The 141,336-nt window shown below is 41.5% G+C and overlaps 9 protein-coding genes and 1 long non-coding RNA gene across 19 annotated transcripts; 5 read left to right on the forward strand and 5 right to left on the reverse strand.

Annotated features, from left to right (window-relative positions):
- Positions 1–1,523: 1,523 nt before the first annotated feature.
- On the forward strand, positions 1,524–6,044 carry cbll1 (Cbl proto-oncogene-like 1, E3 ubiquitin protein ligase). 5 transcript variants are annotated; one of them, XM_037122381.1, is made up of 6 exons: positions 1,524–1,648; positions 2,746–2,910; positions 3,810–3,916; positions 4,149–4,232; positions 4,391–4,464; positions 4,700–6,044. In XM_037122381.1, exons 1-6 carry the CDS (start codon positions 1,636–1,638, stop codon positions 5,715–5,717), a joined length of 1,461 nt encoding a protein of 486 aa, XP_036978276.1. In that variant the 5' UTR covers positions 1,524–1,635; the 3' UTR covers positions 5,718–6,044. The 5 variants fall into 5 exon arrangements, with proteins under 5 accessions (XP_036978276.1, XP_036978275.1, XP_036978271.1 ...); XM_037122380.1 differs by having other exon boundaries at positions 1,537–1,648; positions 2,743–2,910; XM_037122376.1 differs by lacking the exon at positions 1,524–1,648 and adding an exon at positions 1,923–1,980 and having other exon boundaries at positions 2,743–2,910.
- A 689-nt stretch (positions 6,045–6,733) lies between these two features.
- Positions 6,734–17,907, reverse strand: LOC119032264 (chloride anion exchanger-like). 2 transcript variants are annotated; one of them, XM_037121236.1, is made up of 19 exons: positions 17,653–17,907; positions 17,358–17,497; positions 15,598–15,708; positions 15,216–15,376; positions 14,951–15,115; positions 13,567–13,719; positions 13,215–13,297; positions 12,691–12,838; positions 12,276–12,389; positions 12,062–12,139; positions 11,792–11,887; positions 11,577–11,683; positions 10,233–10,302; positions 10,047–10,139; positions 9,863–9,958; positions 9,543–9,764; positions 8,668–8,722; positions 8,443–8,576; positions 6,734–7,876 (listed from the first exon to the last, which is right to left on the reverse strand). In XM_037121236.1, exons 1-19 carry the CDS (start codon positions 17,778–17,780, stop codon positions 7,832–7,834), a joined length of 2,199 nt encoding a protein of 732 aa, XP_036977131.1. In that variant the 5' UTR covers positions 17,781–17,907; the 3' UTR covers positions 6,734–7,831. The 2 variants fall into 2 exon arrangements, with proteins under 2 accessions (XP_036977131.1, XP_036977132.1); XM_037121237.1 differs by having other exon boundaries at positions 6,734–7,035; positions 17,653–17,905.
- Positions 17,908–19,305: 1,398 nt separating this feature from the next.
- On the reverse strand, positions 19,306–32,409 carry LOC119032263 (chloride anion exchanger-like). Its single transcript, XM_037121235.1, has 21 exons — positions 32,199–32,409; positions 31,411–31,587; positions 29,945–30,084; positions 27,848–27,958; positions 27,591–27,751; positions 26,044–26,208; positions 25,805–25,957; positions 25,429–25,511; positions 25,030–25,177; positions 24,825–24,938; positions 23,959–24,036; positions 23,770–23,865; positions 23,533–23,639; positions 22,780–22,849; positions 21,814–21,906; positions 21,560–21,655; positions 21,078–21,305; positions 20,927–20,981; positions 19,868–20,013; positions 19,667–19,726; positions 19,306–19,373 (listed from the first exon to the last, which is right to left on the reverse strand). The coding sequence occupies exons 2-21, from the start codon at positions 31,539–31,541 to the stop codon at positions 19,356–19,358; spliced, it is 2,253 nt and encodes a 750-aa protein (XP_036977130.1). The 5' UTR covers positions 31,542–31,587; positions 32,199–32,409; the 3' UTR covers positions 19,306–19,355.
- Positions 32,410–46,309: 13,900 nt separating this feature from the next.
- LOC119032858 lies at positions 46,310–51,086 on the reverse strand. The gene is made up of 3 exons (XR_005079063.1): positions 50,639–51,086; positions 46,547–46,659; positions 46,310–46,448 (listed from the first exon to the last, which is right to left on the reverse strand). It is a non-coding gene; the product is annotated as an uncharacterized LOC119032858 (long non-coding RNA).
- A 1,281-nt stretch (positions 51,087–52,367) lies between these two features.
- LOC119032853 (homeodomain-interacting protein kinase 2-like) lies at positions 52,368–58,228 on the forward strand. Of its 2 annotated transcripts, none has more exons than XM_037122461.1 (12): positions 52,368–52,507; positions 52,849–53,052; positions 53,346–53,537; positions 53,627–53,808; positions 53,947–54,070; positions 54,473–54,583; positions 54,897–54,971; positions 55,075–55,223; positions 55,421–55,927; positions 56,143–56,231; positions 56,314–56,717; positions 56,841–58,228. In XM_037122461.1, exons 2-11 carry the CDS (start codon positions 52,888–52,890, stop codon positions 56,442–56,444), a joined length of 1,725 nt encoding a protein of 574 aa, XP_036978356.1. In that variant the 5' UTR covers positions 52,368–52,507; positions 52,849–52,887; the 3' UTR covers positions 56,445–56,717; positions 56,841–58,228. The 2 variants fall into 2 exon arrangements, with proteins under 2 accessions (XP_036978356.1, XP_036978357.1); XM_037122462.1 differs by having other exon boundaries at positions 56,317–56,717.
- Positions 58,229–62,880: 4,652 nt separating this feature from the next.
- On the forward strand, positions 62,881–79,410 carry slc26a5 (solute carrier family 26 member 5). Of its 3 annotated transcripts, none has more exons than XM_037122456.1 (18): positions 62,883–63,100; positions 64,524–64,810; positions 66,655–66,794; positions 67,246–67,356; positions 70,844–71,022; positions 71,318–71,482; positions 71,834–72,069; positions 72,239–72,386; positions 73,164–73,277; positions 73,373–73,450; positions 73,668–73,763; positions 74,099–74,205; positions 74,432–74,501; positions 74,612–74,704; positions 76,428–76,532; positions 76,932–77,138; positions 77,327–77,381; positions 78,516–79,410. In XM_037122456.1, exons 2-18 carry the CDS (start codon positions 64,668–64,670, stop codon positions 78,662–78,664), a joined length of 2,196 nt encoding a protein of 731 aa, XP_036978351.1. In that variant the 5' UTR covers positions 62,883–63,100; positions 64,524–64,667; the 3' UTR covers positions 78,665–79,410. The 3 variants fall into 3 exon arrangements, with proteins under 3 accessions (XP_036978353.1, XP_036978351.1, XP_036978352.1); XM_037122457.1 differs by having other exon boundaries at positions 64,527–64,810; XM_037122458.1 differs by lacking the exons at positions 76,932–77,138; positions 77,327–77,381; positions 78,516–79,410 and adding an exon at positions 76,634–76,893 and having other exon boundaries at positions 62,881–63,100.
- Positions 79,372–84,316, reverse strand: psmc2 (proteasome 26S subunit, ATPase 2). Its single transcript, XM_037122464.1, has 12 exons — positions 84,126–84,316; positions 83,777–83,814; positions 83,567–83,648; positions 83,331–83,430; positions 82,589–82,720; positions 82,423–82,495; positions 82,190–82,285; positions 81,865–82,029; positions 81,684–81,771; positions 80,795–80,997; positions 80,571–80,667; positions 79,372–79,670 (listed from the first exon to the last, which is right to left on the reverse strand). The coding sequence occupies exons 1-12, from the start codon at positions 84,193–84,195 to the stop codon at positions 79,513–79,515; spliced, it is 1,302 nt and encodes a 433-aa protein (XP_036978359.1). The 5' UTR covers positions 84,196–84,316; the 3' UTR covers positions 79,372–79,512.
- Positions 84,317–84,466: 150 nt separating this feature from the next.
- On the forward strand, positions 84,467–91,259 carry dnajc2 (DnaJ (Hsp40) homolog, subfamily C, member 2). Of its 2 annotated transcripts, XM_037122460.1 has the most exons (16): positions 84,467–84,735; positions 85,723–85,913; positions 86,864–86,939; positions 87,033–87,131; positions 87,212–87,434; positions 87,542–87,607; positions 87,725–87,816; positions 87,999–88,120; positions 88,547–88,696; positions 88,794–88,882; positions 89,076–89,145; positions 89,249–89,436; positions 89,846–89,946; positions 90,213–90,323; positions 90,648–90,808; positions 91,091–91,159. In XM_037122460.1, the coding sequence occupies exons 1-16, from the start codon at positions 84,681–84,683 to the stop codon at positions 91,157–91,159; spliced, it is 1,863 nt and encodes a 620-aa protein (XP_036978355.1). In that variant the 5' UTR covers positions 84,467–84,680. The 2 variants fall into 2 exon arrangements, with proteins under 2 accessions (XP_036978355.1, XP_036978354.1); XM_037122459.1 differs by lacking the exon at positions 84,467–84,735 and having other exon boundaries at positions 91,091–91,259.
- On the reverse strand, positions 91,176–97,410 carry pmpcb (peptidase, mitochondrial processing subunit beta). Its single transcript, XM_037122463.1, has 13 exons — positions 97,255–97,410; positions 96,790–96,927; positions 96,158–96,244; positions 95,762–95,891; positions 95,251–95,449; positions 95,026–95,105; positions 94,763–94,875; positions 94,174–94,317; positions 93,879–94,039; positions 93,697–93,782; positions 93,497–93,585; positions 92,590–92,665; positions 91,176–91,391 (listed from the first exon to the last, which is right to left on the reverse strand). Exons 1-13 carry the CDS (start codon positions 97,336–97,338, stop codon positions 91,327–91,329), a joined length of 1,452 nt encoding a protein of 483 aa, XP_036978358.1. The 5' UTR covers positions 97,339–97,410; the 3' UTR covers positions 91,176–91,326.
- An 879-nt stretch (positions 97,411–98,289) lies between these two features.
- On the forward strand, positions 98,290–101,473 carry phax (phosphorylated adaptor for RNA export). The gene is made up of 2 exons (XM_037122465.1): positions 98,290–98,451; positions 98,628–101,473. Exon 2 carries the CDS (start codon positions 98,635–98,637, stop codon positions 99,859–99,861), a length of 1,227 nt encoding a protein of 408 aa, XP_036978360.1. The 5' UTR covers positions 98,290–98,451; positions 98,628–98,634; the 3' UTR covers positions 99,862–101,473.
- Positions 101,474–141,336: the final 39,863 nt, after the last annotated feature.

The raw sequence follows: 141,336 nt of genomic DNA on the forward strand, positions 1-141,336 counted from the left end.
ATGAAAAATAGATAAATAGATGAAATAGTAAGAATAGTTAGGTCCCATTTAAATTTGTAGCCAAACTTCATGTCAGCCCTGAAGTGGAAATCTCAATAGCAACTAGAAAAACACAACGGAAAATAGGAAACAAAGCAAATAAGCAAATTACAAAACACAACGGCAATCAAAATAACACAACAAATTGAAATTGCATTGAACAATTAAATTAAAAAGATTGTGTTTGTTGTGTTTCCTATTCACTGTTATGTTCTGCACTTGAGGACCACTATACATTACCACCAATATAAATATGTATATCATACTGTCTATATTTTATACATTAGCACGTCATGTATAGGCTAGAAATCCCCCGGATCACATTCTTAAAATCTCATTTTGTGTAACAAGTAGCCTGGTTTAGCACAGTGGACTTAAATTTGGCAGGTGAGCAGGACAGATACACATTTTTTTTTTTTTTTTTTTTGTAAAGGGAAGTGTATTTCTAGATAAGCTGTGTCAATGGCAGCACTCACCATTTATCATCTGTACTGATTAATATTTTTTTTTTGTTCGATAAAAGGTCTATAATGACAAATATCCATAAAAAGAGTTTTGAAGTCGAGGAGGCCTGTAATTATTTTCATTTTATGAAAAACCAAATACCTAATCATGAAATTTAAAGCCAATGTTAAGATTTATACCACTAAATTAATAGCACTGAAATATTTTACTTTTAAATCTTTTCATTTGAATTAATGAGGTTCTCCTCTGTTTTCAGAGTTAAAAAAAAAAAAAATCCCTGTAGCAAAGTCACTGACATGGTTCATATGACTGACAGAACTTAACGTAATAGGACAATGGTCTGTTCAGTTTCATCCAGGCCTGATTGTTGATCTAAGGCACACCAGATTTTGAAGTTTGTATTTTTCATATTCAAATTTGATATCTACATTCATCAGTCGAATCCTTTTTTTCTTTTTCTTTTTCTTTTCCTTTTTTTTTTTTTTTTAAATTGACTTGAATTTGGGGGGAAAATCAGAAAATGATCAGCAAAAACTGAGCAGCTGATTCAACTCTGTGAACTCTAAAAGAACTAAAAAATAACATGGTGTGTTTTAAAAAATTTTTGGGGAGATTCTGGCCACCTAAACTCAGAAGGATGGTTTTCAAAGTAATATATTTGAAAGTATTTGAAAGTGATTAGATGTCACATTTAAGAATGAAATTGCATATAAAATATAAACTCTCTTTGGTCTTGCTTCACAGGCCTATATCAGAGTTCAAAGTTATTTATTACAATAGCCTATTTTTGAGCCAGACCAAAGAAATTGTCAGTGTTATGAAACCATATATTGATGCATAAAAACTCCTTCCACTTATAACACAGTTATAAAGTCATATTTGAGTTTTTGTTCAGAACCTGTAAATATTACACCGAACTGACTGATATTTATATCAGCAATGATTGATAAATTACCTCTTAATCTAAAATCTTTTGTTTTTTCAATTGCTTTTCTTTTTACTTAACTTCTTTTTTTTCACTCACACACTCATCGCCCTTCTCCCCATTTATTTACTTCCCTCCTCTCTTCTTTCCTTTCCTCTCTCTTCACCTTCTTTTTCCCACAATGCATTGTGTTCACTCGTTGGATCATGGACCAAAGCGGTAAGCAAATTCCCCAGTAGGGCCGAAATCAGCAAACTTGTTTTATGTGATATAATATTCACCACGAAGTTCTGGCTGTTGTTGGATCAGCCTTTTTCGGAGAACGGCACATCATCTTCTCAGTAGACGGGTTGGCTACAGCACCCTGTAATCCCGAACAGCACCGTCAAAGCTAGCATGGTCTGGGCTACTGTTAGTTAGCTAAAAACAGGCGAGCGACTGAGTAACGCTGGAGCACTTGTGTTCACCAAAAGTTAACGTTAAGTTCAAATTAAATATCTAAGTTCGCATGCAGTGTGGCAAAGGAGTTTACTCAGTCGCGATATTAAATTGTAAACATGATATTTTTCACTTGTTAGGAGGCTTGACTGGCCTCAAGCTGCTATTCAGTTGGGGCGCGAATGCTAGCTAGCAACATGATAAACGTTAGCACAATGCTAACTAAGCTAGTTAAGATGTTCTAAATGCTTGAAGAACCGACGGCCTTCATTCTTAACATTTGCTGAACTGCATGAGTTATTCTCAGTATTTTGGCTTGTAATCTTCAAAGCCTGACCGCTAAGATGACAGATGACTTTCGATTTGACAACATTAAGCTTATTGGTCATCCAAAGTTGTCAGACGTGACCAACTTTGCATGTATCGTCCTTGGCTACCACAGCCGTGAGGGCTAGTCAGTGAATATTTTCTGAACGTATCCCCTCTGTAACATTTCCTGCTAAATAAGGAGCTGATGATTTATGATGTTATTTAACCATTGTTGACAGGACAGTGGGCACAGTTAGATGCCCTGTCACAGTGCACACCCTAGCTTCGAGCATCATCAGTTTTACTGCAAGTCTGTTTCCTTATAAGGCTACGTTTCAGTCATTTTTTTCAACAAACATCATAAAACACCACAGATTTAATCGAATTTGACACTTCCTACTGGTAATCTAAGTCATCGTTTGAAAAACTATATTGAATGGGTTCAGCAACATACTGGCATCTCCTTGTATAGTTTTGCAGGATATTAATTTGAAAGCATTTAGGTGTTTCTGACTACTAGTACTATAGAAGCACAGAGGGTTTTTCTACATTGCCTTTGTTCCCAGCAGACAATGATCTTCAAGGAAGCGACGGCTCTGGGAGTTTGGGTGGCCCAGATGTTCGCAGACGAATCCCCATCAAGCTCATATCCAAGCAGCCCCTAAGGAGCAAACCTCAGCCCCGCGCTCAGAGACTGAGCAGCAGGCCATCTAAAAGTGAGGCTGGCGAAGATGGTAGGCACAGTCTGCAGTGCACCATGCCTCTTAGCACTGCGCTTTAAGGACCCTAAAAGAAAGCACTCTAATTGGGAAGCAAACATGATGATATTTTAAGATTATGGCAACTTTACAGATTTTCAACCAACATTGTACCTCTACAATGTTGGTAGTATATGCAAATGAACAATGTCAAACTATTCTCTATTTTGCCTGCACCAAGCAAACCCTATTCAAGATGCATCATCTGGACAATTTTCAAAACATACTCTGAGCCTAAACCAGGCACCCCTCAGCTTTCACCCATCAGCATGAGTGTATATTGGTCCATCTCAGCGCAGTGCATTGTGGTTGTTGTAGATTATCTGCCTTTTAGTATAACTCAACCCCTTTTACTCTATCTTTTCTATTCTCTCTGCTTATACAGCCCAATTTTATGCAATGGCCATCTTTCCTGCAGTGAAATTCTTCTTTAAGTTTTACATTTTTAAAAAAAAGATTTTTACAACTGGATTGCAATGACTGATTGGGATGATATAAAATGTGTAATACAATTTTTTTTTAATTAAAAGCTATGGTGACATCATGCAGATTCTCTTTAAACCACCAGAAGATTCCAATGAAATTTCCCCTGGTGACCATAATTGACTATATACTGTAACCCATGATCTACAGAGTACACAAAACGATGCTTTCTTCAGTTGTGTGTCACTTTCACGTACAGATCATTTTTTGTAGATCGAATCGTTTTGATTCTTTATATTGAGATACTCAAAATTATCAATAAATTGACATTGCCTTGGTCACTACTTCAAGGAAAATGTAATTGCACTGCTTAAGTGCCACTAATCTGGGTTTTAAAGCCATCTCAGTTTTTGTGCACTGCATCATTAATATTTGTCTTTCATGTGTGACAGATAACTTCGGCTTCAAGCAGGACGAGCGGTTCGACTGTGGCGCTAAATCTGGTGATGTGTTTGGCAGTCAGAGGAGATTCCCCCAGCCACTGTTCTGGGATTACAAGGTACATCAGCTCCAGGGTGTGAAACAACTCAACAGGGCATACAGTGTATCAGATGGATATTAATGACAAACACTTGCTTCCTCACTGATATCTGGCACACAGTGCAGGATATCTCTCCTCCAGACGATCAGAAAAGTCTTACTCCTCAATTATCAGAGCACCATATTAAGTAATACAAGTATATTAGTGTGTTCTAATGGTAGTTAACTTTTTTTGTGCTTTTTTTCAACAGTTAAACTTGATTGGAGAACGGGATGAAGTACCAATTCACTTTTGTGATAAATGTGGTCTTCCTATCCAGCTATATGGACGGATGGTATGTATTTGAAGTAATATGTACAGATACCCTGCTTTAGGGATCAATATTTAGGAGTTTTAATATGTTGTCCTATTTTGAACTGACCTTTCTCTGCAGGCAGCCACAGAGAAAATGTTCATATGTGACTTTGATTAATTCTCCTCCTAACTCTTTAGATTCCATGCAAACATGTTTTCTGCTATGACTGTGCTTTTCTTCATGAGAAGAAAGGAGAAAAGATGTGCCCTGGGTGAGCTCTCAACATTTTAACTGATGAAATGTGTTGTTTTGAACATTGAAATCTTTAAAGTTTTAACAGCCTTAATTATTAACACAGGTACAAGTCTTTTTAAAATATTCATCAAACCTAATGTGGGCATTTATTAATTTTTTTAATAATAGAATATGTAGCATTTTGTGAAGTGGCTCCTCAGATGTGTGTGTTACTGCTGTGTGTCTCTAAACCTTTGTTCCTGTGTTTTTAGCCTCACCATATACAACTGCACAGACCCGGTGCAGCGCATCGAGCAGTGCCAGCGTGGATCTCTCTACATGTGCAGTGTTGTGCCGGGATGCAAGCGCACCTACCTGTCCCAGCGTGACCTGCAGGCCCATGTCAACCACCGCCACATGAGGCAAGCCAAGTCTTCCACTGGCCGCCAGGAGCCCGTGCACCTGCCCCCTGCATCCGATGTCCCTGACCGGTTCCGTGTGCCTCCACCTCACTTACCCAAGAACCATGTTCACCTCCCCAACCCACTTCAGCACAGCAGTCATGACCCCTATAGTCAGCCACCCCCACCCTCCGGTCACGAAGCCCCGCCGCCGACTTCCGCTCTTGGCCCTGAGACATTCCGCATTGCCACGGTAACAACCCGTAAACACAGCAATCTCATCACTGTGCCCATCCAAGATGACTCCTCTTCGTCTCGGGAGTCCCACTCTGGTGGGCCAGGCCCCGGTCAGCCCCCCCACCACCACCCTGGCGAGTATCCTGGCCAGCCACCTGTAGTGTCCCACTCTCACCACATGATGGCACCACCGCAGCAGCACTTTGGCCCCCCACCTCCACCGCCGCCTCCTATCAGCCACCCCATGCAGCATCCTCCCCAGGGCTCTGGGACACCACACATGGTGTACAACCAGGCCCCGCCTCCCCCTATGTCCACAGCTCCCCCACCAATCACTCCACCACCAGGGCACATCATGGGCCAGATGCCCCCCTATATGAACCATCCGCCTCCAGGACCTCCACCACAACACAGTGGCCCCCCTGTCAATGCGCCCCCACCTCATCATTACAACCCCAACTCCATGCAGCAGTTTCCTGAAGACCAAGGCACACTCAGTCCCCCGTTCAGCCAGCCAGGAGGGCTCAGTCCTGGGATGTGGCCTGCTCCGAGAGGGCCCCCACCGCCACGAATGCAAGGTCCTCCTCCCCAGGGTCAGATGCCTGGACCGCACCACCCAGATCAGGGCCGCTACCGGCCTTATTACCAGTAAACTGCCAACTGAATGAATGGGCAACAGTCAGTCATTCTGTTCCACACCACTTGTCTGCATAATGTGATAGTAAACCTCAGGGTTACAGGATGTAGGACTTTCATTTTGATAAAACTGCCCCAAAGCAAATGTGTATGTGCTGCACATTTTTAGTTTCGTGTTCTGAACCTCCTGCTGAACATACAATAGACTTGGTAAAGAGCAGGAATGTCCCTTTTTTTTAATAGCGTATGGTAAATATTTCTGTATATATGTCAGCTGATTTCATGCATATGTACTGCACATTGAAAGACGCCAACTATGTCTCAATAAATTTTTAACAGCCGAGTTGCATCTCATCTTTGTTTAACTTGACCGATGAATGATATCTAGCTATTTGTTTGCTTTGTTGGTTCTGAGGAACAACAGTTAGTGTTAAAACTGCCTAAACGTTTTAAGAAGACATTTCAATTTTGGTGATTAAAACAGGTTTTTAGAATGGAAGGCTCTTGGCAATAACCAAGTGTGTGTTACTGTTGAAGTCATTTAGCTGTATCTGGTTCATTCACAGTTCATGCCCTCGGGTTGAGGTAGTAATAACTCATGTCTCTTTGTTACTCAATTTGCAGTGTCAATGTCGGAAACCTAAACACAACAACAACAACAACAACAAAAAAGCCATTTATTTTTCTCCAGTCTGGTGTAGTAAATACTAAAGGCATTTTTTCCTGTTTTATCAGGGATTATGATACTTTTTGTTTGTCTTTGGGTCATTTTATCCTGTACAAAGTTTCAGTGTTAAGTTAATCTTGTTCCAACCTAACACTGGTCCCTCATGACACACTCAATATTTGCTGTCCAGTGACACCAGCTTTGTTTATCTTAGTCTATAAATGTAGCTTGGGTTCAAATAACGACTAAGGCAGATACTATGAGAGAGGGCAAGTTTTGACCATCTAGATGCCACACATTCAAGGAATTTAAGATGCATTTTATTGACATAATCAACACAACACACCATATGTTACTCTTAATGATTTTGTCATTTAATCTTTAAAAATATATTGCATTTGTCAAACAGTAAGAAAAAGGGCAATGCAGCAGAGTGTAACAAGTCATACGGCAACAAAGACTGGATATAAAAATCACGCAATGACATTTACCAAAAACAGCATTTCAAAACAAAACTCAAGATGTCTTTCCGGTTTTAGATCTGAATACACAAAATATTGTGTTGTGGTTTAATTAACAGAAATTGTGTGTGATCTGTGGTTGAATGGTTTTGCTGAAGGAATCCTTCTGGAGACGGTTGCTTTTTCTAGAGTCGGGTGTCCTTTAACTGCAAAAAAAGATGTTATTATAGCCATGTACCAGGTTTTGAACAGGAAGAAGAATGCATGATTTAAACAAGGTGATATCTCTGCTCCTGCTATATGGATTTTGATCATTTGATCACCCTTTAATTTTTTTTAAATGTTGGTGTGAAGACATGAATGACCCCTAAAATACCCATCTTATAAGTGTTGCTCACAAAGTTTCTGTGGAGATTTTATTCTACTCCAATCAAATTCTGACTTAATAGCTTCCTAATGTACAGTGCAGTAGAGTGCAGAGATATGTTTCTATAATCATTCCTTTTTTCAACGAATTGCTGTGAAAAGCGACATGGAAGTAACTTTATTCTGCACAGTGAAGGAGTAGATGCGAATCAGGGTCAAAATTAAGCTTTTCAGAAGAACTGCTGTGCTGTCTGTAACACAAACAATGTAACATTGTAAACGCTATACGACAACACACACACAACCCACAACATTCAAACAGGTGAAGTGAATAATAATGGGGCGGGGTAGGTAGCCGTTGCCATGAAAGGGTGTACTGCAATGCAGCTGTGGTTACATTCACATTACTGGCAGGACCCAGCAAAACATTATTGTAAAGAGATGAACGATGTTATTCACTTCAGCTTCAATATTGTGGCTGATCAGTGTGTATGTTATGGCTGCTTCTGCATTGCTTAAGTATGGCCAGTGTTCAGACCATTGACCCTCAGGTTGAGAGCGGAACATCTCCACGGGGATTGCGATGAAATCTGCTGTGGAAATTCATGGTCCTCAGCGGATCAGTCACAATGTTTTCTATGGCCTCCTGACCCTCCTGAGCTTTGACATATTGAAGGGAATCTGTATGAGAAATCACTGTAAGAACTGAACCTTTTTCAGCCATATTCAGATTTGGCAAGTATTTACTGCCCTCTGCTGGGCAATTTTGAATATATCATACAATATAAATGTGTTCTTAATTGTCTTCTGTATTGTGGTTTCATTTCAATGTGATGTGGAAAATTCACATCACAGTCAAAAACAATTTAACCAGATATTTTCTTTTTTAGACAGAAAGCTAAATAATAGTGCTTTTATCATGATTATCATTTAATTATGCTTGCTTTGAAGGAAATACACATTATGATATGAATTGTATTTCACTTTATTTATTTTTAATTGTTTTTATTTGGGCATTTAAAATCTTCCGTACCTCTAATCTGATTGTGTCAAAGACATGAAATTTTGATCATAATGACCTTTCCTATGATATTTCTTAGTTCCATGATTCATAACACATTTGTATTGTAGGTCATTGTGAGCACTGAAGCTTCTCTTGGCTGATGTTTGAATAACATACTTTTGTCGCATCAAGAACACTATGCACAGAGGCACGGTGCAGAAAGAATGAAGGAAGTTTTCCTTACCACCGTGCTTTTAATTTTGCCCTCGTGTTTTTCCAGAACATGCAGCATGGCATCGTGGAGGGTCGGGAAGAAGATGGAGGTCTGAATGTCATCGTCGAAGAACATGCAGCTGTGTAGTTTCTCCAGGATGTACACTGTGAACCCGTGAGCGGCATGTTACGGGTTTTCACAGGCAACATTTCACTGGAGGTGTTCTGCTTTTAAAGTTATACTAATGACACTCACCGTCACAGGACACAATGTAAACATCCACATCAATACGGATGAAGTCTTTGAGTACCTGCAGAGAATACAGTCAGTTTTATATGAGAATTGTATTATAATGTAAATCTCACTTTTGTAAGAAAGTTTATGCTGGTCTCTTTATTCATTTGGCAACCTTAGTGCAGCAGGGTGGTTTTGTCTGATGGCAAGTCTGTGTTAAGGTATTTGTGGAAATGTAAACCCATCTGATTTCCTGTCCAGTTATTCTGACAGTGTTGTATTCGACATACTCTTATTTTTATTAAATATTTTCGATTTCCTTTTCTTTGGATCGTCTCAAAACTGCCTCAGGGGTGTCTCCTAAGAAAATTCTGCTGCAGTGGAAGGGGATGTACTTTAACGTTCAAATTTAGACTGTAAAGTGATTTTTGAGAAGTCTTAAGCAGAAGATGTTACCAAAGGATATCACGAAAATCAGAAAAAGGAAGCCATTGAAGTTCTTTCTTTGGAAGGCTTTTATTGTGAAACAGCAACAAGCGTGCAGCCTTATTTGACACTGAAATAATTAATCACTAAGAAATCTTTAAAGATTTGAATAGTTGAGTTTTTTGTTTGCTTGTTTTTTTGGGCTACGATATAATAAATATTACTGTTCCAGCTTCCCAAATGGTAACATTGGTTGGTTGTCTTACTCTTTTATGATAACAAATAGAATGCCTTTTGGTTTTTGGGCTGTTGGTCACGCAATTTGAATACAGTGCCTCTGGATTTTGGAAAACATACTTTTAACAAGACTCAAATCTTCAACAGTGATATCCTGCCAGTCACTGTCACATTCTCAGCTTCACTACCACAAGCATGTATTAAACTCCAGTATGTAGGAGTGACTGGCTTACCATTTTGAGCCCCTTCAGTGCGGAGATGTCCAGGAAGGAGACGGCAGAGAAGTCCAGGATCAGGCTGTGGATGTCCACTCTGGGGACACCGATGTTCCCTGCAAGCTCAGCGTTCCAGTCCACCCGGAAAGGAAGGTCCTTGAGGTCGACGGACAGATCCATCTCCTTCATGTTCATGTCAGCGTCATCAGTCGGCTGGCTGAATAAATTCCTCAGGCCTTTCTGTTTGACAGATGTAGGAAAGGCAGCTTAAGGGTTTCGCCAAAAAACTCATGAATCATTCACCAGTGCAGTCATTTATAGTGTATTTGAAGTCTCACCTCAGTAATATCATCACTGTTTGTCTGCAGCAGTTTCTCGATCTTTCTGAGAGCTTTGTTCCTTTTCCTCAAAACCCTCGTAGGGTTAAACCCAACCTGGAATACCAAGTGTTGGCATTATGCTCATGCACATCTATTTTATGGGAAACAGCAAACTGAAGCAGAACAGATGTGATGCACGCACAGCCTCTACAAGCTTGTCCTTGAAGAACTCAATATTGGCGAAGAAGATAGGCGAGGGTATCCTGAAGATCTTTACTCCCGCTGGTTCGACAATCTGAAACAAGTGCGATTCAAAAAGGGGTATGATGACACAATCTAAAACCATTCAGCTGTGTTATGTTTATTTGTTTTTACTGAAGATACTCACGTTCAGGTAATCTTTACGATCTCTGTAGAGGTCGGTCCCTGGGATGTTAGCCAGGACAGAACAGCGGGGGCTAGAAATAAATGAGGAGGGTTCAACAGAATTACTGGTCTGTGGAAATCAGAAGGTTGACTCTTTATAATCTTTCAAATATATATTTTAAAGTGGAAATAATAGCTTAAATAAGTGTCCCCCTCACTTTTATTATTTGAGGTTAGTTAAAGAAAATGTCTTTGCTGTCTAGATACCATACTCCATATGTGGTTAGTCCTGGGCTTTGTCTCTCAGACTGCCCTACGTCATTGGTGACGATTGTTGGACTAGTGTGCACCCTGAGGAGAAATCCTGACGAAACTACTCATGTTTTTCAGACAATATCATTTTAGTTTATGTTTACATCAATCTGTGTAGTTAAAATTATCAGAGGAGGGCGCTAGAATGGAACATAAATCTAAAGTCAGGAACTGAATGACTAAATGTTCTTAGTATATTAAGCGTCAGGTCTCTGTCGAAGAAAAACTGTATTCCATTTATTATTGGAATTAATAATATTGGAATTTATTACTCAAAAACTACAGCAAACGTAGTGCATCATACAGTGAATAGGGGATGACCTTAGACACGTTTGTCTAAGGTCTTGACAAAAAAAAAAAAAAACATACAATGGCTCCAAACATCCCGTCTGGTTCAATCCAATTCTCAGGAAGCCTAAATTGATTTGAAAAGATGTTATTTGCACACTCAACAGCAGAAATGGGGCAAGTGCACTCACCTCTGATGGGCCTAAATGATGCATTTTCAAATCCATCTGGGATCTCCGGGATACAGGAGACTTGGAACAAACTGTATAGAGCCATTTTATGTTTGGAGAGTGTTGCTACTCTTTTGCTGTGAAGCTCCAGGAATGCTTAAGGAATGCACTTTATATCATCACTCATCACTTGTCATTTTGAACAATTGTAATTACCTCCTATTTTATTTTATTTGCGTGAAAATGTATCTTCATCGATCCTATTTCAGTCTTTATGTTTTATTCTTTTTCTTCTTGCTACTTGTCTTTCTGCAGCTGCAACACTTGAATTTCCCCCCTGGGGATCAATAAAGGTTTATCTAATGAAATGTTGGTTTCAGGCTGGTGGTTAAACATGCGGAGATAGGAGGTAACAAAGTTCTTCATTACTGTACTTAAGGAGATTTTTTTTTTTAGGTTTCTGTACCTGACTTGACAACTTCTTACTTTTACTCTCTGAATTATGACAATATTATCTTATCTATGAGTCCATTAATTCCTCAGTCACTCTGATTAAGAATATTACACCAGATGTCATGAAATATAAGTATTATTACAACTGAGTCCTGAAGATGACAGTGAGCAGCTCCACCCCCAAGCCCACCGCCAGACCAATATCCAGTCCCAGGAAGATGGCACCCAGACATGTTCCCACCCACACCACCTGCAGACAAACACCTGAGGTCAAACGTGGAAGGAGAATAAACTGGGCCGAGTAAACACAGTGCATCTTAGTTTTGGCAGTGAAACTCGAGACATTTTGAACACCTACGCATTCTGGTTTGTCCCGCCTCCACAAGTATGGGATTTCTCTGCACTGCATCAGCATTCCCTTCAGGTTGACGATGACCAACGCCCCCAAGACAGACTGGAGCGAAGTCAAGTATTAAAAGTATGAGAAATACAGCTTTCCTCAAGACTACAAGATGTAAATCACAACATACGTGAATCAACACAACAGAAACATTTCAAACACTCTCCCTCCAGATAAGGAACGTAAGCGACCTGGCAGGAGTCGTCACATCACAGAGACGGGCCTCACCGTTGGAAGCGGCTCCAGCAGGAAGCCAATCGCCACAGTCACAATCATCGCCATCATGGCCGAGATCAGCCCTGCAATCTGCATGTGCAAGTAAGTTAATGTTTCACTTTAATGTGCCACAGGTGTAATAGAAACCACACTGTAAAGTGTTATCACAATAAATCCTTTCTGAGAAAAACGGATGCTGTCGATTGTTGAGGTTTGTTTGTCTGACCTGTGTTCTGCCTCCTGAGCTCTCCTGCACGGCCGACCTTGAGAGCGACGTGCTGGCTGCGAACGACCTGAAGCTTGCGCCAAATATGTTGCTTACCCCGAATGCAATGAGCTCCTGGGAACGGAGAATAATGAAAAGTCAAGTTCGCGCTCTGATTTCACAGGTTACCTTTTTTTTTTTCTTCTTCTCTTTTACTTGTATGACTCTGTTTGAACTGCTTTTTTAATACATCCGACCTTGCAAAAAAAAAAAAAAAAAAGCAATATTCAGTGTTTATAGTCAACTTTATATCTTCATAACAAAATCACGAGGAGCCTCAATTACATACTCCCGTTGTATAAGTAACCGATTATTATAATTTTTTTTTCCCATGAGAGTCAGGCAAGGTCAGACAGAGCTGACGATGTTAAATCACCTGGTTTCCATCGATGGTGTAATCATGTTTGATAGAGTAGACTTTGGCCACGGAGAACGCAACCGCAAACCCCACTATGGCTATAGGAAAGGCCTCCACAGCACTGTCCTTGAACACGTCCATATCGGGCGCGATGGGAGCCTCGTACCTGAAAGATGACTGAGTCTTACTGGTGCATTTAAACCACATGATATGATGTAGCTATATACATTTTTACCTTGTTAAGTAACACGTTTGGGTATATTGTGATTTTCTTGAGTATGCTAGTTGTACCTCTATTCAACTTGAAGATCTTACATAAAAAAACATATAATGGGCTCATAAAATATATGACCCTATGAATGATTAAACCAGCCATTTTAGCGTCTGACTCCAGCAGTGTCTAGTTGGGGCCCCTTATTGAAGAGCGGTCAGGGTAAAGGAGTATTTTTCCACCGCTGGATCGAAATTACCTGACAAAACAGCAGCCAGCTTGATTGTGATCCTCCCAATCTACCGACGTAAGTGCAGAACTTGAAACTTACCCGCTGACCATCTTGCCAACAACGTCAATGCCGAATCTTTCCTTGAAGTTGAGGCCATAAGACGTCCCGCAAGCTATGACAGTCTGTGAACAGAAGATACATATAAGTGTTATCTTTGTTATCTTCTCTGTGATCTGATCTAGGTTTGATTCTCAACGAACACTTGGTGACAAACTACTCAAATCACAGGTTTTAGCGCTGTAATCAGTGAAGGTTTTGACCACGTAGCCACAAACTGATGGTGTTAACTTTGGCAAAACAAAGCGAAAAACTTTGGTAGTCGTGTAAAGCATTACGGGATTTGCAAGACAAACTGTGCTGGGGGAGTATCTTCCTGGAGGATTTCTCTTACCATGATAACCTCTATGGGGATAGGAACGGGCAGCTTGGCTTTGTACATGTCATTCATCTCTTTCACGATGAACACTATCACCATGATGATGATGGACATCACCAGGTCGCAGATGTTGGTGGAGGTGATCTGGACGAAGATCTTCTCGAGGGTCTGTGCAAAAGAAGCAAAACGCACCACTCTGAGCATAATTAAGTCACATTAAGTTTTATGTCACACTCCAAGTAAGGCAAAACTCTGTATGAGGAAGGGAAAGGATATAAGAAAAAAAGGCCACATAAATAAATAATACATTGACAATATTTCATGTTCTTCTGAATTGTCTAATAAATACTAAGGCTGCTGCTGCAGAACCAGCTCATTGGTTGAGTTACACCTCTGCGGACAATGCCACCGCAAGAACCGTGGGTTTCTATAATGTTGCTGAAGTCAAGCAGATAAGACAGGAAGAAAAAAACTTGGGAAAAAAAAGAAAAAAAAAACAATGAATATTTTAGAAAAAAAGCTGAAAGAAATTGAAAAATGTAGAAATCATCCACGTGACATAGTCCGGATATGATAGCATTTTGATATATACTGTACAACAGTGACACTTTGCCAACACCCCAGTCCAAAGGAGTGAATTTTGTTTGAAATTGCCACTTGTGATTTGAGTTAATGGACCATAAAAAGATTTAAGCTAACTAAAGCTTAGCTAAAAGCTAACTGGCTACCTTGTTATGACTGACCTATGAAAAATTGTTACCATCGCTTCCTCAAGGAAAACTACTGCTCAACAAATGCTTTTACAGAGGACACAAACAAATGCCATGACAGTTTGCATACTAAGACACAACCTTAGTTTCCTACTTTTAAAGGAACAATTCAATTCAATTCAATTTCTCCTTGTTGGACATGTTTTTACCTGGACTTCTTAGCCACCGTTAGCCACCATTCGTTGCCTCGACCTGCTTCTGTTATGACCGTCAGTAAATTTATTACAACTGACAGTGTCGGCGTTTGGCCTCTCATCTCCTCAGCAAAGAAGATATCCTTTACAGGTAGGTTTGACATTTTGTTACCTTAAGACAGAGTCAGGCAAGCTTTTTTCCTGTTCCCATCCTTGCGCTAAGCTAATCTAACCAACTGGCTGACAGTATTTACCACACATTCTTAAAGTCAGTATTGATCTTCTTATCCAACTCTTGATAAGATAATGTACCTTTCTTCGCTCCATTCACTTAAGTTTGTTATCTACATGCAGATAACTTTTTCTGACGCTTCATTTATAAAAAAAAAAAAAAAAAAATTGCATAGACAATAACTTCTTCCAGATACGTCCTGGTGTAATAGATGACAGACTCACACTCGCTGACCGAAAGCTTTAAAACGGTTGTGTACTCACATATATGAGAGCCAGTGGTCCACTGATGCCTGGGACAACCAGCCCTAATACAAACTTGAGCTGGGACACCAGGATGTGGACAGCAGCCGCAGTGGTGAAGCCGGACACCAGAGTGTCAGACAGGTAAATGACAATAAAGCCCACCTGCAGAAGACCCATGGCAAGCTGCATGGGACAGAAATTTGAGAGAAAGGAAGCTCAGTTGGAATCCTTTCCTAGAACATGCAGGTATGAGGCGATATGGTAAGGAGACGGGGTCATTTACCTGGAAAATACCCGTGAGGAAGGTCACAGAGGAGGCCACTAGGACTCTCTGCTGGGTCATATTCAGGCCCTTAAAGCCGGGGAAGTTGGCGGACGGTCCGTCGTCTGGGACCAGACGGGTCACCACAGCTCCAATCATCAGGCTCAGGACTGGGAAGGAGCCTACATGAAGGTGGGTGTGAAAGGGTTGGAAGACTGTTAAGCCTTATCATATTTGTCGTTTGTCCATAAATTCCAAACAGGCCTCTTTCATCTATATTTTTATGGGGATGGTTTGCACAAGAAAAATATGTAGAAATTGTGATAGTTGAATTTACATAAAACAGAACGTCAAGAAAAAAAAAAGATATATATAGATATATTCTATAGTGAGCATGACATACCGACAGATATGTGTCTTGAAGTACCAAGGAAGAAGTATGTTAGCATGGGGAAGAAAGCCGTGTAGAGGCCGTAGCTCGGAGGCAGCGAGGCCAACAGGGAGAAGGCCAGTCCTGAGAGAGACCACAACAAAACAACAGAAGGACGATTCAGCCTAATGGATACTTTTTATCAGGGTTGCACTTGACCGAAACTAGTATCTCATGCGCTTTCTACAAGTACCAACTGTGTTGACAATGTCAGTATCTGTAGTTGTGACGAAGGAAAACACAATATGTCTTCATTCAAATGTATAAAAAACTTATTTTGTAAAATCATTGTTTCACCCAATTCTGAGGCTGTTCTGTAAATCATTTTTCAAATTATTTAAGATAACAATTTCATGTTAGCCCTGCCCACTTTTGTTTTAAGCACCACCCATTTGTGACAAAGCCCCGCCCACTCAAAGCACAGAACAGATACTTAACAGATGGTGTACTCACTCATCCCCACTTTTTGAATATACCTCTAGAAAAAAGAATGAAACTATCAAAAAAGTGTAAGTGACCAGTTATTGTTCCACCACATAATAAGCAAATATACGCTTTTTTTTTTTTTTTTTTTAAATGGCTAATTTATTAAAAAGCAGCTAATTCTGTGGGTAAATTGGTCAGTAGGCTTGCTAGAATGGTGATGTTAATCGTCACAGTTTTTCAAGTCAGCATGCTAACATTTGCTATTTAGCACAAAACCCAGATCACAGCTGAGGCAGGTGGGAATGTCATTAGTTTGTAGGTATATCTCCCATCCCCATCTTGAGCTGTTGTCACAAGTGAATTTCCCTGTTGTAGGATAAATAAAGCCCATCTAATCCAACTAATCTAATCTGTGTTACTTTGTTCCCAGTGTCTCTCCAGCTGCCCTTCATCCCCTTGTGAGTTCAGTTTGTCTTCAAGCCTGTGCTGTTCCCTTAGTCTTTGTTGGTTCGTCTGTTCAGTTCTCATCCTCAAATCACTCCTGTTGTCATCTTGCCTCCATCCTGTGTGCCTGTGTTTTTTCCCTGTCCTTGTGCACTCCATGTGTTCTGCATTTGTTCCCCTCGTATTTACGCTTCGTTCGGTTTTCGTTATCTGGATCAGCTTTTTGTTACCTGCCTTTTTTGTTTGGTCTCATTTTCGACTGTGTTTCAGCTTTCATTAAAGCTCACTTGTTGTTGTGGGTCTGTCTGCTTCCATGTCTGCGTCTGTTTTTGTGTACCCACTAGAAATGCCGCTACCATTGCTAAAATACTGTATACAGTTTATGGCATGAACTGTCCTTCAAAAAGGTACATGATAAAAAAAATCAATTGTCTTAATATTGTTATTACTTATGGATAGTTTATTTTGTATTTAGCACATTTTTGTCATTTTCAGTAGGAGCTCATAATGAACACACATGCTATACTATGTGTTTGCTCTTATATTTTCTGCATTCAGTGCCAAAATCCAGTGAAAGTCCCTTCAAGATCATATGCAGTGTTTCTAAGTCACCTGTTTACTTTCTTAGACAGTATTATGTCAATGCAAATGTTGAAATGTGACGATCACTACAGTGAACGAGAGAGGAAGGTCTTGCTGATGGATGCATGGATAAGCCTGTGGTCCGTGCCATCATTTTTCTCATGGATCTACAACCACGATATCTTCATAAAGTTAGTCAGTCGCATTGGTTGCTTTGGATGTACGAAAAACAATTAGACCCCTCAGCCTCGCGCTCAGGCCCCCTGTTTCCTGCTCCTCACCTTGCATAATGGCCACCAGTCCGGTGCTGATTCCGGACACCACATCACCCAGCAGCCACTCTTTAACTCTGTAGATCCTCATCCAGCCGATGATGGGCAGGAGGGAGAGCACTGCATTCTTGGCACGTTTTGAATCACAGCTGGATTTCAAGGAAACAAGGAGGCTCATGCACTTTCTCTGCTAAAGTTTTTGCAACAGTCAAGAACTTACCTGGGACACAATTTCATCGAACCCCTTTCAGGCACTCATTTTGTATATTCAAATGTAAGACCACAAAGGGATCTCTTCACTTACGTCACATACTCTCTCAGGTGGTCGAGCATTGTTTTGCGCACCCTGTAGACTTTCTCATGATCTTCAGCAAAGCTGTCCTCAGAGTACACAGGTCTGGCCACTGCGTATTGTCTCCTTAACGTTGCCATCCTTGCGCCGAAGGTGTTGGAGGAGTCCAATCCCAGTACAATATGAGAGGGTACGGAGAAAGAAGTCTAAAAGAACCTTTGTCTATTGCTTCCTCGTTCAGCGCAGTGCATCTGTTTATCTAATCTGTGATCTAAGATCAATGTCATCACTATGTCTGTTCTGTCTTAAATCTGTTCAATCATTAACACATGCATACTTATGATTGATTGTGTTTATATGCCATTATGTCTCTCACCTTTCAGCTGTGTTTATGGACAAGAGAGCGAGATTAAAATATTGAGAATAAGAGTTTTAGTGGGCACTTTCGATCTGACGTGTTTGCATTAAAGGAGCCGAATGTTAGAATTTTAATTTTCAAAGATAAAGTGTTAGTCCTGCAGCAGCGGGTTCAGGCGGGGACAGGAGATGTGCAAAGCGAGAGAGGAGTGCAAGCGGGGGCTGGGCATCAGTCAGCACAATCCCACCTCCGGAGGCCTGAGTAGGGATTATCGTGGGGTCAGCCACAGGGGGGGACAGGAGCAAAACCAAGCAAGAAAACTACATACTCGTACTGTATCGCCTGTTTCAAAGTGGCCTCTGTCGGCCTCAGGGACTATGATCAGTCAATGGCTGGGCACCAAGCCAAGCCAGACTGTGTTGCTCCCTTTACCAGCTCCGTTTCTGGTAATTGGACTAGTAATTTAACTAACCTAACTTTACAGCCGAGTCTTTCCGGAGGAGATAACAGCGAGCATGAAATGTGTCCGGCTCATGCAGCAGCGTGGCGTCACACATGATGGGGATGCTCCTGCTTTTGTGACATGTTGTATCGCCTACCACACATGTTTAGTGCTGTTGGTGTTGAGGTCCCTCTCTAGTCTCTGCTGTTGTCTCCTCTTTGCCTCCTTGATGTCAGCTTTCAGTTTTGCTCTGGGTAGAGCCCTCACCTCTCCAGTCATCCCTGCTCTTCTGGTCAGGGAATGATCTTACTGTCTTTGTGATTTTTTTAATTTTATTTTTTTTAATGAGTATCGAGGGAGCAACACACATTTTCTCTTTTCTCCAGCAGTGTATGTTATCAATGAAGAGATATAAAAACAATGTTGTTTGGACTCATCCAATCATTATCAGTATCAGTTGTAAAAAAAAAAAAAAAAAAAAAAGCAGCAGTGAAGCCTGACTTTCTGACATCAAAGAAGGTAATAAAATATTTATTTCAACACTTCAGCCACAGCACACTCAGTCTTTTTCACATTGCTTTGGTCTCAGACAGGGAACATCACTTTGAGAACAGCGTGCCAATCCGTTCATTCTCAGAACAACAATAACAACTATACAACCTGTAAAATATATTGCACCTAAAGCCTCTACAAATTCACTATACACAGTATAAAAAAACAACAATAGCATGAAATTTAGTTTTCTTACATTACAGCAAACACTGTATATGTAAACTCTGATTGTCAGATGTATAAAGTCTCATCATTCACTCCATCAGTGTATTGTACAACATGATCTGTAAAACATGAACTCTTTTTTTTTTTGTCTCTTTGGTCTTTTTTTTGGTGTTTTTCCTCTGAGAAATCATCATCAAGTTAGAACCTGGTTTCTGCCTGTGGGAACAGAAGGAGGTGTCAGTCTATTAAAAATGTGATCTCACAAAATACAAATATGCGAATGATGATGTGTAGCTTCCATCCCAGTTAAAGGTGTCACATTTAAACAATTAATGTTTTTAGGTAGTGAGGATGGCTGAAGGCTGATCCATTTTGTAGCTTTTGTCTGTTGATCATTTAATTTTCTGTCCCGGAAAATGAATAAATGATATGCATAGCATGAAGTATAAGACATAGATAATAGAAAGGAGATAAAAAACTACAGCACATAAATAAGAATATATACATACATTTCTGTCCCTGCTCCTCAAATTGCCTCCAGGGTGGTGCACTGTGACTGTTGTTATAATCTGCAGAACAACATGAACAGTTAAGTATTCTGCACATATTCACAGCACTAACATGTCGAATGTACTCAGATGGAACGTTAAACGTTAAGTTCAACATGCCGTGTTTCACTCGATAAAAGTTGTAAGCCGGGCCTTCCTTACCTTCCCATTGTCAAATTTCTTCTCCATAGACTCTGGATGTTTCTCGAGGATGTGCAGCATGGCGTCATGCAGCGTCAGGAAGAACATCGACGGCCGAACTTCGTCGTCAAAGAAGGAGCAGTCGTGCAGCTTCTCCAGGATGTAAGCTACAGGTGAGGAGAATAAGTAAGTCAAATGGCTTCATGCAGAGGTATATGAAGGGTTGAAGTCAAAGGATCTGAATTAAGAAGTGATGTGTGCTTCGATACAGAAATGCTGACGTAGTTTGTGAGGAACTATTTCTCCTTCCGCCTGCTATCGTCATGCGAACATGTGTGGAACTTTCTCAGCTCAGAAGGGCGACGACACTTTGTGATGTGAGTATCTTCAATTTAATCGCGATACAGAATGTGATAAGGTCATATGGCAGCACTCTCAAGAGCGTTTCAGGAATTAAACTCACAATATGTCATTTCTGCCACTTGGGCCTCCCTATCTTTTTTGTTAAACATCCGCCATTGCTAATCGATTCTGATCTCATTCATGTTGACCAGTGTGAGCACCCCCTACCTTGCTCGAGCACGGCACACTTCCTTGGCCCTGGCACCGTTGGAAGAAGTGTGCTTCGGCACATTGCTGCGTCTTATGCATGAGCACTAGCACGGGTTTGCAATGCAGACATGAGGTATAATCATACGCATTACGCCGCCTTGCATAATCAAGAAATCCAAGAATGGGACAAGGTTGTCTATGACCAAAACAACACAAAATAAAACCATGTCATGTTCTATGTGTTGTTCTCTATTGTGTTGTGACTGTCCAACAATGTGAGGACGTAAGTGCGAGAGGTAACCTTGCTCAGGCCTGGTTGCAGCTGTGAGGTCAGGGCAGTGGGGGACTGTGGAGGGGGGACAATCATGCTTTGGCATGGTACGGGGAAACTGGGCCAAGTGTGAGTGCGCCCTAAATCTCTCCAGAACTTATAGTGACAGCCGACCAAATGAAACGCACTGTTACTGGTACATTTTAATGCGGTAATGCTACATATTTTGTCTTTAAATACTGCAGATTCATACTTACGATCACAAGCCACAATGTAGACCTCAACTTCAACCCGGATCAGCTCTGTCAGTGCCTGAATAAATAAAGTTAAACATGATTAAAGAGAGAGAAAAAAAGTAGCATTTGGAAAGATAACAGCTTCTGTTGCTGCTGTGAGGGAAACACTCACCATTTTGAGCCCCTTCAGAGCGGAGATGTCCAGGAAGGAGACAGCAGCGAAGTCCAGGACCAGGCTGTGGAGGTCCACTCTGGGGACAACGATGTTGGCAGGGAGCTCGCCGTTCCAGTCAATCCGGACGGGAAGGTCTTTGAAGTCAGTGGGCTGGTCCAGCTCCTCCATGTTGCTCTCATCCTCTGACTCCTTGATGGGTTGAAATGATGTGTTCAGGAAGCCTTTCTGTAAATGTAAAAAAAAAAAAAAAAAAATCTGCTAATATATTTCCTTTGGTTTTAACAAAAGAGAAGCCTGACTGTGTTAGTTTTCACAACTTAGTCATTATCACGAATGGTATCATGTGATAGCAATGTTAACGATTTAGCGCTGACCTTAGTGTGATAGCGTTATCAAAGCCAAACAGGAAGTGTGAAAGTTGCCATAAAAATGAAAGCGTGTTGGTGTTGTTGTAGCAGCTGGTCAAAGCTTTTACTTACTGAAGTCCACTGCAGGTCTCCCTTCTTTAGCAGTTTCCGGATCATCCTCAGTGCTTTATTCCTCTTCCTCAACACTCTCAATGGGTTAAATCCAACCTGAGAAGACATTTCATTAATGCAATGAGGTCAAAGATAAGATGTGAAAAGCAATATTTTCCATTTAGATTATTTTCTTATAGCCTTGATAGTATTTTCCATTGAATGCCACACTGCATTAGCTAAACTACTTGATCTGTAGCCACAGCGGTACTTACAGCCTCCACCAGCTTGCTCCTGAAGAACTCAATGTTGGCAAAGAAGATTGGAGATGGTATCCTGAAAATCTTCACTCCCTCCGGCTCATATATCTGAAGAGAGTCGCAACCATTATACCCAGGTGAGACCCCAAATCATGGTAAACAAGGCAGAAAGCGAAGATGCAAACATAAAACAGAGGAAGACGAAGCAGGTAGAGTTCTTATCACCTCCCTGTTTCCCATAAGAACTATAAAGACAATCTATGCTTCATGGGACTTATTAGCACATTAGGGACAGGTTTCTTCACAGCAGGTGAAATTAAACTTGTAGTACAGAATCCCATCTCCTCAGCTCACTCCAAATGAATGGAATAATAGTAAAATAAAACAGCTCCTGACACTTTTTGTCCATTTAATTTGAATAATATGTATGTTAAATATGTAGCTGGTTAGAATAGCTTACCACAAAGATTGGAAATGGGGAAACTTATATGATCTGACTGTAAAAAAAACAACTCCATCTTACTTAACCCTCAAGGCATGAGTAGCAACATATGTTGTTGTTGTTGTCTTCTCTTGTGTACTGTACGGAACCAAACTTAATCAAGTAGTTTTTGTGCCTAAACCTGCCATTTCAAGTGTATCCTGTGTTAGGCTTTGAAACTAAGGGGAAGGCTTTGCGCCACCCACACAGTGACTGAAGGGACCTTTTGCGACTGTATGAGTCACAGAAGGGTGACAACCTGCGATGAGAGAGTGTTGAAATGACAGTAAGTTCCATTGGGTTATGTGCATAACGGTTTCAGAATAATCAAACAATGAAGTGCTAGTAGTGGATTTTTTTCACCTTTAGTTTCCTGTCTTCATGCTAAGCCAACTGGCATGACTATCTCTTTAACTCAAATGACAAGTATTGGAGTGGTATCTTCAGACATCATCAATATACGTTACAATACACATTTGATAGAGCGCACGTCAACTTACATCACTGTAGTCCTTTCTGTCTTTGTAGATCTCGGTTCCTTTGATATTGGCCAGCACACTGCAGCGAGGGCTGAAAAAATGAATACAAATAAACTGATCTGAAACAACGCAGTACTACTCACACTGCCTCGGAATGGGGTTGTGGTTACCATGTACACGAGGAGTCCACCTAATAGACGCTACATTTTCTGAAGACAAGTTGTGACATGTTTGCCAATGTTTTCAGAAATCAGGCTATGGAAGTTGTAACATTTAATTGGCTGTCATAATAATCTCTTGTAATATTGCTGTATATTGCTTTTTCTCCACATGGCATTGAAATACAAAGCTGATGTTAAGGAACAGGGAGCCTTTTTGCATCCATGTTATCTGCCATGTTATATATATATATATATATATATATTCTGTTACATATATATATATGTATATATTCTACCACTGGTAATTCAATAAAACATGGCACTAACTAAAACTAGGGTGAAAATTAAGTGTATATATATATATATATATATATATATGCGCTAATATTTGCTGATTAGCACTAACCACAAGGTACCAAGGCCTCACTGCTAGGATGGCTATAAATTGGAGCACTAAGGAGCTCAGCGGTTCTGGAAACAGTTCAGACTTTCCATTTACCAAAAGGGAAAACCCCATGCTGACTTAAAAGAGATTTACAAGCCAAGACAAACTGAAAACAGTTACTGAGATTTGTGTGCAGGAAAAGTAAAGAGTTGGTGGGCAGGTACTTACAACTGAACCCTGAGGACAACACTGATCAGCTCCACACCGAGGCCTACAGCCAATCCAAGATCCAGCCCCAGCAAGATGGATGCAATGCAGGTACCCAACCACACCACCTGGACAAAAGTGGTAAGAAACAAATCAGTAATTATTAGACAAAAAAAGATCCTTAAAACGTCTTCAAATGAAGAGATTTCTGGTTTTTAGTCCTTTCTTAATAACTTCTCTTAGCGTGCGAGAACTTACACAGTCAGGTTTGTCCTTCTTCCACAGGTATGGGATTTCTCTGAACTGCATAAGCATGCCCTTCAGGTTGACGATGACCACGGCACCCAGCACAGACTGTTGAAATAATTGGTCAAAGGTCAGATTTCATCCGATCCAGACTCCAGAGAGTTATACGTTGGTAGGGATTGCGGGAGTTCTGCAGTTTACCTTCGGGAGTGGATCTAGTAGGAATCCAATGGCCAATGTGACGATCATCACCATGATAGCTGACAGTAACCCAGCTACCTGAGGAGGACAGAAGACACAGTTGGCTCCCTTTGCTGCCACTTGTTGACCCCACTTTTTAATGCCTCAAAATAAAAGTCTGTTTAATTCCTCTGTATCAACTTAAAAAAAAAAAAACATTTAACAAACCTAAAACATTGAAAACTCAAGCAGGAAAAGCTCTCAGATTGATTGAGCCCTGTTACCTTCAGCAATTTTCAGTCTCATTAACCCAAGTTTTAGTTTATCTGATATCCCAGTGCTTCACTTGGCAGGGGAATATCTTCCCCCTTCCACAGACACTACAGGGCAATGTTGATTAGAGTTTTTGTCTGGTTGGAAAGTTGGAAAATTATTTACGGTTCGTTTCTTCCACAGAGCGTTAGAGTCTTCTGTCCTTTTGTGAACATTAGACCTATATGCGGTCTTTAATCACTTCAAATTAGACTTCTTGGAAGATTCGGACAATGATTAACATGTAGAAAAGGGACGAGTTCAAGCTACTGTGACGGGCGAGCAAATGAAATGTGCCATTACCTTTAATAAACTTTGTTGGAAAAATTTGTGATACTCAACAAATTTTGGAACAAGGGACTGGTCGTTTTAAGACATTTTAATGCAGTTCGTACAACAACAACAACTACGCATATATGTCACCCTGCCTTATTAATTCAATCTTGTACAAAATGAAAGTATTAAAACAACACATTGTGGTTTTCCGGCCAAGCTGTTGCTCTCTGTGTCCAGGGCTAAGCTAAGCTGACCTACAGCTGCTGGTTCTAGCTAATAAAGACATAATATTAGTTTACCTGAGTCTTGCCCCCTGTGCTCTCCTGCACTGCACTCCTAGAGAGAGCTGTACTCGCAGCGAAGGACTTGAAGGAAGCACCAAAGATGTTGCTGACCCCAAAAGCTATCAGCTCCTACAGCCGGGTCAGAGAGAAAACACACCGTCCTGATCAAACCTGCGCAGCAGCTTTTACTTCATGTAAACCTTCGTGCACCGTCCCATACCTGGTTTCCGTCGATGGTGTAATCGTGTTTTACAGAGTAGACTTTTGCCACGGAGAAGGCAACGGCGAAGCCCACGATGGCCATGGGAAACGCCTCCACTGCTGTCTCCTGGAAGATGTGCAGGTTTGGGGCCACCGGGGGCTCGTACCTGAGAACGAATAATAGTGTGTTGCGTTGAAATTATCTGGAGAATATTTAACATAGAGACTTAAATTGAAATTCTCCCCGAGATAGAATTTACATTTTGGTTATGGGCCATCATATGTGTTTTGAGTTATGGACTACAACTCTATAGTTTGTTGATCACATTTGTATGTATTGACAGGTTTTCATTGATCACTGATGTTCAAATAAGCACGTAATCATACTAAGTTCACTGCTTTCCACTATATGTCTTACCCTTTCGGAATATGGCCAACGACGTCAATGCCATATTTCGTCCTGAAGTCAAATGCGTATGAAACGCCACATACAATCACGGTCTGGAGAAGCAATGACACAAATGACAGAAGTGTGACTCAGAGAATAAGTTTCACAACGACAGGTGTTTATTAGCTCCTGCTTTTTATGATTGCGAGCTGTTTCTTTTGATCGACGTGAATGCTCTCTTTTAATGATCCCGTAAATCAGATTAATGATTCATGTGGACGGCACTCCAATCCAGCACAGTCATAAAATGTCACAACCAAAATATGTGTTATCATCATGACTGTTTATGTATTAGTGGCAAGCTCTGGAAACATTGACAAGGACCGTGTTGCACAATGCTCCTCACCATGATAACCTCTATGGGGATTGGCACTGGCAGCTTGGATTTGAATCTGTCGTTCAGCTCCTTCACGATGAACACCACCACCATGATCACCAGGGAGATCACAATGTCACACACATTGCTGGAGGTTATTTTGTTGAAGATGATCTCCAGGGTCTGAAAGAGATGAAAATATCAGGTCTAATGGATGACCGACCCACACTCAAAGCTGACTGAAAGCTTTAAAACGGTTGTGTACTCACATATATGAGAGCCAGTGGACCGCTGATGCCTGGGACTACGAGCCCCAACACAAACTTGAGCTGGGACACCAGGATGTGGACGGCAGCTGCGGTGGTGAAGCCGGACACCAGAGTGTCAGACAGGTACATGACAACGAAGCCAACCTGCAGGACCCCCATCGTCAGCTGGAGGAGAAACGAGAGGTCGCGATGAGGACGCGATCGTGTATGAAACCCACCGTGACCTCCCACCACGGACAGAGAGGTCAGAGGTCAGGATACAGTAACAACACATCTGGATGATTGCGATCCAGATGCGCTGAGGCTACAGGGAGGAGTGTACCCCAAAGCGATGCCTTTAAACTCTGTCATGTTTGTATGTCATGCAAATGTCTTATTCAATATACTACTGACCCTTGACTGTAGATGAAAACATCAATCATTCTTTTGGCTTGCATCAGGACATGCCAACACCCTGTTTCCCAGCATTTAAAAATGCCACAACACTTGACAAAAGAGAAAAGTAAGATCTGGATGAGCAGATCCCAACTAGACTCACTTTTAACATCAAATGGAGCACGGTGTTAGACCACCATCATCCATATTCAACAGGGTGTACTGTCTTTCTGACAGCTCTGACTTTTTCTCTGCTGAAACACTGATACTAACACTGTGGGTGCACAAATCCCAACATACTCCTTAAATACTAAGTTTATTGGTGAACTTACGCTCATTTGTTTTATGCGTTTATTCAGGCTGATTTGCTCTCAAAGTGCGCCCTAACTGAGTTTGACGCACCTCTGCGCAGTGTAGGTGGTCTCTGAGTCACTTTTTGGGGCAAAAGACCAAAGGGCACCACAAATCAGGGCAAGAGCCAGTGTCTTGTCATCGGAAGGTTGCTGGTTAGATTCCACTGATATGCATGTCGTGTGTCCTTGGGCAAAATACTGAACCCCAAACTGCTCCTGATGTGCCGGTCGGCACCTTGCATGGCAGCCACCGACATCAGTGTATACATGTATGTATGAATTACTGTAAATTGCTTTGGACAAAAGCGTCTGTTAAATGTCCTAAATGTAAATGTGAATGTAAAAGAAAACTACATTGTGTGAGCATATTACAAAAAATGTTAAAGCTGCTGTAAATGCTTACATTTGTTGTTAAGCAATTTCCATTGCTGGTGAAAATATGTTTATGTAAAGTGCATAAAATGGACAAGGTCATGTATTAGTAAAGCTTAGGTAGGTTTTATTGACACATTGTTAAAATACATATATATATTGTTAGAATAAGTATTTGAATTTAGAGTATGACTGAAGAAGATCCAGATGCGCTGAAGCTGCAGGGAGGAGTGTACCCCAAAGCGATGCCTTTAAACTCTGTCATGTTTGTATGTCATGCAAATGTCTTATTCAATATACTACTGACCCTTGACTGTAGATGAAAACATCAATCATGCTTTTGGCTTGCATCAGGACATGCCATACAATTCATTTGCCGCAACAGTGTTATTTAGCTGTTGAAGCCGTCTGGGGCAAATCTGAACGGTTGTGGTGAGTGCATTTCACCTGCATGATACCAGCGAGGAAGGTCACGGAAGAAGCCACCAACACTCTCTGTTCGTCTCTAGTGAGGCCTTCAAAGCCTGTGATGTTGGCTGCCGGACCTTCGTCTGGGACCAGCCTGGTGACCACCGAGCCGATCATCAGACACAAGACTGGGAACGGACCTTCAGAGAGAGAGAGAGAGAGAACAGCAGGTTTGTTGAGCCAGGACAGGGACACAAACGCACACATTCACAACACACTGCACACACTGGCCTTACCCACTGAGATGTGCCGAGAGGTGCCCAGGAAAAAGTAAATGATGACGGGGAAGAAGGCGGAGAAGAGTCCGTACCAGGGTGGCAGAGAGGCCAGCAGACAGTAGGCCAGACCTGAAAACACAAGACCGCGCACGTGTCGTGCAGATTTACAGTGTGATGCTCACGTTTCCTTCCCTTCACTTCCCGAATGAAACACAACTACCTTTTACACTTTTCAAAACACACTGTAAAAAATACAAAGGATCCTCTCTTTAAAATATCTTTAAAGCACATGATGTGCGATGATCATTTTGACGTGGGTTGGAGGATGTGAAAAGATGTATATACATAACATAGTTCGCGATTCTTTTGTTTATGAAGACTAGTATAGTAGAATAGTACTATAAAAACGATCAAATAGAAATGACAACTCCAGACAAAAAAAATCAGTTTACCTCAAACTTTAAGTGCTTTAATTACAAGTTTTCCTATCACATTGAGTTTTTGTGTATCAACTTGATGCTGGATTTATTAGATGGAATACATTTGGAATGCATTAAGTTTATGCATCATACTTGGATAATAAACACTTGAAAATCGCATCGTGTTCATGCAAAGTTTAAACGCAAGAGTAACAGATGATGTTTAAGTTACTTAATGCATTCATATTGACTCGACAGGGTCGGAAAATGGGACGCATTGAAGTCATGTCACATCAGAGTCAAAATCAAATACTGAGCTCACTGTTTTAATTAGAAAAAGAAAAAAAAACTGAGCGCGGGTTTGTGTGTAGAATAACTGACCTCCTTAAGATAGTCGCATTATCATTCTTAACAACTCAGATAGCAGAGGTGGGGCTGACTTTAAGGTTATCTTATGCTATCAGTTATTGTGTCGTTAAATGTATATATTTTTACATTCTGGTTTCATTTTATTTGCCAAGTACCTTGCGTGGCCTGCCCTCCTCCAGGTAAACCAGTAGAGCATAGGTCATATTTTAATTTACTCCTATCCATCCTCTATGACTCTTCCTGAGGTTTCTTCTTCTTGTTTTTTCTCCTAAAAGGTTGTTTACTTTTCTCAATATGGCAAGTTTTTCCTCACTTGAATTGAGAGGATGTTCACTGTACAGATTGTGAAGCCCACTGAGGCAACGTGATTGTGATTTTAGGCTATATAAAAAGAAAAAAATGATTTGATTTGGGGATTTAATGAAGGAAACGTCTGCCTCTGACACATTTTTACCAGATTTTTGTCCAGAGGCGCAGGTGAGATTTACAGTGGCTAATTTTGTGGGCTGCTTTGTGCAGAAGCAAAAACGTTGCTGGTCTATAAAACACATCAGAAGCCTTCAGGCAAATCAGTAACACGACCCATCTCCCCCTGTGAGGAATGTTCAACAAAAGATCTTTTTTTTTTTTTTTTTCCTACCGAAACCAACATTGTGATTAAAGACACATTCATCTCCTCCCTTCAGTTAGATCGTGGGAATGAGGCTACTGATGATAGATGTTTCATCCTGTTGGTGTGTTTTTCTGTGTACGTTCTTGTTGAAACCTGTATTTTCTGATCACTGTGATGGAATGTAAGTATTGTACTTACAGTGAGTGGTCGATAAATGTAATCAGGGTTTTTTATGCCACTGCCTTTAAAGTATTCAACAAAGTTGTACACTGACTAAAGTAACTAGAGCAACTAAAGTTATCATGCATATTAACATGAGTAAAAATATAAAATCCGCCTCCAAAATGTAGTGGAGTGGAAGTATAAATTAGCAAGAAATGAAAACCCTCAAAACAAGTCAGTACCTCGAAATTGTACCTAGATGCAGTACTTGAGTAAATGTACTTAGTTAAAAATGAGTTGAGAATGTAGGTGGAGGTACAAATAACACAACCTTTTAGAATTTTCTGACACTGAAATGCATCACTCACGCAGGTTTTTTCAAAATGTGACTTATGGTGTCAAATTATACCAGATCGTGTGAATGTGTGCCTTTTGTTTTCCACATTTGCCAAATGAGACATAAGGCGATGGTAAATGCTTCTACTATGCTTGATGTGAAGACTAAATGACATGTTCACTCTACGTCACACGGTTCACAAGAGGACAATTCACCTTGAAGGACAGCAACCAGTCCAGTGCTGACACCGGACACGATGTCACTGAGCAGCCACTCTTTGATTCTGTAGATTCTCATCCAGCCGATGACCGGCAGAAGGGAGAGCGCTGCGTTCTTGGCTCGCTTGGCATCACATCTGCAATAACACAGTTAAAACTGATGAATTTACGAACAACAGTCCTTGAAGCTCTACTGTAGGAATGTTAAGTTGATGAGCAACTGCAGTAGTAGTACTCAGGATGCTTTAGGATATTTCCTGCAGGGTTAGGGTTAATTTGCCTAATTTGCCTTATCATAGATAAAGTGAGTGCAAGTGATTGATTGTGCTGGATTTCTTGGGCTCTTTTACTTTGTAGGGACCAAAATGAAATGCTATGTGTAATATATAGGACTGGAGGTTATCAAATCAAAGTTAAGATGCATTTTTTTGTGTGTGTGTGAACCCAATTCTTGAGAAAATGCTGTGCAATAACCACAAGATGTTAAGCTGAATCGACAATTGAAAAAACTAAATTCCATTCACATTTCCTTTCGTTTAAAGAGTCAGTTCTTCTTCTCACAAAAATAACAGCTGCAGCCGTAGGAGCTACATTGTTTTAACATTTGGCACCACAGTAACACGTGAGGTGGTTCCTTGGTAATGGACATATAGGTTGGGAAGTGTAGGGGGGTAGACACTGAATTCAACAGAAGGCTTGATTACAATTCACAATGTTTTCATTATTTTGAGGAGAAACAATAATGACTTATCTTAAAATGTATAACAGACACACAGAGAGTTTCTATCACACATTCTTTTCTTTAAACTCTGAGAAAGAAGAGGAGTTTTATCTCTCAAACAATGCACGCTGGACGCCTGCTACTTTTCTGATCACGTCTCTTTAGAAACATATTTTAATGACTTGATTGAACTCAGTCCAGTTTGTTCAGCAAACTTTTCTCAGGTCAAAAGGCTTGAAGTTTGACAAACTTCTGATGTGGTCTGAAACTACGTACTGTGAGTGTAATTATCTTGAAATAACGTGTACATTTACATTAAGTAAATGAGAAAAGAGTAGTTGAATTCACTTAATTCCTGTATTGTTTGTTTTACAGTGATTTACATTAAGGTAAGTGGAGCAAGAGGCAAAGTTTTAACTGTACTTTTCAACACCTGACCTCAATTTAAAGTGTTAAAACTGCGACCAAAGTTAAACTAGACTATGATTCTATATTCAAATTGGGGATTTTGTATCTATTGTATGTTGTAGTGGAGGTTAAACATTCATCTGTAGTAAGTATAGCTGTCGAAGTATGAATTAAAAAAACGCACATTTTAACTTAAAGCTCAACTTTTCTCTCCCTCACCTTTAACTGTAGCATCTTAACATCTGAAAAGACAGACTTCAAGGATCAATTGTGCAATGATCACGTGTTACAAACGAAAAGAAGCAAAAGCCAAAGCACGTTGCGTGCCCCTTACGTGAAGTACTGCTTGACGTGATCCAGCATGGTCTTGCGATGCCTGTAGACCTTCTCGTGCTCCTCGGCGAAGGACTCCTCCGAGTACAGCGGCCTGGCCACCACATATTGCTGAGCTCCCGGTCGCATCATCTCGCCTCTGCTGCCTGGAGGACTGCTGCTTCGTCTCTATGTGGTTCTGAGATCCAATAATCGCGTTAGGTTATGGAGAGGGCCCTGTCTTGCCTTTGAACATCGCATATCAAAGAACATTAACCGCAAACAACAAAGGTCCAGACCCTCAAATACAGGCAGAGCACAAGGGCCAGGTCAGGACCCTGCACTTTCCTGGTGGGGGCAATTTTTTTTTTTTGGGCTGTACTTGAGCTTTAGATGAAGATTAACACCACTTGTTTTGAATTTTAGCATTGAAATGCGCTCCCTGACTTTTCCAAGACTTTGTCAGCACCTCTAACATTCCAGCTGTCTATGAAGATCCTCCAGTGTTTGAATATTTCACCCACAGAGGCTTGAAAAAAGGAATGTTTTTCGCTCACACTTTATATAACACTCATTCATAAATGTAAATGTATGGATCATTAAACATTAGCTAATAGTTAGTTTACAATTAACAAACAATGAATTGCTTTCTAAACCATTTTTCAAGCAATTTGGAATGTGCATGAAGATCACTTGCAACTTTGATTAATTATAAAACACCATCTATAACTGATAGTTAATAATAAAGCACTACCATTTTCTTTCAACTTTCATATCCTCTTGTACTGTACAGCAGCCGGTCCCACATACCTGACAGCGTCCTAATCTGTCTCAAATCCAAACTGTCCACTCTGTCTTCCTCCTCCTCCGGCTCCTGGAGAACAACTGGGCACTCAGACGACTTTGCCATCAATAAATGCCACCTCTGCTGCTTATCACGACTGTAATTATTAACAGCAATCATGTTCAAGAGTGGTGTGTTTCGCGCAACTGCTGGACGCCTGCCTTATCCTTGACCATTGTTCTTACTGATATCTGTAACCCGCAACTTTCAGCCGAGGCGTTCCGCCCCCAGAAGAAACGTTTGGGAAGATATTGTACTGATGAGGCAGGATAGGGAGGATGTGGACGGGACAGACAGGACAGGACAGGACGGGTCATTGTTATGAAGTGGAAATCAAGTAGCTTTTCAGGATGGGAAAACGCTGCTGAAGGTTGGCTGCCGTGCACTTCAAGGGTAAAAATAGTCAGTGTGTTGTAGCAACCAAGACCTTTTGAAAAGAGAACAGCTGAATGCAAGAGTTCAGTCCAAAATGTATTTATCCAGCATGTGATAAGACCCAGTTTTTTTCCAATAATGAGACTCCTGAACTGTAGTATTGAAGAGAAACAGGTTCACATTCATCAGTCATCTACTCAAAGCTTAACTGACCTCTAATGTTTTCCCTCGACAAAGTGGACGGAGCAGAGAGCTGATAGGAAGGAAGTCTTATTTCAAATTTAACCAAACTGATAAGAAGGAGCAGAAACTGGAGGAGTGTGAAGTGTGTGTGTGTGTGTGCATGTGTGTGTGTGTGTGTGTGTGTGTGTGTGTGTGTGTGTGCAGCGTGACGGGGGTCTGTTGCTCACTGGTTTCGTTGAATCTTATCGAGGTGTCCACTCAGAATGAAGTTGGAAGCGATGCCTGCTCCCACTGTTTGCAGAGGATCAAAACACAGTTCAGGCCAGGTTCATGGGAAATGTGTGTGTGTACGTGTGTGTGTGTGTGTGTGTGTGTGAAAATCTTTGTGAAAATTGTGAAAATCCGGGCCCAGGTTCCACGAGGTTTGATGGACACGTTCTATATGTTTTCAACCCGGCAGCCAGAGTGCCTTCTTGTGAATCCACTGGGGGGTAGCGGGGCAGCTTACTCACTGGAACAGTAATGTCCAGCTTGCACAAGTGGCTCTAATAAACATGGTGTGATCTGATTGTATGGCCGTGATCAAGTATCAGCCAGCCTTTGTTCTGTCACACCATGGTTAGTAATAAATGCCCGCACAGTGATTGATAACTGAGGAGTGATGGAACAATGGTCTGCTGTTGATAACACCAAGGCCAGCCACGTTACACTTGGTATGCATTCTAGCTTGTCAGCAGCTAGCTTGCTGTCTACTGTGCTAGCTTAGCAATACATCAAAAAGTCAAGATGTAGCCGACTGCATTAATACGATAATACAATGTTAAGAGTCTAGAGCCAAGCTAGCACCCCTTGAGACTTTCTTCTAGCCTGCCTGGGCACAGAAAAGCTTTGAGCCAAATGTCACGTGTTACATGGACTGTGTTCACCATCGTAGTTAGCATGCAAACATTTGCTACTTAGCACGAGAATCAAAGTACAGCTGGCTGTGGTGGTTCCGCCGTGGACAGAGTAATATAATTTTTTGCTAATAATATTTCAGTAATATATTACTACAGTTAGGTCAGGTAATGTTTTACAATCCATGTTACCGACCAAAGTAAAGCGTATGTTGTTTTATAAGAACCCTGGAGACCAAAACCATTTTTCATACCGGGCTGTAAATATGTAAATTGCATCTGTAAAGTTTGGTATTTTATCATGGGCTCTTGTGGGGCTTGACTCGATTTTGGAACCAACATGAAGTGGCCATCCATGGCCATGAAATGGCCGTAGCCCTGTTTGTTGCACTTAAATCATTCTTGATCAACCCTACATATCCTTTAGAGCTTTAAATATTATACAAAGTTATCAGTGGGCCTACTGAGCCTGTTTTGTTTAATGCCAGAGGAAAACATCGTGTTGATAAATGACCTTTGTTTTGCCACGTTTTTCATCTCCCCTGGGGTTTGCAGACGTGATACAACAAAGAAATGTGTGCGTCAGTGGCTCATCAGGTAGGATTTTCCAAGTACATTTGTGCACAGATGCTTATCAGGCAGGAGAGAATATTACAAACAACAGCCAAAAAACACAGCAAACCCCAAAGAATGGGAACAAGTTGCAACTGATGCACACAGAATGTCCTGGGATGTCCTGCTGGTGTGAACAGGATGTGACGAGACAGACGGAGGCATGTGAAATCCTGTGACGAGCAGGCCGGAGTAACGCGCTGGCTTTGCAACACAGTCACAGTCGTAAGGGTTGGAGACACATGTCACAAGTGCGTAGGGTACGGCCTTCCAAAATCTGTAAAAGCCATTGCACATTTTTTGATAGAAAAGCCACATTGTAGACTGGAGCATGGAGTTTAAAAGATGTGGGCTTTCACCAGTCTGAAGAACTAAACTTCTGAGTTGCATTGTGAAAAATTAGGATCCTAGGTATTCAGAACTTTTTGGACCTTTAGAGACTACAAGACAGGGTAACAGGTCAGTCTGAACTGTTCATATGTGTTTGCAACACAAAACTACTGGTGTAACTCCCTAAAAATGAGTCTGCTGGTCAAAATAAAAACATCAGCTTTATAACTTTTATGCTCTTCACTGAGAACTAAAGTGCATTTCACCAATGAAAGGGAAATAAGAGATGTAAATCTTAAAGGCTCTTCATCAGGAGGGAACCACAGGAAAGGTTTTTTTTTTTTTTATCAAAGTGGAAACAGATAACTTTCACCCCCCTATTGTTTCCAAGTGGTATTATTGTTGGCACCGCTGTCGCAACAACACAGGCCAGAACCTGACTTTATTCATTCATCTAGCCCATGATGGGGATGCAGAAGCAGACTGAAGTGGTGCTAGGCTGCCAACATAGCTGGATCTCTAGTCAGCCATCATTGTTGCGCACAGTGGCAGATACAATTGCACGGTTAAAGCAAGATTTATGTGCAACCAATCTAAATCTGATGGAGTCATTATTTGAAAGTGATTACAATTTGCAATCAACATTTACTTCATCATGACATATTCAAAGAAAATAGTCGTCCATGCTGGCTTAAGCAGGTAGAGAAGGTGCACCGTTTACATTGTCGTTCCTGTCCAAATTCTCATCTGATCAGGCTCGTGACACATCTCAGCACGATGACGGTGGATCACCTTGGATCGTGCACCAGCGAGTATGTCCATTGTTTATTCCTGGAGCACGCGACCTAAGAGTGTCTCTCTACTGTATGCAGCGCTAACATTAGCTAGCAACAGATTATTTGGTGTGATGTATTCTTAAAACACATGAAATCTCAGCTGTGGTTAACATGTAGTTCTCATGCAGTCTAAATTTTATTTGCTAAGTGTTTTTTCACTCTTTCTTATCTGTACTGTCACTGCGTTCATCTAAATCCACTGTAAGCATTCAGGCAACGTGATTGAGTTTACCATTGTGTGGTTCATTGTTACTCACTCAGTGGTGGTTTAACATAGAATAGGATAGCTAGTGTACTAAAGCTGGCTTAAACTTGACACCATTAGCTCCCCGCTGGGCCTAACTCAGTGATAGCACCACTGCAACACTAATTACACAACTCAATACGGTGCAGCCTAATGATGCACCACCATAGGAATGGAGTAACTCCTTAACAATGAAGTATAAATCCAACTTGATCTTACAGACTGTGCCAGTTCGGGCCATATAAATAAATTGTTAACTGAATTCAATAAATGTATGTTTTCATGCAGTGATCTGTTGACAAAACCTTTTGTTTGAAAGTGTGAATTTTGGTGCATGTTAAAGACTTCCTTCACAGTAAATTTGTCACAGAAGGAAAAGCAGGTATCATAACTTTAATTATGGCTATGTTCTATTTGTGTGTATCCATATTACATGAAAGGGTGATAGAGGGCCTGCATGAAACATAGCTATGCCCTGAAACTGAAGCAGCTAAATGGAACTCAGCTGTCATTGAATAACACCTCCGACAGTTGTGTGCCACGTGCAGCTCCATTGTACCTTTTCTGATAGTACCAAACAGTTGGCCTGATTTAAGATAAAGATCATAATGGAAAGACATTTAAGGATACAGTTAAAACCTCATCAGATTTGATTTATGAGTATTCACAGTGCATATTACTTTCCTGACACGTGGATGAAAGGTTCACTCGCACACTGAAGGTGGTTTGGACAGATTGGAAAAGTTAAGAGAGATGTACGACATAAATACCCAGCAGGGAAGTGTGAGGCTCGTCACATAAAAGGTGTTTTTTTATGACACAGACTTTAATCCCATCCTGGGCAATAAATATGACAACCACGGGTGAAGATAAAGCCAACTGTGTACAAACATAACAGAAGCAATCAAAGAGTAATGACACTGGACTGATAATATAAAAAAAATCAGCCACAGATTCCGGCCACGGAAATGAACTCAACAAACTCTGTGTAGTAATAAAACTTGTAGTATTTTCAACCAAAATGCAGTGCAACAGACTGAGGTTCACATGAGGATTTAGATAAAGAGTAAATATGGAGTAGTTGAAATGTTACTTACTGATGCAGACAGGTCACTCAACTCATGATCAGGCTCAAGTGTCTTTAAAGTTGTTGCTCTAGTGGCTCTCCTCTGCTAGTCTTTATATCTTTGCTGAGTCACTTAAAAAAAAAAAAAAAAATCTGTTTACACCAAAATGAGTGTTAAACAAAAGGGGCACCACAGACTGCCGGGGTGTACATTTAAAGTGCCTTCGCTTTGGGTTGGTGTGTGGGGAGAAAAAGTTGTGTATGTGAGCATGTTTGCTTACGTGACTAATGCTTTCTAGCCAGGCAGTGTCCTCTCGCAGTGGTTGTAGCAATCATGGTCGAGGACAAGAGTAAACATTGTTAGTGAAACAATGTTGGTGTCCGGGGCAGGAGTGGATGCCGACAAGGGGTGCAAAGTGTACGGGTTCACGTGAGCCAAAATCAGTGATGACAGTAAAGAAGTGTAGTAAGTTATTTTTAAGGTTGTTATCCAAAAGCGGAACCTCAAACCCACAGAATTTTGATGAAGAGTTACGGTCCAAAATTTGAAGGTGTCAAGGTGGATTACAGAGAAATCAAGAAGCCACACAGAATCTTTATGCAGCTATAAAGCAGCTATGACTTTGATGAAGCACCACAGTGATGTTATGAAATTAATGTTTAACCATTGTCACTGTTTTATAATCCAGTGATCTTTTTTGATAACAGTTAAAAATTTCTGAGAATTTTCCTGGAAAGAACTGTAGTGCACGCTTCCAGTGAACAGTGAGCATTAATGTTTCAGTTAGTTGAACACACTGCTGAATGTGCAAAAAACTGGGATTTGCGTTTACGCAAGCACGCATATCACCATACACGAAGAATTTCTCAATGATACGTCACTGATTTGACCTGGAGGTAGACAACATCTAGCTGTAGATGTTTTTTGCCTGAGGCTTTTATCATTTTAGCTGACCTTGGAATGTCTGCTGTTTTGGATGCTAAGTGTTTCAATGTTTGTGTCCACCTTGTGTGTATGTATGACTATGCTTTTCCTGGTTAAATAAAGGTTAAATAACATAAAATAAACTGATTACTTAAAAAGATTACAAAAACACAGGACCTCACCATAGAAATTGTACAATTAATGGTGAAACATAGAAGAAACATAACAGAAAAGTTAAATTAGTTCAACAAATAAGCATAATAAAACGAAAAGCATCTTACAAAGTATATTCCATTAAACAAGTATTGACAAGCCCCAAAGGGAGTGGTAGTATTTACACTTATTTAATCCTTCCACATCTCCACAACTCAGTTATTAATAATAATTACGTCACTTCCATTGTTGACCCTTTGTACCTTCATACACTCCCATCTAATTATATGCAATTAGTACACTACATGTACAACTGATATGTAACATATGATATATAAATATATTTACATAGATGCCTATATATGCATATGTGCTGAACACATATACATAAACATCCATACACTCACACATACAAATACACATACATAACCTACAATATGATAAACATAACTATAAACAGTGACAATATTTCTATATCTTATTATGGAAATTAAGTTATAACCACTTATTTAGATTTTATACACACAATCACATACATACATCCATGAAAACAGCTAGTGAACTTTAAAGCAATGTATGATATTAACAGCTCACCTGTCATAAAATGGATGCCATTTTTTTCCTATAATAGAGAAATGTAAGTTGTCTTGCACACAAACTTGTTAACAATGAGGAGGTTGACAGTGTAGTCCAACAGATGATGAGACATACTAGCAATATGCCTATGAAGATAAGTGTTGGAAACACAGGCTGCTAGCTAGTTAGTGTAGTTTCTGGGCTGTCTTCCTCAAAGATATCGGCGTGTAGTAGGTTGATAAAAATTCTGCGGAGGCAAGGCTGGGTGGAATGATAGAGCAATCTTTATTAAAACAGACTTGAGCCTAGCATCCGAGCAGAGTGTGGCCACACATCTGATTTTCTCCAATCTAGGGCAAAGTAATGCCAAACGTTTTTGCCCTTCTTGCCCTATCAGAACTCCTACGCCTTCGCTCTTAGGAATTCTACCAAGTGCCACCCCCCCGTCTCTACTCGTGGGACCCTTCTTAAAGTCCTTTGGGCAGTACCTGCTTACTCCTAATTGGTCACTGCGGTGGGTTGAAGGTTCATCTCCCATAAATGACCAAATCTGTTACTGTCCCTCCTTCGGGCTTGTACTCCAAAATTACCTAGATGAGCCCTCTATCCTTTTCTGGAGATGTGTCTGTTTAAATATCATCCTCCATCTGGAACAGGAGTCAGGCTCCAATTCAGTCCCTATAGTGGCCCTGTCCCCTGCTAACCTTTGACCCACACAGCTAAATGCTGACTCCAAGGTCTCTTGGAGCTGTGAGCCCCGTATTGTCTGCATTCCCTAACTCACACAAGAAGGAACAGGTTAAATTTAAACTGAGTTGAATTAAAGGTCAGAATGTGTTGCCGTCCAGATACCTCATCAGCTAACGTTACACATACAAGCAGAAGATCACACCATTTTATCCTTATTCGTGTTAGCCTGCAATAAACCGTAAGATGTTCTGAAACCAAAAGTGTGCAGGCTCTTTATTTTTATAATCATGGCACCAAAAACCTGATCTGATACATTTACTCTGAACTATTCACTGCCCAAGGACAAAGATAACCATTTACTCAATCCAAAAGACAACAGTAGTGGGTTTCTGCCTCTCTCCTCCGGGTCACTGGTGTTTTCAGATGTCCGGTAGCCCAGGACGAGGAGGAAACAAAGTGTTTACGATTCAGATCAACCGCAGCCACATGCTGCACAGTCCGCACCCACAGATGAATGGTGTTCCATGTTTATGCTTTTGTTCCTGTCCGAGCCCTCAGCTCACACTCAGACAAGTGGTGGTGGACATTTGCTGGAGGAAATAAACACTGTGCTTGTGCCAGAAAGATGTGGGATGGCCTAACAGAGATTGATTGATCTTAAAAATAACTGCAATTTTGCTGCAGAAGCCACTGGACTGATTCAAGATGCTTCATTTGGAAGGAAGGGAAGAATCTTTACTTGATTACATAACATATAACATGTAACTGAGTGAAACCGTTACTGTGCTCCACTGTGTTTTAGAACTGCAAGCATGTAACAATCAGCACTTTAATGTGAAGATGAAATTACTCAGTTCACATGTACTGTTTAACTAGTAAGGGTGTACGAAAGAGGTGTGACCTGTGAGAAAAGATGCTGTGATTACAAAGAATTTATCTCAACTGGATCCGGAAAATCTCTGCACAGGCTCATATTTATTTTTTCCGTTAGTTCCTCCTTATGTTAATCATTCATGTTTGATTCTGCTTATTTTGGCCACATCACGGTGACAGTTTGTAAAGCTAAAAGCCTTGAAGCATGTGATTCATACTGAGATTGTAACATTTTGTCGGCTCTGGTGGCAATGGTCAGTGGTATATAGCCATAAAATCATAAAATGGAACAGTGCCTACCTTGTAGAAAATGTCGCAGATTAGAATCTTCAAATTCACTGGCTTGAGGATCGTTTTAAATAATTACACTCAATTTCTCTATACAGTGTACAATGTACAGCACATAGACTGAGCCCTCTGTTTTGCATGCTTTGCATTGAGTATGTTTTGGTTGTTACTCTACTGCATGTTGTGACTGAAACCTTACCCTTACTGAAGCTAATCTCAGTTCTGACCTCAAAAGCCAATGGAGAGTAATTTTGTTGGGAAATTTCGTGGGGAAGGATTTTGTTTGGGTTCAGTTTAAGATTAGGGTTATGAATTTGGCCTTAAAGGGATAGTTCGTGTTTTTTGAAGTGGGGTCATATAAAGTATATATCTACAGTCAATCTGTTCCCTAACGTAATCACCGATCAGCGCAGCCTCAGAAAATTGCTCCTGATGTGCAGTTGGCATCTTGTTTGGCGGCCTCTGCCATCAGTGAGGGCCCTGCGATGAGCTGGTGACTCATCCAGGGTGTACTCTGCCTTCGCCTTCAGGGGCTTCAGTAACCCCCACGACCCCTTGAAAAAAAAGGGGGTTAAAGTTCGGTAACATCCCCGTGACCCTCATGGATAAGTGGAAGAACATGAGATGAGCGAGAGATGAAATTATGGGACCAAATCTCAAACAGCATTGGTGAACTGAAATATTAAAATGCAAAATATTAGCAAAAGAATATGGGGCTAACATCCGCTCCTGCAGAGCTTGCCATGACATCTATGCATCAGGTTGAAACCAAGTTCATAGAGGCCTCAGTGTGAAGGCCCACTTATAGAATTTGAAGTTCGGGAGAGACAGGCCACCGGCCTGCCTTTCTCGCAGCTTAATACGAGGTCGTTTTCCACGCCAAAGAAATGTGGGGAGCATCGAGCTAACAAAATTGACTCTGGGCAGAATATTCATTTTAACTATAGGCTAGGCTAGACCACCTGTCGAGATCCGCCACAATTTTGTTGAGTGTATCACAAACATTGTTTTTAGGTAATGTCTGTATGGAGGAATAAATATCTATCCCCTGATAAATAAAGTTTTTAGTGACTGGAATAAATGCACGGATGGGAGCATTACACATGGCCTGATTTAAAGGTAGCAAAGCAGATTTCTGCCAATTTATTTTAACACCAGAAAGCCTGCCATAATGTTCAAAGATAGATAAAACATGTGGGATACATTGCAGTGGATTGTTTAAATACAATAAAATGTCATCAGCATGTAGTGAGATGTGATGGTGTTTTCCCCTAATAGAGATTGGACAGATTGATCCTCACGAGATAGCGAAGGGAGGAGAGCTAGTTTTGCCTGTGAGCACTACGGCTGTTGGATTTTTATACAGCACTTAAATCATATTAATGTACAACATGCCAAACCTCATAAACTCAAGCACTGACCATAAAAAAAGGCCATTGGTGGTCAAAGGCCTTCATTGCATCTAGTGAAAGGACAGCAGCAGGGGAACTTTGAGTGCCATCTATAATGTGTAATAATCTTCTAACATTATCTGTAGCCAGTCTAGATTTTATGTTTATGCATGTCCTAACAGCCGCCTCACACTCCTGCAACGTAACAAGGCCATCTAGTTTTACGGAGTCATCATTACTGAGGCAAGATAGTGTAATGCTATTTAAGAAATTATTGCAGACATGTTTGTTGAAATTACTTTCCAAATTATATAACTCCTGATAAAAGGAGGCAAAGTAAGCATTTCCTTTTTTTGGGTCCGATTGTATAATGCCATCGTTGTCTTTAATGCAAAAAATATCAACTGTGTGCTCGTATATTATTGGGTTTTGAGGAGTTAAAATAATAAGTTTGCCAGAAGAGAGTTAATCTCTTTTTTAATCAGTTCCTTCTGTAGGGCTGTTTGGTCGTTAAAGTTATGTTGCAAGGTCAGCATTAAGGGTCGCATATTTTAATTATTCTAAAACTTCTACTTTGTCTGCACATTCCTTATTCGTGTTGACGCGTATAAGGTGGTATTACTCCTTATAAAACCCTCCCAAAGTATCCTTGGATTGGAAACAGAGCTAACTCTAAACTCCAAAAACTCGCTAAAATTACTTTTAAACTGAGCTTTGAAGTTTTCATCTTGCAATAGGAATGAGTTGAACCGCCACCTAGGTGGCTTTAGTGGAAGATGGACAAACAGTAACCAAACAATACATTGGTTTATGATCAGACCAGGTAACTGCATTACAATGCGCATCATGAGTATTTTGACATAAATCTCTTGAGGCAAAGATAAAATCTAGCCTCGAGGGGTTTAACATACGCCAAATGTCGACCATGCCTGTATTGGCTGCCCACTGGCGGAGTGCCTCAGACGCAAGACGTTGGTCCCTACTCTCGATGCCACCTGTTCTGTCCATGCTGCTGTCCCACACCGCGTTAAAATCTGCCCCTAGAACTAAATGAATTCCCGTAAGATCAAGCAAAGTGTTTGGCTCATTCAGGGTTTTCATTTGGTCAGTTGTATTTTAGCAGCGGAGTCACCGGTACAGGAGAGGCTAGCTTTTGAGCTAATGGTAGCCCTGGTGCCTTGCTGTTGTTGAGATACAATTGCATAATTTTTCTGAGAATTCGGCAAAATTCAGGAGAAGCATAAAATTGGCAACTTGTGAGAGAAAAACAATGTGAGAAATTGCGAATGCTGATATATTTACACAAAGTGTAAACTAGTGGTGCCGCAGCCTCCAGCCTAAGTTGGAGCATCTTGCTCAGCGTCATCACGTGACCCCTTAACTCCATACACTTGTGTGTGAGTGTGTGTATGAATGACTCACATTGTGGGGACGTGAGTCTCTTAAGAGGCAGTTATTCGGAGACAACTAATAACGCTCGCATCACATAAGGTGAAAGCAAAAGATAAAGAAAAAAAGGAATAACTAGTCTGTTTAAACAAACTTAAACTCGATCAAATAGAATTAGAAAATGTTGAAAAAGCAACAATTTTTGCGAAACAGAAATACTACGATAATGGGCCAAAATGGCAGAAATTGTTATCATTCCGGCTGAAAAAGCAAGTACAAAAGCAAGAGTACTCAAAATAAAGGACAAGAATGCAGCATTTGCAGATAAAGGTACAGCAATTGCGAATGCATTTCTTGAATATTATCGACAACTGTACACTCTACAGACTCAAGATATAAATACTGGAAGAATAATTTAAATGGGAACAAAATGAAATAAAATATCTAGGCGTTATAATCCCCAAAGATTTAAAACAATTATTTGAATATAACTTTGGACTTTTAGAAAATAACCTCAAACAAGATTTACATAGATGGTTAATGATTCTATTAACTATAACAGGACGAATAGAAACTATTAAACTTGCTCTGTATTAAACTTAACACACTTAAAAAAAAAAGAAACTGCAGGATTAGCATTGCCAAATTTACTAAATTATTACATCGAGATGGTCACAAATAAGGATTTTGAAACTTTTGAGGATCATTCTAAATAGTTTAATCTGCCAAAGACTCAGTTCTATAAATATTTACAAGTAAGAGACTATTTAACAAAAACAATGGCCAATAACAAAACTTTGGATGACACAATATACTACACTATAAGTATGCAATTGGACATATATACCAAATCACTGAATGGAGAGGTGAGGGAGAAAGAGTCAAGGTACTGACTACTTGGGAAAATGAACTGAATATAAACATAACAGAAGGAGACTGGACAAATATCTGCAGTAATACCTGAACAACTTCAAGATCTCTACTTTGAAAGGAATTCTCCTGGAAAATGCAAAAAAGATATTTCAAAACACCGGTTATCCAATCAAAAATATAATAAAGACATCACAGCAAGATGCTGGCGTAACTGCGGAGAAGATAGAGCTCACCATTCACATATATTTTGGACATGTCCGGTTTTAAAACATTTTAGGGCCAGAGTGGGAGAGGAAATGAGTTGGGTATTGCAATGCAATGTAGTCTCCCCCCTGGCTCCAGAGCATATGATTTTAGGAAAGACTCCCAGTCAAATATCCCTCACACCAAATATGTACATGTACAGTTCTTTCTGAAGAAGAAGAGAAGAGTTTTTTTTTTTTTAAAATACCCTTGATATGAATATAAATACAAAAGAATAAATAAATACATCTTTGTGGAAAATTAATTTAGTGTTTATTGTTGCAGATCTTTTACCAACAAGGGATTTCAGTGGGGGAAATAAAGCTGCACTTGGGTAAGAAATAAACACCAAGAAAGAAAAGGAACACTGGTTATCAAGGTTTATCGATGTAAATCTCATCATCACTGGTGATGATAAGTAGGCATTTAGTCAGGTTTTTTTTTTTTGTCAAAGAGTTGTAACACTGAGCGAAAGGCTAAATGTCACACTGTTTTCCCTCCTGTTTATCAGACTTTGTCGCTCCTCATTAGCTCCTCTGCGATGCAAGTGGATGAACGTTTCATGAGCGCCTTTTCCTGTGTTTGAATCAATCAAACAAAAGGAGAGGAAGCGGTGAGATGTTTTTATTGGCAGCCCGAGCCTGAGAGGAACAGTAGACCCCACTGCTTCAATCACGGGAGAGTGATAAATACTTTCAATATAAGGAGAGAAAGAGTTGTGTACACCTTGCTGACTGTCGAATAAATCTCAGCCCATTTTGCAGAGGATAGCTGTAAGCTCTGTATGATCAGACATGCGGCGTAATGCGTGCTGCCGTTATAGACAGGTGCAGATGCTCTGTGTTGCTGTGGTGTGAAAGCACACTGTTAGTCGTTGCTTTGAATGGATCCCTCATGTCCTAAGGCAATTTTAGATTTTTACATACAGAACATGTACGATCAGTTTATACCATTTGATGTAACATGGCAAATTAAAGCAACATTATGTAATTATTTTTAACCTAAATAACAGGTTCAAAATGACTCAGGTGGTACACTGACTTGTAACAGGGTGAACGGTGTCTCTGTCAGTCCCAATACTCCCCATTTGCTTTTATGTATGTATCTTGGGCAGGGGAGTAGGATCTCCTGAGAGAAGTGCGAAACAACACCTTATAATCACCTGGAACAAAGAACAATTGTGTTTTCCTTTCCCTCATTTCTCAAAATGAGCCTTTGTAAGGTCATTTAAGTAACATACCTTAAATGGAACCAAACCATTTTGACACTCGGTCACACACAGGATACAGACCCCTATCTCCAGGGGTGACTCAGACTTCTCCCACTCTTTAGACTACTGCATAGACGGACTCCCCCAGAAATGATGTTTGAGGGCTACCTACAGCGTCTAACAGGGCAACTGACAAGGCTTTATGAATTTAATCCTTCAAGTCATTCGTCAAAATGACTGCAACAATGACTACAGGTGCAGATAACAGGGGTCTCTGGTGGGTTCTGGTATCTCCTCAAGGCCAAGAACTTCATCCAGGCTAATCTACCTGTAACTGAAGTACTACGGAAAATTTTAGAGTTACAGGAAAAAAAAAGGAAGAAAAAAAGGTGAAACAGATAAACAATTTTTCTCCAAAATGCAAATCAACAGTCAGTTTTCTACCTGGAAGTAACTGATGTTGTTACTGTGAATCGATCCACAGCAGTTAGAAGCTACTCTGGTCTTATGCTGCCCACTATTTGTTCAGAATACAGACTCAATAGGTGGCCAATTCCTATATATTGTACTATATATATTTGAATTAAATTAAACCCAGAATTAAGTGGTTAATATTAGTTCCCTTTTGATGGGCTACATGAATAAAATGCTGCCTACATGGTAAAGTCTCATTAACAGTAATCAAATAATGTAATGCATTTCTGTAACACCGACAGGTGAGAATTTTGCGCATTGTGGTATTTTACCACTCTTCCCACCCAGGTAAGAAGAACAGGATAATGTATAAATGAAATCTAATGGCTGCAGTCTTTAATGATGAAACATCATATTACAGAAGATATAAAAAATTTGCAGTCTGACATTTTGTGTGCACATTTTGCAGCAGTTCATTTCAATGCACTGACCATTGTTACTTCTAGCAGCACCATGTCTGCTGTATTACTTAAGTATGACAATGCAGTGAGGGCAATAAATGAATCGAAGCGAGGACAGGGAACAGGAAGTGCTCCCACCCGGACATTGCTGGCGCCGTGCTGAGCCTTTATGGTGCAAGTTAGAACCGCTGCAGACAGAAACACGGATAAGTGAATGCATATTGATGATGCAATACAGTTTAATTTGATTAACTCTGAGAGACAGTGGAAATGTAATCCCTCTTACCGTGATCGTTTTACCTGCCCACGCCTCCATCATGCACAGTTCACTTCCACCAATGCCCCACCAGCACACCAACCATCCAGAGGGGGCAGGAAGTGGTCATCAGGCTTCGGAGGCTGAAAGAGCCAGGGGAAAAAAAAACCAGCTTGATAACAATGTTCATTCCTTTCTATTTATTTATAGCCGTAGCAATAAACAATGTTTTTACTGCCCCACAGAAACAAAACAACACTGTAAAATATTCCAAGCTTTGATATCATTGTTGATCAACACCGATGACTCACTAGTAATTCATCGCATGTTCAGAACTCAATAACCTGGAGGTTTTTTTTTTTTTTTTTTTTTTTATGGAAGTTTCCACATGCTCATAATCCTCCAAAATCAAGTCAAGGCTAGTAAAAGAAACATAAAAAAAAACACATTAAAACAACACACACATTTCTGTTGTCCCAGGTCCTTTCTGATCACCAACAAGAGGCTGATAAATATAATAGTAATTTATCAAAAAAGGCCACACACCATTTGCACTGAGACCCCAATGCACGGCAACTTAAAAAGACACATGCATATGGACAAAACACAAACAAATTTAGAAAGAAATGCTGCAAAATAAAAACAAAATACATAAAATAAACCAAATATTCTTCATTATAACCCTCTCTGTGAGTCTACTGAAGGCTTTAGCTAAATTCAGCAAGACTATATTTATTGTTGACTCACTGTTTCTCATGGAGGCTGGGGTCATGGACACCTTCCAGCAAACAGCCTGGACCGATTCTGTTTAATCTACCGACCAAGATAAAAGCAGGTACAGTAGCAGTGGTGGAAAGCTACTTGTATTCAATACTGTACTGTACTGTACTGTAGTGCAATTTTGAAGTATTTGTACTTTACTTGCCATGTTTCAGATGTCAATGAGATTCAGATTCAGAATACTTTATTAATCCCCTGGGGGAAATTGTTTTTGTTCCAATGCTCCGTGCAAAGTAGAAATAGAAATATACCATGAATGGAAACAAGTGCTAAAGATGAAGATGTAAATAAAATAAAATATTAAAGTAGACATTAAAATAAAATAACATATCAAAGTAGGCAATAAAATACAAATAGATAATAAAATAGTAAAGTAAACTGAAAAACTGAAATATTTACAACATACAATGAAATGGTTGTAGTGTTATAAATGAAATGAGTTATGAGCAGTTCCACAAATAATGCATTTTCCCCCTCGACCTATCTTCCCGCAGGCTAAATATGTGCTTTAGGCTTGAAGAGGTCAAATTATTCAATGAGTAACAATTATTTTCTTCTTCCCTCTCTCTTTAATCATCTCACAACTCCTGCACATGATACTTCAAGTACATCCCACTGATAATACTTCTTTTCTTTTCCCTTTACTTATGTAGAATTTTTCTCAGCTTATGTTTAGATTGGTGTATTTGTGCTTTCACGTAAGTAAAGAATCAGAGCTTCCAGTTTAACAGTAAACTGAGACTTTTGCAACGGAGGCTCGGATTTTGGTTTCTAAACCTGATCTCACTCCAGTAATTCCTTAGAATCTTGGAATCTGAATATTTTCCACTGAACATTTACTCGAGTTTGGGCTAAGTTGTAATTCTTTTGTTTTGCATTTTATTTTATTTATCTAATTTTCACGATCCTTTTAATTCTTTAATGTCTGTTCGTGTAAATGCCTAATCTTCCATTGAGCACGTTGAACTTGCATTTCCTCTCCTGCTCAGCAGTGACAGCACTGTGAGACACAGAATCCATAGAGTGGCAAATGTCATGACTATGTTGGGTTTGTTGGGATGTTACAGAGTATGCCAAGAAAAGTAAAAGCTGCGATGACATGCAATTTTTAAATTATTTTTCTGTCAAACATCTCAGGGAAGGGAAAATGTCGTCTATGGTCTGGAAAAAATAACTGTCTGTTTAAATGAGAGCTGAGTTAAAGAATCCTAAAATTAAAAGACACTTCACAAGTAATGAGAAACACACAAACGGACATAACAGCTTGGAGGCACGTTCATTCTGACGTTCTCTGCACTGAAATAATCAAAGATCGGTCACAGTGTTCACCTTTGTGGCATGACTTTGCACAGCTGTATGTAAGTTATGATTGCATTTTCAGAATCAGAAGCAGCTTAACTGGCCGAGTATGGGAACACGTACAAGGAGTCTGACATTTTTTTTCTTTCTACATAAACATAACATACCAAATTTTCAACTAGAAAGAACAAGAACAACAAAGAACAGTATGTTAAAGACTGATGATATAAAATGATAAGACATTATAAGGCATATAAAGTGCAGTTTGGTCTGTGAGTGGATGATTTTGGAGTTACTGACACTGGGCGATTGATCGAGTATTCATCCCTGTGACGGCCTGTTTTGGAGTACAGTGTTCTGCAGCGCCTGCCTGAGGGGGGAGAAGTTCCAGCAGATTGTGTCCAGGGTGTGATGGGTCTGCAGAGATGTTTCCTGCCCGTTTCCTGACTCTGGATGAGTATAGGACCAGGATGGTGGGTAGTTTAAACCAGACGATGATGGAGGTGCAGAGAACAGACTGGACTATTTCCATGTAGGACTGGATCAGCAGCTCCTGGGGCAGGTTGAACATCCTGAACTGACGCAGGAAGTGCAACCTCTGCTGGGAGTCTACGTTGGGGGGCCATTTTAGGTCCTGGGAGATGGAAGCTCCCAGGAACCTGAAGGTTTCCACAGCAGACACAGATTGATTATTGAAAAAGGTGACGGAGGGCAGTGTAGGGGGGCTACTCCTGAAGTCCACTGTCATCTCCAAATGATCTGACCACACCAAAGGGCCACATTTTCACATTATGTGTCAAAGTCATGCTGCAATTTTGTGCTTTTTCCTATTTTTCTCACATGGTTTGTATAACTGTAGCTAAAAGAAAGAAAACATATCTTGCATTAAGATTAAACTCTATAGTACTTGATCTCTCCTGTAGTATTTGTTTACACGTTGACTATTACTGCCACCTAAGGGTAACAAACTGCTAATGCAGAGAGGTAGACTGCATAAATGACATTTTTAGTGGGCTGGAAAATACTCAAAATCAGTGATATTTTCCAGAGTTGTAGCCACACTTGTCTCCTTTCTCCCAATGTGTCTATTTTCTCAGTGGGATTCATGGTTTTTGAATTATCGGCCTCTAACCAGCAACAGTAGGTCTCAACTGTCCCATTCACTCCATTGTAAATCGGGAAGAGGATTTGAGAAACTGCACCTTTCTCTAACTCGCGCCTTTTACCACATTTCTCAAAGTGGGACCACAAAACTTGGTGACTGTGTTCTTTAAGGCCTTTCCCGTTTTACGGTGAAGAAATTTTGCTGATACCATGTTTGCTTTTTCGTCACAGGGCAAAGCGCACAGCCCACTCTCGCGATTTCCCGGCGGGGAATCGTCTAGTTTTCCTCTGAGAACAGCTTGTTTATTCACTTACAGAACGGTTTGTACTAATACCTCATTATTATTGTGAATATAAACATTCTGAGTTTGAATTTCTTCTCCACAACTACATAATGCCCCTTTAAAACCCCTGTCCAAAATCACATTTCATGTTTCATGCTCACTTTCAGGTGATACACCACGCCCTCTAGTGGCCATGCAGGGGGCCAACAACTCTTTTTATCAGACCAGGTGAATTTAATCATTATACACTGTGCAGCAATATGATATTTAAGGAACACTACATTGAATAAATACATATGTTTGTAAAGTACACCGGAAGATACTGACTATTAACGAGCATGTACAAGATATTCATGCTTTTGTCCAATTATTTGACTAGAGCAAGAAACATTAACTTCAAGCAGAGCGTCATCTGTCTTTAGTGACAGACCCTCTGAATATGGTGGATAGTAATCACACTGTCTGCTCTTCTTGCCCCATATCATCCTGTTCATGTCGCCTTACTCCATCTTCTCTCCTCTCTTTATGACGGGTCATCATCTCATAGCTCCTGGCTTGGGGTCCCCCAGATCAAAAACAACAACACAAAACCCGTCAACTGTCGTCTGTCATACTGCAGGTGTGTTTTGTTTTTTTTTTACTGACAGCGACTCACCATACCGCCAGTTTTCTCAGAGAAGTAAAAGTCCACGGAGGTGATCCTGTTTCATGTCGAGGGTACAGGACCGCCCGCACTCGCCGCAGATTGTATTATGTGCAAACGGCGTTTAGAGGACTGAATGGACTCCGGGGGCAACAGGTGCTCAGAGGACTTCGCACTTGTTGCTCCTCAACTGTGAGAACTTGATAAGTGGTTGAACAACTTCAGACAAAATGAAGCTTTCATAAATCTCGTTCCTCAACAAAGCACAAACTGTTCCACTGTTGTTTTCGAAGCCCGTTGCTGAGAAGCTACTTGCATAGTATGACGACAGGTGCTGCTGGTTGCACAACCGATTTTTTTTATACACAAATACATGATTATGCAACTGTGAATCATGTGTAATTAAATAGCAATGAAATAAAAAGAACAATGGGCTTGTTGTCACACTGGGAACAGCATTTTAAATCAATCATTTATGAGGTCTAATAAAAACAGTTGGCTAGAATGACAATTAAATGATGATTGTTCCCTCACAGTAACGAGTGCCATTATAAATGTTTCAAAAATACATTTCTGCAGACCCCGGGTTTGTTGAACCTTACCATTTCTTTGTGTTGCAACCTGACGTTTCTTTTGGTTCAATTCTAAATTTGATGTTTGTGACAACGTTGTGCTTATAATCTGGTTAGGCTTATCGCACAAAAAGAGTGTGGTTAGGGTGAGGAAAACATGTTTGATTTAAAACACCTGTTCTCGTCACCACAAACACGGCTGGAGATGTCCTGACGTCCTGTCAAAGAAATTTGGCTATTGATGCCACAAAACACAGCTGGAAATTGTCCCAAGGTCTCCTTGATAGTATTCAGTAGAGTCATGCTTACAAATGCTAAAATGGCGTGGTCTCTTGTCAGAAAATATCCCATGTATTTCACATTTTACAAACGTTGAATCGCGGAATTGAACTGTGGTTATTGGGCTTGGCAGTCTGATGTAACTCCACCACCATCCCCTCCATCTCCTGATATGAAGTCAGGTAAAAAAAAAAACATGTAACATGAAGGTGATAGAGATGGATCTCATTGTTCAAGACATAAACATAAAAAAAACTTGAAGAAACCTACGTGTCGCTCTCGCCAAATTCACCAGACTCCTTTTACAAAAACAGTAATTTTAGCATCTTAAAATGTCATTTATTCAAACGCAACAGAAACTAGATGAAACCTACCAAAACCATCTTGGTTTGTCCGATCAGGGTCACAAATGATCTATCGCTTGCAGCCATTCAGTTTTAGTTCTCCTTTACCTCCTCCAATACAGTGGACCACCTGTCTGTAAATGCTTAATAAACACTAGAGCTCCTCTGTGAACACTGTCAGGATGGCCAACATTAAGTTGCAACTGATGTCGTTTAAACATTCATTTAACATTTGTTTAATAAATAGTTTATATGTATATATATGTATGTATTTCAGTATTTGTTGACATTGAAATAAATATTAACTTTTGTGCCTCAATATTACATTTTGCTGTCCAACCACAATGTCTCATATCTTAATTCATTATAATTTATCCATTCCTGATGATGGTTGTCATAAATGTTTATGAACAAGGATCATAAAACATTGTGGTATATTATAAAGAGGAAAAAAAAAAAAAAAAGCTACATGGCAACAGTGAAATGAGTCGTAGATGGTGTTTACATTCAAACTGTTGCTAGGAGAACACGTTGCTCTGACCAGAACTTTAGGGAACCTTTTCGTGCTTTGATCATGGAATGTTCTGAGTGTCTGGATAGTTAAGGGTTGCTTTTAAATTCAGGTTTCTCAGTATATCTTACAAGTGATCGAGCGAGGTTGACTGTCTTCACCCACTGAGATACGGGTAAGTTACTTTGCGTTTTTTTTTGTTTCAGGATTCAGAAAGTAGAGATTAACTGATAATATTAAGAACTGTTTAGTTGTTTGCCTGCAATCAAAGGTCAGAGAGGGAATCTGTATGCCTATTTAAAGTAAATTGATATTAAATGTAAAACTTAGTAATAAACGTTAACATTTAGGGGAAATTTAATTAATTTTGCTTAGACCTCAGACGATCAGATGGTTAATGAAATGTAGAATATGAAATAAATGCATGCCTATCTATGTGAAGACCTAAAACAGTGGTCTAAAAAGTAGGGTGGTCGAAAAAATAAAGTAACCTCTTGTTTTTCTTCTTTTCATCAGTTTTATTTCAGCTTTTTTCAGAGAGACACAGCATTCACCATGTCCAACACATCTCGTCCCCGCGGACTACCCAGCAAGTTTGAGTTCATTCAAGTTGAAGGAGAGGGCGGCTTTGGGAAGGTGGTGAAATGTATTGACATGGAGACCCTACGTTTTGTGGCTGTAAAGATGCCTAAATGGTGGTGCAAGCACACCAAGAATGAGGTGGGAAACTTTGTTGATGTTCACAGTTTTAAAACATATTGTATAGTCAAAGGTGCAGTAAGTGCCTTGTGCAAAAAAAAAAAAAGCAATTCCTCTTACTTATTGTAATTAAATGACCTTAAAATGTAAAGCTATCGACAAACATTGATACGTAACGATAAAGTCATTATTTGTACACTTTAAGCATCACAAGACGAAGCTCTGCCTTTCAGCACTCTCCAAGATTAACACATTGATCAACTGCAAAAAAACAAAAAACAAACTAATCATTTCAAACTTGCCTGTCTCTCCAGCACGCCATTCTGGAAAAGAACATGTCCCACAAACTTGACAAACACAACATTGTCAAGTACATCGAATGTTTTCCGACCTTCTTTGGAAAGGGTCTTGTGTTTGAGGCACTGGATATAAGCCTGTGGCACTACATGTGGCTGCAAAACCATGCCCCGATGAGTATGAGTGACATCAGGCCCATCATCCAACAGGTATGAACACAGCATCGTCAGATAGAGAGCAAAGCGCTGTACACTCAGTTTTACGCTTGAGTCCATTCTAACCTACCTTGTACTTTCAGTTGGCCACAGCACTTGACGGGCTGAAGGAGATTGGGGTGATCCACACTGATGTAAAATCAGACAACGTCATGATGGTGAATCATTACCGACGACCCTTTGAAGTCAAACTGATAGACTTCGGTCTGGCCATTCCCACGGCGGACGCCGAGAAGTTCAGAAGAAGGCAATTGTTACATGTCACGTAAGACAGATTATTTGCTCTATTATTCTGGAAAGAATTAGTAGATTACTATATTTACCATGCAGAAGCAGCTGTGTGCTTCCTCCCTGCAACATGTTCTCATGTAAACGTCCTGTAATGTTTCTCTTCCACATTTAGTGCCCCAGAAAGTTTTTTGGGCGGCGAATTGAATGAGGCCATTGACATGTGGGCCCTGGGCTGCACCCTGTTCCAGATGGTCTCTGGCCAGTTAGCATTCAAAGACAACGATGCGTATGGAATGGTAAGTCTTCTACTGTAGTCAGTTTGTCAATTACGTGTACTTTTATGTCTTCACTTGTGCTCGTGTTTTTTCCTCTAGTTAGTGCTCCATGTACATTCATTCGACATGTATGATGAGTGTTTAAAGAGGGAATGAAAAAGATATTTAAAGAAACTATGGAATACAACACAGTTATTGCACCTTAGCTACAATCTTGGGTTTTAGCATTAGCATGTTGTCACGAAGAGAACAGAAGCTGGAGGGGATAGACTGCCCCGCTCGGCCTCTGATGGGCTTGCCCTTATATTCTTACCCAACCAAGCAGGCCATTAAGATGAGGGTGGGTCATTACTTTGCTCCCCCTGGGAACAATATTTTGCTCGCTCTTGCATATTTTGATGTAATTCTCTGTTTAATCTCCAGGTGTCCAGAATGGTCCAACTCCTTGGCATGCCATCGAACCATCTCCTTGCAAAGTCTAACAAGGCAGACGTTTACTTTACAAAAACTTGCACAGGAGTTTGGAGGATCAAGGTACAACAATGAACCTTCTCTGGCCTTTACAGAAGTTATTTAATCTTTTATCAGTCTATATGTTTATGGGCAAACAAGCTAAAAACACAGCACCATCTTATTTTTTGCATATTTTATAGTACTTATGATTTATTATTGTTTCTATATTTGCCTTTACATTTTGATCGTATTTGGATATACATGCTGCTATGGCAACCTAATTTCCCCTCAGGAAATACAAAATGTTATCTTTCTATCCATATATCTATCTATCTTACATTTCGTAGCATTCAACAGTTGACCATTAATACAAACACTTTGATTCTTCTTTTAGACGCCTGAGGAATATTATAAACATCCACCAGAAGAAAAGTGGCGGATGATCAAACATCTGGATGACGTGAGACTAGTAAGTGTGAATTAACTTTCAGTGTCACTATGATTGATTGCCTTTTCGCGATCATGAGGTTGACTTGATTGGTGGTGAATTTGACCGATGTTTCCTGAACTAGGTGTGTCAGGAGGAAAAAAACGAGACTGAGGCTGTTGAGATAACACAGTGCCTCGAGCTCCTGAAGGCCATGATGACATTCGATGCAGAAGAGAGGATCACTCCTCGTGAAGTCCTGAATCATCCTTTCATCACCAAAGTCTATCCGAAGTAAGTGTGTGTGTGTGTGTGTGCGTGTGCATGTGTGTGTGTTTGTGAAGAACTGAATAATTCTCTTGAATGAGAAGTGAAACATCTTAAAGAAACTGTTACCTATAATACAGCCCTTAGATGTGCCATTACCTGGATGACCGAGTACCTCATGATAATAACAAGATGATTCTGTGTATGTATGTTTTCGTCTTTAGGGTCCAGACTCCAAAAAAGAGCTGTGCAAGTAAACCTCCTGCCGCTCCCCTGAATAAGAAAGCCGGCAGTAAAATCCAACCAGGCAACTGTACTCTATCTCCTGAAATTCTCACAGCAGCGGAGATCTCGGTTCGACCTGTGACAGCCGAGAACGCAACGCTGCTGGAAGGTCAGGAGAGTACAGTTGGTGAGCCTACTGCTGCTCCTCTGGAGGATGAAGCCAGCAGTAAAATCCGACCAGGCGACTGTTCTCCATCTCCTGAATTTCTCACAACAGCTGAGATCTCGGTTCGACCTGTGACAGCCGAGAACACAACGCTGCTGGAAGGTCAGGAGAGTACAGTTGGTGAGCCTACTGCTGCTCTTGTGGAGGATGAAGCCAGCAGAATCATCGGATCAAGCAACTGCACTCCATCTCCTGAATTTCTCACAACAGCTGAGATCTCGGTTCGACCTGTGACAGCCGAGAACACGACACTGCCCGACGATCAGGAGATTCCAGTTAGGTAAGATGATCAAAAGTAGTATCACAATCTGTTGCCTTTATCTTTTACTCACTTCTAAATCAAATCCACACAATAGCTAGATTAAAATCTTTATTAGAGGACGAATTTAATTATCATGCCAATTTAGTCCTCAAAAGCCACCAGTCCTTGATGCCGCTTTAAATATGATGACATTTACATGAATAACACTCTAACCTTTTCTTGTGTGTGTTTAGTTTTGAGTCTGGACTGAGCAAGATGTCAGAGTCCTCAGTGAGCAACGCCGACAGCAACAGGAAGATATCTGTGGACTCAACCACATGTGGTAAGTGACATTCACCCGAATTGTCTGAATTGTTGTGCATTCTGAAATACGGCTGGAGTTTTAAATGTCCTTTGATTTTCAGAAGACACTGGGCCAACGGCGAAGGGGAAGAAGAAGAAGAAGAACTGCTTCAGACGACTTCTCTCTTGGTTTAGGAAGACATTCTGCTGCTGTGTTTCCTGCGGTGACGTTGATGAGGGATGTGTAGAGTAGTGTTCTGTGTGGGGTTTCTATAGCATGGTTCTCAGGGCTTTTGGGGAGTTTTCCAATCAAACTTGACATCGTTTGCTCACTGTCCCTCTATCTGCGTGGTTTTCTCCGGGTGCTCCGGTTTTTCCAACAAACATGAATTATGTTTGAAAAAAAAAATGCAGCTCATCCAGGGACAGATCTGATTGCAGACAATCATATGTCAATATTTGCTTGGAAAAGCCCCCATACTGCCTGAATGTCCCATAACAAATACAGCACATTCCCTCCCATCAGGTGAGATTATTTCCTCTGGTTATGAATTTAATGATCATACCAATTCACAATTCCTTGTTGCAACTTTGAGAAGTGATGACATTTACACTAATAACACTCTCACCTTTTCTTGTGTGTGTTTAGTCTTTCAGTCTGGGCTGAACAAGACCGTAACGATCAACACCGACAGTAACAGGAAAGTGACATTCACCCCCACTTGCGTCTGAATTGTGCATTCTGAAGTACGGCTGGAGACTTAAATGTCCTTTGATTTTCAGAAGACATCGGGCCAAAGAAGAAGGGGAAGAAGAGGAGAAACTGCTTCAGATGACGTGTCTCTCGGTTATTTCAGCAGCCGTGTTTCCCCCATTGATTGGGGATGTGTGAAGTTGTGTAGGGTTTCTTTAGCATGGTTTTCTGGACTTCTGGAGAGCTGTGCAATCGAAACCCTCACACATCTTCCTTGGGCAGCATGGTGGCTTAGTGGTCAATTTTGACATTGTGGCTTCACAGCAGAAGGTGCTGGCTTTTTATGGGCCTCTGCGTGTCTGTGCAAAGCCTGCTCACTGTCCCCATGTCTGCGTGGGTTTCCTCCGGGTGCTCCGGTTTCCTCCCACACTCAATTCAGATTGGATTTTAAAGTGAAACTGAAACCTAGGCTTTTTTGAGAATGTGTATGAGTCAAACCTTCGCGTAAAAGCATGAGTGCGACGAAAGACGCACAGATTTACTGTATATTCGTTTTTGGCTCAAACTCATTTTGAATGGGAGTGCAGAAAGCTTTTGCACAGCTCACCTTAGCAGTAGCTTGTTCCGCTACCTGCCGTCACGGCAGCCCAGAAGTATTGATCTCCGAATGCAATGTAACATGGACGACAGTTAAGGTCAAGGACCGCTACTGTCTTCCGGCGACAACTATCCACGCGATATCTCACTTGACTTTTCCGGCTTTTGATTTTAGTATTGTTTCTTATATGAGGCTCCTTTTTCAACTTCAAGGTCAATATAGTTTTTCGCTAATGACAAAACAATGAATTATCCGTGCATATATAAGTAAGTTTTAGGAGCGCTCCACCTTAACTCTCGTCCATGTTATGTCGCATTCGGAGATCAAGTAAGTTGTCCAAAAACTTTCTTTTTAGTAAACTCTGTGCACACAAACAATATTCTCAATGCTTGAGTTCATGTATAGAGACCCTGGTGAGACTACGAGCAAAGTTTCATGTTGCGTCGTGCCTTAGTGTTAAAAAAATAGGGATTTTGACGCTATAGCTAATTTGCCCCAAGCACTCCCATTGAAAACGAAAACACGGCAAATCTTAGAAGTGCCTCTTTCATGGTAATTATGCTTTGAAACGATGGTTTGACTTGTACACATTCACAAAAAGGTCTAGGGTACATTTTGGCGAGAGTTCCCATGACTTTCAGCACTGATTTTGAGTCATTGGGTGACACACTATTGAATATTGTTAAGAATCTGGAATTTTCATTAAGATTGTCAATAAAAATAAGAAACACCAAAAGACAATAAATGAGTGTGTGTCTCATTCAACCACTATAGTAAAATTGCTACAGCCTATTGACAAAAAACGCAGATTTAAAAAATATAAACTGCTCACAAAAATTAAAGGGACACTTTTTTTATTGGGCCTGGCATGAAATCAGTTAAACCTGTCTGATAATTTTCTGGTTGGTTAAGCAGCTGAGGGCATCGTTAATCACTTTCAGCTGTATTGGTGTTCATGGAATTAACAACAGGTGCACCACAGTGGCAACAATTAGAAAACCCTCAAAACAGGACTGGTTTTACATGTGGAGGTCATTTCAAGTTTCTCCCTCTTGATCTTTTTTGGTGGATTTTTCACTCATGCTGGTTTTGGCTTGAGTAATTATCTCTACTGGCAGTATGAGGCGATTCCTTAACGCTACAGAAGTTGCACAGGTTGTCCAACTTCTCCAGGATGGCACATCCACACGTGCTGCAGCAAGAAGGTTTAATGTGTCTCCCAGCACAATCTCCAGAACATGGAGGAGATTTCAGGGGACTGGTGGTTATTCTCGGAGAGCTGGACAGGGCCGTAGAAGGTCCTCAAGCCATCAGCAAGACCGATACCTGCTCCTTTGTGCAAGGCGGAACAGGCTGAGCACTGCTCGTGCCCTACAGAATGACCTCCAGAGGGCCACTGGTGTGAATGTCTCTACCCAAACAATCAGGAATGGCCTTCACGATCCCCTGACTTAAACCCAATAGAACATCTGTGGGACATTATGTTTCGGTCCATTAGGCGCCGCCAGGTTGCTCCTCAGACTGTACAACAGCTCGTGGGGGCCACACAAGATACTGAAAAGCATTTTGAGTTGCAGAAATTAAGTTTTTGAAAAAATGGACTAGCCTGCCACATCTTCATTTCACTCTGATTTTAGGGTGTCTACACAATTGAGCCCTCTGTAGGCTGAAAACTTTTATTTCCATTAAAAGACTTGGCATCCTTTTGTTCCTAAGACATTGCCCTGTCGTTATTTGTATAGATATCCAACTTCATATTGAGATCTGATGTATCTAATGTGTTTCTTTAAAGTGCTCCTTTAATTTTTGTGAGCAGTGTATTAAAACGTGCGGCTCGATCTGCCTCGGTATGCTATCATTCAGATTTCCAAAATTCAAATTTTCAAAGCTGAAAAACTACGAAAAATTTCCCATAAGGAATGAATGGGACAAGGTCAAAAAAGTCGCAAATCTGCAACGTTTTTCAAACATCTCCTGCTCTGGCGTACATTCGCCTAGAAACACCATTCAAACTTTAAAACGTAGACACATCCCCCTCGGATTTACGGTTTTTGAATTATCCGCCTCTGACCGACCAGAGTAGCTCTCACTGGCTCCATTCACTCCATTGTTAATCGGGAAGAGGATTTTCGAAACTGCACCCTTTTCTAACTCGTTCCTGTTACCACACGTCTGACACGAGGACCACGAAACTTCATGAGCGTGTTCTTTAAGGCCTTTCTGGCTTGATCGTGAAAATTTTTTGCTGCTATCATGTATGGTTTTGAATATATAGCACTAGTTTGACGTCCTAGATGTGAGGCTGAAAGGGCTGAGAAATCAGCTGTCCCAGTCCGTTACCATTGCTGCCACCTCGCAGCCTGCTTCCTCCTCCCACATTGCTGCCACCTCACAGCCTGCTTCCTTCTCCTAGGATTCACCTCCTACGTGGCACAACCCTCTCCTCCCTGCTAATGTGTGGCCTCCGTCTGCATCCCCTCTGCCAGGCCCAGCTCACCAGTACCACCTGCCTGGCAGCACTGTTGGCCAGGCGCGGCTGAAGAGGAACGTTCAGCCTTCATGTGCAACGCAGGCGGCTGTAATACTGCGCCCGCACTGTCAGCTGTTCCCTGCTCCAGTCCTGGGCCCTAAACTGACGATGCTGACTCCCATGACGTCACAAAGCCCTTTCCTTGTCGCTGCTCCACAGGCCCTGGGTGTCACCCTCTCCTCTGCTAATCCTGTCCGAAAACTGACCCGCAAAGTGCAGCACAACACATGCAAGAAATGCGGGCAGTTCTGCACTGCTGAGACTGGACACAGCCAATACAAAGGCAGGGTTTACTGCTAGAGGCTCTTCCGAAGGAGCAGTGGTTGGAGATCATGAAACAAGATCCTAAATGATTATCATTATCATCATTATCTTCACCCACCTTCCTTATGTACAGTGTGTGGTACCTCTTGTTCCACAAATTTGTAATGATTTTAAATCATATTGAAATTGTAACAATGTTACCTTTCTACTATGTTTGTAGCTTTGTATTTTTACCATGACAAGTATTTCTAACTGGACCCATCTCTTTTGAAATAAAAACAAAACATGTTATATTTTGTGTGAAAAATCTTTTTTCAACTAACTAGTAACTGTCAAATAATCAAATACAGCATTATCAGAAATGTGTCAAAAATGGCCTTCACAGTTTGCCAGAGGCCAAGATGTTTGTGTTTCACCAGTTTCAAAGACCTAGTAATAAGATTTGCAATTTTGATATTAATATTGTCTCAGCTCTATTCATTCTAATGGTGAATTTTTAATTACACACTAGGTGGAGCTCAGTGCAAAACATGGTGAGCTTAAATAAACTCAAGTTAACAAGGGCAACACAGAGACTTTTACAGTGCATATTGTACAACTTAATCCTGCCGAGGCCGGGACTCGAACCGCCGCTTCTATGTGCATCGCTTCCTCCTTAATAAAAACAAAAAGACAAAAAACGTTACTGAATTGAAAAACACGAACGAACTATGCAGTATTTTACATGCAACAGGAGTGAGAATGGGGCCTAAAACATTTTGTTTTCATCTCATTTTCTTTTTTTTTTCTCCCCCCTTAACAGACTGTTCTTACTTGTGAATGTGATATTTTGTTGGTTGGGATTTTGCTTAGTTTGAGGATTTTCATAGAGGTAAACCAGCAGTGGTGGAAAAAGTACTCAGTTCATTTACTTAAGGGTACAGTATGTAAGAATTTTAGTGAAAAAAAATGTCTATTCGTTTTGAGTATAAATTGGAGGTTTACATATCACAAATTTTAAGTAAATAAATGGATGTAAATATTTCCTGACAAATTTAGACTACTTAAGTATTTAAAGTGAAAGTATTTATTGTGCAGTGAAAACCTCCCACTTTGTGTTTCCCCTTTATGTCTAATGTTTTTGAAATAAGGATGTTCCTTTATGACGTTATTGATCCCCCTTGGGAAGTAGCAGCACAAGAGTGAGGCTCAAAAAATAGAGACAATAACAAAGAGATATTGGTAAGGGTAAAATAAATTGAGTTTAAAAAAAAAAACTAACAAAAAACTATTAGAATAAAGATGAACATACTATATAGAGTAACTATCCCTGTGTGTACATGACATGCAATATATAATAAATGTGCCTGTGCAAATGTGCAATGGGCGGGGTTCCTACAATAAATAATAACAAGAATAATAATAAAAAAAAAAACAGCTATTGTGACAGTGAAGTGTATAGTTGAGTCCTTCATCAGTGGAGAAAGCAGGTGTTGGGAGCTGTGGTGGTGGTGTTGTGGAGTCTGATCGCTGATGGTATAAAAGAGCCCCCGGAATGCACTGAGGCATGTGGCTGGATGAGTCTGTGGCTGGACCAGCTCCTGAGTTGCCTCAGGTCGTGCACTTTCGTTCCCACCATAGGACTGGCTTTTTCATCACCAGTTTGTTCAGCCTGATGGCACCAATGCTCCCGACACCCACACCCCAGCACACTGCCGCTAAGAATATGACACTGGCTATGCAAAGTGCACACATTTTTCTCCTCAGAAAGATCAGCCTGCTCTGTTCCTTCCTGCAGACGGCCTCAGTGTTATCTGACCAGTCCAGTTTACTGTTCAGATGCAACCCAACGACCCTGTTGGTGTTCACCCCTGACTGTTTATGGAAACAAGTGGTGTGTCATGTACTTACATTATGATTCTAATCATTGTCATTATGTGACGGGAAATTGATTTTTGTTTTTTTTTTTGAAGGAGGCCAGTGTGAAAGGGAGGTGATGTTTATTATTATCATTATATAAATGTGCTACATTTACACAATGATTGGGTACAATGGCAAACAAAATCTTCATTAGGACCGTGAGAAGACAAACAGCACAAGAGGGAGACCCCGTGACCGCCGCACGTCACGGCCCTGCAGGAGAGGTGCTGCTGTCATCATCACCCAGCTCCCTGCCCGAGACAGCAGAGATCCACAGGAGACAAGGAGCTCCCACTCTGACACGAGGCTTGACTATGACAACCTGCAGGCTCACACCGTAGGTTTCATGTACACAAAATCCCTCAGATTTGATCACAACATTTTTCATGTCATCCCAACAACATTATTTTTTACTATTATTTTCTGTTTATATGGGGTGTGTCTAAGTGTCTATTTGGATGTTTCTTAACGACAGTATTGTTTTACATATTAGCAGGCCTATTTAAAGTTGAAATACCGTATCTGTGGCAGTATGGATTTTTTTTTTCCCCAATAAAGAACATCGACTTACTTTATGTATTCAGCTGCAGCTCATGTAATGGCTACACAAAACATTCGAAATATGGCAACAAAACCCCATTGTTCAAACACCAACTTCGTTTGGGACTACAAACCGGCCTGAGGGCAAGAGGAGAGCGCATGCGTGAGGCTCAACACCCATCGTTGCAGACCGGAAGGTGAGAGGGAATTCCACTCGAGAGTAATTCATCCCTTCAGCGTTGCCCATCTCTGGTCTATCATAAAGTGTCTGTTGCTGTCCGCGGAGGACGTTGTCCCTGTTAAACTTTAACTCAGGAGGTCGCTTTATAAAACCATATCCTCCTTTCATCCGTCAGCATCCCCAGGAGCTGGAGGAGTACGGAGGTAAGAGCCAAGTCTTTACTAGCATCTTTAGGTTAGCTTAAATGTTGAACTGTGGAGAGTCGGGGTGGGGGGGCTGTCCTGTCACAGCGAGGTCACGCTAGTAGCCCACAGTTCGACTACTGACCGGTTCGTTCTTGTAACACCGACATGACTGTCCTCACGTTTGTAATTTATGGGGTCACCGTTCGTCCTTCATCAACATCATGTTAGCTAGCTAACGTCAGGTAGGGGAAACGGGAAGAGCGCTCGAGGCGCTCAACTGTTTGCACGTCAGAGAGTTGAGTTAGTGAGGAGAACTGATGAGTCCGTTCCATCCATTCTCACCGTGAGTCAACGAGAAGTGATTCATTTTTACAAATACCACCATAGAATAGCTGGGTTAGTGTCCGTGTCGTTATGACAACATTGTCACATTTGACATGATAGACAGACAGCGGCACTACATGAATTCTTATGTTTCATACTTGTGTATCTTAAAAGAAAAGCGTGGCCGTTCAAAGGTGGTTAGCATTACCAGTCCATTTAAAAGCAGATACCTCCTGTATGTGCAGTAGGCAGGATCAGAGGGGATGAGAGGGGCTGCCATCCCCCTCTGTTAGCAAAAAGACCAAAATTCACTTCCCCCTCTCCATCCATTAGAAGCAGGGAGTGCAGTGGCAGAGGGGTTGTTTAAGTTGAATACGTTAAGTCTGCCTGACTCATTGATTCTATATCTGACTGAGATTTGAGACGCGTAGAGTCTATGGCCCCTCAAATCTAAAGACCCCTTCCAAAAAATCAGTTTGCTAATCATGGGTGAATGAAACAAACTGCGTCCAACCCACTGTATGCTGAACTTTCATACCTGAATAGAAGCTTTTGTCAGTGACCAGAGAAAAGCTTTCTGTGAATTCACTGGGAATTTGTGCCAAGTTGATGCCTTCAAAGTTAGGCAAAAACGGGGACACCAACGCAGCTTGGAAGGTTTGAAGGCATCAACCTCCAGTGGAGTCCAACTGACAAACTGTATAGTAAAATAAAAACAAAAATAAACAACATATGCATATATTTTGCATACATTCTTGGTTCCAAAGATGTCAAAGCGCGAAGGCATGTGACGGCAGGGCTGTTGAGAGACATGACTGAAGAACACAGCTGAACCTTTACCCATTTCATTTTGCTAACAGCAGACCGTGTCCCAACAATAGATCTCATTCAGTTTCATGCACTAGCCAAACACCAGATATTTGCTAAAAATCTGATAAAACATCTGAGGTGGGAAGCCTTGCAAATTCAGCTGGAGTCTTTCTTATCAGCACCACAGTGCACAAACTCAAAACGCCTGGTCGGTTATCATCACTCCCACTCCTGTTATCATTTAAAAGTGGTGAACCAACGGCTAGTGTTGGAATAACGTCCATCTTGTTTTCTATTTCCCTCCAAGCAGAAAGCGGAAGTGCTGACTTGTTGGAGCGGTTGAAAGGAATGAGGATAAACCAGCCAGAACAATGACAGAGAAGAAAAATCAAGAGAGATAAACCACACCAGAGAGAGCTACACCTTGTACTTCCGCCCTCCTGCCGCTGTCATGGACCCAGAAGAAGCGGCAGACTCACAGCTGATGTACAGGATAGATCGCCCTGTCTATGATGAAGCCTTCCTCCGGACGCAGCTTCTCCATCGCAAAGAAAACTCCACCACCCTCCGACAGAGGCTGGCAAACCAATGCCGGTGAGTTTAGATTTAGGATTTTACCTCTGGATTTGCCCTGCTAAAGTGCTGTTCAGCAAGTCATTGAATAAGTGTAGATATATTGATACAAGTCAACATATTCCTACATGGCTCAGTTAAGTGTATTTGTTTTAGATATATATCTAAAAAATAAGATCTAGGATTTAATTAGTCATGTGTTAAAAAAAAAATAGTGCATCTGATGAATCAATTAGTTGATAAAAAAAAACATTCACTGACAATTTTGATAGTGGATAAATATTTTTAAGCAACCATTAGGCAAAAATGTCATGTCACTGAAATTTGAATATCTTCGGACATCTGATCAGACAAAACAAGCACTTAGCTTTAGAAAAAATGTGAAGCAAAATTATCACTGACCTTCTGACAACTGATTTATTAGTCAATCACAAAACAATGTAATTATACAGCATACATGTTGTGGGTGCATTAACAGACAATTAAGTCTTCATAATGTCAGAAAATGTGACAATGCTTATCGCAGTTCCCCACCGTGCAAAGTCACATACTCGAACTTATTGTTTCATGTTCACATCAGTCCAAAGATATTTAATGAACAAAAACAGGAACTTTATATTTAGAATTAAGAATAAAAGGAGCACATTTTTATTTTATTTTAGTTTATCTGAGAATTTTCCCTAGATATTTATTCAATTATCAGTATAGTGCATTCATGGGTAATTACTTTTCACTTCATTGATAAAATGATTATATTTTAAGTAATTGTTTCTGCATTATCAAGAAGTGTTTGCAAAACCTTTCTTCGTACCTGTGGCTTGTTCATTGGAAGGGCATCCTGCTCTCACCGTCTAAACCGTGTGACACTGTATGATTTAACTAAATGAACGTGCGTCGGTGGTGGTTGACTGTCCCTCCTGACCTCCCTGAATGACAGGCCACAGTCTGTGGATGGTAGCATGTGGTGACAGATTACAGCATCATGTAAGCAATGAGCTTGACTTGAGCTAACAATTTGCATGCAGCTTTACTCATTTTAAGAATATGCCTTTGCTCACCTGTCAGTGTTTTATGGGTGTTTGAACAGTGAATCACTGCTAAAACGTCTGGCTCCCGAATTCGGATGTGCAATGACACAATTCCTGATAAGGTTTATTTGAGGGTTTGTCCCGTCACAGAGTAGAGGAACATTAGAAGTTTCTTAATACAGTCACGGTTCCTCCTCCTAGTAGACAAACAGACAAAAGACAGATGATACATGTGGCAGACTACCAGTGAACTTCCGCACTGGTATGTGACTCTTCCATTATAGTTACAATGCCAGGCAGTACAAGCCCAGTAACATCTTGTCTATGAAGAGTTAGAATGTAGAAAAATCTTCATCCGTACTGTGCTGTTTTAGGATCTAGCCAACACAAACAGTGTTAAAGGAAGTATGAGCTCCCGTCATGCTGGCAGTAATGTTATATTTTATAGTTCTTGTTAACTTGAAATCCTTGTTAGAGACACCCCTCCCATCTCTCTCATGGTGATCAACAGTTTTTAGTAGGGCGTGAGAATTAAGTGTTTACCCATAATGATGTGCTGACGTTACGGGTATACAGGTGATTAGAAGTCAGCTGAGTTAGGCAAAAATATTTGCTGTTAGTAAGGAAGAGGAACATGCTGAGTCATGATCTAACTAAGTGTGGCCTTCAGGGGCGTGATGAACTACAGCGACAAAACAACATGGATTCCAGGAAAGACCTCTGTAATTGAAAAGATGCATTTTCTGTGACGGGGGGACTAAAATTCTGTGGGTTTTTTTTTTTTATTACAAACTGATAAATTCACCCACTTGTTTTGTTTGTTTGTTTCTTTCATAGGTGTTCAACAGAAAAGGCCAAGGCGGCGATTTTGACCTTCTTGCCGATTCTAACATGGCTGCCGTCCTATCCAGTCAAGCAGTACCTGTTATCAGATGTTGTCTCAGGTCTCAGCACAGGAGTTGTGCAGCTCCCTCAAGGTCAGTGCCCTGCAGACCCTGCTGCACTACTGTTTGAGGTCCTGTTATATCTTTCAGAAGATTGGACTTCATCTCTTTCATAGACTTCTATCAAATCTATGAAAGCTGTTGTGGAGTACTGTGTTTGCAAAACACTTCGCTATGACCCTTTGTCACCCATGTTTGTTTGAAAGCCTGACAAACATTGCCTTTACAGAATAAGGAAGCCAACAATGTTAGGTATTCCAATGCTTTGTACAGTGACCATACGCTAACTTTGCCTGGCTAGTCATCTGAAATGACAAAAAGATTAAACACGATATTGGCCAGCTGCCAGCTCCTGAGGGGCTGCTTTCAGCGTCACGCTGTCTATGTTTTGGTATCTCTGCAGCGCTGAGGTTGTGATGCAATCACTTGGCTTCTGGGACTTTCAAGCTTTTTTTTACATTTGCCCCTTTCCTCTGCTCCACAGGTCTGGCCTATGCTATGTTGGCTGCTGTGCCTCCAGTTTATGGCCTCTACTCCTCATTCTACCCAGTCCTGCTCTACACCTTCTTTGGCACTTCCAGACACATATCCATAGGTGAGAAACTGTTAAAGCTGCCTGTCGAGGATTCAGGTCGTAAATCTCCTTCTATAGTCTGTGACTGGAGCCGAGATAAGAGATGCAGTAGAAGGAACAGGGCAGCAAAGAGACATTGCCACAACCGCCATAGCTTAAGAAACCAATAAACATGAACAAACTTTGTACCATTTTTGTGGCATAATATTTCAGGGAAGTGTGTCCTTATGTTGTTTGTTGTTATCCACCATGTTCTAAATTAATAATGGTGGATATGCTTTTAAGAAGTGATCAGTCAGTGGCCTTTCAAACATCTAGGTTGCTCCTCACAGTCATATGATAAGTTAAAACTGCCAGCTGTCTCTGTCCAACGCACACAGGGGCTACAGCAGTGCTCTTGTTATCAGCTCAATTAAATATCTGAACAAGTTACAGACTGAGCCAGATTATGGGATGAAAGATAAAGTTTTCTTTGAGATTGCACGCTGAGGAAATGTTTTCAATCCAATGTGATAACCGTGTCCTCAGCTGACATGAACAGCAGGATTGTGAAATTTCCTTGACCCCACTCCTGACATCTCACTCATCTGGGTACTTTCGTTCCTAGAAAGGGCGCCAAGTGGTCTCAAATATCAGCACAGAGTTATTTACACATGATGAATGAGCGCTTCAAACTAAACCCGCTCAAGTTTTTGAAAGAAAGAATCTGATCTGAAATTAGAAAAAACAAAAAACAAAAAACAGGAAGCAGTTGGCTTCACTGCCTCTACCACAAATCGTGTCAGAGAACAGGTTGCTGTGGAAATGATGATACCCTTAGCTTCTGGCAGAGAGCGGGAGGGAATAACTGGGCTGCTGTTCAAGTGCTGGGCAACATGGCCTTTTCAATCAGAGGGATACACATACACACACTTATACTGGACAGCACCTAGCCTATAAGTAAGTGGGGCTAAGGTGAAATCTGTACATGGCTCAAACATGATCATATTGACAGAGGACTGCTGTGTTTGTTTTGGTGTTACTTTGCCCCATTTTCCTGTAGTGAAGTCCTATACTGATAAGAGACTGTATGTCCGTGAAACTGAAAAAGATAAAACATTTGACATAATGTTTCACTGCAATGATCTACTCCAGATCCAGATGCTTTTTGTCCTTTTTCTTCTGAATTTCAACGTCATCAACTCAGCCAAACTTGTAAAAAAACAAAAAACAAAACCAACCTTTTCTGTTATTGTAGCCTGTGTTTTGACAGTTGCCTTCTTCCTCTAGGCTTTTTTCAATTAAGCAAGGCTCTGTGATCTCACTATCACATCAAACTGTTCAATAAGGAAATGAATCATGATTGCCTTCTGACTATGTTGCAATCCATTTTGCAATCCGACCAAGCCCATTTCTGGTGGGATTAGTCCAGACTCTCTTTATTGTCAAATGCTACCTATTGATTATGTCAGAAACTGGTTCAGAAAGTTTTCATTTATGACAGAACATATATGTGTATTGGGCTAAGGAACTAAGAAGAATGATTTGTCCAGTTACAGGAAACAATATGACACCATCTAGTATACAACAACCAAGCTGTGACAATCTGTAACTTTTATGAAACTCTGGCATGGTAGGTATCACATAAAAGATAGTATTGTCAAGAAATGAAACAATCTTAAGTCTTATCACATTTTAAAATTGTTCCTGCAATGAATATTATTACTTTCACATAAAGTTTAAAGGAAATTAAGATAAACTTTATTGGTAAAATATGCACACATTATATCTTAATAGGTGTTTTTTTCAAGCTATATTTAGCAAGCTCTGTCGCACTCATTTTTTTTTAATGCAGAACCAAATAACTTCTAGATGTGAAAGCCCAACATTAATACCACACAGAATGAAAATTTGGTTGCGAGAAAGGGAACGCTAGTGGATAGTTATTTTGGAAAACTGTATATTCTTTATTCAGGTAAAACATTTATTTATTTTTTTTTGTTAATATGATTCCTGCAAACATTTACAACTGTGTTCATGAATACATGTTGCAAATATTTCCTAGGGTTTATTGGATGTTTGGTGCATTTTTTAAAACCCAAACCAGTGTAAAAATAACCATTTGGTGAGGCTTAGAATGCTCATGCAAAGAAACACAAAAATGATAACATTTTATATCCAAGGGCCAAATTTGAAAAAGTCATAACTAGAATGGCACTCTGTAGAGTGTGCACCTCTGCCAAGACCCAACAGTCCCTTTTTATTCAATCAAGCCTAATCCAATACAGAGTAAAACATTTAAATCTGTTCCATCCAGATTTTTATTTGAATCTGCCAGAAATTGTATTTTTTTTCAGCAAGATCAATGCATTATTCCTTTGAATCAAAATACCAAAAATGTGGAAAAACACCTGATTTTGCAATATTAAAGAAAGTGAGAATAAAATTCCCTTTTATGTGGATCCTTACTGAAAGTTAGGAGGGGTCTATTCTAGGCCGAGATGCATCCTCCGTCAAAGTTTGGTGGAAATGTGTTCAGTAGTGTTTGTGTGGTGCTGCTGACAAACCAACCAACCAACCAACAAACCAACGGACACAGCAGAATACTTAAAAAAAGAAACAATTTGTGCAAGAAAATCCACGAGGTTTGAGATTAATTAATATGGAATATGAAATGATACTCTTTTTGCACATTGTTCTCTTCTGCGTCGTGTTCCCTCACGTGGCTGTACTTTAAGCACTAGTGGCTGAGAAACTCTCACCAATGGTTGGTGGTTTCATCATTTTGTCATACAACCGATCTCTGACACAATATTTCAAGGAAATTTACTTGTGCTGTTCTAATCCCATTCCCGTGTTGTTACGTTAATCTTGGCTAAGTAATCGGTGGTCTTTAAGACAGTCAGTGGCCTTTTCACACAGCCAGGTTGCATTCCACAGTCAGCGCCAAGAACAGTATGATGAGCTCCAAATGCCAACACTCTCTGTCCCACACACAGGGGGTCAGCTTTATTAACTAGATTCACTAGTCGCACACTGATCCAGATTAGAAGGTGGTTCGACGTGTCCATAAATGACATGAGCAGCAGGATTGTAAAAATGTCACTGACCCCTCTCTCCTCATCTGATCTGAACTCCTGGTCATCACGAAGTCCACCAGACAAATGGGTGCGATAAACCAAACTCCCCTCAACCTTTAAAACAAAAGACTTGATCTTAAATTAACAACAGGCAGCAGTTAGAGTGACTGTAAAATGGCCTCTTCCGAAACTTAAATCTGAGTTGCTTTGGAAATGATGAGCTCTTAACTTCTGGCAGAGAGCGAGAGTGAATAACTGGGCTGCTGTTCAAGTGCTGGACAAGATGGCCTTTTCCTTCAAAGGGATACTGCACTAAGTGTGGGCACAACCCCCCCCCACCACACACAGTTTAGGTGCATGATTCTACAGTTACAGTGGAGATTAAAATGGATAGATGAAGAACTCCAGACACAAAGTTTGATAAACTGTCCTGTGTTTGTGATCTGCAGGCACCTTTGCTGTAATAAGTCTGATGATTGGGGGCGTAGCAGTGAGGGAAGCCCCAGACTCCATGTTTATCTTGCCTGCGAACGGATCCAACATGTCTGATGTCGTGGACGTGGCGGCTCGTGATGCCAGGCGGGTGCAGGTTGCCGTTGTGCTAACAACCTTGGTGGGAATCATCCAGGTCAGCCTGAAATAAAATAAAATAAAATAAAAAAAACACAACCACCACACTCAGCCAAAAAGTGAGAGCTGCCTGCAGCCTCCAACAGAGAATCTGTTGTTTGGTTAAAACCTCACAGGAAAGTGATACAGCTTTCTCACGCTCAAAATCACTGTTTACCCAAAGGATGTCTGATTCACTGTTGATGTATCCACACCTTGAATGGTGTTTTTATTTGAAACAAAACTAGCTCATTTTTATCACCATACCTTTTTCGCATTTCATATTTTATATTTTTTTCTTCACTCTCTTTCAGTTTGTCTTCGGGCTTCTCAGATTTGGCTTTGTGGCGATCTACCTCACAGAGCCCCTGGTGCGAGGCTTCACCACAGCAGCAGCTGTGCACGTCGTTGTTTCTCAGCTTAAATACCTGCTGGGGGTGAAAACACCGCGCTTCAGTGGACCCCTCTCTGTTATTTTTGTGAGTTTTAATAGCAATGGAGGGTTTGTAGGTAGGAGATGGCCAGATGGCTTATTTTGATGTGGATCCTGATAAAAACCAGTATCGTTTAACATGTTTTTATAGAGGCTGGTCTTTTTTTCAGCTGCTATTCAGTAACAGTTAGGCATAGACAACTGCAACTACTGCTAATGTACAGCTGAAATGATGGGGATTCAGAGAGGTACAAATGGTGATTAAGACTAATTGAATTATTGGACTTTTGCAGAGATTTGCAATCTTCTGAGTGAGCATTTTAGTTGTCGTGAATGTGTGGTAGATGCAAGAAATGGGTAGCTTAGCTTTAAAACTGTCCTTTTTCCTTGGCCGCAGAGCGTCAGCGCGGTACTCAGTGACATCACCAGCACCAATGTCACCACTCTCATCCTGGGCCTCGTCTGCCTGGTCTTCCTATATGTGATCAAAGACCTCAACGAGCGGTTCAAGAAGAAACTGCCCATTCCCATTCCTGGAGAGATTATCGTGGTCATCGTGTCAACCGGCGTCTCGTACGGCTTGTTGTTATCAGAAGACTACAAAGTCGGTGTGGTTGGGAAGATACCAACAGGGTAGGTTTCTATGTATCATTCTTTCAGGTGAATTTCTGGAATGTCTCTGAAGATGTCTAAGAGGATTGTTCTTTAGTCAGTGGATTGTAGAGCTGGGAAATCTGAATGTACTAGTGGTTTTAGATTATTGTGCTTGATGTACTACAAGCGGTATGTTATGTGTTTTCAGGCTTCTTCCTCCATCCCTCCCAGACTTCTCTATCTTACCCAATTTGGTCACAGATTCCTTTGCCATAGCGATTGTAGGATTCTCAATGGGTGTCTCACTTGCCAAGATCTTTGCCCTGAAGCACGGCTACAGCGTGGATGGCAACCAGGTGAGTCTGGATATTGTCCGGCACAATGAAGTCTATCATGGGCCAAGCTTGTTAACCAACAACAATTGGTGCTTTGACATGAATTTGGGAAAATGGGTTATATTCTGAGAAACCTTTTCTTTTTTTAAATTAATTATTTATTTATTCATTTTTTACTGTATTTGAGTTAGGGGATATGAGAAACCTGATTTCCCAGCTGGACTTGTCCATTTAGTAAAATAATCCAGTTTCTGTTCTGCTTTTTTAAAATCATCACACGGTGAAAATGTTGCTGACACAAGTGCAGTAGAATGAGACAGTCTAACTAATTTCCAGCGGTTTTAGCAACTATGGCTGTGCTCCGGACGTGGCTGAGAGCGGTCTGTATGTTGGTGACATCACAACTTACAAAAATCCTGGCCGCTCATTTAAAGGCACAGTTTTAAAATACAATTTTAAATACATTTTGATTACTTATATAGCACTGAGACGTGCTTCATAATAAAAAAAAAAACATATGGAAATCTCACTTTTTACAATGCAGAACCTTTATGTAATGCTTCTGAAATTAGTTTAAATGTTGAAAGAAAATGCGTTCATTCACCTGCTGCATGTATATATAGATTACATTAAACGAGGTTATGGTTATGAGTTGTTTCGTCTGAGCTACGGTGGAAAGGATTTTGTATTTGTTTTGTTGTGGTTCACAATGCTGGAGCATGTAAACACAAGTCAAATGGATCCACAAGCAGAACTAAACCAAAAAAGATCAGTCTGTGACACTATATTGTGTTTCAGGAGCTGATTGCCCTCGGTCTGTGTAACTTCATCAGCTCTTTTTTCCAAACCTTCGCTATCACGTGCTCCATGTCAAGGAGCCTGGTGCAGGAGAGCACCGGTGGAAAGACACAGGTGACACACAGACGCAAACACACACACACACATATCCTCTACAGGAGAGATAAAAATGACAGTGAGAGGTGACGCAGTTATCACTTTGTGTTCAGATCGCAGGGCTGCTGTCGTCTCTCGTGGTGCTGCTGGTGGTCGTTGCCATCGGTTTCGTCTTCCAGCCGCTCCCTCAGGTGGGTGGAGATGATGACACTGAGCCACAAGCTTCCTGTCTGGCAGCTCAGCATCGCAGCTGCAGACACTTTTATTTTTATTTGGGGTCTGTTAACAAAAAGTAGTTCATGCTTCATTTTTCACCTCAAGAGAACAAATCACTGCCAATAAATGTTTTTAATGTGTTTCTGTACAGTTGTGTTCTTATGTTGTATCCTCTTCTGTCGTGTGTCCCAGACTGCGCTGGCTGCCATCATCATGGTGAATCTGTTGGGGATGTTCAAACAGTTCAGAGACATTCCTGCTCTGTGGAGGACCAGCAAGATTGAACTGGTCAGTTTGTCAGATCTTATCATGGTATTGCTCTGCACTTTTTTTTGTCCATTGTGGTTTTTGGTGATCTGACAGGTAGCTCTTCTCTCAGAATAGTCTGTTATATGAGCTACACATGCTGCTTCTTTAGAGTTGAACATCAGAACACAAAAATACAGTGCGATAGTAGATTTTGAATCTTTACTTGGCGATTTTAGCTGATGTAAAGGTGCTGTCACAGTGACAAAATAAAGATAAGAGAACACCTTGTTTTTTTCCATCTGATGAAGAAAACAGGATGCAGCTGTAACACTTTCTGTCTGTATATTTCTGTTTCTTCCCTCTTTCTCTCTCAGGTCATCTGGCTGGTGGCCTTTGTGGCGTCTGTGCTGTTGGGTCTGGATTACGGCCTCCTGGTGGCCGTCGCGTTCGCCATAGTAACTGTCATCTACAGAACACAGAGGTGCTGAAAATAGACAGATGCTTGTCGTTAGTCCAAATGTGTTTTTATTTTGTTTCCATCCCATCATTGTTCACTATTTTCTCTGAATAACCATGATGCCACATATCATGTAATGTAATGACAGTTGTATGAATGGGTGTGGACGGTGCTCCAGGCCTGCTAACAGAAGAATTTGATGTAAAATTTATTTAACTAAGTGTTTCTGACCTTTGTCCTTGTCTTTCAGCCCTAAAAGTGCTATCCTGGGTCATGTTCCCGGCACAGGGCTGTACTGTGATGTGGACGAGTATGAAGAGGTGAGCCTGTGAGAGTAGAAAACACTACAGTCTGAATGCAGGCTGGAAATGTCGCACTTAGTCGGTTGGCCTGAATTCTGAACACCTGCAATTGGTGTCTTTGTTCCCAGGCGGCTGAATACGAGGGGATTAAGATTTTCCACTCCAACTCTTCGATCTACTTTGCTAACAGTGACCTCTATGTGAACACCCTCAAGGAGAAGGTAATCCTAACCGTTGTGTGTGTGTGTGTTTATGGAATACTGTACTAATGTGCTTTTTTAAATTTTCCTTCACTGGAGCAGGGGACTAGTAGGAATACTTGTAGTCATGGAGATAAACAGGTTTTAAACAGGTTGTGCACTGAGGTCTAGAATTAACGGACATTGCTGACACAATGTGTATATCCCCACTGGTACAGAGAAACATGTAATTAAATGAATGCGAAAACAACTTGGCTGTGAGCATGCAGTCGGAATGTGACAGTGACAGACATCCTCTGTTGTGTGTTGTCACACAACAGAGAACCAAGTACTTAATCCCAAACCTGCAGAAGTTAAATCTTATATACAGTTTACATTACAATAGAATAACAAAATATTACATAAGCAGAGAACACCCATTTTGGATACATTTGACTCAGTTTCCTAGATGCATAATGATTTTTGGTGAGAACATGTAGATAAAGGAGAAACCCTTATAATCTGTTGGGGTGATACAAGAAAATGGTTCACTTAAAAACCAGCAAACCTGAAAAGAAAGATATGAACTCAAAAGAATAAAAGGCAGCTGGAACTAGAAAACTAGAAATGGTGTTTAACTATCACATGATATTGGCATGTGTCATTTGAAAATGGTTTATGAATTATTCTTGCGTCATAAGCACTGAGTGCATTTTTAATTAAATAATAAACATGAAAACATCTGACTGTTTCTCATGTAGCTCGTGTCAGTGCCCATGCTGCGTGTCTCTCCCCCCCTCTCATCCTGTTTCCTGTTCAAGTCTTCAGCTGCCTTATCAAAAAGGCCAAAAAAATACTTTAAAAAAAAGAAATGGAGTCTGCTAACATCAACTAATGACCGGCTTCCAGCACAAGAAGTTTCACAGAGTCCCTTTTAGTCCATGTGTTAAAAAAAAAAAAAAAATAAGGTTGACATTATGACTGCGCTGTGTGGGATTTGGTGAAAATCTCAGATCTGCGCTGTAAATGTACAGCTGCAGCATTATGGATATGTATAACCTTTTGGACAGAGCCAGGCTAGCGGCTAGGCTTCCTCACACTGTCTCTGCTTCTACTCTTTATGCTCAGCTAAACTAAGCTGCTGCTGGCAGTTGAGCGTGACATCAGTCTTTTCTTGTCATCAACATGACTGCTAGCAAAGAGATCTCTGCCATTTTGACATAGCGTGATAAATGACAGCACATATTATTAGTGATAAACTTACAATCTGTTTTTACTGTGGAAGACTAAAACTGATTCAACTGTGCTGTGATACTTCCAAAATGACTTTTGCAACATCAAGTAGCTGATTCACTTTAACTAGGTTACATTTAAATTAAACTTAAATTAAACCATGGCTGTAGTGTTTGTATATTTACTTTCACCTCAAAAAGGTTAAAGACAAAATAATACTACCAGATTTTAAGATAAGTAGCTGGTCATGACAAGTTATCAAGTTATCATTAGATATACTTTGTGGCCATCAGTCATTGGCCATTGTTTGTTTTGTTTTGTTCTCTAAGTTTTTTTTTTTTTTTAAAGAATGCACCTTTATAAAAGTGCTACAAACATAACAACATTACAGGAATACATATGTTTTTTCCTTATCAGATTATATTTTAGAGCCATATAAGCATGGACAAGAAGTGCATGTCAGAACTGAGATGCTGAAAACATTTAAACAAACCGTTTGACCTGTCTGCTACTACTGATGACGTGTTCACAGACGGGAGTAAACCCTGAGGACTTACAAGCTGTTCGAAAAGCCAGAAAGAAACTGAAGGAGAAGGCCAACGGCAACCACAGCACTCCACTGAAGATCTGCGCCAAGGTGAGTCTGTGTTCTCTGCCCGGTGGCTTGTTGTGTATATGCACAGTCAGCTTTGTTGACGGTGTAAATATGCAGCATGCTGCTGTATGTGTGTCACATAGGGGCTTGTGTAAATCCTGGAAGGACTGGAAAACTTGTTCCTCAGGCTGACGTACAAGAGCAGGGAGTGCCTGAACCCTCGGGAGGTTTTATGGGTGATGTTTTTCCACCTCAGTGGCACTGAAAGGCTGTGATTGACAAGACAAGCTTTCACATGTATATCTATGTGTGGAATGTCGACTTATCTGAGTCCGACTGTCTGCGGCCGGATCCAAAAATACACAGAAATGACAACATGATATACCTTGTGGCTTGTTTGAATTCCCTTCATGAAGAATCCTTCTCTTTGGTTGGTTCCAGTACAAGGAGCAGGGAGTGACCCATGAGGTTTTGTCCCATAACAACGTGGCGGAGGAGCAGAGGAACGGCCAGCTGGAGGACCGACACAGCGAGTCGGACTTGGAGGAGGCCGTCTTTATTGAGCCTCTGTGCACCGTCCACTCCATCATCCTGGACTGGACGTCCGCCAGCTTCATTGATTCAGTGGGAGCCAAAGCCATCAAACAGGTGCGTTTTCTATTTTCTTCTCTCACCTGAGGATATTTTCAGTATCTGGTTTATTATAACAGCAAGTGTAGATGTTAATGCTCTGAAGTTTCATTCTTGTGCTGCCACAGTCAGTTCAGGAATGATTGTGCGTCGCATCCTGATGTTCAGGATTTGACCTCAGTGAGTAAGTCACTCTGTCTCTGCAGGTCATGAAGGAATATGCAGCTGTGGACGTTAGAGTGGTCATAGCCGGCTGCAACAGTGAGTAATCATTATAACTTTTCCCTGTATTGATTCCAAGCTTAACTGCAGTAATTGCTCCTGTAACTGTGTGAATCTGGAAGACTGTCACTGCAGACTAACCTGGATCATTTTGTGTGATTAATAGGATCCTTGTTGCTTTGTCGTATTTTTTATTAGAGCTGGAACAATTAATTGATTACCTGTCATTGATTAAATTAAGTGCCAACAATTTGATAATTACTGAATTGATACAAATTTTTAACAAATTGTCAAAGTTCTGTGATTCCAGCTTTTTAAAGATACAGTATTTCATATTGTCTATTTGTGTAATTGACTAAATGTAATATGAATAAAGCTTTTAAAACGCCACCTTGTCCGTGAACAGCAGGATAACTTGACTCAACACTGTTGTGGAATTTCCGCTCCCTTGACCATTCAGGAGAGATGAAGAGACTCAGAGACACTGATGGCTTACATTGAGAAAAAAGCAAAAAGCAAAACTGAGTGTTGCCATGATAATCCTCACAAGTCTTCCCAAATGCCCAAATTATATCTACAGCTTCAGGAAGCGTCGCTCCCACACATGGTTATCTGTTTAACAACATAGCAAGGGAAGTGGTTCGGTTTGTCCCCTCTAGCCAGAGGACTAGAAGGTAAAATAGGTCAGAGACACTTAGTCTGCTAACGTAGGAAGATCCAAGGCCTGCTTACGATTTTTATGCAAACAGTTAGCTTAGCCTTGGTTTGTCAGACATCTGTTCTGTAGATATGTCTACAGTAGCTTTGATTAATTAGGTTGCAGAGATCGTGAGATATAAACTCATACAGCAATCTTCACTATCCTAATCCAGACATTAATGTCAGTACAAGATACGTATGACCTCCTATTGCATGAGGACAGAATGACCAGGGAGAATCTTATTTTTCTCCCACCAGCAAACAGATTCAGATTCAGGTCAACCTCTTGCTGAAGTCAGCATTTACCCCAGCTCTCCCCTCTTTCTCGTCACTGACGGGTGTGCTGTGATATGATTCCTTAATACACATGGTAGAGCAAAGACTCATGGGAATAGCTTCATGTAAATACTGGAATATGAAAACACAGTGCTCATCTGGTCTGACTGATCTTGCATTTCTGCTTCGGTCTACTAGGAACCCTTCTGTCCGAGCTGGACACCCTGCAGTTTTTCAGCGGGATCGTGACTGCAGAGATGGTGTTCCCCACTGTCCATGACGCCGTGCTACACTGTCAACACTCAAACTCCCACTCGCAAGCCTCTCCGACGAGTGGAACAACCTGACGGGAGCCGACACCTCACACCCACCTGCAGGAGCCATGAACAATCATTCATATTGAATAGACTCAGGTGGATGTTTTCCCTTCACAACAGTATGACAAGGTTGTTAACTCCAAAGTGCCCAGAGAAGCGAGACACAGGGCATGTTTGAGGCCATTCAGAAATTCAGGATTTCCAGGTGACATTCCCACAGCCTTATTCCTCGGCATCCTCTCTTGAGTGGATCATCTAGAGTTGCACTTTTGAAGTATTCTAGTAGTTCTGTTCAAGCTCTCGGCACTCTTCTGGGAGAGATACATTTTAAAGTAAGCTGCTGCTGCTGCTCTGGTCCAAATGACCTTGTTAGAATGATTTCTGTAGGTGCTGTGTGGAACTGATTAGTGGCTGCCTGTCATTATCATGCTGTATCAGATGTTTATGGTTACTGAGATGTTCGTTGACAGATTAGAGTATATTTTCAGCTGTATGTTTGTGTAATTGTGTATTTAAACCAGCAAAAGTCCTAGCGCTGGTTCATTTGCATTGTCATATTTGTTAAAGTTTGTTTGACTGTTTACTGTTCGAGACGATGTCCAACACTAATGTAGTAATGTACGTTTTAACATAACAAATGTTCTATTTTTTGAAAGTTATTTTTTTGTGTCGTATACGCAGGAGGCCTTAAAAGTTTCCATGTGGTTATTCTACAACATTTGACAAAAGAAAGTGGGTGAGATTCAATTCTGGAATAAACTTTATTTATAAGTGAACAAGAATGACAACAAAAGGACAAGATTTTTTGACTCAGTTCTCTGCTTCTTTTGACAGTAAAAAGTCAAAGAGTTAACTCTCTCTCTCACACACACACACGCTCAGTTGTAGGTCATGTATCTGGGGGTGGCGCTGAACTTGGCGTAGGACTTGATGACCTTGTTAACGGCCTCCAGGAAGTCCTTCTCTGTGGCGATCTTCCTGCGCGCTCTGATGGCGAACATGCCCGCCTCTGTGCACACACTGCGGATCTCAGCGCCTGACAGGAAACACACAGCAAATTTTGCTTACAGAACATCTTTCAGGACCGACAGGAAATACTGTGGACAAGCTCTGCCAGTCATGTCGCCTCAAGTTATTGGGATTAAGGTTTTGTGTTTCTATGGTCATACCACTATGATACACAGGACAGTAAAAATGAAAGTAAAATTATGGCTACAAAACGTGGTAAACTAAATAGTGAATGCTTTTATTTTCATTGAAGCAAATTGAAAAGATGATTTGACATTTGTACAGTACCAGATTGTAGCTCTATTTTCATATTTTCTTTAAGAAAATTACAGCTTCAGCAATTCAAATATTGCGATTGGCCGTTATAAGATTTTGATCATATTTAAATTCATTGTCCTGCATTAGTTAACATTAAGAGGAGTTCACAGCTGAGATAATCTGTTGGATGAAGTAAAATAAGATTTCCCCTGAATCTTAACCTTTGTCCTGTGAAAACCATGCATCTCCAGAGCATCAGCTTTTCAAGACTTGATTACAAACATTTCTGTTTTAAGTTTTAAACATTTTCTGGGATTTCAAATAGCTTGTTTAGCTGAAGAATTGGAATTCTATTAACCTGTAAAATAAACGTTTATTCACCGAATTTGGAGATACAAGAATAGATGGCAACAATATGTTTACAGTGCACCCTTGTGGCCTGACATGAGTACTACACTAATGAACAAATGGGGGTCAAATTTGTAACAGCTGATCAGCGACCCTGGAATGATTATTTCAGAACAGGGAGGAGGATAAACTCTTGTTAAATGAGGGGGAAGAAGGAAAAAGCATTTTGATATGTTTATCAATGAAAAGGAAGAGGTTGAAGGAAAATGTAGTGAGAATGTGTCTTTAGAGAACAAAGGACAGAGTGCTCCATGAGTCTTACCGGTGCTGTTGGGACAGAGGCGAGCCAGCAGCTCAAAACGAATGTCCCTCTCCACACTCATAGAGCGGGCATGAATCTTAAAGATGTGTGTACGACCCTGAAACACAGAACAAACAGGGGTTAGACTATAGGTTCATAAACAGAAGGAAGACAATTCCTAATCACATTGTGACATTTCATGTCAGGTTCATGAGAAGATGTCTTTGTATCTTAGGAACCCTCACCTCCAGGTCGGGCAGGCTGAACTCGATCTTCCTATCCAGACGTCCGGGTCTCATCAGGGCAGGGTCCAGTGTGTCTGGTCTGTTGGTGGCCATCAGCACCTTGATGTTGCCTCGAGGGTCGAAGCCATCCAGCTGGTTGATGAGCTCCAGCATAGTCCTCTGGACCTCATTGTCTCCACCAGCACCATCATCAAAACGAGCACCTGGCAGGTTCAAGATGACAGATAATCACGTTAATGCTTGAGTGTTTTATGAGCACATTTATTTTCTTTACTTTATTTTGGAGAAACAATAGTTCCAGGGTGTTTTTTTTTTTTGGACAACTCTTGTTTTTCTTATTTGAGCATTTTAGGTAAGTATTAGGTAAGCAGTATAGTACATATGTAGTCCCACGCAGTGGTAGGTTTTAATGTAGGAGTATGGTTAGTACCTTCAGTTATGCTGACCTACACTTTGCCAAAAGGTTGTGGCAATTAAGACCTTACAAATTCAAATTTTACAAAACTGAGTGACTTCTTGGGTGGACTTTGTAAGGACTTGCAGAAAACCTGATTTCAGTGTTGCCCCACACATACCTAAAATGTGTGCATGTAAGGTCCATAAACGTGACCACATAGCAGGCTAAAAAAAAAATTTCCAGAAAGACTAAACTTCTCTTCACTTCAGTTTAAGTATTGTTTTTGATAACATTAACAAGGTGTTATGAAATTAACTTTATTCACTTTTAAAATAAAAATCTGGGATTCCTCCGTGTATGACTGGAGGGAGCGGTACTTGTACCACACTTATAGAATAGTGGGTTTACACCATTCTGAATGGAACTTAACACAGATGCACAAGAGAAAATGTGCTGTATATAGAACTGTACAAGACGGTGGGTTATCCTTACCTCCAATGGCATCAATTTCATCAAAGAAGATCAGACAAGCCTTCTTAGTCCTGGCCATCTCAAACAGCTCTCTCACCATTCTGGCTCCCTGCAAAATGGATGTTTACATTCATCAGGACTCAAAATCTAAACAGCTGCTATTCTTTGCCCGCTGTGTTTCTGAAACTCTTCCCACACTCACCTCTCCCACATATTTCTGCACCAGCTCGGAGCCGATGACCCTGATGAAGCAGGCGTCCGTCCTGTTGGCCACGGCACGAGCGCACAGCGTCTTTCCTGTGCCAGGCGGCCCGAACAGCAGCACGCCTTTAGGAGGCTCAATACCCAGATTGACAAACCTCTCAGGCTGGTGAGCAGAGGACAAAGTAAAATAATCAGAATGGTGACATGGAAGGGAAGAGCGGTTTGATTCATCAATGTTCATCTGAATCTGGGTGAATGTTGTGACCATGAAAAGCTCTGGCAGTGATTCAGATTTGGGATTTTCTTCATTTGTGAACACTCACATGGAGCAGGGGGGTCTCGACCACTTCTCTCAGCTTCTCAATCTGCTCCTTACATCCACCCACATCACTGTAGGTCACATCAGGCTTCTCCTCCACCTACAACACGAGAGAAATTGCAAAGGTGCACAAAAGCTGTTGATTAGCACAAATCCGATTAGAAAAATGTCAGATAATACCACAGATTTCTTGACAACATTTTTGCTCTCAGAATGTAGTCCCTAGTGGAGTCATACCTGCATCATGGTGACAGTTGGGTCAATCTTAGGTGGCAGAGGAATGTGGATCTGATACTTGTTTCTGTCGACACTGGAAGAACAGAAGAGACACTACATTTAGCAGATTGTTTCAGTAGACATCAGACGTAAATGTGAGCAATCTTATTAAAAACTTCTGCCTCACCCGACTCTCATGCCCTCCTCGATGTCAGTCGGGGCCACTTGGTCGCTCAGGTCCACCACGAACTTGGCAAACTGTTTGACATTGATGATGTATTTGGGGTCCTCGGAGTCAGCGTTGATGATCTTTGTGCATCTGGTTAAATAAACCATTGAAACAGTGGGGATTTGAAAACAGTCGTTGTTTTCAAGAATCATTGCAGAATATTCAGCACCACCATAACCACCATGAATCTATGGAAACTTTAAGTTAAACAAACTTATGTTGATAGATATTTTACTGTTAAAGCTTTACAATTGCTAAATAGTTTTTAAAGCGACTCAATGTTTGTTTACAGTGAGATAATTGTTCCAATAGTAAGAAATTAACTACAGATTCACCCAATAATGATGATGGTTATTGTGAAGTGTTACCAGTTTATTCATTAGGATTTGAGGTGATGAATTGAAGGATGAATTTGATATACTTTCTCTTTTGACAGAGAAGTTCTCAGATGAATGCAGTGGTAGTGATGAGAAAGTTAACTTGGACAATGCACTGCTTTGTGAATATATTTAACGCCCTCCCTTTAAAAAAAAGAAAAAAGAATGGGTATACATATAATAACGCATTTTATTTTTAAGATTAACTACGTTATCAAGCCAGGACATTCTGTGTTTTTCCTCACAAATACTACCACAGTGCCTTGACCATTCCCACACAATTTCATTACAGACTCACACACACAACTATGAGTTTGCTTTACCTTGCTACCTGCAGCGGCTGTTCACTCTGCAGAGTCTGTTTGTCAGCAGCCAGATCCCAGAGTGCTGGTGGAGCCAGGCCTGTGTCCGACTCCTTAATGCCTGTGAAAGCAAAAAGAAAAAAAAAAAAACCACAAACACATCCAGTCAGGACATTTGAAGCCACTGGTTTAACGAGAAAATCTGAGTAAGGCCAATAAATTTGACATTGAAACCCATCTATGGTTTTGTCACCCACCTGTGAGCTCGTTGATCTTTTTGAGCAGCTGCTGGATGTCATCTTCCACTTGTTTGATCTGTCTGGAGTAGGTGCTTTGACCCTGACGATGAACAGCACGCACCACATTAAACAACCTTTTAATTAATACTAATGCTAATTTAAGCTATCCAGCGCTTTCAGAGGTAGAAAGCTGAAAACCTGAGCGAGTACTACTCAGGCTGTACTTACATATGTTTTCAGCAGAGCGATGTCCCCTTCATCCAGAGCTGTGAGGATGAAAACAACATGAATGAGTCTGCACTCTGTCAGTGGGCCGCTAGCATTGTTGTCGAACTGAGCAATGCCGGTTGTTTCATCACGGTTACGCATATCACAGCAATTGCTTTCATTGCAAACATCTTAAAAGTTACATTTACCAAACCCTCACAGTTGCCTGGGTATGTGGTAAAATACTAGCAGCTCATATACAGAACAGAGCTAACGTTAAGCTAGCTAGGGAAGCTAATGTCGACGTTCCTTTTAGCGAAAGCATTGACTGTTTGAGAAGTGTATTTCCATTTCCAGATAAAGTGGTTACCTCTGATAGGTGCGTCATCCTTTTCCTCTTCTTTAGTTTTCCTTTGGTCGTCTCCCAAATAGTCCGGCATTTTTAATCAGGGAATAAACTGTCTCTCACAAATAGCCCGAGCTGCTTCGGCAACCAAACTGTACCATTACACAGCAGCTTTGAGTTTCCGCCGCTGTGTGCCAGTCACCGGAAATAAGGGTCGGAACTTTATTGATGATGTACCACCAAGAAAACAAATATTTGCCACACTAACGACGCTCTTATAATTTAAACTATCAATTGTAAATATGAGTCAAATGTTGTGAATGTTCAACTAATATGAGCGGGGCTCCAGCGAGGAGGCGCCACCTAACGAAATACCGATTTGCGGACGTGCGGAACGAAAGTGAGGAAGCGTTACACGGACCGGTTAACGGCGTGACAGCAGAACTCCTTTTCGGATTGGCACTTGGAAAGGGAGGCCCATGTGGTGTGTTAATGAGCGGCCCAGAAACTTCAGCACTTTAGAAAGCTTTCTCCTGATAATTTCGGCGCTTGAATGTCAGTGTAGCCCGCTCTTCTAAGATGTTGTTGGAAGCGCTGGACGGCGAAGAAACGGTTGTCTTTACAACCGCTGCCGGTAAGCACTGGAAGAGGCCACAGGAAGGAAGCTAGCGAAGCTACAAATGTATATGCAGGGTGCTGCTTTATGCGTTAGCATGCAGCTAAAGAAGGGACAGCAAACACTAAGCTAATATCAGCTAATTTTAGAACTCGGAATAGTATTGTTGTTTCTCGGTTTATTTAGGCTGGTTGTATCCTGTGTTGTATAATATGCTTCCCAGTCATGGTCGCACTTGCTGCACTGATTTACAGGAGCTCTTCACATTAGCTGAACACTTGCTAGTTGGCAGCTCTTGATATTTAACCCACTTTCTCATCGCTCCGCATGTCATTCATCACCGGGGTGTTACATAATGTCTGGACACCTGTTGTATCTTCAGACAGTCTGACCTGTCTCGTTTTTAATGAGGGCAAAGACATCTTTAGTAGCTTTTTCATTTGAAATGACAGGGTGAAAGGCTCAACAAAACCAGAGCAAGACATACAATCCATGTTACCTGAATGGGTGGCCTTGACATGCAGGTAGTTTTGGGGCAATATGCAGAGTATTGTCAGTAATGACTGTTGCTAAACCCAAATACATATTGCTGGAGCAAAGACAGTCAATTTTGGTGCTCAGAATGAATAATAATAATGATAATGGTAATAAAAGTCAGCATGTCTTTCACAGTTTTAGTATTGCATCTTTCAATCTTTTTACACTGGTGCGCCTACATTTTACATTTAGGTGCACCCAATAATACTGTACATTTTGACCTGATTCTTAACACATCGTGGATGTTTTTGTCAACATGATTGAAGGTGGAGATGTTTTCCCTCATTTAAATCACAGCACGCCTAACAAGAAATGGCGATTTTCAGGCCCACCAGTACAGCTGATGTAAATGTTGAGTCGCACTTTACAGTCATGCAACTAAAATAGTTGTAATCTGGTGCCGTGTTTAAAGGCAAAGTATGATCATTTACAGGCATTCCTTTGAACCTTTTTTTTTTTTTTTTGCAGCCTCTGTGCAGGTCCAGGTGGAGCCTGTGGGGCGGTGGTTCGAGGCCTACTTCAAGAGGAGGAACAGGAGCACATCTGCCTCCTTCCAGGAGCTTGAGGAGGAAGAGGAGTCAGAAGAGGAGTCAGAAGATGAGGAGTTCCAGCTAGAGGAGTACCCCATGCTCCGGACACTTGACCCAAAAGACTGGAAGGTATCAGACGAAAATAGAAAATTATTTTACGCCCCCAAAAAAAGCTTCTTCTTCCATTTCAGAGCTGAATGTGATGCAGGAGATGCTCAGCAGACATCTGTGTGTTCATGTCAGCCTGAATTTTGGATTAGCTCAGGATTTATGATGAGTTACACTATGTTGATCGCTGTTGACAGCAGCTTCAGCTTTTCACCTAAATCTTCCTCCTGCTGTCTCGTCTCACAATTGTGACAACTATGACTGAAAAAACTAGTGCTGTTAACCCCTGCAGTGTCTAACAGAGGAGCTAAAACAAATGCTGTGCAATCAAGCCGCGCTCTCCATGAGGCGTTTGTTGCTTTGCATTAGTAGCAGACAAGCAGAAAAACAATAATAATTTTCCACCACAGATTGACCAGTTGCTCGTTGCCTCTTCATTGTTTTGATCTTTTTGTGGCTATAAAATAAAATGGTGACGATCGTTTTGTCTGACCAGTGATCAAAAAAAAACTCAAACATTTATTGACAACAAGATAAAACCCTTATGTTGTGGAGGCTGGAATGAGAAACTACTACTACTAACTACTGTACAGGTGGCTAAAATGTTGATTATTTTTCAGTCATTCAACTAAAGCATCACTCTTATTAGTTTTGGTTTTAGTAAAAAGTATGTAGGCTTCTTACCTCATAAGAAGTGTTCACAACTGTAGCTGAGATCTTATGCAGTGATGGTAGAAACTGACAGACTTCTGTAGTATTTGTGTTGAATCAAATACAGAGTCATAATCTATTTCTAACTACTTTAACAATCAATCTGTAGTTAACAGCCTTACACTCCTTACACACTGAGATGTTGTTAATGTGTGACACATGCAGCTCACATCAATTTGGATTTTAACTCATTGTTTGTGATATTTGATCAATTTATGTATTACTAGAAACTCTTCACTTACCTCTTACTTGTTTGTCAGAATCAAGATCACTATGCTGTCCTCGGCCTCATAAACTTGAGGTACAAAGCCACACAGAAACAGATCAAAGCTGCCCGTGAGTATTCTGCTTCCCCCTGCTCTCATGGATCCTTTCTGTAATTGTTGGAAAAGCATTTTTCCAATCACATTCTCTGCTGCGTCTCAACAGACAAAGCAATTGTGCTGAAGCACCATCCTGACAAGAGGAAAGCTGCAGGAGAGCAGATTGTTGAGGGAGACAACGACTACTTCACCTGTATAACTAAAGGTATGTGACTCTGCTTTTAAAGGTTATCAGCACCGAGGGTCCTGAACTCATACTCACTGTTGTCACTGTTTGAACTTCAGCTATAGAAATCCTGTCAGACCCGGTGAAGAGGAGAGCCTTTGACAGTGTAGATCCAACCTTCGACAATGCTGTGCCTTCAAAGGGCGAAGGCAAAGAAAACTTCTTTCAGGTGTTCGCTCCCGTCTTTGATAGAAATGCCAGATGGTCTTCCAAAAAGCACGTTCCCAAACTCGGCACCATGGAGTCCTCTTTCGAAGATGTTGATAATTTTTACTCTTTTTGGTGAGTTGTTTCCAAGAGATGTTGATTTGACTACGGAAAGATGCTGTGTTAAAACACAACTCAGGGAAGTGTTTTAACTTTTGTACCTTTTTAAATTTTTGTTAAAGGTACAACTTTGATTCATGGAGGGAATTCTCATACTTGGATGAAGAGGAAAAGGAAAAGGCTGAATGGTAAGCTCCCGTGTGTGAGTGCGTGTGTCAGCAGCTGGTTGTATTGAAACACAGAACAGGTGACAGGTCCACTGTGACTGAATCATCCCACTGACTTGTTTTAACTTTCCCTTGCAGTCGAGACGAGAGGAGATGGATTGAGAAGCAGAATCGAGCTTCCAGAGCTCAGAGGAAGAAGGAGGAGATGAACAGAATACGAACACTAGTCGGTAAGGTCTCAGCGCACACTGCAGGTCGAAGGAAACATATTGTGACAGAGCAAGTAAAAATATCACAAAGCTACATAGGCTATTGAATATTTTATAAAAAAATCTCCTCTGTGTCATGGTGCGTGGTCCAGGAGATCCGCTGAAAATGAGTGAGATTGACACCTTTTTCTCCTTTACTGCAGATACTGCCTACAGCTGCGACCCTAGAATAAAGAAGTTCAAAGAAGAAGAAAAAGCCAGGAAGGAGTCTGAGAAGAAGGCTAAAGCTGACGCCAAGAGGAAAGAGCAGGAGGAGAGGGAGAGAGTGAGTCTCATGTTAAACAAAACACTCTCCTGACGCACATGTGCATTAACCTTTTCAGCGTGTTTACCTTCCAGTATTAAGCTGATAGAGACTCAAATGTTGGAAATTTGTAGAGTTCTACTGTTATGACACTGAAAATGAAGACTGGAGAGATGAGTAGTCTTAGTTTCAGCTAAGCTTCAGTTTGTCAGCGTCCCCCTCAGTTATTGTGTTTTGAAATGTCACAAGTTGCTGAAGTGGTAATCCACTAATAGGAATGTTAGACTATCTCTCACTGTCTGTGAATTACCTGATTAGGCTTTAAATAATATGGCGGTTTCTAAAGAGCACACACAAACACAGATGCCTCAAAGTCAGCCTTTGCAGTTTGCTCCTGAAATGCTGTTGTCCCTTTGTTCACCAGCCAGTTTGCACTCTCTTCAACAGGCCCGGCAGGCGGAGCTGGAGGCGGCTCGGCTGCAGAAGGAGAAGGAGGAAGAGGAGGCCAAGCAGGCCGCCCAGCAGGCCAAGAAAGAGAAAGAGATCCAGAAGAAGGCCATCAAGAAGGAGAGGCAGAAACTCAGGACTACCTGCAAGGTTCATTCTCATTGAAGCGCTCTTTGACTTTGACTGGCATGTGTCACAGTCGTTTGGTTAATGCTGTTGTGTCTCCCTATCGGTCCTCACTCCACAGAACTGGAATTACTTTGCTGACGATGAAACTGACAGTGTGAAAATGATGGAGGAGGTGGAGAAGCTCTGTGATCGGCTGGAACTGACAAGGTAAGGTCAACAAGGTTCTCATTAGAAGAAATGTAATGCTTTTAGAACCGTTGTCTGTAGATCAGGACCCCCAGCACAACTTCAGTCTCAGATGATGTTAATAATTATAAGCTAAGATCATCTCAGCCTTGCTATGCAGGAGGCAGAGCCCTGAGATGTGAGTCAGTGTTTCATGGTCCTCGTGTGTTTCCAGTCTGCAGTCGCTGAATGAGATCCTGGCCTCGGGCTCGAAAGAGGACAGTAAGGCGGCCGTGGAGAAGCAGGTAAAAAGGCACTGCGTCTGCAAAGACCAACGGGAGACCCTTCATGTACCACCCGTGTGAAGTCCTTACAGGTGTACAAACATGTTGGCGTTCCTCCGCTCAGGTGCAGGAGGTGAACGCCCAGCTGCAGAGGGAGAGGGACGCTGAGGTCCAGGCGAGGCAGGCGGCCCGCAGTGCCGACCAGGCCAGCGGTGGGGGAGGAGGAGGAGGCGGGGGGAAGGGCTGGAACGAGGAGGACCTCCAGCTGCTCATCAAAGCTGTCAATCTATTCCCTGCTGGAACCAATGCCAGGTAGACACAATGTGTTCAGACATAGTATGGAGTGTAGGTCACCTGCATTCAGAGCCCAACTTGCTCTTATACACATAATAGACTTGCAGCTTTAAAATATGCTTCAGATAGAGTTTACAAGGCATTACACAGCCCGTGTAGACAGCTGAGACGACTTAAACTGTTCAGTCAGTCGGGTGTGACACAATTATAAAAGAATTGGCTGAAATGCCTCCCATGTTTATATGCTGTCAGCTAAGCCAACTAGAAATACATGTTAAGTTGGAGTCAGGAGAAATTCTCTTCTAAGAAAAGTGACCTCAGCCTTCGACTAAGGCTGAACTGATGGGGTTTTTTTTTGTTTTTTGTTTTTTTACTCGTGCAGCTGGAAGTTGGTTAAAGATGAATTTATTTACGTTTTCCCTTGCAGATGGGAAGTTATTGCCAACTACATGAACATACACTCCACCAGTGGCACGAAGAGAAACGCCAAAGACGTCATCAACAAAGCCAAGAACCTGCAGAGGCTAGGTGAGCTCCGTTTGAACGAAGTATGATTTACACAACCTGCTGCAGTCAACACACCTTCGCTTGGACAAAACGGGAACCAACATTCCCTTTATACAAGGGAAAACTAAGGAAAATTGAAATTGCCAAAAGTATTAAAAAAAACCTTAGTGCTTTCATAATTAGACAGAAATATCAATATAGTATCTTTAAACATTTCTCCACCACAACATACCATTTGCCATTCTGTTTCTGACTTTTTTTTAATCATCGATTTGTCATCTCAACAGATCCATTACAGAAAGATGAGATCAACAGAAAAGCCTTTGAGAAATTCAAGAAGGAACACTCTCAAGTACCGCCCACCATAGACAATGCTCAGCCCTCGGAGAGATTTGATGGTGAGTCTATCTGTGCAGCTGTTGAGTGTTTGTCAGTCTGAGTTAGTGGATGCAGACTGTTGATATAAAGCCTGTCCTCTATACCAGAATGAGAAATGGTGTCGCCAGACGTTTCTGCAGTGCGAACACGGTGCTGTGTAGATGCAGTTGCAATTTTTGTACCCCGATTTAAAATGTTTAACTTGGTGTGTTCTCATTGAGTTGTTATTTTGTGCATTGGAAGCAGGGAAACTTCTCAGGAAATTCATAGTGAGGGAACTGTTGGAACAAATGACAGATACTGTGTAACAATGGGCCACATTGACCTGCTGTGTCTTCTCTCAGCCTCTGGTAGTGAAGGTAACAGTGCTGCGTGGACCACCGAGGAACAGAAACTTCTGGAACAAGCCCTGAAGACTTACCCAGTGAGCACACCTGAGCGCTGGGAGAAGATCGCAGCTGCCGTCCCAGGACGGAGCAAGAAAGACTGTATGAAGAGATACAAGGTAAGACGATGCTCTGCTCCGCTCCTTTTCAGCATGGAAGGAATGTTACAATTGACAATGTATTTTGGTACAACTAGATTAAGTCATTCGCAGTCTAATAGAGGAGGCCATAGTCATGTTGTACTGAGGTGTCTCATATTTAGTCAATTTTTTGTCAGTCAGTGTAGGCTAAATATTAGAAACGTCTTTGTGTGTAATGTAGTACAACTCAACAGCACCACAATCTGCTTCCTCCCAACTACTTGTGGTGTCCTAACATATGTTTTCCTGTGTCTTTTACAGGAGCTGGTGGAGATGGTTAAAGCCAAGAAAGCTGCACAGGAACAGGTGGCGGCCAAAAGTAAAAAATGACAAGAACCACAAAGAATAGTATCTGTGTTATTTTAACATTATTGTGTTGGTCTTTATTTTATAATAAAAATTAAAGGAGGAAAAAATACTACAGACAAGACTTAAATACTCTGTTTGTTTATGAGCTGTACAGTTGAAGGGTTAATGTGTCCTCAGAGCAGGTCTGATCAGGTTCTCATCCAGAACATTCCACTTCGGATCTGGTTATAGTCTGGCAGCTGTTCAATTGGACCTGAGACAAAAAAAAACAATTGAAGTTACTGTCATTCAGAGTGTATTGTATGACTCTGAAAGGAAAACAGTTAATTATAGCATGGATTTTATTATTTTTTACTCTAGCCATTGTTTGATTATACTGTTTTCAAAGGTTTTGCTGGAAATGGTGATATCTTAGAAACTGTCTACCTACCATAATTGTGTAGGTTCTTGTGTTTACAGAGGGATTAGTAGCAATATTACAGTTCAATATGGAGAACAGTACCAGCTGGTTTCACAGCCTGGATCTCAGCTGTCATGTAAAGTGTAATCATACTTTGCCAGAGCTACAAATAGAGCTAAGCTTTGTTATCCTATGAATCCAATCTAAGCACCACACCATACATATAGTGGCATGCAAGGATCAACTGTCCCCTTGAACAATGGCTGCTTTTTCATGTTACATTAAGCTTCCTGGCCATGATCCAAGTCCAAATATTTACTCATGGTTACATTTTTATAACAAGCTATCTCTGCTTATTGCATGGTAGAAGAGCTCCAACAATTATGATAAATAAGGTATCAGTTAATTACATTATGCAACAAGAGACTTATTTAGATAGAGTGGCCTTTGATTTGACACCTGTGTTTAGGGATGCATGATAGTGTACTTTTGCGTATATCCAATATTTTCCTACTCATTTTGGCCAATTACCAGTGCCTCAAACAATACATGCACATATCATATCGACCTAATTCACTGAGTGTCATCTAAATGACCTATTATTTTGGCAGAAATTATAATTTTGACAGTTCCAAAATCTTATTGTAAAGCCTTTTTGGCTGATACGGATGAAGTGCAGCTATTATCCTGCATCCCTACCTGTATTATCATGCAGTGAGAAAGTATGCAAATCATATTTTCATATTCTTGCCTTAGAGCACAGGAGCCACTTTCAGAGACAGACAGTAATTGGACATTATGGCCAGGAGAGAATAATGCTGCTTTGAGATAAACAGACAAACTGAAGAAGAGCATCTTGTCCCTGAGACACCAGGTGGCCGTCTGGCCAAGTCTGATCGATGGCATGACATCAAAACTCAAATACAAACTATTTCTCAAGTGTTATGGCTTCACAAGCTCATGGACTGTCAGTTACTATATACAGTATCAGGTGGGTGTACATGTTGTGCTGAAACGTGTTACTCTAAATCCACCAAATGGAGGAACATACCAACTGCTGCGATGGCAGGAGCTTTGTTGAAGATATATTTGGCGCACACGTCCTTGATGGTCGTAGCATCAATAGCCTGTTTAAGAGCAGACAACATTATATTAGAGCTGCAATGATAAATCAATAATCTAATATTACTATTAAATTACTATTTTGATAATATATTAATACGTTTGAAAAACAACATTTTGGGAAAACAGTCCAAACTAGTTTCAGTTTATAAACTGAGTATCTCCTGGTTACATCTATGACAAACTGAATTTCTTTTGTTGTGGACAAAACAAGACATTTGAGGAAGTCATCTTGGGCTTTCTGAAACAAATAGTGTTACCATTTTTGTACTGAACAACTAATTGACTAATCTATAAAATAATCAAGAGATTTATCAAGAATGAAAATAATAGCTGCAACCTTACTTTACATCATCTTTTATCCTTGTTCCAATGACTCTGAAAAGTTTAACTGCAGCTAAGGTCCCTTAAAATTGCATATTTGTCATTGAAACAAGATGGTGGCAAGGGGCATAAAACGAATGGTCATTCTCAACAGTTAACCAGTGAGCCATCAGTTCAGGAGGGAGGGAAAGAAAGGGTGATATATCAGTGAGCTTTGAGTTGCTATTGATGCCTGCAGGTGCAGCAACAAGGTAATCAATACAGATTCAGCACTTTCCAGAAAGACACGTTCCATTTCACGTTCCTCCACGAGCTGTTTGAAGCTGTGTGAGGAACAACACTTGACAAGATCATAAGTTTATGATTAGGTATCAAAGATATAATCATATTTAGGATAGTGACATAACACACCACGGCTGACTTCTTGAATTCCACTAAAAAGTATTTAAAAACACTATATGTGGGAGGCCCTGTTCATTCCTGGTGGATGAGACTTGACTGTATCGACTCACATCAATTCTAGCCTCCAGCTCATGCAGAGGGATCCTGCGACTGTAGCACAGCATCTGTCTGCCGATGTCCTCGCAGATAGGGGTGGATCCTGGAGACAACAGATAAACAAGCTGACGTCAGTAAGAGGTCTTGCGTTGGGCTTCTGTGATCATCGGTGACGCAGCCTGACTTGACGCAGCCCGATGTGACGCGGACTTACCATCCAGATGTAGGAGCATGTTGGTCTTGAGCAGATTTTTGGCCCGTGCCACCTCGCTCTCCGTCACACTCGTACAAAGAGACATCCTAGCAGGGTGTACAAGACAAGGTTTTATATTCAGACCTGTGAGTTGATTTCTACAGTATATCTGATCTGTCCACTTTGTATGTGCTCATACTCACCATTCCATCTGAGTGAAGTGCATCATGTCATTGATGGTGCCGGGCTCACACACCATGTAGAGCCCCCACAGGCCTGTGTCTGTGTAGCAGGTGTTGAAGGACTGGAAGCTGTGGCACAGGTTGCCCTGACAGGCCATCTGAGCCAGTTTACTGGACAGATTCTGTGGACACAGTCCAACAGGAGGGGTTATGCACTTCATTACCACTAACAGACTGCCGTGTGGGCTGTGATAGTTCCCTGGTGCAGCTTGGTGTGAGAAATCTAAACTGACTTTGAGGTTTCAGCAGTACTCACCACACCTCCGCCAAAGGAGCGGTCCCAGTTTCCAATGAGAGTGTTGGCCACCATGAGGGGGATGGTGTCAGGGTGTGACCATCCAACCGCCTCCACTGCAATGGCAATATGAGCCAGAGGCATCTTGTCATCACGTACACGGATCTAAAGAGACAACAAGACAGACTCAGTGGTGTCACTTCTCCACTGTCTATAATTAAAACTTTACTATTCTAAGATAAATTCTCTTTGGAAAAAAACAGTTGTCAGTTAATGGGGCTCTTGTGTAACAATTTACATGTAATGAATATATATTTTTTTTATTGTTTCGCAGCTTGTAGTTGATTAAAAATAAACATTTTCTGTGTTTCTTTGTCAATTATGATAGTAAATGAGCAGTCTTTGGGTTTGGACACACGAAGCAAGTGAATGACTTGTAGTTTAGGCTACGGAAGATTACGATGAACACTTTTCACAATTTTATGACATTGTATAGACTAAACGATAAAACTTTCAACTTTCCTGTTTCAAGTTCATCTGGGGACAGTCTGCATGACAAAAATGTAACTAAAAGACAATCACAATGTGAAGTATAAGCCTTCAACCTTACCTCACTTCCTGTGAAGTGGCATGGAGGAAGTTCTGGAGCGTCACCCTTATATCTGCCAGGAAGTTTTCCAAAGTGGTACTTGGCCAAATCGATAAGCTCATCGTGAGAAACTCCTGATCAGAAACACATGACACAATGTCAGAACAACCTCAATATTTCACTTTGACACACTTACTTTAGCCTTTAATTACTATTTCAGTTATTAAAAGCAGCTAACACATCAACTGAGATAAACCAAACAAGAGAGGATAAGTTGTTCTGACCTCCAGCAGCAGCCAGCACTATTCTGGGGCCTTTGTAGTGAGTAGTGATGTACTCCACCAGGTCACCTCTGTTGATGGTCCTGCAATTAAACACGACTGACTTTAAAGAATGAAAGAAAAGAGTATTTCTAAAATATGCCTAGATAAACCAGAGCTATGTGGGACTACTGCATCACACTGTAATCAGGTATTTCAGAAGCACAGTATACAGAGTCACGGTCTTACTTGATGTTCTCAGTGGGCCCCAGGATGGTCCGGCCCAAAGCAGTGGACTGATACGCAGTAGCATGCAGGTAATCAAAGACCACCTCCTGCAGATTCGTCTCCACTTCCTGCATCTCTCTGAGGATCACCCCTCGCTCCCTCTCGATCTCTGCCTCACCCAGCGTGCTGTTCTGGATGATGTCAGCCAGGATCTCCACAGCTTGGGAAGAAGAAACAAAGAGTTATTAGCATGTATAAAATCATGAACCTTTTTCATTTTACAAACCAGTTTCCACACTACCCTAAACATCAAGTTCAAGTTCTTTTCAGGCCAAATTCCATCAAATTCAAGTAATCTGAGACATTATGGTTATAAATGTAGTTATATACAAAACAACACCAACTCCAATAACATGCATTAATTGACTTTAGATGACATTAAGTGAAGCCTTTTTATGATTTTTTCCCAGGACATGCATTCAGACCTTCACGAAACCGTATCACTCAGCTCTTCTGCCCTCGTGTATCATACCTCGTGGGAGATCTTTAGAGAAAGCTTTGGCATAATACACAGTTTGCTCTCTGGATGTGTAGGCGTTCAGATGAGCGCCCATGTTCTCGATCTCCAACTCCAGATCCAGCTGGGAACGCTTCCTGGTGCCCTGTCACACACACATGCACACAGACACACACTCAGGTGAATGAGCCTGGGAATATTTCTTTTGCATTGTTGAAGACAAGAGAAAAATCATATTGTTTCTTTTAATAAATATTACATTTATTAAATTATTTTTGCATGATACAACCCTGACGAATTCTTCGTTTTGCAAACATTATAACTGTCCTTGTAAAAATTAGCAACATTAGGAGACAAACCAGTGAGTCCAGTTAGCCAAAGTTAAGCTTTACAGCCCCATCACCATCTTACCTTAAAGGCCATATGTTCCAAAAAATGTGCTGTGCCATTATTTCTCTCGTTCTCGTAGCGACTCCCAGCATCTATCCACAGGCCCACCTAGAAGTAGGCAGTAATAACAATACAGTTATTAACATCCTCTCACTCTGCTGCCAGTGTGCTATTGTAGAGCTCCTGACAAATATGGTAACTGAAACTTCTGTGGTGATGGTACTAAACTGTTTTTTCAAACATCCAGATAAACCTTTTGTACTTACTTTCTTACTTACTACATACTTACTTTTGAACTCGTAGCCTTGATATAATATGACTATTGAAATCATAAATCATGAATACAAACGAAAGAAGAATCACCACCTGGAGATCCAATTATTCTGTACAACCTCCAACAGATGATAACAATATTTCACATTGCAGAACTTCTGTCAGAGGAAATGTATTCTATTTATTTTCTACAGTGTGACAATAACCCCCAAATTGATTTTCTTATATTCCTGTAGGCTGAATTATTATTGTATATACTTCACCGTGGCCAGGGAAACAAACAGCAAGTGTGTGTAAGTGTGTGTGTGTGTGTGTGTGTGTGTGTGTGTGTGTGTGTGTGTGTGTGTGTTTGTGTGTTAGGGGGATAATTTCAGACTTACTGTGCAGGTAGTAAGCCCAGCGTCCTCTGAAGCCACCCTCAGTCCGTTTTCTAAAGTGGTCACCTTGGTCTCTGGGACATTCAGAGCCACCTGCTGAGCAGCCTGAGTGGCCAAGAGTCTGTGCTGTCCTGCTGTGAACTGTAGGTGGAGGACGCACAGGAACTAACGGTCAGTCATGATGATACTACACTTTTAGCACAGTGACGTAACCTGTCAGAGATGATGAATTTAACTAACCTACGTCGTCGACAGTTTTACCTAATAACACGGAGTAAACTTCAACATTACTTTAATATTGGAGCAGCCGAGTTTGTCTCAGGTTTTAGCTAACTTTACTGTTAGCAAACAGTGAGCCTGGCGGATCATACAGAGGCTTCCCCACGTCAGACTGTAAACTGAGAACTGTCAAGAGACTTTAAAAAGACAAACATGTCGAAAAAATGTCTTTAAATACATTCGTCTTACCCGGCTTAAAGAATTTGTCTTCAGTAAATGTCTTTGTAGGAGAAATCTCCCAGCAAGTGTGAGACGCTGTACGGACGCCGCCATGTTGTTTATCTGTCACACAGCGCATGTGCCGTTTTCACTGACGCAATCAGCACGCAACTTCCGCCGGGGATTGCGAAAATATGATTCAAAAAATAAAAAGCCCAGAGGACTTTTTTTAGCATTAGGTAAAAACACTACCATTGAGCTCCACTTATCATATTCATCGATTAGTTGTTAACTATCAGATTTGAGTATTTTTTTTTTTATGAAAAAAACTCTTTGATTTTAGCTCCTCAAATGTAAACATTTTATGGTTTCTTTACTCCTCTGTGACAGTTAACTCAACATCTTTGGGTTGCGAAAAAAAAGACATTTGGCAGCTATCTTGCGCTGGAAGTGATTGATTAACATTTTCAATTATTTACTGACATCTGGTGGACCAAACAACAAATCAGTTACTCCAGAAAATAAGAGTCATATTAATCAATAATGAAAAAAGGTGTTTATCGCAGCACTGCAATATCAGCAAAAATGATAATGCCAAAGAAACCAGAAATAATGTAGTCTCAGTTACTGTCAATTCAAAATAAAAAAATGTATTGAAAAGTCTTTTTGATGGTATTAAATAGTCTTTTTTGATCTTATGTGAATACAATAAATATGTGAATGAGATTGAACGAGTGAAAATATATGAATCAGTAAATGAATTAATAAATAAATACATGAATAAATACTCCCCTCACATTATATTTAATGTATGATTTAATTTGTGATTTTTTTCGTTTATGATGGGAATTAGACATTGACTTAAAAAATATTAATATGTTTAATGATTTAAGAATTCTATTGTGTAATTATATATGAATCCATTTATTTAAGTATTTAATTATATAATTAATCATGTATCTAAACATTTAGTTTTCGGCATAGTAACTTTTTTAACGCCTTCGCTACTTCTGTAGTTTGTCATTACCTTTATTTTGAAAGGGCCTGACAGTTGGAGGCCGGAACTGTGGCTTTAACCTAGCGCGAATTTTCTTCCGAGGGTCTCAAGTTGGTCCAGTGACTGACACCTCTACACGGCAGTTTTTACAGTCACTGGAAAAGCCATGCAGCGCTAAAATACCATTCCATGAGGATCAGAGAGTCGGCTGCTGTGTCACATAATTGAAGGTATTTCTCTTTTAATACAGAGACTTTTCATTCTCTGCCAGCTTTAATATCAACTCCAGCGGTATTGTTAGCTGCTAATTGTGTGGAGTTAGCTGTTGTCGCTAATGACTGGCTCATAACTTTAGCTGATGCTTTGAAACGTCAGTGAACAGCCATTATCTTTGGTGTGTCTCCAGTCAAGAAATGGCGGACGGTGGAGAGCTAATGGACGGCGACCTGGAAGATGGAGAGATCTCCGGGTCCGGCTCGGATACCGAGATGGGAACCGCTGCAGCAGCACTAACTCGACCCCAGGTTCCTCCAGCTTTTAGCGGCCAGTCCTTCCAAAACAGAGCCGCTGCCCAGCCCCCCGCCGCCGCCTACCGCAGCGCTGGTAGGACGGTGGAGTCCAGTGACAGTGACCCGGACTCGTCGGACGAGGAGGCGGCTGTGTGGCGCAAGAAGCGCCAAAAAGTGTCAAACGCTCCTCAGCCGCCTGCCTTCACCACCCAGCCGGGGCCGACCCGCATGCCCGCCCCCGGTGCACTGGGAAGCCGCAAGGTGAACAACATCTGGGGCTCTGTGGTCCAGGAGCAGTGCCAGGATGCCGTGGCTGCAGAGCTTGGCATATTTGGCATGGAGGGTGAAATCAGCATGTCCAGCAGGAACGTGGAGACTTACAACTATGTCCTGGCACGTAAGATAATGGAGAAGGAGAGGGAGCTGGAGAGGCAGGATAATGAAGGAGAAGTGAATATGTTGGACACCCAGCTGGAGGAGTACATGAAGAGCAAGGATGCAGGGGAGAGGGCAGGAGGGGATGCCAAGAGGAAGAGGTCAGCTAAAGAGAGACTGGGCCCCAGGGCGGAGATGGACATCAAGGGCAGGTATGAGATCACAGAGGACGACCCGGAGGATAAGGTGGCGGATGAGATCGCGCACAGGCTGCAGGAGCCCAAAGCAGACCTGATAGAGCGCGTTGTTAAAGTCATCGGGAAGAAGAAAGCCATAGAGCTGCTCGGCGAGACCGCCACGCTGGAGGAAAGCGGCGGCGTGTACACCATGGACGGCAGCAGGCGACGAACACCCGGCGGGGTGTACCTCAACCTGCTGAAGAACACACCCAGCATCAGCAGGAACCAGTGCAAGAAGATTTTCCTCGAGGAGCAACAGAAGGAGAACAAGAGCAAGAAAGCCGCCCAGAAGAGGAGGCGGCACGTGGTGGCCAAGAAGATGAAGCAGGCCATCGGCACGCTGAACCTGCACGAGCACGACGACGTCTCCAGGGAGACTTTCGCCAGCGACACCAACGAGGCCTTGGAGTCGCTGGAGGAGGCTGCAGAGGAGGAAGAGGAGGGTCAGGAGGAAGCTGCGGTGGGCATTGAGGAGACACCAGTGGTCTACAACTCTGCAGACCTGGAGGTCTTCTGAGGGCTCTCCGCTGTTTGAACTCTGGGATGTTTAACCAGGATCGGACGTTTTGTATTGAAAGATGAATCACTTAAAACACTGTATGAGTAGTCTCTGCCGAGTACAGAATCAAACCTGAGTGTCCTCTTTCTGTTGTTGTTTTTTTTTTTTTTTTTAGCAATTAAAGGAGATCTTATGTTGACTGAAATAATGTTGAAAACGTGCTCAAGTTCTCGCAGTTCATTGGAGTAAAAGTGAAGCACTCTTGTTGATTTTCAAACCTAGTAACTTTCTTTGTCATAACTTTCGTCGTGAGATAACAAGGTCTTGATTTGTTGAGTTGATTTTTTGTGACTGTGTCTGGAATATCAATAAAGGTGACTCGGGTAAACTGACTTAAACAGTAACTGGTTTGCACAGTGTGCTTCAGTGCTGCACACTGTAAGAGAATAGTCATCGCTGGTGTATTTTAGCGTTGTGAGAACAGATTCAGTTCCTGATATCCAAGCAGTTTCAGTAGGTCTGGATTGTTCGGCTCCTGGAGTATCAGGTTTTTTTTTACACAGTAGATGGGCCTCAAGAGCGGAAAACTTAAAGCTACCGTAGAGCAGAAGTTTGTCCACCAGATGGCGGAATCATTATTGTCACAGAAATGAGTGATCCCATCCCAAGTAAAAGGGTACAAATAGGAGTTTTAGGGAAAACTATACCAAAGGACGCATGTGATGGACAATGCTATTTCCAATATTTACTGTAATCTGAAAAAATAAATACTGACCCTGGAGTTAGGGTTAGAAGTAAGAAAGATAATAAACCCACATAAGAAATACAGAAAAAGCAATAAATAAAGTTCAGGACTGAGTCAATTAAATATTGTCTATAGATAGCAGCAGGTACAGTTGTATGGCTTTGACTGATCATATAATAGAAAGCAGCACAGTTCAGCATCAGGGGCAGCAGACTGTGTGCTGGTAATGGAAAAACATATCAGGAAAAAACGTCTGTTGCTCTGCATTAAAGGAACAGGTCACCCCAAAATGAAAATGCACTCACTATCTCCTCACTTCCCATGCTGACGGAAAGTCGGGTGAATTTTTATAGTCCAAACATTTTCTGGCGCTTCAAAGCAAACCAGCGCTGCACCTTAACAACTGAAGTAGATGGGGACTTGTTGAGTGAATTTTCATTTCTGGGTGAGCTTATCCTTTAACCACACGCCAAAGAAATCGTTTTTAGAGGAGTAACCGGTGCACCGATCCAGCTGCAGTTAAATTCACTTTTTTAGAATATCTTTTGGCCTTTTTTATTGACTGTTTGAACCTTTTCAGGTTTCCAGGTTCAAAACTGGTGTACTGGATACCTTATTTCCCTCTACAGCTTGTTTATTCAGTTATGGGGAAAAAAATACTCCTGATCTTGTATTATTACCTCATAAATGTTGTAGATATAAAAATGCTGAGTTTACATTTCTTCTTCAGAACTACATAGCGCCCCTTTAACACCAACCAGAGATGAGTATTATTTTGAAGGCAGACTGGTGGTGATGAGGTCTCTCACCACTCACACACTGTAGACAGCAGGAGACTCTCCTCCCACCCCTGTCCACAACTCACATTTGTATTGATCAAATCTATCAACTCCTAAAAGAGTACCTGTCTTACCAATCGGCTGTGGTAAACCTTCGGCAATAAATCTGCTTTTAAGGCATGCATGTGCCAGGCACAACAAGAGGGTGGCAGCAGAGGCCTGAAGACGACGGAGCTACTTCACAGCACGTGACTGTCGTGTTCTCTGAGAAAGCATCTAGTCAAATGTGGGATTGACTTTTTTGTCCTTGAGGGTGTACTAAAACGTGTCCAGTGTTTCATTTAGAGAGGTCTGAAGTCTGGAAAAAAACCTGCGTTTTGTCGGGGAAACGTGTTCATGTTCAATCCACCAAGAAGTAGAAATGGCTCATAATCCGTCCTGCATCAGAAAGAATGGTTCAGTGCCCTTCATTTAGCTGGCCCGTTACTTCCAAATAATTTCCCCCAAACTTGCTGCATAATTCACCACGAGTGATAGAGAAAATGAATGGTGTCATTGTTAGTGAGCTGAGCGAGTCATGCGGAGTTCAAAAGCAGCCTCGAATCTCTGAACAGAAGAACTGCTCCACTGGAGTAAATATTTTCATTCAACTTCCATATTTAAATTATATTTTCGAACCTTTATTCTTCTTTTACAGTTTGTTGAAATCGTTTGCATGTGTTTGTCGTGGCTTAGCATTTAATTGTAATCAAATCATTGTAAAGGTTCCAGCTGAACACTGTCTCCATCTTATTGATAATCAGGTGTCTCGTAATAAAACTTATGAACAAATACATTTTAAAAATCTCGGTGTTATTTAAAGCTGCATCACTGACATATTTTTTGGACACCGACACACCAGTAGACCAGCGTCGGAGCTGTCAGCGAGCGTCTGTGGCCCTTCGTGTTGCGCTGTGTCTCACACCATTGACACTTGTCTGCCGGTGTCAGAGCCTTTTCGGACTGACTGAACATGTGGAATGAGTAGCAAAGCCTGTCCGTGAGAGAAATCACTCAGATTGGCCGTTCATCGAAACAAATCAGTGTTCAAAAAGAGAAAAACACAAAGAGAGGGGGAAGCCCCTCGAGCCTGTTGCTATAGCATCCATGATTTCCTCCATATAGTGCGGTTTCTCCTCATTTTCACTTACGCCTCTTCGCCGTTGCCATTTGCATGTGCAACTATTCACTGGACGTCACCACAATAATAAGTGACTACGTTAGAGGGAGCGGTGTCACAAAAGCGCTGCTTTATCAAATAATGATCTACCTGTTTCCTTTTTTAAATAACAAATTCAGACAGCTGCTGCCTGGCCGAGACACAGACTGCTTCATCGCCACTAGTTCTTTTGATGTTGGTGTGGTGTGTCGGGGGCCCTCGGGGGGGCCGAGGAACAACTTCAAACGGTAAACAAAACTCACTCCGGCGCTCTCGGGGAACAAACCTGCGTTTCACTGCGTTTTACACCTCAGCACTGAACCTTCAGCAGCGTGAAAATACACATGATACTGAATAGGCGAGGAGCCGACAACCAACGATGATGGAATCCTCAAAGACGGACAGACAAAGACGTGTGACCACAATACAAAGACTCATTATCAGAAAATAGGTAAGGCTGGAAAATATAGGACCAAACCATCCATTGAACTGAAGAGAACACTTTTCACCAAACTAATCCACAGATTTTTATATGAGCATATACTAAGACCGTCCTCTAATTCATATCTGTGATAAAAAACTGTCCAGTCAATAAATAAATATATATTCTCTGGCAAAAGCGAAGGGCTCACACTGCTCATATGGATATGGTGTTAAATAATCTAAATGTAACAGGGACAAATAACATGAGACAAGAGGAATAAGAGCTATCAGGACCGTGTTGTGCAGGTTGAACCCTTTGGAGAGCATCAAAGATATAACAGCGTACAACCTGAAACAACACACCTGGCATATTGTCACCTTATTCAGTTGTTAAGGCTAATGTGTTCGCGTACGGTAGTCCATTAATGCATCGAAAAGACATGCAGCAGCATCAGCATTCTTTGGAGTGTTTGTGTTTCTGGTGACCTCAGAGAAGAACAAACTTTTTCTCTCTTCACCAGCCAGTCGCCCGTCTTGTCTTTCTTTTCCTTGGCGCTGGGCAGCTGTTTCATCACAGATGTTTTGTTAGTTTGTCTGTTTTTTTTTTTCTGATATGAAAGTGAACTGAACAGGTAATAGAGACCAAACGAATGAGCTCGAACAGGCTCAAATGATACATCGAGCCGAGTGGAACTGAAGACTCAGGTGATTATCCTGTCAGACAAACATGCGTGATCCCTCGTCTTAATTGCTTAGCGCAGCTTTAAAGTCCCACATACATCTGAGACAGTAAACTGCGTTCAGACTGTTCAATATTTATTCTACAAATCTGAGATTTTTACTTTTATTTTTATTTTTTACTTGGCTAAACCTCCGTGAAACAGATGCCCCCCCACTGCCAAAGCAGCTGCATCTGAATCAAAGTAGCAGCATAGTCGCCCCACACAGCTCCGGGGGAGAGTGAAAGCCTTTAATGGTGGCGGTGGATTTGTCAGCTGAAGCGCCTTGGAAAATGATCATTATCTCCGCTCATGGCTGCCACATGAAAGGCCCCGCTGGTTGCAGAAACATGTTTGATAATCCCACCACTTATGGCTGTTTTCATATTTGCTGGCGGATATGTCCCCACTGATAAGCTGTCAGTGTGTACATCGTGATTCCGCGCGGCAATTAGGCGAGCTGATTAGGGTTTATCAGCTTCCTGCTACTGGGTTTTCACTGTCAGTTCACTTGGTCGTGAGCATTCGTTGCAACAGAAGACGTGCGTATTGTTTGCGTTAATGGTAAAGGCGATGAAAGCGGGGCTATCAAATCAAAGAAGTGTGTGTGCGAGTCGCAGGAGGTGACTGATGTTCCTGCCTTGTCTTATTCATGTGGAACTGTTGCGCGCAGTCTCCGGTCTCAGGACCTCTGTATCTGTCACCTGGCAACGAACTTGTTGCCTGGATACAACACGCGGTTTCTTATTTCCATTGGATCAAACAGGACCGGGGTTGAAAGACTGGTATCTTTGGACAGGGGAGGTGCTGCGTGATGTCAGCACTCTGAAAGCTTGTCAACAAATATCGCTCCAGCAAATCAATTGCTGTCTGTGTGAGTGTGTGTGTGTGTGTGTGTTTTGTGCAGGGGATTAGCATTACTTTGACAGACAGACACCACGTCTCTTTGAGCATCTGCCTTTTGAGATGTGTCCACAATCATCGAGCTGTGTCATGGATGAACGGCTCACCGCTGGCATGTCACAAATAAGGAATTCGGAGGAAGCTGCTCAAAGACTTTTTTTTCTCTCTCTCTCTCTCTCTCTCCATCCTTTAATGATCACACAAACAGAAGCAAATCTGCAATCTAAGTTTATCGACGCACCCCCGCTGACCCGTCTGAGCTAATCTTGGAGACGGTGACAGAGAGGCAAGAACGCAACCACCACAATTAGATGATGAATCGACGCTCCGGCAGAGGGGTTTGCAATATCCAGCATGCCTCTCCCTCAAGTGACCAGGAGTACAGCGGTAAAAGAGAGTTAGATAACATAATCGGACGACTGTTGAGAGCAGGCGGTGACTCATCGCACTCACCTAAACAAAGGTGACCCAGTTGGGAGGAGAACAGAGACGGCGCAGCCCGTTCATAAAGTGTGTCAGCTCAGGGATGATGTCACTTCAGTCCAAAGACCCTCCACGTTCTGCTCGTTGTCAATTAGCAGCATTCTGCACGTGGCTCGTGCACAACTTCTCAAAGTTTTCCATCAGCCGCAGGGTTCGCTCAGGCGCTTGTCAGCGCCTCTTAGTGTGAATGGAAACAGGGACCAAGGGAAGCAGGAGGCAGTCACCTGAATCGTTGTTCTGCAAAGGTTTTAAACTGAGAACTGAAACCATCCTGTGCTCATGTCTTGAAGAACTGACCCAAAGCAAACCCAACTGATGATGCCATTATGGATGGTTTTCAATAGCCGGGTCCAATTTGGATCCAGTTCAAGTAAGATTTGTTAAGCTTCCCAGCCAGTGAGTCACTCTTTTATTGAATCTGTAATTTACAATGTCTCTATGGAATGTCGTTCCTAGTGAGGAAAATGGTGACATTTTGCTAAGTGACCCGTTTTTCATTTTCATTTTAAATTTGACACAGAAAATTACAAATCAGTAAATTACCAGGACAGTTGCTGAAATATTACTCATACTCAGAAGTAAAACTACTCGTATTGAAATAATACTTAAGTAAAAGAGCTAAATTATTCTTCTCAAATGCTACTCAGCGTATTAGTTACTTCTTTTTAACCGCTGCTGTTTAATCCTGTTTGAATGCACAAAAGATCAACTTTAAAAAAACAAACAAAAATGATCATTTATCGATCTTGTAACCATGTTAATGGCAGGCATTCAAATCAAAAAGGTGTTTCTTGTTTCTCCAAACCTTCAGTTTAAACTCCTAAATCCTGTGCTGTTCTGCTCGGTGGTTACCTCTCCAAACCTGCTGAGTTGTGTTTTTTATGTCTGTATATCAGGGTTTTACATACTTACTGTAGTGACTTATATAACTGACTTGAAGAAATGACTTAATCCCTGGACTTTCCTTTTGCCAAAATGCCAGATAGTTACTGTGCTATCGGATGCACCAGCAGACGAAGACACAAGCCTAGGCCAATTTTTCTACCAAATCCTGTCAGAAAAAGAAACCCCAGAGACGAAATGTGAAAGTAACAACCACATTTACATGCAAACTCTGAAAACTTTCATCCGTCGTCAGAGTTTCCGGAAACAGGCTTGATTTGTCCGAAACTTTTACGGAGCTGTTTTTTTTTTCATGAAACAGACAATCCAACATTCACACTGTTCTGGGTCAGCCATGTGGAGGTGAGAAAGTAGCTTCGGTCTGAACTTCTTTCTCAAGTCTGGACCAACGTGTCAGACTGACACACCTCTGAACGAGAGCATCACCACCAGGGTGGTTGTACACTGAAGTAAAAAAAAAGAAATGTTTCCATAGAAATGCTTTGTGTCATTGCGTTTGTTGTTGGTCCGCGTATATGAGACAAATGAATTTTTTTTTTTTTAAATATTCCTCTCTTGCATTGTAGTGATGCAGCAGCCTGAACGACATGACACTCTCGGCAAACGAAGCATGAAATTGATCATAGCCTGACAAGAAATCCACACATTCATTTAAAATTAAGTGCTATCCTTTCAAACCAGGCATGAAATTAATCATAGTGGCCAGAAATAAAGGAAAGAGGGAAGCAATAATGTAAAATTGATGGCTTCCTCGCTGAAAATAGAAGCACTGGAGCTGAAATAATGATAGACCTCCAGAAAAACAAAAGCAATAAGTACAAGTCCTTCTTCATTTTCTGACAATATCACAAAACCAGGTTAGAAATAATTTAGGTGGTTAATATTAGGGGGATTATGTTGCACGTCCACACACACAAAAAAAAAATGAGTGGAAGTTTAAGTGATATATTTCTACTTACAGTAAAGAGTGGAGGGGAAATTGACTTAATGACAGCATAGCAAACATGTTTTTGGATACCAACCGAAAAAAAAATCAATATTTTTGTATTTTAAACTCATTGTATTGGTTTTACTCCCCACAACTTTAATGTTGGAATGACTCTGGGCTCTCATCAACAATTCATCAACCTCAGTTCTGACTGCAGCAGGCAGCTGATATATTCCTTAAGATCCATGCCATTTTACCTGAGAAATTAGCACAAATTTCAAAAAAGTGAGAAAAAAAAATCCTGGATCTGTCACTTTATTTAGATCAACAGCAAAAGTTTGTGTATTCCTGCTGACAAACCAATCGACCAGCAAGGAGACAGAGGTGAAAAGAGCCTTGTTGGAGGAGGTAATACCATAACTTTTGTACGGTTCTGTATAACATGTCATAACATAACACCGCTGTTTGTAACATTACACAGCACAACACAACACAGCTGTTTGTAACATTACACAGCATAACATAACATAACACAGCTGTTTGTAACATTACACAGCGTTACATAACACAGCTGTTTGTAACTTTACACAGCACAACACAACACAGCTGTTTGTAACATAACATAACATAACGTGACATAACATAACATAACATAACATAACATAACATAACATAACATAACATAACATAACATAACATGACACTGCTGTTTAACATAACATAACATAACAAAACATAACATAACATAACATAACATAACATAACATAACACCACTGTTTGTAACATAACATAACACAACATAACATAACAAAAGATAAACACAGCATAACATAACACAACATAACATAACAAAAGATAAACACAGCATAACATAACACAACATAACAAAAGATAAACACAGCATAACATAACACAACATAACATAACAAAAGATAAACACAGCATAACACAACATCACATAAAACAACATATGAAAACATAATATAACATTACATAACTACTACTTATGAGTATGAATGTAGTCAAACCATGATGGTTTCCCAAACTTGGCCAAGTATTTTAGTGGCCATACCCAATGTTAAAGGTCTGGTACACCTGTTAGTGATACACAGCAACGGTCATGTTGTTTTGGGAGTCACTGACAATCAACATATTCTGCTGTTCAGGTGTAAGGATGTGTCGGCCTGCTTTTTTGTCCTTGCTCATCTAAGCTGCAAGTGCAACGAAAAAAAGCCTACTTAAAAAAAATAAAATAAAAGAAGAAAATTGTGTCCATAGTCATCTATGCTCTAGAGGAATGGGTTGATGTTGATTAAGCAGGGAAGAGGGAGTGAGTCTTTGTGTAGTTTAAGTGTTAAACAGGAACCAATAAAAAAATATAAATCATAATTACGCTTCCGTACCCAGGTGAGTGATGGTTTCAAAGTTAAATTGTCAGCGGGTACAAAGCTACTTTGTTTGAATTTAATCCCAATGCCACTGGTTTCCTTTCATACAGCCCTTGATGAACTATAAGTGGCTTCTTTTGAAGTGCTCCCTTTTCAGTGATCTTCCTCATGGCTTGACGTGGGTGGCCTTTTTTAGTCGCGGTTAAGCAGCCAACTATGCCAGCGCTATTTATGACTATTCCCTTACAAAGCCTCAAGCGTACGTGACGTAACTCCCACAAAAAAACGCTCCCGCTTGTAATTCAGACACAGAGTGGGTTAGCACTTCTGCTGTAACGTGGAACGAACTTCATTAGAATTTCACAGAAAAATAAAAGGCTTCATATATGACAAATCAAATATAAGTGGGTGGTGTTGGTAGGTGTATCGCAGTGGGAAGAAAAAGGCATCAACACCGCTGAGGTCAGAAGTTTGAATCTGCTGCCGGCGATACCTACTGGCTACTTGTCAGACCTGCCTAAAAGAAAACATTGCAACAAGAGTCTCATTTGGATGTAATTATTATAATTATCATTTTACATTTGGAAAATGATAATTGAAAATTAAAATCAAAGCTGTATCGCCTTTACATTTACCATGATATTTTTACAATTGACCTAATTTCTACAAAAAGTTGACTGAGTTGAGATGTTTTTCTATAAAGGCAAACAAAACTGAGAACTACTTCCAAAAACCGGCCCACTGACACTGTTTTTACCACCTTAAGATCACTTCTTACAGCGCCCCTCTGGTGCAGTCGTATAAAGAGTGAGAAAAATCCACATTGGACGATAGTGGGGGTAACTGAATTGGTCCTACACTGAAATTTCACTCAGGAGACCAGAATTCACGTCTTGAGGTGGACAGAGTAAAGACTGATTTGTTATGTAACATCAGGAAGTTAATGTATGTACATGACATAATATAGATATTCTAACCCAAAGTATAATCTCTCTGCATGTTGCAAAAACACATCAGAAGATGTACGTGTAGGCCCTTTATCCTCTTCATCTAATCTCTTTTATTCCTCATTATTAGTAAACTCTTTAAAATGCCCCCAAATTAGAAAATAAAATCCAATGTAATGAAATTAAACCCAGTTGAATTATACTTACGGTCTGCATTTTTCAGCAGAAGCCGTTCAATGTATTTGCAGTCATTCAATATATCATTTTTCATTGCTTGTGGCTGAGTCTGCCATCCCCGTGCTGGATTCAGATTTCCTGCCAGTATACAGAGGACTCATTTTTCGCAAAAATCAGCAGACTCATTTTCACAAACAATGGAACGAGAAGGAGCAGCGGCGTGAATTGAAAAACTCCTCTTTGTGTTTGCAGCATGAAATCAGATAATGGTTGCAATTACTTTTGACTGCTTTCCTCGTCAAAACACCCGCTCTTGGTTATAAACAAACCCACCGGCTTCTCTCCGGTTCGTATTTCTGACTAATATTGCAATCAAACCTTTAACACGAAACAATACAAAGACACACACGACTAAATGAATAGAGGAGAAACATCAATTTGGGTAAAAACATGAATTAATGATCAATAAATCATGTGTAATTGTCAAGTCTGAGCTGGAGGTTGGGTGGTGTCAGAGGGAATAATTGCCTTAGTAATTTCTAAAGTTGCAGTATGTCATGGTTTTGGACTGGATTATAGTGAAATGCGCTTCTAATAATTACTCCAATTCAAGCATAGAAATATTCTGTGTGATTTCCAGTCGCACCTGTTGCACATCAGCCATTCCGTTAGCAGGTTGGTCGGATCTGCTAAATTGCTTTTCATGCTCCTGTAACGTGTGTGTTGAGGGCGGCGGGGGAGTGAGTGTGAACAGTTTTGTGAGTGAGCTTCTCGCAGTTATCTGAGACCACTTATGGCGTTCAGCGCTACGGCACACGGCGCCTCTCCGTGCAAGAAGAGGCACGTGGATGCGACGGTGCAGGACAGGCATGTCAATGAACGAGAAAGCCTTGTCAAGTGCACGGAATGACAGATCGCCCCGAGAACGCCATTAACTGCCCATTTCAGAGCCAAATGAGGGATCATTTGCATACAAATAGTGTGCCTATATGAATCAATGATGGATGAGCACGCAGATATAGACTCCGTCGCTGTTCTTTTTGAAGGACAAGGCCTCATGGGAGTCGCGTTTGGAAAATCCCAAAGAAAGGGCCGATTGATACAAGAGCTACATATTACCTCGAGAAGCAATCGTAACTCAATTAAAAAAATGAATCCATGCTCCTTCGTATCCAGTGAGCTGCGATAACATTTCTATATTGGACAAATCAGAGAAATGTTTTGGGTTTTGACAAATTGTTCTGATAAATCGTGTACTTGTCCAAGTTTAAGTCCTCCAAATCGCCTGGTCATGCAAGATGGGGCTCAGCGAAATAAGCAGCGTGACTGCCTGTGTTAGTGGGGGAGACCAGGGGCCATCGTAACAAGTCTTAGTTTTGATATAATTTCCTCAACAGCCTCTCGAACCATTTGAATGCATTTGTTATTGAGGTAACACTCATCAAATGTTTTTATTTAATGAAACACAGAAAGTCACAAGTCAAACCTGCACCTACAAATAAATACCAAAGGCCATAATACCCTCCCAATAATGTACATATAACTGAAATCATTTAATATCCATTACACATTATTACAGCCTTACAATTGCTCCCAACCGTACCACTCATGGCACAGGCTACCAGAATGGCTACAACCATAAAGCTAACCTTTGACAAAGACACCAAATGTTGGGCGAAAGGATGGTCATCCACAGTGGAGACATTTAACAGACAACTTAATTGATGATGAAAATACTAAGGATGAAAATATTTTTGGCGTCTTCTTCCATTTTTAACTCCATTTCCTCAAAGATCAGCAATGTCAAAAGGTTCGCAATAGGTCAACGGTCGAAATTCACATTTTAAAGCCGAAATCTCTAAAAGCTCAGCATGGATTTACTTCAGCACTTTAATCACAACAGATGTTTTGGCTGTGTCTCCCTCATTCACTACATGCTTGTTAATGATTTTTTTCGAAGCCAAAAAACAGAACAGCTAATCTTCTTCAAACGGAATTCCATATACTTGTTTTTAGTCTGCCCGTGCTTGCGCGATGCTCATCTTAATGGTTTTGAGTTTTTAGCCCTTCATGAGCCTCCCAGACACTCGAACGCAGCAACCTGGAAAACTTTTCAAATCGATTCACCCCCCTAAACTGGATTACCAGGGCTTTTATTGATTTCTTATCCGAGGCATGTGTCAAGTCTGAGCAAGTTAATTTTCTCACGAGAAAATGGCCTCCTGGACTCTAGCAAATCAATCTGAACACTCTGGAAATTACCAGCAGTACCTCTGATTATAATAAACTGGATAAATACAGTATCATCGTATAAAACACTTTTACATTTTCAAGTATACAGTTTGATGAAAGATCTTTGATGATCTGACAGCGTCCAAATGTTTTGCTTAAGTAGGCTGATATATCGTTTCATTGCTCTGAGGCCTTCCCCTCTCCAGTCCTGACTGGATGGACATCTCTCTTTACAGGTCGCTCTGTGCTAAATGATTTGGCTTGGACCAAGCGCTGGTGTCCTGGAGCTGGATGGCAATCTCATTAATCTGTCAGGTGACTTCTCCACCCCTGTCATTCCTCTCTGGCCCCCCAGATAATGGGCTTCTGTTATGTGGACCAGTGTGTAATCGCCCAGACTCACAGACCACTCGGATTTTTTTTGATCTTTTATTTTTTTTTTGTCCTGTGATGGCCCTGTAAAGCTCTATGCAATGCACATGCCTCACATTTGTCTCACACATCACAGATAATACAGATTGGTGGTGATACAGTGAGGAGGGAGAGGGAGTAGAAAAGTTTTGGGTTTCCAGTGTGTCTGGAGTTGACTGCGACCTATGAGATGGTGTCTTTAGTTGGGGTTCTTCGGTTTTTATCAATACTCTACAATACATTGTTTCTAATGTTGTTTCTAATACATCGTTTTTCTGATTCTGATTCTGATGTACCAGAATTAAAGGACCACTCCAACATTTGAGGAAGAACAGTTTGCTTAAAGGATAAGTTCACCCAAAAATGAAAATTCATGCCGATGGAAGGCCAGTTACTGGAGCTTCACAGCAAAACAGCATTGAAGCTTTTTTTTTCTTCTTTTAAACAACTGAAGTAGCTTGAGGCTTGTTGTTTAGAGAGACCTAAAATGGCTCCATACAGTCCTCCTCCTAAAGTCTCAGATCCATCTCTTACCATCAATTACTAGACTAGACTCTATCAGAGCTTTGTAGGACTGGAAACGTTTTCTTCCTGTGCCAGGGTCAGAAAAACAGCGACAGAAGATTGCCACGAAAATGGATGCAGGTGGAAGAAGCCCAGGAAGCAATACAGGTTTGTGACACTGAACCAAAACTGCCCTGGTTGTATATTTCAAAATGAAGAGGTGAAATGCACTAAAACACTCCACAGAATTGAAGTTGAACTGAACTGTGGTGTTGCTGATGCTGAATTGTCTCTGGGCTCGTCACCGTGAGCGACTCCTTTGACAACACATGAAGTACTGTGAACAGTTGGTCATGTGACCAAAATTGGGAACCCCAATTTCATCCTTTCAAGTGCTTCCGAAATCCATCAGAGCGGAGGACAGATCTACGTTGCTGAGCGGACCCAGCGAAATGTTTTGTTATTCGTCATTCACTGTAAAAGTCTGCGTCAGCCTGCGGGCAGCCATGTCAGCCGAGACGATCTGATAGACTGCAGACATTCCTGATGAAAAAGTAAAAATATGAAGTATCATTTAATTATGGGTGTCAAGAGAACGGCTCTTCCTCAATCTCTACAGACCGACTCAGAAAACAGAGACTGAGACGAGAAAAGATAATTGAAGGAAAATCTTGTCCGGCATGTCTGAGGGCTGTGATTTGTCAGTAGTTCGCTGGGACACAGATATCGGACACACAGGTTTACTCCTTTAGATTGATCAGGTAGATTCCATTATACTGATTGAGTATACAGCTTGAGGGTGTGTGTGTGTGTGTGTGTGTGTGTGTGTGTGCGGTCATTCAGTGACAATGAATTATAAGGCATCAGAACACATTGAGAGTTTCTTCACCTTGAGAGTGACTTGCAGGGAAAAACCGTGCTACACCTGGAAAGTAGCTGAATCCTGACCGACCTTGTGTGATACAGATATGAATATCCTTTATTAAAGATAGGATTAGGAGAACTCACACAGTGGATGTGTGGGGAAAACTGACAACAAGACCTGGTGAAGTGATGAGCAACATATTGATTGGTTTGGAGTCTGTAACAGGATTGTCCCATGAGCCTTTGGTTCAAGGTGATTTATTCGTCATTATGCAACAGGTTGCGTCAGAAATACAGTCTGCAAACTGTCATTTGTGATTTGTAATCTGTGTTTAGGCCACAAACATTCATCCAAAAAACATACATATTTAAACACCCAAGAAAAGTGTATTTAATGCATTGTTTATGTTTGAGTTTGAGTGGGTGAAAACAACCACAATAAGATGGTGACGATAATATCTTGGGTGCCACCACAGTTAAACACCAGGTAAACACTGTCCATCCACTTTGACCGCGTCTGAGCACCAAGCATTATTTCTCAACCTTGGGGCGGTCCGACCGGCGAGGCTGAATTATTGAAAGATACCACGGGCAGCGATCGTCTCAAAGTCTGCTGCTCCTAATCCAAAGTGCGCACTTTCGTCTCCAGTGCCTGGTGAATTTATTCCTGCCTTTGGCAATGCCTGTTTTGGTAATAAAGCCAAAACAATGAACAGTTACAAAGACAGAAATGTCGTGAAATTGTAAGGAGCGAAGCTGCTGCATCTGCATGTACTGCCATTACTTGTTGCTTTTGTAGCCAATGTAGAACGACCAACATTTGACAGTAACAGTATTTTAACGTTAGGCTCTTGGTGTCATGATACAGAGTTTTCGGGTGGATTTTCTGTGCGCGGTGTGTTTTTCCTTTTCCCTGTGTGTTTCAGAGGTGCAATGGAGGCTGGATTGGAGGACTGGAGCTGGCCACACACACCTGCAGTGAATCACCTCATCACTCCTGGTTAAATACCCTGATCTACTCTTCATTCGCTGCCAGATTGTTTCTGACACCGCACGGCGGTAGTTTAACCTTCTGGTTGACAGCTTTTGGCTCCATCTGTGAACATTCAAACTGTCACACTTGGGTTAACATTTATTAAAAATCACATTTTCATTTGATTTATTGAATGACTGTATTGCACGTCTGGGGTCACCTTTGAGGCAGCTGGGTTTGTGAGATCACGTGATCATGTGAGGATCATATAGAGCATTTGTTTAGTTGTAAGAAAACTTTATCATTTTCACGTGGAAAAGATCAATTCACTCCTCTCCTGACTGGCTTAGGTAGGAATTTAATTTACCAACTGTTTATCTGATGGTTCATTCACCTGCCAAGTAGTTTTTGAAACCATCTGCCATGTTAGATTAGCTCTGGGAAACCCATGCAATGTCTGGCTGTACCATGTTGAAGTCAGTTTGTAAATTACAAGGAACATATTATATATTTCTTTGTGTTTCTAAAAATAGGTGTATTTATATTCGGGTGAGAATTGTCCAAAACCTAAAGTTTAGTTGTAGTTTAGTCTTCCACACAGAAACCATTTTTAAATATAGTGTATGACATATGAGACATTCTGTAATTGATTAACATTCTGTATTCGTCATCCCTATGGACTGACTCACAATATTTGTTTATAGAATAACTTCTGGGTCGACAGTCCCCTCATCACGCATCAGCTTGCACACAATTTAACTGTCTTCTTTCACTGCATTATTTCAAAGTATAAACATCTCATTCATCTAAAATGCATGTTTGATGTTCATGGCTCATTAGCAACAACACTTGGACAGCTTGAGTTTACCCAAAACTAGCAGTTTTTCATTAGAGCTGTGTTGCTGCTGCCAGCCGGGGCGATCTGCTGGACCGAATCCAAACGGTAGGGGTAAATTATTTATAGCCACCACCAAAACATGTAAATACAAGCCCCAGATTTAAAAATACTGGATTCATCTTTCAAGGTTAAAAGGACAATATTAATTGAATTTTTTTTGTTGTTGTTGAAAATGTAAAAAAAAAAATTCTGAAATTAGCTAATACCCCCCTGGTCCCTGAGCTCCCAGTCCAAATAGCTGCATGGCTAACTGGGTGGAGGGCAGTTACAGTTAGCAGCAGTTAGCAGTGACTCTGGTGATATGCTGCCACTTGTTGTATGAATTTAACAGGTAGCCAATTCTTACATCTTGGACTGGATTTAAGTAACTTAGGAATTAATGTAATTATCTTCTGATTAAAAGTGTTTAAACTTTTTATACCTTGTGTCCTTGTATGCTCTGACCCTTCATCCTGCCTCCTGTTATTAGTCTTTTTAACCCAGGATACAGTTCTGCCATTCCAGATTTGGTCTTAAAAAAAGCTACAGTTATGTCACGTAATGTGTTACAATCCGCGGTACGGATCGAAGTGAAGCGTTCATTATTGTTTTTTTTTTTTGAGAACGCGTCCACACCAACATGACCACGTGAATGCCGGCTCTGTGCGTTTAGTGAAGCCGAGCCTGTGAGTTCTTCATTCAGTCTCTGTGTGACTGAAATGAGCCATATTTCATAGGCCAAATGATGAAGCCCGATCATCCGAGTGCACTTTAATTTCAATAAAGAAGGCATAGAAAAAGAGATTCGTCTTGTCAGAGGCTACATTATAGAAGGTGCAGGTCTCTTGGGTTTCATATGACTAAGCTTAAGATTAAACATATTTATTCCTATCTCATTATATATCAGACTTTGGTCCGTTGTCTGCCTGCTCATCCCTGTATCCAAAGACATTAATTTATTTGAAAAGACATAGGCTTTTTCATTGTTCTATATAGGTTATTTGGGCATTTTGTTGAAAGTAACTAAAAAGTAGTGTACTAAGTAATATATTACTCTACACAGACAGTATTATGACAAAAAACGTAACTAGTATCATGTAATATATTGCAGTTTGCCCGACACTGATTGCAATAACCCCAGAGGGTCAGTATTTCTTCACTTGCTTGAACTCTGTGCCAAGACGCGTCATCTCTGCAGGTCTCACGGTTCATAAATGGCCGAGCGGTCTTCATCCGAAATAACCTCTCCCTATTAATTCCGGCGCAGGACAGGAGCGCGCAGGGAACATCTACATGTTCAACGCGATTAAGGATTCATTTTTCATACGAATTGCTCCTAATCTGCGCGACTCCTCTGTTTAACATTAATTGGCTCATTAAATCACTGCCAGCGGGCCGACACCGGTGTGAGATTAATAAGCTCCATGTACTGCGGCGTGGAGAAATCCTCACAGCTTTCGGTGCAGCTGCTGCCCGGCCCGTCGCGAAAGGGGGTCGGGAGGAAAGATGAACGCAGGTGAGAACGCCCCCAAATTAAACAAGCTTTTCAGGCACGCTCGCACAACTTTAATTAATCCCGAATAGGAGTTCTGAAAGCGTGAGGTCAGAGAAATAAAGTTCCTTTCAACAGAATGAATCCCCAGTCTGCTCTATAAATAGACCGTAAAGCAAGCACATCAGTCTGCAAGGAGGCCAGATTAACTGCTGTATTAGTCACTGGGTCTCCACGACATCACACGAGTGCCTCTGATTGCTTTGTTTCCTCCCCCGGAAAATTACTGAAAGCTCATAACAGTGAGTAGAAACACTGTCTTACTTTACAGGGCTGAACAACTCAAGCTTGGGGCTGAGATAGAAAGAGAGAGAGAGAGCACCGTTTTACTATCTTGGGTAAACTGTCACTCTTTCTATACTGAGGGTCGAATATCCATTTCAAGATCCACATTTCCAGAGTGCACCTTAGGGGTCGACAGGTGGGGAGGAGCGGACCTATACATCAACGCATACACAAGTATTTCACTCCAGTATTATTTTTGATATGCGATGAGACCACTATTGTGATTATAGACACACAGAAGCATGTTTTTAGGCTCATTGCGGGACATCTATTTACTTCTACCACACATTCACATAGCCAGCCAGCCTTCATTTCGTCTCTCTTTACATTTTTGAATGCTGAGTAGTTTCTATGGAGACTAGCGAGCTCAGCTGACATGTGAATTCAGCAGTGCCCCTTTAAATTGCAATGTGACACAGAGGTAAAACAAAGATCCGCTGGCATCAGAACTACAGTTGTCTGGTCATTCCCCGCAGATTTCGACACGTTGTGGACGCTTTTGTCAATCACGGACACACAGCTGGTGACCTGAGAGCCAACACTGCTTGAATGTCAGCGACCAATGGAGAATCCATCGCGTTTGGTCAGACGTTAAGTGTTCCTGCACAGTCACGGTGGATACGCACTGGCAGAATGAAACACATCTGCGTTTCAGCTTTAGGGCGAAGCACAAACGTGTTTTTGGCTTGTGAATATAATCTCAGAATCAGTAGAAAAGTACCTCTTTCATATCATGCGGTCACATTTAAAATCTTCCTCCTTTGGTTCAGTAGTTTGCACTGCACGCTCCACATGTTTTTCACCTTTTCGCCAAATACACAACGCAGTGCATTTCCTATCAGCATATTCATAATGCATGAATTAGCATCAAAACACACATCCTGAGGCAAGAAGAGAAAGTTGGGAAGTGAGGACGGGTGAGTGCTCCTCATATCGAACAAGGGTGACATTTACCATTTCCATTCAGATTTTTTTTTTCTCCTCTATAGAAACAATCTGTCGAAATGATTTCAGGGACGAATGTAAAACTGCGCATATCAATATTTCATATATATAAACACTGCTTTTTGACTCAAAGGTCGAGTACGTCGTGGAATTTCAGGAGAGACGAAGAAAACGCAGAGACACCCCGATGAAATACGTTGAAGCGCTTTATATAAACACGATCGCAGCGGAGAATAAAAACAGTGCAACAGCGTGCTAAGTGCATTGTTAATAAATTAATCCTGTGGAACCTCCCCGATGTTCAGATTATATCCAAAGCACCCCTCCCATGCATGGATATCTGTTCAACATCAAATAAGGCTGATCGCAGATAGATTGAAGGCCATGCTACGAGTTTACTTGGTTTGTCAGAGATCCGTTTTGTAGACAGCAGCTTCGAACTGCTAAGCTCTAAAAGACCATGAGAGGTATAAACTCATAGATCAGACGTCAATATGCCCTCATCCGTACCTCAGTGTGCCTGACCTTTATACAGGGTATGTACGACGTCTTATCCTGTGGGGCTGGAATGTCCTGGGACATAGATTTTTCAAACACGAAGTACTTACAGACACGCAGCCTCTCCACATTTGACTGGACATGGAAGACTTCACTGACTTTGGTTGCATACTCCTGAAGCCATATGTCTGAATGATTTTTTCTGATGGCCGTTCATCGCCGACAGAGGCTCGGGACGCACTTCAGGAACGCGCGGCGCTGTCGATGCTGCTTGAGCGGAACAAGTTTTGCGCGACGGCGTGAGAGCTTTTAATCAGACAGTGATGGAAACACTCGCTCTAAGGGTTTCCCTGGCCAACTGCATGCCATTCATCAAGCTTTCCATTTTTTTTTTAGTGCGCTGCCATTGTGAATTCAATATCGTTTTTATGAAAACAAAAAAAAAAGCAAAAAAAAAACAACTAATCACAATGTTATTAATGTGAAGAGGGCGCTGCCTCTCCAATCCCAGTGAGACTGTTATTAAAGAGTTAGTGTGTTGAATTACTGACTGATTTGTACGATCGCTCCTGCTTAAAAATAGTAATTGCAGCAGAGGTATTTTTAGTTGTGTTAGCGGCGTGTCTCTACTGGTGACAATGCTGGGCAGCTCATAGAGTGAAGACAGACCTAATAACACATCAGGAGACCGCCTGGCGCCAAGCGACGGACAGCACAACGCAAGTGCCGATGCTAGAGTCAGATTGATGCAGCTGTCATTTTCATGCCCAGCGTCCACGCAACAATGTAATAAGCAATTGTACCTGTGGCCGTGTCGGTCTTAAAATGAGGTGCGGTCCTCTGCACCGATAACGCATTGCTCTCTTGATGCAGCAGAACGCGACTGTGCCACAGACCAACAAAAAGCAGTTCTGAAGTCAAAGGTAAAAAAGCTAAAAAGCCAACAGATTAATGTATATTCACACTTTCCAGTGTTGTTGAAGCTCCAGCGAACTACTCAACTGCGACGTCATCTTTATTTTATTTCTCACGCCATCTTGTCATGCGCACACATGCTCCTGTCGTTATCTGGGGCTGTTCATTGATATCAGCGACTCACGTCGGCCAGTCGCGTCTTTTCGGTGTCACGGCAGCACACCCTCACTGTTCGCCGATCGTCTTGCTGCTGTCTTTTTAAATACGACTGTCTCCCTGTCTTCCTTACTGCTGCCCTGGCAGACGGCCTTCGATCCGACATCTCCCTGTAGAGTCTGAGCGCCAATGACTTGCTGACGAGGCTCTTCATCGTGCATCATCTGCTGTAATAAGCATTTTATTTACTTCACTCACTAGACTCTCTTGGATGAAATCACACAAGTGTTCACCCCTACATCACCCCCAAGGATCCAGAGTGAAGGCTTTATATTAAGACATGTTAACAAGGTAAATCCCTGCCTATCTGTTAAAGGAAGTGCCGGTGTGGCCATGTGTAAATACAAGTGATGAGACCTGGTGTAATACCAGGAGTGATGAACTGAAAGAGAAATGCCTGGAGACGTCTGGAAGAGTCACTGCACAGCACTTCCGTGATCTGCAGTAAAGATGAAGCTCGGACTTGGTTGGGGCTGCGTCTGCTGTCATCTCGCATCAGTGACATCGAGATGAACAAAGACCCTGGATCCGGAGATGACATGCCTGCGTCGTGTCGAGCTGCAGGTCCGGAGTGACGGTGAGGATCTGCCGGCACTGCGGCGCAGCGATTGGACGTGCCCCCTTAAACCTTCTTCAGTAATGTAGCTCCCTTTAGTCTGGAGGAGCAGGGTGGAAAATCCAAAGTGACTGGAATTATGTAAAGTAACACACTACTGGGCTTTTTATAGAAGGGGCCCGCCTCCCGTCGGCATGGTTACTGGCCGCCGTAATTGGCCCCCCCCCTCATTTCTGGTGGTGCGAACCGAGGCATTCCTCCTGTCACCGCTGTCTGCGCGCGGTTCCGGATAATCGAGGTGGTGACAGAGAGGTGAACAAATTTGACTTTGGCAAATCAACACACACACACACATTCTGCTTTCACCTACTTGTTGTTAATGGCAGCGTCTACTTCATCCTCTCTGTCAGCAGCTTCTGTACGCTGTAGCATTCGGCCTGCTCGTCTGATGGCATCAGCTGTACGCTGCCCTCTTATCAACCTGAGACATGTTCAAGTGTCCCAAATTTAATTTTTTGCCTTCACATGCGACTCAGATCTGATGCTTTCCAACTGGCATGAGCATCAAAAAGGCAGCCATGTCCCTTTTTATGTGTGCTGATATGTGACACGTCTCGATAAACGTCACGTTGAAGCAGGTGACCCACGTGCGACTTGTATTTTTTAACGCCGGCATCACAATGCGTTGGCGCTGCCATGACGATAGATAATTCTTCACTCACCTGAGACAGCTGTTGTAATTTTTGGCCCCGCGGAGGACGATGAGACGCACGAATTTTGGAAGACAGACAAACAGCGGTTTGATTGGTATTCGGGGAGACGTACCGGCTCAGTTGAACGCAAACTGGAATGGGATGGAGACAGGAGGGGGGAGAGGCTGAGCGGCAGAAACAGATGTGATGTCTTCTGTTATTGTCACTCGCCTTTAGAACGCCGCTGTCAGGTCGGATTGCCACCAGATATGGAATACAACAGGGAATACTGATGAAGAAGGTGTGATCGCAGCCTTGTCCACATTCATTCTCCTTCTGAATGTCTGTGTCTAACTTTGATTTTAACAAGAGGGGAGTAAAAAAAAACAAACCTACTTGCACGTGGAAGCGAAGGATCTTGCTTCTTGTACATCGTGTACCTGAGAATCTCACACACAGCGACAAAAAAACCTTCACAGTCTCATCAATCCCATCTGCCAGCAGCCCAGCGCACATTCATTACAGCTGCGTAGAGCACTTGATAACTCATCGCTGATCCACAGTCTATTTATTTGCACTGACAAGATAATATGCAGGCCCGTGAAGCCTCAGAGTGTCATTCAGCATTACAAAAAACGAAAGCGTGTAAATTGCGATTCCAGGCCCTTATGAATCATTGCGCTCCATCGCTGACAGGTGTAGCCCTCCATGCCCGTGTAAAACGCATCGTACGCGCCACGCACGATGCTTTATCGTGTAATTGCAGACATTTTTTTTTTTGTTGGTATTTTCTGCGTAAAACCTTCCCATTCTGAGTTCAAGTTGAGACAGTAAAATGCACGGAGAGAGTTCTTCCTTTTAAAAATGAGTCCTGTCTCGACCCGAAGTCTGAAAAGTGTGCGTTTTGGTCGAGGTCAGCAGCATCCCTGAACGCTATTTTGAAGCCGGATAAAAAAAAAAGAAATAGAATGAAAGCCATTGTGGAGACAAAATGCAAATTAAATATGCAAGGAAAACAAAAATACAACAAAACACCTTAGTGGGCTGCAGCCCAGCGCTCTGTAATAATGGATGATAGTAGGTGTTAGGCAGTGTTGTCAAAATACTAACTTGACTGTCAGGATTGTTTCACACTTCAGACGAAGACCTTCTTTGGTCTTCATTAAATCGCTGGCTGGCTGTCGAGCCGTCGCGCTGTGTCGAGTGAGCGAGAGCAGGCACCACACACATCTTTAACGGTGACAGGAGAGCATGTGAATTACTGCGACAGCCTCAACTCAGGTTCAAGTGCAGTTTACAAGTTATTATTCAGAAACAACAGTGGTTTCATGGTTGGTTTTGGATTGCCAAGTGAATGTGAATTTTGCTTTGAAGGAGAGTCAGATGCAGAGGCTGCCTTACCCTCAGCAAAAAGTAGCATACTTGAAGTTCATCTTATTAAGTATGCTTGAGTATAAGTATAGCAAGTATACTATGGACCATGTACTTGTAGCATACTAGAAAGTATACTAATTTAATACTTCTTCGGACTAAATTGGAACATTTTAAGTTTATGAAAGTATACTTTAAGTATACTTTATGAGGTCATTTTAAGTTTACAGAAGTAAACTTTCAAATATACAAGTACACTCATCTATATACTACTATTGTGCTAAATATATAGTTAAAGTCCACATTTTAGTTTATTAACATGTAAGTTTATAACAGGAATAATACCTTAAAACAAATGTGTGTAGTGAAAGACATTTTTATTGTGCTAAAGTAAATGCAAGCACAAGTCAATAAATTGACCTTATTCAAGCCTTAAAATCAAGACATATTAAGTACTGCTACTTGTAATTTGGCAAGCTCTAGTCTGACATTCACCATTTATCACCACATGTTCTAACTATTTAACAGACAGGAAGTCTCTCCAGGAAAACACCCCTTCACTCACGGTGCCAACATTTTTATCATCTTTGTTAACTCGACACAATTTAACCACAGAACAAGTATGTGAATTAACCCATAACCCTCTTTCACATCATCTTATTCACAACCACATTCACGAGCCATAATTACACCAACAACAACAGAATACCCAAGAGTCTTTGCGCCACAGTCCACAAGGGGCGTTACAGTATACTAAAGTACAAGTATAAGCTTTAGTATTAAAGTATAAGTGTAAGTATTAATGTACTTAGTCTTAGACTATTTTTTATATTTTTGAGTACAAGCCAAGTATACTTCAATATACTTTTCTCAAATATATAAAAATATAGGATATAAAAAGTACCCTTCAAGTATACTGTCTCTGTTTTAGTATAAAATAAGTATACTTGTAGTACACTTGAATAAACTACTTTTTGCTAAGGGTAAAGGTGCATGAAGTGCAAAATACGACAGCGGAGACCCCGGACTGTTGAGCAACTGAAGTCGTACATCCAGCAAGAATGGGAAAGAATTCCACCCACAGAGCTTCAGCAATTAGTGTCCTCAGTTCTCAAACACTTACTGAGTGTTAAGGTAAGGTGATGTAACACAGTTGTAAACATGCCCCTGTCCCAGCTCTTTTGGAACATGTTCCCGGCATCACATTCAAAATGAGTGACAAAAACACGACAGTGATTTATCATTTTGAACATTAAATATATTGTCTTTGTCGCGTATAGACCTCAACAGTCACCGCCTACTTTTTTAACTGCTCTGGTTCCAGAAGTTAATTTCCTATTCATTCACTCCATTGACATTTCATAAAATCCTTATATAAAGAGTTTTAAGCCTGGAACCAAGCCAATAAACTAAAAGGAACTACTCATCCCATAGATGTCTCTGATTGGTGGAGCTCGCTAACGCCATGGAAATGTTTACCGAACCCGCAAATTTCATGTTCGCCAGTTACTGTTACCACTGAAAGTTTTTCAGAGATGAGGAGAAGAGTGTCGAAAGGGGTGAAAATCACTGCAAGTCTCAGTGGTAGGCAGTAACTACTAACTAAATTTCCATGGTAACAGCGAGCTCCACCAGAGACGTCGCTGTTACACTATAGGATTGTGGGTGGCGTAGTACTCTTCCATGACATCGCGAATAAAACATGTTTTTCTTAAAACAATATCATACGGACTTGTGGCTTCTACAGGATCATACATCACGATACCACAATATTCACAATATCATAACTCCTGGTGAGTCTACTTTAGGTGGTTACGACATTATGGCCAATAGTCGTAATCCTCTATTCAGAATTGAAATTGAATTCTGTTTTGATTTGCGCTTTACTCACCATCCCAACCAGTTTTCGTGGGCAAACTGAATGACCAAACTGACCTTAAAGGGCAACACAATTTCATACTGTTTATATTTGGCGGACCCTGCCAGCTTCCTAGCTTCAGACAGTGTTCTGGGACCTTATTTTCCCCTGAGAACAGCTTGTTTATTCAGTTCCATAAATTCACTTTATTTATGCAATATTACCTCATTACCATTATAAACATTTCATTTCTGAGTCTGGATTTCTTCTCAAAAATTATGTATGTCCTCTTTATGGAAAAGATTGTCGCTTGGGTTAAAATAAGCATGTGACTTTAAGTGAGGTCATGTATGTGATGCAAGTTAAGTTGGGTTTTAAGTTCAAATAACTCATTGTTAACTTGTTTTAATGTATTTAAATTGCATTTGTTATGTCTTTCAATGTAACATTTATGCCCGTGTAACACACTTTGAGTTGCCTTGTGTCTGGATTGTGCTATATGAATAAACTTGCCTTCCATATTGATTCTGAATATTTGAGCTGACACATTCATGGCTGTTGTGCCCACAGAGCCCCACACACACACTCCATCAGTAAATTAACTGAGATGCTGGTGAGCTTAACACACAGTACATAAGCCGTGTGCGCAATGGTCAACAATGGTCACTTCTGGGTAGAAAGCTGGCAGTTGATTTATTTTATAGATATGTGAAATCTGCAACTTCTTTATTTCTGGAGTCGTTTTCAGCCATTACTTGAACATTTACAGATATGTGAAACATGGCGTCCGACCCATTTGACTTTTCTGATGTCGACAGTTGGCGACTCAACATTAGGTCTGTGGCTGAAGTCTCATTGTGCCCGTTTGGGTTTTGGTAAAGGTCATAAAATCAAAATGGACAATACAGAAATATTGGAAACTGGAAAATATAAAGAACGTACAGGTCTGCATTAGAAAACTTCAGTGCTCGAGCTGTGTGCAATTCAAGGCCGGCAGAGTTTGAATTCGATTTCCCGGTCCCAGTAAATGTCACTTCCTTCAAGGTGTCTGATAATGGCTCATCTCTCTGGCTCTTCTTCCCTTTTCATTATTACTTTTTTCCAGACATCCTGAGCGTGACGGAGGGGCTGACGGCGTACAGCAGCAGCGGCTGACGCTTGTTGAACAGGGCTCTGCGATAGCGGGAGTCATTTGGAGTTTAGCGGAGACGGTGTCGTCACAGTTGACAAGCTCGCCGCCGATCATCCGCGAGACATCAAAGGCAGAAATGAACTGAGTCGACAAGCTGCTGGCTGCCTTCAGAGGAGGGCGAGGAACGTTACAGCTTCGATTTTTTTCGGCACCGCTGGCGATCTGGGAAGTTTAGCGGCAGACAAAAACTGTTTTACACTCCCACTCCTACCGAACAAAGGTCAAAAGTCAGGCTAGTGTGGTTTGATGATCGGATCACCTGTACCCTTCTTAACAAACCTTTTCTAAAATAAAAAGAGTTTTGCGTCCTTCAACCCTTGTGTTTCTTAAAAATCACCTTGTGAAAATCTTACACAGCTTGTGAGAAACTCTTTAGGTTAACAGAGCTACAGGTTCCCAACCCGACCCCCCTCCCCCCTCAGTTTTGCTTGTTGCTAGGAAACATACAAATATATTTCTGACCCTGTTCATCGCTCGGTTCTTTCTTATCTGTATTGTCCAAAATGTGTTTGTCTGGCGCAGCTGCGGGCCTGTCGCGAGCACCGACGTGTTGCCTTTGCATCAAGATCACCGACCGCACGTCCAAGTCGGCTGGGTTGTTGCGATAACATGACCAACCGCAAAACGTGAATAATTAAAAGCTACAATAACCAAAGGCCCGTCGTGATTTTGGACCTGTTCTCTATCTACATCTGGTTTTAAGACAATTATTATTTCACCCTGTGTTTACCAGCTGCATAGGAGGTTTCTCTGGGGCTCTATGAACAATGTATTTGATATAATCTAATTAATTTTGATGCCATGAGAATTCTCTTCTGTACACCTGATAGAACTGTACTTGTACGGTGCAGCTTATTTTTACCCACAGGCCCCCGAGCACGTTAATCGGGCCGCGGTTCTATATATTCCTTCTTCCTCGCTACAACAAATCTTGTTTAATTCTGTCACTGTATAATTAACCTGCCTTTATCTGTGTTTATGGTGTTAGTTCTACGGCAACGATGCACAACAAACAGTACATCTGTGTTAAACACCCTCGCCTGCATGCAGTAATTGAAATAACTGGATGCTGATGGATACGCTATGCATATGCATTTCCTGCACATTTAATGGGACTGAAGAAGAACATATGGTCAGGATTTACACAACTCAGCGCTTACTGTACCAGGCGCGCAAAAGGCTATGTTTTCGACAATATCTTAAGGTTGTGTGTTCAGAAGGGGTACGATGGTACACCGATTTCATGGTTCAAGAACGTACCTTGTTTTTTTGGCTCACGGTTCGGCACGAGCTCGGTACAACTGGGAAAAAAGCAACAAAAAGTTCCCAAATTAACGTACCTTCAACAGACAGCAGCGTAACCCCAAGTCTCCACTGGGACCCGTCATGGCCGTGATACGGTCGTTGGACCAGCTGTGCCATGCCACCTTTCAGCAGCATCTCCTGCTCCGTGGCGAACAAGCACCGAGCCCCCCCCCCTTTTTTTTTTTAACAGAAGCTGACTGCAGCACAGAGCAGATCTACCCAGACAGGAAGTCAGACAGAGGAACTACAGTGTCCAATTAAAAAAAAAAAAAAAAGAATACAAAACCCAGTGGCGACACAGGCTCTACAGGACAACAAAGTTAGAATTATTAACAACACACGCGCTCAAAACAGAAAAGGCATACTATCAATGAGAAACAACGACGTATACACCATCTGAGCAAGTCAACAACATCAGGCAGGCGTGACGGTGTAACGGATAACTGGGACAGACTATAGTACACTGTGCTGTGACACACGCCCTCATCATTGTGTGACGGTCGGGTGGAATCCGCGTATGACTGCGTGCAGCGCACCGTGACAGCTGGGGACAGTGTGCTCTTTTTACAGTGTCGCACACTCATTTGGCATTCACATGTACATGGTTACGACCCTCGTGATCAGCGTCTGCTTTTGGTGTTTTCTCTTATTTCATCTCTTTCTTGTCTGCTTCGTCATGCTTTTCAACCAGACTGAAATTGCCCAAAAAGGGACTCACATGGCTTGCTGCTACCACTGATTTGACAGAAACAAGACACACCGACTTACTTTATCTTTTTTTTTTTTTTTTTTCCATCTTTCCTTAAAGCTCCTGTTAGTAAGATTGAAATACTTACCCTCTGGATTTCCAAGCTTGTCAAACGCTGATGCTCTGGCGTTGTCGGCTGGGTCGGCCGGCATCCTCCTTTACCCTTCATTAATGTTATCAGGTTCTCGATTACATCCAGGTTTAAATCCAATATATTGTTTTCACTTTGACAACAAATCCTACTTGAACGCTGAGGTGCCCCCCCCCCCTACAAGATGACAGAGTTTGACCCCTGGTCCAGAGAAATAATGAATTTGTCATCCGGGGGGGTCGACAGGGGCCAAACTACACAATGTTTCCCCAGAGCCTCGTAATAAATTATTTCTGCCATGTTTCCTGGTAAATGTTGTGCAAATAATGACAATCATATCAATTGTATATTGAATAGTGATACCTCTGACAGGACCTCACAAATGCTATTGGTTAATGTTACATTTTTTTCAACTCGCTCTATAAATTCGATGAAAACACTGAGCATGTAGATGCCTTTGTCTTCCTTTGTGTGTACATTCGTTATGAGTTTTATGTCTTTATGTCACAAGGGTAAGGTGGTAATTTTATTGTGTGTATCTCAAGCTCCCAGTGTTTTTAACTTGTAACACTTATGATTTGAATGTGTAATTTTATCTGTGTGTTTTTATTGCGTGTATTGTACACCGGGAGAGTGTTGTGCGTTTATTTTGAAAAACCTGATCCGGGTTGTGACACCCCTCAGCACACCTAGGAGAGAGTGAGACTGGCCGTACTTTAAAAAAAAACATCCAAAGAAGGCAGGTGACAGAAAAGAGACAGGACGCATGGGGCGGGCGAAGGAGCAGGAAGCGGCGATTTAATCCAGGGAGAGTGCCGACCACGGGACCCACGCCAGCAGCCGCCAGTGGACGGAGAGGTCAGTGCAGTGGCTGCCATCTTGCCCTGCGATGGCTGTGAATAAATATCAGGGTTTATCCTGTTAAAGTATATGTTGTTTCTTGGTTTTAGAAGTTGCTGATTTTAAACTTCGCAGTCAGTTTCAATAAATTTAAAAAAATATATAAATTAAACACACACACACACACCCCATAAAGCCCCCCAGTTACATTTCCACCGAGAAAAAATAAACAAAACAATGAGTAGTCTAACTCACTGCCGTCTTATTTCCTGTGCGTCTTTCTGAAAACCCACCAGAGCCACAATGAACCAACACTACCACCCACAAACGCGTACGGATGGTGACCTTGCTTCCCCTTCCCTCCTCCTCAATCCTCTCCTCTCCATATTGTTTACCTCCTATCAGTATCCTTGCAAAACTCGGTTGTAATCTCACTTTTTTTTTTTTTTTTTTTTTTTTTTCATTTCCCTTTTCTGCTGGAAGCCTGCAGTTGCGTGACTGATGAACGCCGACTCGGAGCGGCGCAGTAAAGATGCAGGATGCAAATGACACGGCTCCCCTGTAATGTCGCGATGTCTTTATGTCTTCACCTCTTGCACTTTTCCCATTCTAACCTTGTTTTTGTCAGTCTGCGCGTGAGCCTTGACGTCTGTGTATTAATGGGTTTTCTGAAGTAATGGATTGCAATTCAGGAACAGAGGCGCTTTCCCCGAGACAGACCCTCCACTTGGATCATTTCTGCGATATTACAGTTGACCTTGTGGAGCAGGTAGGATGGTGTTCAGCAGATCCACCTCAGGCGTTCGGATGGGGGATTCCATCACAGTCAAGCCCACAATTATGGTAAACGTCGCTCTCTGGTGCAATATCACAACATGACACAAAGTCACACAAATGGCAGATGTGTTATCTTCCCATGATGTACGACTTCTCAACCCTGCAGCCTCCGGCATGAACACATACAGGCATGTTTAATGCTTTCACTGATGAATTCACCACCGGAGCTGTTGTTCCTCTCTGCGTCAGGGTCCGACCAGCGGGCTGACACTTGACCTGTAGTAACTGATATCAAATTGCAAATCTTCTTGTCAAAATTCGGAAAAAAAACAATGACGACTGTAACTACTTTCCATCACTGCTGATAAGTAATCACCTCAAGTGCTGTATTTAAGTACAACTTTGACATACTTGTACTCGACTTCACTACATTTTTGAGGCAACTGTTGTGCTTTTAATCCCACCACGTTCATTTGATAATTGAAGCTACAACTGACTTTGCAGATTCAAATGATTTTGTGTTTGCAGGCTGTTGCTCGTACAAACCCCTCCAGATTCTCTGAATATTTTGATGACACTATGTACTGTAGATGATGAAATCCCTCACGCCCCATGTTCCCAACGTGTGTTTTTTGAATATTCCTCAACTTTCCCAGTCTTTTCCTGCCACTGTCCCGGCCTTTTAGGAGCATGTTGCAGGCATCAAATTCAAAATGAGTGGATATTTTGATGAAATAACAACAAAGTTTATCAGTTTGAACATTAGACATCTTGTCTTTGTAGTGTTTTCAATTGCATATAAGTGAGAAACGATTTGCAAATCATTCTGTTTTTATTTACATTTTACACAATGTCCCAACTTCATTGGAAGTGGGGTTTGTAATATGTAACCAATCAGATCGGGGACCAAGTGTTAAGAGGCTGCTGCCTTTTCTTTCATCTTAACACTGTGTCTCCACTTTAGTGTCTTACGTTATTCTCAAATAACCTTTTATTAAAATCACAATTTGTTCGCATTCTGTTGTGCCAGATGATGGAGTCTGGATTAAGGGATGCTGCCTCCCATACTCCCCTGCTCCCAATGAGGAAAAATTCAATCTCTTCAAACTCCGTAGATCATTGTGTAAGGAAGGAGAAACAACACCGCATGTTGACATCAACCCTGCAGACGTCCTGCTGTGCTCTTAAACATAATGGCTGGCCTGAGTCACCGCACTCCAGCTGTAAATGCGAGAATAGATAATACTCGAGTAATAGTAGAGGCAGCCACTGGAACGGAGCGGCTGCTAAATGTTGTGGAGCGAACTGTTAGGGCTAATAATGATCTATCGGGGCTCGGCCGTCACATGGAGGCTCCAGGTAATGAAGTGGAGAGATTTAAAGAAGACCTTCAGATGACTTCCACAGCGGGAGACACGCTGTAATGGAGCTAGATTGAGTAATAAAACAAAGCTTGTGTGGAGCGTGCGTGTGTGCTGATTGTTCTTTGGCGTAATAGCACTTGCAGCCACAGTACCTACAGTGCATTCCATCAACACTGCTATTATCTGGTGGGGGTGTTGAGATTGTTTTTAACTGTCTTTAACCCTGCGCAGGGTGTTATAGATGTGTATAAAGGCAATATAGAAACAGTGATGATAAAAAATTCGATTCGGAGCTGCGGCCCTTTGCTGCATGTCATCCCCATCCTTCTTTTTGCGCGTCCATTCAATGAATTCAAGAAAAGGCCACAGAAATTATACACATTTTTTTTTTTTTTTTTTTTTTAAAGTAGCGAGCAGTAACGTGGCAGTTGTCCAGTGTACATGACAGTTTGCGGGCACGGTTGTCAGAATCGTTCTAGCTAATCTACTCTAAATGTCCGTAGTCAGAGCCTCCGGGATTCAGAGTGTGTTGTGACACACAGTCTGTCCCGTCAGTCGGTGAAGCTAGCATTAACTTAAACTTAAACAGCTAGAGTGCAGAGCTATAAACGGCCTGTTAAATATCAAACACTGTCAGATGATTCTCAGTTCGCTTAAGGTTCAGAGCAGTAGCAGACGCTTTCCTTATGTCATGCCCGACGTCTGGCAAAAGTGTCAGTTGCAGGTCACTGCAGCTTAAAGGAAGAGGATGGACGGTAATCAGGTTATATTGGACACACAAGGAGACATTTATTTGCTCTCATCACAAACAAAGTCACACTACAAGATTAGATAACAGCACAATTAGCCTGCCAGAGGAAGCTATACTCTATATATACCTTTCTCTTTCACACACACACACACACACACTCACACACAGATGGCTTGCTTTGACCTCTTTGTCCTTACCGAAGGGACATATTATAATGGGCCTTGTCCTTCCTGGTGACATTTTCAAGAGCTCGTGTTTTTCTCAGCTGCTCAACAGTTACCTCACATTCATAGTCGCTGTTTTAGAAGTCAGCTAGTTTCTTTCATCCCTCTCTCTGGCTGACTCACGGATCTGCTCAGAACGGAGTCATTTTCAGATTATGTATTTATCATCTGTTCTGACACCGAGTCTCACATTTCCATTGATAATGAGGGCTTTATCAGCGTGAAGCCACCTGTAATGTGAGCGTGACTAACAAGCAACTTCATGCCCAGAAAGTTGATTCTGGGCAATGAGAAAATTCGCCAATCTCATTCATATATTACTTGACAGGCCGACCATCTTCACCTCCTTTTTGATAAAACAAAACATGGCCGTGACTTCCTTACGTCTTTCTGATCATTTTGGTGTACAAAAATACAATGCTGTTAAAAGCTTGCAATCTTTTGAAAATTGTAACAGGATTATTATTTTTAAGTCTGGTGGCTTCATGGCTTCTCCTGACACATCTCTTACCTTTTCATTAACTGGATTTTAGCTTTTCCAGTGGGAGGAAAATGCGCAGCATATATCAGATTTATAATACTTTGAATGTCAGACACAGGAAAACTGAAAATAGATTTATTTGAAAGCAAAGAAAACTCAGCCTTTTCCCTTTTCTGCGCCTGGCAGATCTCTCACGCGACTATCGCTTCTCCCAGTCACGGGCGACCGCCGCGACTCTGCATCCACCGTTGCTGATAGAGGTCAGACAGAAAAGGTGTTTGCTAAATACATTTGTCACGAATCTGAATTTTAATCCCGAGGGAGTATCTGCTGTTCTGCAGAGGGCAGGAGGGTGATTATTGAAAAAAACCTCTGCACCTCAGTCATCTCCTTTTTTTATACGGAGAGGAATAATCTCAGCAAACCTGACAAGACACAATTTGAATTTACCGGTTCAGGCTTGGTCGATCACACACTCCAGAGTTCCATGGACATGGGCACGATATTATGATTTATTTTTTTGTTCGATTCAGCTTTATCTAATTTTTCATAATACATTGCAGTGTTTATACGTAGCCTACCTTTTCATTTCCCAAACTTCTAATAAGTAATTGTGGTATTCTCACTCACGATGTCACTTTGAGCCACGCTGATAGAAAATTGTCACAGCTCGTCTTAGCCCTGCAGAGCATTGCGGCGTCTTTAAGCTTATTGTTTTGTTTCCGAGCTCACACATCCTAAGAAAACCTCACAGTTAAACTTAAGAATACATTGTTGGTCCACGCCCTCCACAGCAACACTAAAAAACACTTTCTGACCTGAGGCAATTATTGACTGGACGACATTGCCAAGTCCTAAAAATAAGCTTGTTTTTTTTAAAATTGATATTGAGGGATGAAACCTGGCTTAAGGGAAGATTATAGTCTTAATTATCAAGCAGCTAAGCACTGACTACAACCGCGCTCTTCTTCTAATGCTGCCATAGTCGACACAGCGCTTGCGTCAGTGCTTGCTTACAGTGATAGGCAGGCGGCTCAGCACAAGAACTTATAAGATGTAAAAAAGATGCGGGAAACTCTATTAATAGCGGAGGCAACCTTTATTCCCCCAATAAAGCTGCATTGTTTCAAACAAACCCATGTTGAAGTCAGCAGGAGGGGAGCTAGTTAGCTGCTTGCAGACTGTGGACAGCACGGTCCTGCGGTGTGTTTGGCTAACTGAGCTGAGATCCGGCCGAGCTAAACGCACAGCAGGACAGAGCAGTGAATCGCTGGTTTATGGTGACAGCACAACAGCACTACTTAAAATAACTGGAACGGCTGATGCTCTCGATTATTTTGGGGAGGGCAGTCTAACACTTCCATTGTTTTGGTTCAGTATCAGCATTCTCATCAACCTCATTTCCAGCAGCAGCGGCGGCAGTGGGAAGCTGTTATCTACCTAACCTGCCTAGAACCGAACAACAGACCAGGTGTTCACAAACAGAACTCCAAATGAATGCTAATGTCGCTCCAAAATCTGCAAAGAAAGTCCCCCCACCTACGAAGCTGAAATGTGTCTGCGTTTTTGTTCACAACTTGTTTTCCGCTGGTGACTCGTCTGTAAATCAGTTCCCAGAAATTGCAAATCCCCCTCAACAGATGGATGTTGCTTCACCAGAGAGGTCAAAGCCGCAGCCAGGAGAAGAGCTAGCAGTGACATCATCAGAGACGGCGACTATTTGCCCCATGGGAAAACCCCTCTCGACCCCTCAGAAGAAGACGCGGCTCGCCGGGTGCGCGATGCATCCGCTCCCACTTTCCTGCCTCTACCAGTCGACATTTACATTTTGATAGGCCTTTTGGCTGTGATGACTGCTGATTTCCCCCCCAAGGTCAAAGCTACAACATCTGAGAGGAGACGGGAGGAGCAGAGAGGAAACCAAATCACCGATGATGGTGATGGAGAAGGATGGGAGGGGACACAGATAGAGACGCCGGGTGAAAGACTTGAAAGGACCGTGACAAGTAAGATTGGACGGGTGAAATCGAGAATGAACAGAGACAAGAGGAGATGAAACAGGGGGGTAAGCGGGTGGGAGGGAACGCAGCCACCGAACCGCGACTCCATAGTGTGTGTGCGGCGTTGTGCCAAATAACAGCACGCGACTTAGAAAAGAAGGATGGTTATGATTGCCGTTTTTGACGACCCAGACGATTAGGACGCTGACGCTATATGTTGTGTGCGTGGGTCGTGATTGGGGATGCTGCTTTACACTTTTCTCTATATAGTCAGAAGAGTTCTCCACGACAGAAATACAGCAATTAGAAAAAAAAAGCGACACCCACTCAAAACAATAAATAACGCAAGATCATTTTATAATTATTCACAGAGAAATTGTGAGGCGAAGACAGTAGCAACAAACACATACATATCTTTGGATGATACAATCTTATGTAATCTGGACTCTGTCACCCATATCAAATGACGGCCTATAGATTTACATTTTACATTTGCAGCAGCTCATTATGATCCACATTCTTTATAGCAGTATAAAGAGTAACATCCAAAAGTTAGCACTGAGCTCTTACATCAGACCAACATATCAAGCCATGTTATGTACAGAACGTAACTGAGGTTAATAGGTGAGTTGAAACCCAAAGTTAAATGTTAAAACCCGAACCACAATGTTTTCCTTCACCTAACCAAGTTGTTTTCTTGCCTTAACATAACCAAGTAGTTTTAGTGTCTAAAGCTAACCAAGTAGTTTTAGTGTTTAAACCTAACCAAACACTCAACATAGGCCCAAAATCAGCATTTTGATTTTGGGACGGTTTTGCTTCAGGATGCTTCCATCCCATCCGTCCCCTCTGATCTCTTTCTATCCAGATTGTCGAAGAAAAAAATTGGAACATGTGTACTGGCTGTTTTTATGATTTTTAGATGTTTCATAGACTTAGATATTAATCAGGTGACTGTAAAAGTTCTCCACATTAACTGATCGTCTTGTGTATGCAACCCTGTTGTCTTGGCCGCTTTACTCGTTGTTTTGGTTTTACGGCCTGCACATTTACAGCGTGGTGCGGTCTCATTTTACCCCTCAACTGGATTACGAAGTGGTGTGTGGAGCTGTTTTAAGCGGAAGAAAGCGCTCAACACAGTGCTTGCACCGGCATCAGACAACAGGCAGACAGTCAATATATAAACAAATGTGTCTGTGAGACGAACTGATGTACAGTATGATAACAACCCGTAACACGAGGCAAAACACAAAAGGCTTGGAATGGGAAAGAGATGAGATAGAGGAGGATGAGGATAACACTTACTGCTGTGATCCGGAGTTTATATGCAATAATAGAATATGTTGGCCTGACACGTGACTGTTGGTGACTATCCATTCTTTGTCTTGTGCAGTGGTAGCAACAGTCCCAGCACAGCATAAATAAAACGAGTATCATCTGCATAGAAGATTATTCTCATCTTTTCATCTGCTGTAAATCAATGTTGCGCTGTAGATAAAAAGAAAAGACTGCGCTTCAGGGACGGAAAGAGAGTAAGTCATCAAACTACATTCTGCATTCTTAATTCTGCATAAACTGGTTTTTGTCTTCAGTGATGGCAGCAGATATCAAGTTTCTTTCACATTTCTTTTTATTTTCCTGTCATGGTTTTTTTTTTTTAGCCAGTAAAATGTTCAAGCTACAGCGAACGGCACAAAGGCTTTTTGCTAGACACGAGAGTAGACAGAACAGAGCCGAGGACAAGTCAAAGAGCGTAAGTGATGGTGATGTGCGGTGTCACCCTCTGTCCTGCATCTCAGGCAGATGTCAAAGTAAAAGCAGGGAACCCGGAGCTGATTTCTCTGTTTGTACCCAGCTTACTTGCATAAACACCAGACCAGACCTCTGCAGGGATGCAGTCCATTTGCTCGCGTGCGTATCTACGGCATCTGCATTGTATAACAACATGGGTAGAATAAGTTTAAACGTTAGCTGAATTAACTGATGGGCACAGGTATGAGAACCTTCTTGGACGGCTGTAATAGTAATAGTAATAGTTAAGCTTACTGTGATATATATGATTTCAGATCACAGTCATCTGCTCCAGGATCTCTTCCCGGCATCACTGGCATCATGGCTATCACTACCTTTAAAGCAACTTTTAGAATTTTAATTTTACATGGTCATTAAAGTGAAGCCACGTATCGCAAAAAAATATGCACATATGTGGAAAATTTAATAGACGGTTCCCGAAACTCACCCAGCACGTAGCTTTGCAAATACAATAGTTAATTCTGTGTGTTTCAGAAAAACTTGTTGTGTGAATCACTTTTTATATATTTTTTTTGTTTTTATGTAATGATTAATCGGTTATGACAAACTGGGCATAAACCTGTGCTTTGATGGATGAGGACGTCATTTATGTGACAAAGAAAAACAAAAGCAAGTGGAGGGGATTAAAGTTTCTTCTGAGATCTGTGAAAAGTGAAACGTTTCAGCGTTAAATTTTGATGCAGTCGGTTGTTCAGCATTTCAGCGGCATGAATAGTTTAAGCTTTGTCAGACATGGCCGTTTGTATTGTATTAATGAAAGTTAAAATATTTAGGGCAATCAGTTTCCTTAAATGCACCGTGGGTTCCAAGCTGTCACAACTACGGTGTCACAGTTTGCGCGTGTTACGCAATTCAGATAAAGCCATTAACACATTTTGGAAAAGACATTACATATGAGGAGAAAATACCTCATAGTTTTAACAATAATGCACTGAACTTTTTCTGCTTTTCTGAATACTCCAAGATGCTTAACAGAGAGCAACAACAAAACAAATACTGAATATTCTATTTTTAGTTTTTTTAATGATAGTTTTGACCATTCCTTGTAGCTCAAATTGTTAGATTGGATTAATTTAAAGTAGAAACGGACAAAACCAACCCAAAGCGTTTCCAAGCGGTACTATTGTTGGCGCCACTGTCACAAAGACAACTGGAATACTTGTGTTTTTTTCCCTCAGAGTAGCGACAACCAAAACACAGGAAAAAAAACACGAGCGCGTTCATTAATTCAGTCGTGAATGGCGACGTGAAAGGCTGCCGGCCTGACTGGATCACTGCTGGTGGCAGACAGTAGGTGAAGTGAAGTTTATAGGGGACCAGTCTAAATGCCAGTGGTGTCTTCTTCCACAGCCGTGAACTCTCACTGTGCAGCGATAAGATCGAGGGAAAAACTTGTCAACTGCCAATTTGAAATAGTTCGGGGCAATTAGTTTCCTTAAACAGTTTCCGCTCCACTGGTTTGACTCATCAGCGGCAACATAGTAGCTGAGGACGAGCAGCACACTCTCAGCATCTCCACGTCGGTTTATCCGCGTGTTGTATTCTGCCGGCGCGTCTCCGGCGCTGCTGTTTAATCATTTATCGTTCCCCGACGAACGCGATTGGGGACCCGCAATTATGTTTGTCAGTAGTGAATTTTAAAACCAGACCCGCTTTCATCTAAATTTCTCTTACATAATCCTTTTCATACCCTCTGCTGCTTTGTCCTGAGAGTGCGCCATGGTTGCCATGGCGATCTGTGAGGGGATTGGATGCCGTTTGAAGGGCAAATGGGGGGCAAAGGCCCAGCAAACGGCCTGAATTAAGAACACAGCTGACTGTGTCCCTGTGGAGATCGACCCCGCAGCTCTCCTTCTGTCCTCCTCTCTCTCTCTCTCTCTCTCTCTCTCTCTCTAACACACACATGCACACACACACACACACACGCTGCTTCGTCCGTGACCACACTTTCCTGCTCCTAAAATAGAGGCATCTACTTGGCTGACGGAGAGACAAAAAGAGGCATCTGAGAGCAGGTTTTCACCAAAGACAAATTGCCTACCTCTTGTGGAGAAAAAGAAAGAAAAAAAAAAAGAGGCCAGGCATGATAAGGAAGAGGTAAGCCCGGCCATCCCCACCCTCCTCCCTCCGCCGTCCTCCTCCAGCGCAACTGAGTCTGATGCCTGTCAGTGGCGCGCTCAAACTTCGCGCTGGCAAAGTTTGTTTCGCAAAATGTTTCTTCCTGACTGGTCATCCGGCAAAGTCGCGAGAACAAAATCTTTTTAAGCTTTTATGTTTCGACATTTGGAAGCATAAAAACTGCTGGAAGTTATCAGGACATCTTCCAGCCCTGCTAATTGGAATTGCCCGACTGGAAATGTATTGAGTTCCTTTGCATGACTTGTGCAGCCAACCCCTCTCACTTCAGTGTTTATTTTTAACCTCATAATAAAAGGGGCCGAATATCAGGGATCAATATCATGGTCCTGGGATCTCACTCCCGTGTTTGTCGGCTATGTTGACACACTTCAGCTATCTGTGACATTAAATTACAGACGTCAGCGTTTACAAAATGTTGTTTGTGTCTGAGTTTCTTCTAGGCCTCGTTTTTTTTTTTTTCCCCAGTTGGCAGATTGTATTAAAAGCAAATCTGCCGTGACTGACATGCAGCGTTAGTACAAAATAGCCTCAACCGCAGATCTTGATTAGCTGACAGCAACTCAGCAGATCAGGATCAGTTCAAATGGCAATAGAATACAGTTCCGCGCACGGTGTGGCCTTTAGCCAGCGTCGTAAATAGATTATTACTGCTTGAGACCACGGGGGGACTAATCTGCTGTCTCTTATAAACTACGGGCCCCTATTGACAGTCCCTCTCTCTCTCACACACTCCCCGATCACTGTATATAGGCTTGGACTCTGCTCTGATCTGGAGCCACTTACTGATGGGAGAAGAGTTACTTTCTAACTCGTGGAGTCATCTTCACTTCTGTTTGTCAGCTTGACTGCAGCGGTGATCTACAGAGGTGAGCTCCATCGTCAGGTGTTTATGTTGTGAAATGTCAGCCGCCGACTAACAAGAGAGAAACCGGAGTGACATTGAAATGCACAGACACACACACACACACACCCTGTTCCTTGCTAGTTTACGGGTAATGTAGTCTAAGTCTAAATCCAATCTAAGCACTTTATCGTAGGCATTTGCTGGACTTGTTTCAGTGTCTTGAAAGAGAAGTCCGGTTGGCTACGCACAGCCCTTACCATTTCAGTCAGTATTCTGCATCAGCGGGGCATAATTCCAAACAGATTTGCCAGTAATCAGATCACCATGAACAAATTGGGCTTTTAAGGGCCACTTGAGGTCGGGTCCCTGAGGTTCCCAGATTGGCAATCCAGCTTTTGTTCAGACTGCGCGTCCTGCAAAGTCCCTGCTTTTTAGATTTGTGTAATTTGATCGGTCAGAATGGCTAAATTGCTGCCTCTCAGGTTCCACAAGGTTGAACTGGAAGAACACTGGAGCCAACGTGCTGCTCCCATGACGAACCACATTCTTGGCAGTATAATTGTAGAACCATGGCAGACAATGGAAACTGCTTCACTGTTGATTCCCTTCCTGCTTGACAATATGAGGCATTCCATATTAGACACTGTAAACTGTTTACAACTGAGCTCGATGACTTTATTGGAGGCTGAGAATAAACGCATGAACAAACCAGTGCATTTCAGTGCAGTGACTTCACATTTAAAGGTCCAGTTTTAAAGATGCCATAGATGATTGCTGAGTGTCATTTCCATCTCGTAGACGCAGTCATCCTTCAACAATGTCAACGTAAATCTCTGCAGCTGCAGGAAGTGCAGCTCAATTGCACTGGGGGGAGACCGGACAAACCCAGCCATCAAAAACCATCTGTCAGGTTTGATTTTGCTCATACAGACCAGGTGTGTGGGCTCTATTCAATAAGCAAGGTGTTTACTCAGCAGTCATAAAGGCCAACTGCTCAGGTGACGCTCATCATGACTCTCCTCCTGATCAGACACTGCTTTCTTAAGTTGAAAAAACCCTTTAAAGTGATGTACAGTGCATCTTTTGATTCATGCCAACATTTGTCCAAATAATAACTTGTACTTCACCCTATGATCTAAACTCTTCTCACCAGTATAAGCTCCTTTTTTGGGGGGCATTTTCCTAATGGTTTATTTGTGCCAGATCTTAAATCATCAGGCATGTAATAATAAAAGACTTCGAAGAATTGGGTCCAGGTGAACAGAGGGAGTGCAGCATGAAGGCTAACCTAACCTCTGCTCACCATTCTTCAACCAGAGAAATTAGTTTAGCTGGTGCTGGGGGCTCTGTGTGCAGATGTGTGCGTACGAGTCAACAAGCAGAACACACTTCTGTATGAAGCGTGAAGTGTTAGTCTGTGATATGAACCCACGCTTGGAATACGAGCATCACCTCAGACCCTGGTAATCTGCCAAAACATGGCCAGGAACCTCGAGTCGAGATTAAGATGTTCGCTGGAGGGAAAAGGCGACCCTGAAGTAACACTCAGATGGTGAAGGGGAGGGTGTGTGTGTGTGTGTGTGTGTGTGTGCCCCAGAGGATGGGCATGTGAGCCTCCTCGCTCTGCTGTTTGTCTCTTTCTCCTGGCGCACCATCTGTTTTTGAAATATTACTGCTATTGATGTAGAAACTGTTAATTAATATTATGAATTACAGGAGGTATATCAACGACTCTGTGTTTTTGTCTCTCTCTCTCTCTCACACACACACACACACACACACACACACACACACACACACACACACACAAATGATACACATCCAGAAGACAGCTGTTTCTTTGTTATTGTTACTTCATGGTGTTATTGTACAGTCTATTAAAACCTTCAGAGACACGTGAATGTGCATTACAGTCTGCACAGGAAAACAGTTGAGCCTCCAAATCATAATGTCAATTTTGTTGACATAATTTTATTTATTTTTTTTAAATATGAGGGTTGGGCAGAGTATCATCACTGTTAGAACCAGATTGTTCAGTATTTAGCTCTGGCTCACTCAGCCACCTTAATACACCTGATTGTTATTATCAAGATTGTGCATTTATCCCCCTTAGAAATGAATGAAAACGTCCAAAATTCTGGATCCGTCTCTTTATCCAGATCGGCACCAAAAGCCGAAGGGGTCTGTTTTGGGCCGGGACCACACGATGCTCACGGGGTTTCCACACTTCCCATTCATGTGTCTTTGTAAGCAGCGGCGCAATGCATTCTGGTAGCGTTGCGTGAGGTCACTCTGGCCGCTCCTCATTTGCATTAGGTTAAGGACCGGGCTACGTTCTGGAAATGGGGTACGTCCAACTCAACTCGTCACCTCTGGAAACCTTCTGAAAAGCGCCACTGTGGCGTTCATCCAATCAGATTCATCCTCCCCGACTGAAAGGAGTAATGAAAATGCATATCCCACAAATTGAGTAGTTATGTGTAATTAAGACTGCATTGAAAGATAAAAAAAAATGCATTCACAAATCATATTCTTTGGGAAAACACTCAGCAGTAATGCGCAGCAATATGTACTAAATGAGC

The sequence above is a fragment of the Acanthopagrus latus genome, chromosome 14 (genome assembly GCF_904848185.1).
Source record: "Acanthopagrus latus isolate v.2019 chromosome 14, fAcaLat1.1, whole genome shotgun sequence".
NCBI classification, from domain to species: Eukaryota; Metazoa; Chordata; class Actinopteri; order Spariformes; family Sparidae; genus Acanthopagrus; species Acanthopagrus latus.

Excerpts from the sequence above, each read along its gene's own strand:
- dnajc2 (XM_037122460.1), top strand. The coding sequence starts at position 84,681 with ATGTTGTTGGAAGCGCTGGACGGCGAAGAAACGGTTGTCTTTACAACC. Across the intron at positions 87,132-87,211 it reads CTTCACCTGTATAACTAAAG|CTATAGAAATCCTGTCAGAC; the intron begins GTATGTGACTCT and ends TTTGAACTTCAG. Across the intron at positions 87,817-87,998 it reads CAGAATACGAACACTAGTCG|ATACTGCCTACAGCTGCGAC; the intron begins GTAAGGTCTCAG and ends CCTTTACTGCAG.
- pmpcb (XM_037122463.1), bottom strand. The coding sequence starts at position 97,338 with ATGGCGGCGTCCGTACAGCGTCTCACACTTGCTGGGAGATTTCTCCTA. Across the intron at positions 96,928-97,254 it reads AGACAAATTCTTTAAGCCGG|TTCACAGCAGGACAGCACAG; the intron begins GTAAGACGAATG and ends CTCCACCTACAG. Across the intron at positions 95,450-95,761 it reads CTCTAAAGATCTCCCACGAG|CTGTGGAGATCCTGGCTGAC; the intron begins GTATGATACACG and ends CTTCTTCCCAAG.
- slc26a5 (XM_037122456.1), top strand. The coding sequence starts at position 64,668 with ATGGACCCAGAAGAAGCGGCAGACTCACAGCTGATGTACAGGATAGAT. Across the intron at positions 73,451-73,667 it reads TCTTCCAGCCGCTCCCTCAG|ACTGCGCTGGCTGCCATCAT; the intron begins GTGGGTGGAGAT and ends CGTGTGTCCCAG. Across the intron at positions 73,764-74,098 it reads GGACCAGCAAGATTGAACTG|GTCATCTGGCTGGTGGCCTT; the intron begins GTCAGTTTGTCA and ends TTTCTCTCTCAG.
- LOC119032264 (XM_037121236.1), bottom strand. The coding sequence starts at position 17,780 with ATGGCAACGTTAAGGAGACAATACGCAGTGGCCAGACCTGTGTACTCT. Across the intron at positions 15,709-17,357 it reads ACTGGTGGCCATTATGCAAG|GACTGGCCTTCTCCCTGTTG; the intron begins GTGAGGAGCAGG and ends GGTCTCTCTCAG. Across the intron at positions 13,720-14,950 it reads GACCACTGGCTCTCATATAT|ACCCTCGAGAAGATCTTCGT; the intron begins GTGAGTACACAA and ends TCTTTTGCACAG.
- psmc2 (XM_037122464.1), bottom strand. The coding sequence starts at position 84,195 with ATGCCGGACTATTTGGGAGACGACCAAAGGAAAACTAAAGAAGAGGAA. Across the intron at positions 82,030-82,189 it reads TCGAGACCCCCCTGCTCCAT|CCTGAGAGGTTTGTCAATCT; the intron begins GTGAGTGTTCAC and ends TCTGCTCACCAG. Across the intron at positions 80,998-81,683 it reads TGAAATTGATGCCATTGGAG|GTGCTCGTTTTGATGATGGT; the intron begins GTAAGGATAACC and ends TGAACCTGCCAG.
- LOC119032853 (XM_037122461.1), top strand. The coding sequence starts at position 52,888 with ATGTCCAACACATCTCGTCCCCGCGGACTACCCAGCAAGTTTGAGTTC. Across the intron at positions 54,584-54,896 it reads CAGGAGTTTGGAGGATCAAG|ACGCCTGAGGAATATTATAA; the intron begins GTACAACAATGA and ends TTCTTCTTTTAG. Across the intron at positions 55,928-56,142 it reads GATCAGGAGATTCCAGTTAG|TTTTGAGTCTGGACTGAGCA; the intron begins GTAAGATGATCA and ends GTGTGTGTTTAG.
- LOC119032263 (XM_037121235.1), bottom strand. The coding sequence starts at position 31,541 with ATGATGCGACCGGGAGCTCAGCAATATGTGGTGGCCAGGCCGCTGTAC. Across the intron at positions 26,209-27,590 it reads TCCTCGCTGGTATCATGCAG|CTGACGATGGGGGTCCTGCA; the intron begins GTGAAATGCACT and ends TTTCTCCTCCAG. Across the intron at positions 24,037-24,824 it reads GCACAGGGGGCAAGACTCAG|GTAGCTGGGTTACTGTCAGC; the intron begins GTAAACTAATAT and ends TGTCCTCCTCAG.
- cbll1 (XM_037122376.1), top strand. The coding sequence starts at position 1,938 with ATGCAGTGTGGCAAAGGAGTTTACTCAGTCGCGATATTAAATT. Across the intron at positions 2,911-3,809 it reads AAGTGAGGCTGGCGAAGATG|ATAACTTCGGCTTCAAGCAG; the intron begins GTAGGCACAGTC and ends CATGTGTGACAG. Across the intron at positions 4,465-4,699 it reads GGAGAAAAGATGTGCCCTGG|CCTCACCATATACAACTGCA; the intron begins GTGAGCTCTCAA and ends CTGTGTTTTTAG.
- phax (XM_037122465.1), top strand. The coding sequence starts at position 98,635 with ATGGCGGACGGTGGAGAGCTAATGGACGGCGACCTGGAAGATGGAGAG.